The sequence below is a fragment of the Notamacropus eugenii genome, chromosome 1 (assembly GCF_028372415.1).
Source record: "Notamacropus eugenii isolate mMacEug1 chromosome 1, mMacEug1.pri_v2, whole genome shotgun sequence".
In the NCBI taxonomy this organism is placed as follows: Eukaryota; Metazoa; Chordata; class Mammalia; order Diprotodontia; family Macropodidae; genus Notamacropus; species Notamacropus eugenii.
The window spans coordinates 427,395,848-427,517,743 of NC_092872.1; the positions used below are offsets into that span (position 1 = coordinate 427,395,848).

General features: G+C 41.0%; 1 protein-coding gene across 2 annotated transcripts; it reads right to left on the bottom strand.

The window, feature by feature from the left end:
• Positions 1-11,199: 11,199 nt before the first annotated feature.
• Positions 11,200-119,702, bottom strand: ARHGAP40 (Rho GTPase activating protein 40). Of its 2 annotated transcripts, none has more exons than XM_072631501.1 (16): positions 119,521-119,702; positions 51,388-51,584; positions 40,771-40,991; positions 36,055-36,130; positions 34,396-34,559; positions 32,778-32,943; positions 31,289-31,380; positions 31,014-31,091; positions 28,849-29,008; positions 25,674-25,756; positions 23,550-23,756; positions 22,443-22,583; positions 17,645-17,805; positions 15,098-15,153; positions 12,627-12,746; positions 11,200-11,373 (listed from the first exon to the last, which is right to left on the bottom strand). In XM_072631501.1, the coding sequence occupies exons 2-15, from the start codon at positions 51,560-51,562 to the stop codon at positions 12,640-12,642; spliced, it is 1,887 nt and encodes a 628-aa protein (XP_072487602.1). In that variant the 5' UTR covers positions 51,563-51,584; positions 119,521-119,702; the 3' UTR covers positions 11,200-11,373; positions 12,627-12,639. The 2 variants fall into 2 exon arrangements, with proteins under 2 accessions (XP_072487602.1, XP_072487601.1); XM_072631500.1 differs by lacking the exon at positions 119,521-119,702 and adding an exon at positions 88,366-88,785.
• Positions 119,703-121,896: the final 2,194 nt, after the last annotated feature.

Consider the following 121,896-nt stretch of genomic DNA (forward strand, 5'->3'; position numbering starts at 1 on the left):
AGAAGTTATTGATGGTTTTTTAAGTCTTTGTCAACATGTGCTCATGAATCTTTTTGTTTAGCATATTTTTGTGTGTGGAGGAAATAAATATTTGTTCTACAATTGATTTACATTATACAGTGAGGAACTTTCAATTTTGGGGGAGACCCTAGACCCTAGACCCAAATGTAAACTTTAAATGATTTTTCCTGGTGTTCTGATGAGGAGGTAAAGACTCAGAAGGTTCCAGAAAGAGCCTGGTCCCTCTCTTTAGGGGACCAACTTCCTCTACGACTGAATTTGTTCTGTGTGCATGATATCAGAGCTGAGAAGGAACCCTTAATGGGAAAGGGAACAGGCAAGCACCCCAGCTCCCTTTGCCCAGCAGCAGTCTGTTGTTGTGGCATATTATTCTATTTTATCCTCATAAACACTCAGGATGGAACAAGGTGTCAGATCTTATTACCATTTTAGAGGTAGAGAGATTGAAGCATAGGAATATAGAAAATTGTTATACATAGAAAATACAGAAAAAGTTATGTGGAAGCAAAGAAGGAAGGAAGGAAGGAAAGGAGAAAGGGAGGGAGGGAATTATTATTTACTGTGTTCCAGACACTGTGCTAAATTCTGAGAACACATATATAAAAGTGAACTAGCTCTTAACCTCAAAGAGTTTATAGTGTAATGGGGGGAAAAATAGAGAGAGAGGAGTGGTGGCCAAGGAAGGATATCTTGATTTAGGAAGTCCCAGGGATGGTGAGTGGAGCAACAGAGCAATTAATTCACTCATCCTTCATTCCTTACTTTCTCACTTCTCTCCCCCCATCCCATACCTAATCTGTTGCCAAACCCTGTTTATTCCACCTTTGTATCATGCCTTGTGTACAGTCCCTTCTCTCATCACCTGACCAATAGACCACTTAATAGTCTACTGGTTGGTTTCCCTGATAAAAATCTCTCCCAATTCTAGTACATTCTCTACTCAACTGTCAAAATGATCTTCCTATAGCACAGTCTGACCATGTTAACTCCTCTAGCCCCAATTCAATAAATTCTGCTGACTTCCATAGCCTTCAGAATCAAATATAAAATCATCTTCTCAGTTTTTAAAGCCTTTCATAACTTAGCCCCTTCCTTTCCAGTCTATTTGCACCTTACTTCCCTCCCACCACTCTGCAATCCATTCTCACTGGCCTCCTTGCTGCTCCGCCTGCTCAACACTCCAAGTTAATGCATTTTCACAGGCTGTCCTCGAGCCTGAACTTTCTCCTTCCTCACCTCTTGGCTTCCTTAAAGTCTCAGCTAAAATTTCTACCATTTACAAAAGGTCTTTCTAGGTCCTGTATGCTAGTGTCTCCGTTGTGAGATTATGTCCAGTTTATTCTGTATGTACCTTGTTTATACATAATTTTTGGCATGTTGTCTTCCCATCCCTCCCACCTCCTTCGAACTGCACTAAGATCTCCTTGATGGCTGGAACTGTTTTTGCCCTCCTTTGCATTTCAAGTATTTAGCACAGTGCCTGGTACAGAGCAGGTGCTTAGTAAAAGCTGGCTGACTTGACTTGACAAAGTGAGGATGTGGGAATAGGAATGAGGTTCTTGATTCCCAGACAAAAACCTTCCTCATGGAAGCGCAAGACATGATTTGAACTTTTCCATGGTTGCTTTCCCACATGGCTACCTGTAGAGATCGTTTTATCCTCTGGAATTTACCTTTTGCCCTCCAGTCATTATCTTCCCTATAAAGTATTTGAGTTTGAATTCTTGCCACTTACTGTGGCTTCTCTCTGAGCTTTAGTTTCCTGTTTTATAAGATGAAAGGGTTGGATTCTGTAAGATCCCTTCTAGCTCTAAAGCCTGTGAATCTATCACCTCAGGAAATGCTCTCCTGGATCTCAGATTAGCCATTTTAATTTTAGCTTTGACTCTTGAAGCAATGAGACCACATAGATTTAGAGCAGAAAGGGATCTCAGAAGCCATCTAATCCAACCTCTTCACCTTACAGGTGAGAAAACTGATCCTCAGAGAGGTTGAATGATTTGCCCAAAGTCATATAGATCATAAAGTGTCAAAACTGAGACTTGAATCCAGACTCCAAATCTAGTGCTCTTCCCTTTGTGTGATGCTATGTTAAATTAAAAAAAAAAAAGACCAAATGACCCTAAACCCAAGCTCAAATGGGCAGGATAGCCCCTCCAAGAAAATTGACATAAGGACCAAGGGCCAAGAGAGGGGAGGGGGTGGAGAAGATCCAAAGCCTGCCCATTCTGACTGCTGACTGGGAACTTGCCTGGCTCCCTGCAGACAGGCTGATGGTGTGATGATCAATCACCAAGCAGTCCAAAGGGACTGAGAGAGATGAGTGCCATGATAATGCAGAAGATAAATGGAGGGACTGAAATTTGATTAAACTGGTATCTTCCTTCAGATGATCTCTGAGAAAAGCTGGAAAGACAAAACTGCCAGGAAATTCCTCATCTGTGGCAGAGACATTGAGCCAAGGCTGTAGCAAAAGGCTTTTCTCCCCAAAGAAGCCTCCGAGACAGCAACACCATCTCTCTTCTATGTGAAGAGTCAGGACCATGGACAGAAACCCAGTTCCACCAGTGACTGAAAGTTGTTTAACTTCTCAGTCAGTCAATCAATCAATCAATCAACAGGTACTTATTAATTAATTAATTGCTTACTATGTGTTAGGTAATGGAGATAAAAACACCAAGAATGGAAAAATTTCTACTCAGAAAGAGTTTACATTAGAATAGAGGAGGCAAGGACATGTAAAAATATACACAGAAAAAATGTAAAGAGAATGTGTACAAATAAGTACAAGGTAGTTAAATATCAGGAAATTAGGGTAATGGGGAAAGATTTCATATAGAAATTGGTGCTTGAGCTGCATCTTGAACAGGGGTGGGCTGCTAACTATTTAACAACTAGCTGTCCACAAAAATACCCAGTGCACTTTCAAGTTTAATCTCATTATTAATATTTTCTTCATGACTTTCTTAAATAAACAATAAATCAAGACCTGATTTTGTAACATTTGTTGATTTGTGAGGTATATAATAAGCTCATAGTGGAAAGATAACAATCAATTGGGGGGGGTGGGAGTGGTGAGGCTCACAACTCAGCTCCAGCACACCAGTGATTTGAAGGAAGAGAGTGAATTGTATAAGGTGGAAGTAAAGACAAAAGGGCAGCTTCTGGGAAGCTATGTGGTGCAGAGGATAGAGTGCCAGGCCTAGAGTCAGGAAGATGATTTTTCCTGAGTTCAAATCTGGCCTCAGACATTTACTACCAGGGTGACCCTGGGCAAGTCACTTAACTCCATTTGCCTCAGTTCCTCATCTGTAAATGAGCCAAAGGAAATGGCAAACCACTCCAGTATCTTTGCCTAGAAAACCCCAAATAGGGTCACAAAGAGTTGGACATAACTGAAACAACTGAATAACAACAAACAAAGGGCATTCTAGTCATGGGGACAGACAATGTAAAGGCACAAAGATATGGTGTTATGTGAGCTAATATTTGTAAAGCACTTAGCACAGTGTCTGGCACATACTAGGTGTTTAATAAATGCTTGTTCCTTTCCAACCCCCAGCCCTCAGTGTGTGAGAAACATTGAATTTTGGAGTAGAAAAATGTCCTCATACCTCAGTTTCCCTCTCTCTAAAGTGGGGGTGATATTTGTCAGATATTATCCTATTCCCATGTTTCCCAGAGAATATGACTCTCTGCCACAAAGAAGAGCTGGCTGATTCCAGAAGAGATTTCTACCCAGGGAAAGAGTAACAGGTTGGAATCACTCAAAGAATTTTCAGCATTTCAGCCTTTAGTTCAGTTTCCCTCCTCATCACAACTTTCCTCACAGGCATTTAGGAAAAGAAAATTAAACAGATACAAATTCATCTCTCTACATTTCTCTTTCCTCCTATATGGAAAAGGTTTTGGTGAATAGGGATATGCCCCAAATATAGGCAGTCTCTCCAGGCCTGGATAACCCACAACCTGGATGGTTAACATTTGAATAGTCCACATGATAACAGTAGTATTCGGGACTTGGAGTCTGAAAGACCTAGGTTCAGATCTCACCTGTAATACTTATTGGATATATTACCACAGTCAAGTCACTTAACTGAGGCTCTGAGCCTCAGTTTCCACATTTGTGTAATGGAGATAACTATTCCTGTAGTATCTACCTCCCAGGGTTATATAAATGTCAGCTATTAGTATAAATAATCAATTGCTGGTGATGACCAATACTCATGACTTAGCTCTCCTGAGTACACCAAGGACCCAATATCAGATTAAAGGATTTAAAATCATTTCTCTGCAATGAAAACACTTCTCATGTTCTTTGGTGTCTGTGTGCTGAGAGGTCTGGAAACCACTACTGTTGCCACTAATTCAGTCATCCCAAGGCCTGCTCCTGGCTTGCCAGGGTTTGGTCTGCACTGGTGTGGACCTCACTCCTCTCTCACCCTGGTGCAATAGACCTTTCCTGACAACCTTCCAAGTTGTCTTGAGTTGCAAATTTGCTTCACTCCATATTTTTGTGGGTTCTGCTGCTCTAGAATTTGTTTAGAGTCATGTTTTAAAGGTATTCGGAAGAGTTTGGGGGAGAGCTCAGGCAAGTCCCTGCCTTTACTCTGCCATATTGGGCCCATTCTCCACTTCTCATGTTCTTGCTGCTGTTGGCAGATTCTTATAGATACATTGCACAATCTTCCCCACCAGACATATATGTAGGATGTACACATTACATATATATGAAGCCAAGATAGATATATGATGTATCACTTCCTTGATAGTAGGAGTTTTTTATTCCTTGCATTTGTAATCCCAGTGCCCAGCACTGTGCCTGGCAAATAGAAGGCACTTAACAATTGCTGTCAGTTAATTAATCGATACACACAGAGAAACAAACACATGGGTGTTCTTATTAGTATTTTTTTAAAAATATACTTACAAACGTATGCAGATCTTTCCATGGCTGTGCCATTAATATCACAATTTGGAGGAATGGTAATGTTTGGGACCAAACCTAACCACTTCACAGGTATTATCTTGAAGGTGACTAGATTAGCATAAAATGGCAAAGATACCTGAGCCACAACTTAACCAAGAGCAGGGTGAATGAAAGAGGAAAAAGAATGGCTGGGAAATCCAAGGATTATGTAACAGAGAGATGATGCATAGGTTAAAAAAAGGGGGGCCTAGTTTGGACTAATTCAGTGACCAATTTGGCAGGGGACTTATATAGAAGCTAATATAGAGGACTGTTGTCATGGTTCCCATCTAGGACCCACCTCTAGAATCCCTTACCAAATCCCTGAAGAGTGGTGTCAGTAGCTGTCTAGTAGATGACTCTTTTTGTGTCTGAAAAGACCTTAGACTAAAAGGGCCAGGGTCTCCCACTGCATCCTGGGCCATCTCCAGTCATCCTGATGAATATCTGGTTACTGGATCCAGAAGACTCTGGAGGAGAAAATGAGGCTGATGACCTCGCACAGCGCCCCCTCACTCAAATCAAAGTCAACTGCAAGGCATGTTATAATTTCCCTGGTGTCATGGTCCTCTTTGAAAATGAAGGAAAAAACACAACTTTTTTTCCTTCTTTTTAGGAGATACCAGAGAGAGACTTCCTGAGGAATTCCTTTGGGTCAACAAGTACCAGCATTTAGGTAAACACCTAAGAGTGGAGTTGGGAAGGGAGGTCATAGATGAGGGAATGTAGACCAAAGAGCTAGACTGGTAGCATAGTGACTACAAAGCACCAAGATCCAAGGGACTGAGAGAAATGAGAAACTCATTATTGATTTAAGGCTTCAGAACTAAGAAGCGAGGATCAGATTAGGAAGCTAAGATGCAGGGAGTGCCAGAGGGCTCATCATCTGTTTGACCCAATCAGATCCTCCAAAGTTCTTATCTTTTCTGCACTATATTTTTCCCCATCCCTGCCCAAAGTGGATGTGTCAGCATTCACAAAACTTCCTTCTGACTCAGCCACCACTGTTCGGCTGTGAGTTATAAGATTGCTACCTTCACTTAGTCATTGTATGGTACCAAATGTGATGCTAGGATGCACAATCCACTTACAGAGAGTAGTATCTGGGCTCTGCTTAAAAAATTAGATTTTTATTATAGTTCAAATCTAGACACTTATTAGCTGTGTGACCATGGGCAAGTCCCTTGACTCATTTGCCTTAGTTTTCTCATCTGTAAAATGGGAATAAATAATAGTACCTACCTCCCAGGGTTGTTGAGAGAATCAAATAAAATCAAATAAAATATCTATGAAGTGCTTAATGCAATGACTGGCCCATAGTAGGTTCTATATAAATATTAGCTATTCTTATTATCCCTCACTGTTAGGAGACATCCAGGATCTTAGCTCCTGATCACCTTCCCTATCCCTGCCAGAGGATGCTGATGTTGCAGTTTGGTCAGCATTCAGTAGGAGCCTGGCTCAGTCTAGAGTATCCTACTAATGAGAGTGGTCCTGTCAAAGTGACTTATTACCAAGGAGCTCTCCAGACCCTCCAATCATAGGTATCACTATTAAGTTCCACATCATTAACTCTTAGGGCCCAATCCCCAGTGCTCAACTGTAGAGAGCAGGATGCAACCTTGAGACTAAGGGGTATATCTTTCCCCCTTCTCTACCTCTATCTGGCTACCTAATAACCCATCCAACCCAACTCTTATCTTACTTACTTACATGCTGTTCTTAACTCATCACCGCGACTGGCAACCTTGAAACTATAAAGCCTTCAGCCTTAGTAGCTGGCAAGCCCAGGAAGCATACACTAGGATAAATTGAACAGCACCCAAGAAACCCTAGCAGCCTGGGAAGTTGCTTAGGTCCAAGGATGAGTCGAAGAGAACTGATGTATCCATGTGAAACTGGCATGGTGGAAAGCATGTTGGCCTGAAGAGTCAAGAGTCTGATTCTAACAGTTGTTGTTCAGCTGTTTGTCAGTCATGCCCAACTCTTCATGACCCTATTTGGGATTTTCTTGGCGGAGATACTAGAGAGTGCTTCCCCATTTCCTTCTCTAGATCATTTTACAAATTAAGAAACTGAGGCAAACAGGGTTAAGTGATTTGTCCAGGGTCACCCAGCTAGTGTCTGAAGCCAGAACTGAACTCAGGAAGAAGATGAACTCAGGAAGTCTTTCTGACTCCACGGTACCACTAACTAGCTATATATCCATGGGGTATTCATTTAATCTCTTTTAGCCTCTCAGTTTTCTCTTCTGTAAAATGGAGATAATATTCACAGTACTTGCCTCACAGCCTTGCTGTGAGGAAAATTCTTGGTGACCTTTAAATTGCTAGAGAAATGGAAGCTATTATTGAGTCTGCACGGAAGATAGTTTGACAAGACCACAGTCGTATTGGGACATCTAAGGCACAAACCCCATCTGGAAGTTCTCTCTCCATAGTCACTTCTATATCTGTGCACCACTTAACTATTTATGGAGTCTCATTTATTCAGCACATATTTATTAAGCGTCTACTTGTGTATAGAGTGCAGTGGCAAAGAGTGGAGGAAATACTGACATGAATTTTGTAGGATTAATGCTATGGAGGGACTGCGCTAACTCTGAGCCTAATTCCACATCCCCTCAACCCTAGACTAGGGAGTGTGTGTGTGTGTGCGTGCATGCATGCGTGCGTGCTTGTGATGCCCCAAGATGTTGGAGCAAATGTTTGTACACTTGTTCTTACTATATCTTTGAAGTAAATGTCCCATTGGACAAGCTAATACAATTATAAGTGGTTGAGCAGAACTCAGAAACTAGACACTGGACTCCTACAAATGAGAGGAACACAGCCAGTGAAGTTACAGCAGAGGGCAGAGAAGAGACTCTTAGATCCCTTTAGGTCCCCCAAGGACCTTGGAGAGAGTCAAATAAATAGGCTTGGCCCTGAGAGAGGGCACCAGAGCATCTTTTACCTTTATCTGTGTACATATCCATACCACCCAGTGCCTGGTAAAATGTAAACAAACTCTTTAAAGTAGTAACTCATGATTTGGTTTTTAAATTTTTTTATTTCCAGTGCCTAACACAATGCCTTGCACCTTTGTTGTTGTTCAGTCCTGTAAGAATTTATATGACTCCATGGACTTTGTCTTTGTGAAGATACTGGGGTGGTTTACTATTCCCTAGGAGTTTCCATTTTATAGATGAGGAACTGAGGGCAAATAAGGGTTAAGTGACTTGTTCAGGGTCACACAGCTAGTAAGTGCCTGAGGCCAGATTTGAACTCAGATCTTCCTGACTCCAGACCTAGTGCTCTATCCACTGAGCCACCCAGCTGCCCCAGTGTCTTGCACCTTGTAGGTGCTAAATAAATATTTGCTGAACTGAACTGAATCTGACCCAATTCCAAGAAACAGAAACCCAGAGAGGAAGGAAAATAAGCATTTATTAAGTGCCTACTAATGTGCCAGGCACTATGCTAAGTACTTTACAAATATCATCTCATTTGGGGCTGAATATCTGTCCAGGTTCACACACAGTAAGGCAGAGGCAGAATGAGAACTAGGTCTCCTGAGGTCTAGCTCAGTGTCCTTGCCACTACACACAATGACTGATAAACCTTAAACAGCATGGACGGGATAAGACTTTGGTGCTCCTCTTCGGAATTCACTCAGTTCTCTTAGGTGAAATGTGTTACTTAAATGCTTTAGTATAAATCAGTTGAATAGCATCAAAAAACATCTTTCATTCAAGCATATTGTGCTACCTCCTATGACAGAAGTGGGGACCTGCAGCCTCAAGGCTACATGTGGCCCTCTAGGTCCTCAAGTGCAGCCCTTTGACCAAATCCAAACTTCCCAGAACAAATGAAATTTGGATTTAGTCAAAGGGGCACATTTGAGGACCTAGAGACCATGGATTCGCCACTTTTGTCCTAGGACATATGTTACTCACTGAAAATTGGAGTGGGATAGGGGAAACCTTGAAAGACATAAAACTGAAAAGATTTGAATTTTTCTATATCTTTATTATTGAAATTAATTTTAAATATAACTTTTAAAAAATGAAAAGATAATGAATTCAATACTTAAAACCAAGAACTTGTGGTGTTGTAACTCTTCCTTTTCTTCTCTTTCAAGCAAGGAAATAAAAGATGGTGGGAACATCAGTGTGAGGTCATGGAAAGAGCCCCGAAGGTCTGGAATCACAAGACCTGTGAATCTTGGCTCTGCAAACCTGAGCAAGTCACCTCACTTTTCTGGGTTTCTAGTTCTTCATTTGTAAAAACTAAAGACCTTGGATGGAATGATCTTGAAGGTCCCTTTCAGCAGCACCAAATCCTACAGCCCTATGATCACTATCAGTACTGACATTGCCGGTACCACCTTTCCCTTAGATCTAAATTTAGTCCCCAGGATGTTCTCCATCTCTGCTCCATGATTTGAAGTCAAGGGGTGGCTGCAAGGGACCCCAGAGATCACCTAGCACCACCCCTACCCCACCTAAACCCCATTTACAAAGGAAGAAGTAAGAACAGAGAGGTTAAGGGACCTGCCAAAGGTTGCCATGGGTTTTGAATCCCAAACCAGCTACTGCACCATTATCACATGTCAAATTCACAGCAATTTCCCTGAAAAAACTTGGCCTCTTTACTGAGCTACTGAAGTTCCATATTTCCATTTCTCTTGGCCACAATCTATAGTTAAATCCAAAGGACGGTGACAGAACTCATGGAGGCCCAGAAGTACCAAAGAGATTTTCAGCATGGCAAGATCACAACACATGGACGCTTGATTGTCTGGAGCAAGCAGCACTGATACATATCTGGGAGGAGGGACGGGAGTTAATAGGCACCGGAGATGCTCAAGGACCCAAGAGAAAAAGTCAGAAGTTGATCCCATTCTGTTCTGATAAATGGGACCATTCAAGAGGTAACCCTAGGGTTCAAGACTGCATCCTACCCATTCTTGTTGTTTTGGTTTCAGCCTAATCTGCTACTTCTTGCCTCTCACAACAGTGTGGAATGTTGGAACTGTATATACTGAGGTCAGAGAACAATGTGTCCTCTTCACCTCCCTGATCATGGTTAGAGGCCAGGGTATCAGGCAAAGATGCAGCCCCAGCCACATCTGAGGACAATGGAGGGGAGCAGTGGGGTCCTGTCTCCCTAAATTGTGCCTTGGAGGGCTGTTTCTACTGTCCCTGGTATGGGCAAGGTCTCCACCTGTATATGGGAGATAGCTAAAGTCAGGAGTCTAATGTGACCACTTTGACTTTTTTAACCCCATCAGAAAGCTGTGAAAATCACATTCCCCAGGCAATGCAACTGCCTGGCTTTGTTTCATTCACTATATTCCACAAGATGCATTTAACTATCAATACGTATACAGTTCTGAGACAAAGACCAAAGAGATAAGATCCTAGGGAGGGGAACAGCAATATGGCTCAGGGTACTGGACATCTCCAAGGGTCATGAGGTGAGGTCAGAGTATGAAAGATTCTCTAGGCACTCTTCTATCAGCAAATTTTACACATGGAGAAAGGATTTCCAACAGAGAGATCAGACTTCATACCATGCACAGTTTTAAAAGTTAAGACACTGGATGCTTCTTAAGCAAGAAATAATACTGGGTCATTGAATTGGCAAGAAAGGGTCAAAATACATCTCCAAAGACCCCTAATACTCAGCTTGACTTCTGAACAATGACAAATGGTGACTCTGAGGGAAGTGACTCCAAAGTGTCATGAAAAGGGGCAAAATCCCCTTGGAAAGTCAGAGTAGGCAGCTAAGGAAGTAAGTGACTAGGGTAACAGCCCACATTCTGCATCTTGGGGAGAGTCTTCTCTCCTTGAAAGTCCTTGAAGGCAGGATGGATGGACTGAGCTCTCTCACCTAAGAAAAATTCTACTGCATCCCTGAGAAGCAGTATTTCTTCTCTGTGCAGAGCAGAGAACTCAAAGAAAATGTGCGGGAGTTGTTCTCATCACCAGGAGTCACAAAGCTTTCCAAAATGGGAATGCCCTTCTCAGCTGCATACTTTTCTTTCAGAACTGCAGTTTCTAGGACCCTGTTCTCTCTCTCTCTACTATGAGTCACTGCCCAAGAACGGGCAAGGATTTTACTGCTAAGTTGGTTTCTGGGCAACCACTGGCTGGAATGCTGTATGGGAGAATGTCTGCCCACCTAGATGGGTTGTTCATGCATCACTAGTGGCAGGCACTGTGATGCTGATCAGCTGGGTTCTTTGGAACATGAAGTGATCTGTGGCTTCCACATCTCCTCCCACTTGCCGGTTGAATTCTGCACATCTTCCAGCTAAAAGCACTGGATGGGGGAAATGGCACAGAGATGCTCAAAAGGAAAAAATGCTCTTCCTGCTGCTCTTCCTTCATTCTGACCCTAGGGTAAAAATTGAATAAAATACAAAGCAAACTTTAGCAACCTCAGAATCAAAAGGGACCCCAGAAGCCCAGTTGGGATCTAAGAAAGAATTCCTTGCATTGCAGCTTTGACAAGTGACCAGCCAGGATATTCTCAAAAACCTCCAGTAATGGTGAAACATGCCTCCCCTGCCAAGAGAATCCATTCCATCTTTGGACATCTTTGAGTGTTAGGAAGTTTTTCTTTAATTTTTAGCCTTTTCCTGCAGTTTCAACCATGGCAGACCTTCTGATCACAGCTAGAATACTATATTCCATTTTAGGTGCCACATTGTAAGAACGGCACTGAGCATGTACAGCGATGGGGACAAAGATGGTTGGGGGAACTGAATGAAAGCCAGGACATACTAGTATCAATTGAATAATGTAGAATGTCTAACTTAGAGAAAGCACTTAGCAGGAAACACTAGATTCAAGTATTTGAAAAATTATCATGAGGAAGAAGAATTAGGCTTATTCTATTTGGTTCCAGAGAACATAACTTAGAGCCATTGGGAGATGTTCCCAAGTGGTAGCATACTGCTTCTTATAAAGGATGACTTCCTGACAATTTAAGCTAGCCCAAAGTATAAAGAATGCCCCATTAGGTAGTGAGTTCCCAGTGACGTCACTGGAAGTCATTAAGTAAAAAGTTAGATAGCCACTTCTCAGGGATACTGTGGAGCAGAATGTCAAACTCATAGTCCATAAAATCCCCAAGAGGGAACCAGAATAAACTAAAATTGGGAAAATGTTTAACAAAATAAATAAAAATACAATACAGCATAGGTAATGTTAATTTGTAGTTTTCTAAGTCAGAGTTTGATATAACTGCTATAAAGGAGATTTTTGCTCTTACAAATTAAACTTGAATTAGGATGCCAAATGAAGCTACTACCAGCTAGGATACTGTGGTTCTAGTCCTCCCCTGGGACCAGGTAGAACAAATCTAATCTCTCTTCTTGGTGACAGCCTTTGAGATACTTAAAGATAGCTTCTATTTTTTGGTCTAATCTGGGTTCAAAGAAATCAAAGCTTCAGAGGCACTGCAAGTTGGAAAGGACCTTGGACAGGATCTCATCCCACCTTGACAATATTATGTTGAAAGCTTCTCCACCTAAGGCCAAGGAAGACCTTTTGGACAGCTCCCTATCAAGAGAGTAAAGGCAGCTCTCTGTAGGAGATGTGGCTACTTATTTTTCCCCAGAGCAAAGATTAAAAGATATCACCTACCTTGGTAACTCTCCTAAAGTGTCCGGGGTAAGGTGGGACTCTGTTTGATGACCCACTCCCCATGGGGATTGGTGTGGTACAGATCTAAGAGGTAGGTGTCTGGATCCAGGCAATGTTCACCTGTGGGGTAAAGAGAAAATTGAAAAATAGCCATCAGTGCTGGTGGAAATGGAGGAAGCAGAGGAAAAACAACAGGAAGAGGAAGAGGAGGAAGAGGAGGAAGAAAAAGAAGATGTACACATCTGTAGGGTCTTAAAGTTTTCAAAGACAATGCCCTTAGGCTATTCAAGTCTTTATTGTATAGGTGAAGAAGCTGAGAGCCAGATTAGGTAAAATGATTTCTCTAAGGTCATACAGCTAGTATGTATCAGATCTGAGAAGAGGAGAAAAGAGGAGGAAAAGAAGAAAAAAGAAAAGGAGGAGGAAGAAGAGGGGGATAGAGAAGAGAAAAGGGAAGAGGCAGTGGACAGGAAAAATAGCAAGAAGAAGAGAAAGCAGAGAAAGACCACATTTACACAGTTTTAAAGTTTCCAAAGATTTTTCCCCGTGTAATGAAAGTTTTTATTGTATAGGTGAAGAGTGAGGGCCAGAGAAGGGCATACCTTGGTCAAGGTCACACAACTAACAAGCATCAGAGTTGGAAAGAGCAGGAGAAAGGAGTTGAAGGAAGAGAAAGAGGAAGAAAAGGACAAAGAGAAAGAGCACCACATTTCTACAGGGTTTTAAAGCTTCCAAAGATCCTTCCCCATGTAATCTAAGTATTAATTGTACAGGTGAAGTACTGTAGAATGGGGCTAGAGAAGTAGAATGACTTTTCGAAGTTCATCCAGCTACTAAATGTCAGAGTTGAGACTCAATCCAGGTGGTCTGACTCCAGCTCCAATGCTGTTTTCACCAACCCATACCGCCTCTTATAACAGATGTTTCAGACGAACAAAGTTCATTTGCTGAACTCATTTGGGTTGCGAGTGTTCCATGGATTTTATCAGATATTTCTTGAATAGCCTTGTGGCCAAGCAGACTATGCTCTACCATTCTGGAGAGAAATATTTGACTTCCAGCGATTAGAACACAGAACTTATGAGACCAAGTCTATGGACTGCATCTGTATAGGGGCTGAGTAGCTCCCCACAGAAAAATATTCTATATCCCACAGGCACAGCCTGACTGACTTCAAATCCCATTTTCAGACTCACCCCTAATTCAGTCCTCATTCTGAGTCCCTAAATCCCAAGCCATTCAACATTTATTAAAAATCTATTACAGGGGCAGCTAGGTGGCACAGTGGATAGAGGAAGGGCCCTAGAGTCAGAAGGACCTGAATTTCAACGTCAGATACTTACTGGCTGTGTGACCCTGGGCAAGTTATTTAGCCCTGACTTCCTCAAAAAAACAAAACAAAACACAAAACCCTGTCATGTACTGCAAACTGTGTGCAGAGCCACATACTGGGAGAGACACAAAGTTTAAATAAGTTATTAGAATGCTAGGTTCCTGGAGGACAGGGCCTGTCTTTCCCTTTCTTTGTATCCCTACCACTTACCCTGGTACACAGTAAGGGCTTAATTAATGTTTACTGACTAGTCTCAGAGAGTACATAGCATAGGAGATGGATATGACAGACATAGATAACTATAAAACACAATATTAACTGATAAGTGCATAAGAGACAGGTGAAACAAAAGTGCTAAGAAAAGTCTGAGTCCCTTCAGACTACAAAAAGAACATATCTAGGCAGATTTCTCAGAGGAGGGATTCCTATAATGCTCCCTATAATCATCTCGAGGTAGAGGACTGTTCCAGAGGGCAAGGGGGACTATGCCTTTCTTTATAGATGGCAGAGGTTAAACTCTTAGCTCCTTAGACTTTGCATCTGCTGCTTTGCCTGGTTTCAAGTACTTAGAACAAGATACCCCCTCATCAGAGACCCCTGGTGTCCCTGCCTCTCCCCACTCCCATTTTCCTGCCTCATTTTGTGTGTTATCTTCCCCTCTGAGATTGTAAGTTCCTTGAGGGCAGGGACTATCTTTTTTTAAATTATATCCTCAGCTCTTAGTGCAATGCCTGGCATAGAGTAGGCACTTAATAAATGTTTACTGAATTGAAAAATATTCAATATAATTGTTTCTGGAAGAGCTGAGCCTAAACATAGAGCACAGTAATAGTATTAATATTATTTTTTTCTCTGAGAGAACCTAGGTCATCTAATTTCAAATCCAGCAATTTTTTCATTGAGTCACATTTGGTTTTCCCCAAAGTCTTAAGCACGAGGCCTAGATAGTGGGTATTTGACTATTGAACTGAGGAATGAATGAATGAAGAGTGAATGAATGAATGAGTGAATGAATGAATGAAATCCCATAGTCAAGAAGTCTTCCACTTTGATTGCCTTCGTAGCTGTATCCCACTCAAAGACAGAATGAATGACTGATGCCAAAACGATTGTCTGAAAGGCTCAAAGGCAGACTTACTTATGTTCCCACCGACTTCATAGAGGAGTAGGTTTGATGACTCAATAGGACCATTACTGCAGGACACAGAAAAAAGACCCTTGTCAGTGAGGATGGCCCAAAGACAGCGAAAGCACTCATAATGACACAAGCTGTCATTTCAATGGGGCTCTAAGGTGTGCATAGAACTTTTCAAACAACCATCCTATGAGAAAAGTAAGGAAGTGATTACTGCCTTCATTTCACAGAAAATCAAAGGATCCAAAGAGCAGAGAAACTCATCATTTTATAGATGAGTCAGCTGAGGCTCAGTGCCATTAAGTGACTTGCCTCCTGTTATGCACCTAATTAGTGAGGTGGGACTGGAAGTCCAATTTTTTTACTTGAAATTCAGCGCTCTTTGTATTAATTCCACACTATTTCTCCAGCATGAGTGGAGGGTTCTTTAACGATCTCACACCTGGAAGTCCATGCACTACTGATATCTTAATCTTGGACAAGGCCCTTTGGTTTTCTCCCTTGTAAAATGAAGAGATGGGAATGGGTGATCTCTAAGCTCCTTTCCAGATCTAGATATCATGCTCTAGTCAAGGAAAGGCACAAAGACATGTATCAGGACTGAGAGCCAGGTCTTTACAAGAGGGGAAAACAATATAACTAAACAGATTTGACTCATGCACAACACATAGAGACCTTCAGAAAACTAACAGGTCATCAACCACAAGACTAGCCTGGTCAAGGGTGAGGGACAGGAACTCGGGGTCCAACTTTAGGCCACTTCTCTTTCTTCCTTCCCTTCTGGCCAGGGGTGGGCACAGGCATGGTAATGTAGGGAGCACTGGGACCTTAATCTGTTCCATTCATTGGCAGACCTTTTTCCTTGAGATGATACTTGTTACAGGAGAATTTGAGTCATGTATTATCTTAACTGAGTTTGAATCTAAAATCTGATATTGAATATTTTTGTAACCTTGGACATTTTCCCTCTCAGGTTGCATTTTTGGTATCTCTAAAATGAAGAATTTGGACTAAATTAATTATAATGTCCCTTCCAGTTCTAAACTCGATAAAATATGAACTTAATTCTATTGGTGATAAGAAAAACCCTTAATAGTTATCATCTACAGTGAACAACAGTGACTACATTTAATTTGCATCAGAGATCTAGATCTAATCTAGATTCTAATCCTGGTTCTGCATATACTTGTATGACCTTGGGAAAGTTTCTTCCCTTCTTTGAGATTTGACTTCCACATATGTAAAAGGAAAGACTTAGAGACCTCGAAGGTGCTCTTCCACACTGAGATTCTAGAATCCTATTTCTTTTTTGTATGAGGAGGTCTCATTCATCCTGTCAACCAGGTTCACACTGGGAGAGGGCAAAGTCTCACTAGCATCCCAAAGTCACCTGATGGACTGAACTTGAACCCCTGCTTCCTCTGCTCCCAGCAGGCAGCAGTGATGGTATGAGCCCTCAAAGGCACTCCATCCTGGGGCTTCCTCTCTGCTAGGATCATGCCTGCTATGAGCAAGGTAGGTCAGGAAGAAGCACTTTGTAAATGTAGACTATTGAGAACATAGAACCACTATGGAAATGGAACTTATGGCTATTCTGCCCTTGCACAAAAGGCACCCTCCTGTCTTTCCCCTCTAAGGTCAAGTGGATTTAGAGCAAAGAACCTTCACAACCTGAAGGTAAGGTGCCCTTCCAAGTATTACCCCACATACTGCTCAGATTAGCTTTTTCCTCTGAGGGGAGAAGCGTTCTCTCTCATTAGACCATGACAGTTCTCTTTGGTCACCCTAAACAGCTCTGTGCCTCTTGAAGGGGGCTTGAGGGCACGTGGGCTAGTGTTTAATATTAAAGTTGATGCTATGATATCATCAGAAACTCAAGAGTTGAAAGGAAATTTAGCTCAACATTCACATGTTACAGGGAAGGAAACTGAGGCCCATAGAGGGGAAATGACTTGTACAAGGTTACACAGATAGGTAAGTGATTGGGATTTGAATCTCGGGATCTAACATTAGGCCCTCCAGCTCCGAGTCTGGTACTGTTTCTTTTCACTACAGCATTTATTTATTTATTTGTCAAATTTTATTTATTTATGTGTTTTAAGTTTCAATATTTCCTTTCATGAGACTTTGAGTTTTAAATTTTTCCCCTTCCCCAAAACAGCATGTAATCTGATATAGGATATATATATACACACACACACACACACACACACACACACACACACACACACACACACACACACACATACACACATGCACAATCTCACTACAGCATTTAGATCAGGAAAAGATCTTAGAGACCACCTGGTGGAACCCTTTCATTTTACAGAAGAGGAAACTGAAGACTAGAGAAGGCAAGCAACTTATCCAAAGTCACAAAGCTATTGTGGTTAGAATAAAGAGCTTAGGAGGGGCCAAGGATGTGGACCTAATTTTTGAAGGGGCAAGCTAAAAGGCAGAGATGATATTCAGACTAGGGTTCACTGACTCTGAACTCAACAATCTTTTGATCCCTAGTTCAGGCCCCTGGAGTTTCCAGGCAGGAGTTACCACTGGATTACGTTGACAGTCTTCATGACATTCCAGCTGTTGGAGCAGAGGTGTCTCTGGAACTGCTTAAGGACATCAGCAGCTTTGGTGCTGTTGTGTAGATGCACCTCTAAACAGTCCTTCAGAAGCAGAGCGGCCTGGATCTTCACCACTTTGGATGGCTGAGTAGCAAAGAAGGGTTACATGCACACACAAACATGAAGAGACATGTTAAAGGAGAACAGAGTTCCTCTCAATGGCTGCACCCCTGACTTCCTGGACTTTTTCTAACAATGCCCCAGAAACCTCTTCACCTTCCAACATCATTCCACTTCTGGATTTCTCACATTGGAAGTATCTTCCATTCCTGTGACCTCTCTCCCTCTGATCAGCTGATTCTTCCCAGATCCTCCTTTTTAAGGAAAATGCCCAAACCAGTTAGATGGATCAGTGGATAAAACACTGGTCCTGGAGTCAAGAAGACCTGAATTCAAATTTAGCCTCAGACCTTTATTAGCTGTGTTATCCTGGGCAAAACACTTAACCTATGTTTACCTTAATCTACTAGAGAAGGAAATGGCAAATCACACCAGTATCTTTGCCAAAAAAATCCATGGACATATGGTCCATATGGTCAGGAAGAAGTGGACATGACTGAAAAACTGAACAACAACAAGGCCAGACCAGTCATGTCTTCAGTCCTCTGCAGGCTTTGGACTCTCCGGGCTTGATTTACATACCCAACTCACCAGGTACCTTCATCATCCTCCATTCTCCTTTTCAGCTTCCTTGTATGTTATCTTCCCCCATAAAATGGAAGTGCCTTGAGGAAAAGGACTGTTTTTCTTTCTTATTTATTTCTTTTTATATTCTCCTGGAGAAGCCCTAAGCCTGTGAATCATGGGACATCAGAAGAATCACAATTTGGGGCAATCCCAAGGTCAATGGGGCTCCACACTTTGGGTGTGAGCACATTACCAATGACATCTTTGAGGGATGACCATGAGAAATGGCCTCAAAGACAACACCAATGACACGTTGTGATGGGAAAGGGAGGTGGGGACTGTTAATTAGCAAGATAGAGGGATAACAAGGAGGGCAGACCAAGTGCAGCATTGGTATCCACAAAGTCCATTAGGACTTTGGGACTGAACCCCATTAAGTTAACAACGGAGAAAAAGGCAGCAGCCTCCTTGCAAGAGATGGGATTTAAAGGCTGAGTAGGAATTCAGCAAGTACAGAAAGCCACAAACAGGATGTGGAAACATGGGTGAGTTGTATATGCACCTGTGGAGGGAATATCCCTGCTGATGAGGCCATAGATCTATTGAAGTGCTGATTTATAAGTAAATCGGAGTGGGGGAGGGAAGAAGCATAAAGATGAAAAATTACAATAGTTCCTTCTCTCCAAGAATTTATGATCCACTTCAGGGCTTCAATTTGTGTACATATAAGTAAGATATAAGCAGGGGTGTGCTAGTCTGGGAAGCTAGGTGGTGCAATGATGCACAGAGTACCTGGTCTAGTCAGGAAGACTCATCTTCCTGAGTTCAAATCTGACCTCTGACTTGCTGCGTGGCCCTGGGTAAGTCACTTTACCCTATTGGCCTCACTTTCCTCATCTATAAAATGAGTTAGAGAAGGAAATGGCAAACCTCTCCTGTATCTCCCCCAAGATGGGATCACAAAGAGTTGGATATGACTAGGTAATTGCCAAATTTTCAGCGTGAGCATTTACACCTTGGAAATTGGTAAATGCTACAAATCAGAACTTGTCTTGTTGATTGTATAGACTTAAGAAAGTGGTGGAGAAAATATTAATAATGCAGATTAAAACTTAAAGTGTGTCATGTGCAGAGGTGTTCCCTCTCCCCCAAAAAAGAGCTAGTAGTTAAACATTTACCAATACTCTCTGGGATAAAAGATAAAGTGAAAGGAAAGATACAAAGTACACTAAGAAAATTTAAGGAGAAAGAGAACTATTTCTCCACCCTTATATGTGCTCTCTCTCTCAATTAAAACGAAAACTCCAAGAAAGCAGGAACTGTCTCACTTTTCTCTTTGTATCCTCAGGCTCAGTACATAGTCAGAGCTCAGTAAATGCTTTTTCATGTATTCAGTCACTTGTGCAGGAAGTGACGTCTTCCTTGAAGGATTAGAATGGTTTCAAAAGGCAGAGAGGAGGAGAGAGCGAATGTGTTCCAGGAATGGGGGACAGGCTGCAAACATCCAGATCAAGAGTTAGTAGCACAGCCTGAGTGAATAGAGAGAGAAAGGATGAAAGGGAAATACTATGAAACAAGGCTGGAAAGGTAGGTTGAGCAAAGCTGGGGAAGACCTTGAATGAAAGCTAGGCTTGGGAGATCACACATTGTTCTAAAGGCAATAGAGAGAACCACTGTAGGTGAACACACACATTGGATGGACATAGGAAGTTTAAAAAAATAGCATGTGAGCACAACAAATGGCTTTTTTTGTTGTTTTGTCATATCTGGCTCTTTGTGATCCCATCTAGGGTTTTCTTTTTGACATTTTCTTCTCCAGCTCATTTTACAGATGAGAAAACTGAGGCAAACACGGTTAAGTGACTTGCCCAGGATCACCCAGCTAGAAAATGTCTGAGGCCAAATTTGAACTCAGGAAGAGGAGACTTTCTGACTCCAGGTCCAATGCTCTATCCATTTCCCCACCCAGCTACCTGAATGGTCCTTCATGCACACACACACATTCTTGCACACAAAAGGACTTTGGAAGGCTAAGAGAGAAGCATAGACACATTCTCACATAGGAATGATTCACTTCTGTGTGTTGGGCTTTAGCCAAGAAACTGTCCCTGGTGCATTCAAGAACCCAAAGGGAGAGTGAGCTTATTGGTGGTGGACAGTTTTCCCAAAAAGAACCTAACATATTCAACAAATAGGTGACCAACGTCTTGGTGGTTTGAAGGCTGTGGAAGCTTAGAATCCCTTTGTTTTTAGGCAGAAGCTACACCTCCTTCTGCCTCCTGGTCTCCAGCCCAGACTCAAGCCATTTTACAGAGTGGGGAGAGCAGGACACCTAGGAAAAGCTCCCAGAGGAAGCTGGGTTAGGGGCCAAGGAAGCCAGGTTGAAAACAATGGCTCTCATTCAGCCAGCCAGCCTCCGTCTTTTCACAGTACTGAGAGCTGTCGACATAAATAAATACATAAAAACAACCTCGCAGCCAAACTGAATCCCCAGCCTAGTTCATATTTGGGAATAAAGTTGGAGCGCCCCCAGGTGTTCATAGGTGGCATAGGCTTCTGTTTAAAATGACTAATCTGAGGTTGAAGATTGGGGAAAGCAGGCCATCCAATCCAGTGGATTCCCCTACATCCCCTACACAAGACTCCAGAAAAACTGCCAGCTAAGCCAGGAAAAGTCCTACAGTGAACCACTGTGTTCATTCCCTCCTCTTCCTGCCCTTCCTCAGCAGGCTCCCCACAGCAGCATGGTCCTCTCCTAGGAAGATTAGGTTCAGAGACAAGGAGGATAAGGTCACAGGTTTTAAAGCTGGAAGGGATGTCAGAAATGATCTAGTTTAAATCCCTTATTTTACAGATGAATAAACTGAGACTCAGAGAAAGAGAATGACTTACCTAAGGTCACACAGTTAGTAAGTAAAGTCTTAGGGGGAAATGAGAACTGTTTTCAAATATTTGAAGAGCTGTCATATAGGAAATGGAGTATTTTTTTTTCCTTCTTGGTCTCAGGAGTTAGAAGGAGGATCAATGAATGGGAATTGTAAAGAGGCAGGTTTAATCTGTCAGTCAGTCAGTAAAGACAACTGCTATCTTTGGGGATCTTCAACACGGTTTGGATGGTCACCTATTTAGGATCCATAGAAGGGATTTCTGCTTAACTAGGGGTTGAGTTAAAGCTGTTTCTCAGGTCCCTTCTCTAGAGGCAGCTGGTGACTCAGCAGATAGAGACCTGGGCCTAGAGTCAGGAAGAACTGAATTCAAATTCAGCCTCAGATATGTACTAGCTGTGTGACCTGGGGTAAGTGACTTAACCTCTGAATGTTTCAGTTTCCTCAACTAAGAAAATGGGATAATAATAGCACCTACCTCCCAGGGGTTGCTATGAGGATCAAATGAGATAACATTTGTAAAAAAGTGCTTAGCACAGTGCCTGGCACATAGTACATGCTATAATAAGTGTCATTCCCTTCTCTCCCTTCTAATTCTGGGATTCTATGAGTCTGGAAGCAAGAGAAACAAAAGTATCCCAGGAGTGAGAGATGGAAAAGATCTTACAAATGGCAGGAACATCTCCAGGATCAGACCCCATTGTTCATGACACTAGAAATACCTAGAAATACAGTCCTAGGTCAGTACAGGGGCATTAGCAGGTCAGTCTATGGGAGTGAGACCATCGATTTAAAAGATTGGAAGGGAAATGAGAAGCGATCTAGTCCAACCCCTTCTTTTTATAGAGGAGGAAACTGAAGTCCAGAGAAGTGAGTTGATTTGCCCAAGGTTGCCCAGGGGTTAGCAGTAGAGTCAGAATTCAAACTCAAATCCTCTGACTCCTAATCCAGTGCCCAGTGAGCAAGTTCAATTTTGAACCTTGTCCTTTTTTGTATCTGGTGGTGTTGAAGCTCCCAAACTCCATTTCTGATTAGTGGAATCTGTCAAGCATTCCTGACAATGAGACTGTACACCAGGTGCCCAGGAGCAGGTACTGTGTCTTACAGAATGAACTTTGCCTCCACCTACAGCAGTGAATACACTGTATACAGCAGGTACTTCAATGTGTGCTGAATTAAAGTGAGAATAGGTGGCAGCTCCACACTCACCTCTTCGGGAGTCTTGTTCGCTTTGTCCTTGTCCGTGTGAATCTTCCTAAGGAAGTTCTTGATCCGTCTGTCGTAGAACTGATGCCTCCAGCTGCTGTTCTCATTCAATTTCCGGACTTGGGCAACCAAGAAGGAGGAGACCTAACACCAAACAAAGCCAAATGCAGTTCAAGCCGATGGGGATTATCTCTGAAGGGAAGGAAATGAGGCAGACATGGTGAGAGAGGAACAATTTTACTTCTAGCAGAACGACCCTGAGTACTTCCAGGAACATGGTTCCCTGAGTAACTAAATAGGATTGTCCTGGAGCCCATCCTTCCTTTGGGAGAGAGAGGTATCACAAGACCATACATTGAAAGCTGGAAGAGATATGAAAGCCCCTATCCCATTCCCTATGTACTGCTAACTCATTTCCCTCATCTTATATACAAAGAAACTGAGACTTTGAAAGCTTAACTAACTTGCCCAAGGTTATAGATAGTAAGTGATAGAGCCAGGATTTGAACCCAGGACCTCTGGCTCCAAATCCAACACTCTTCTTACTCAACCATGCCAGTTCTTCCATTATGGCATTGAAGCTTTCAGTAAAATGCATCGGGCTTATCTCCCAAGCAGCATCTCTCATGCTCTGAAGGGTGAAGTGTATAAAATGCAGACACGCCTCACTTGAAATGTTCAAGGGATGCTCTCTTATTTAAATGGATCAATTCAAAACAATAAGTGTACACTGAACAGTCCCAGGTGCCTAGGACTATGTTCCTATGGTGATTCTTTTTAAAAAATAAAGGATTATTTCATAAAAGGAATAATCATCCCTGAATAGATCCATTTTCTAAACCCTGATTAACATAAGCCAAGTAACACTAACCCTCTTCAAATGACACTTTTTCATCCAACTTTCTGAGTCATAACAATAATAACTAATATTTATAAAGTACTTTATGATTTTACACTTATATCATCTAATTTGGTAACATATCAAAAAGCAAAATAAAGTGATAGAAAAGGGGCTTTGTTTTCATTTCATAAAACCACTTTCTGAGATTTGTCACCATTTGGAGGAGCACAGAGCCAGTCCCTTCTCCGTGCCCATCACCACAGACTTACTGTCCACAGAAGGTCCTGGTAATGGATCATGGCCCGGACGACATCGGCAGCACCCTCGGCCAGCTGCTTCCCCTTTCCCTCTGGGATTCTGGGAGGCTGCCCTTTATGCATGAAGAGATTTGGAGCCATCACCATGGAAACGTTCCATAAAGTCATTTTGTTCTTCTTCTCTCGGTCAACTACCTTCCTGAGAAATTCCAGCAGGGCCTAGAGAAGGAAAGAAGAATGATATAGAGTAACAGGAATCACTGTGAATTTGGACTCAGAGGACCTGAATTCAAATCCCAGCTCTGCCACTTACTAGCTGGATAACCTGAGACTAGCCACTTCCCTTTTCTGGGCTTCAGTTTATTCTGAAAAATCATGGGGTCCTACTGCTGGGTCTGCCAAGTTCCTTCTAGTCCTAAATCCTATGTCTGAGAGGCCATTGGAAAAAGCCAGCTCCCAGCACTGAACCTTCTACCTCTCCCTATTGAGTATTCCAGTTCTAATCCTCAGAAGAACCCAAAGCAGCAAAGGCTATGAGAATGAAAAGAGTCCTGGTTGGGATTATGGAGATCTGGGTTCTAGGGTCATTCCTGCCACCAACTTCCTGTATGACTTTTGGCAAGATGCTTAGAGTTCTCTGGGTCTGTGTGCCCCTCTGTAAAATGGATGAATTTCTTTCCTCTCACACTTACTCTCTACTCCCTAGAGATGTTTAGAACTGGAAGGGACCTCAGATGCCATCCCAATAAATAACCAAAAGATGTTTATTAGACATCTATTATGGGCCAGGCACTATGCTAAGCCTTAGTTCCTCCCCTCGACCCCCTCATTTTACAGATGAAAAACTAAGGCCCTTAGAGATCATACATAATTATGAGAGAAGTAAGCAGTAGAGGCAAGATTTAAATCTGTGTCATCTAACCCCAGATTTAATGTTTATTTCCATGGTACCACATTAGCACAGGGGTGGGGAAATTGCAGCCTCGAGGCCACATATGGCCTTCTAGGTCCTTGGATGCAGACTTTTGACTGAGTCCAAGTTTTACAGAACAAATCCTTTTATGAAGGGGATTTGTTTTGTGAAGTTTGGATTCAGTCAAAGGGCCACACTTGAGGATCTAGAGGGCCACACGTAGCCTCAAGGCTGAAGGCTCCCCACCCCTGATCTGCATCTCATAAATGAGATGAGCAAGAGAATACCTATAACATCACTTAGCTTCTTCTGATAAAGGAGCAGAGGGTGGCTAAAATGTTGTGATGATAATACTGATTTTCATACTTGCAAAGTTCTGTCTTTGGTGTAAAGTTCCTGTCCCCTTTACTAGGGCAGAGGGTAACCTCTCTAAACCTTTACAGATAGTTTCATGAATTGCTACAGTCAAAAAAAATCATCACCTAATAATTAATCTTGTTTGTACAAAAATTTTTTAATTTAATATAATCAAAATTACCCAGTTTACATCTTGTAATGTTCTCTCTTGTTTGGTCATAAATTCTTCCATTCTCCACAGATTTGACTAAACTATTCCATGTTCTCCTAATTTGCTTAATATATCACGTAAAACATGAACCCCTTCTGACCTTCCCTTGGTTCGCAGTGTAAGGGGTTGGTCTATACCTAGTTTCTGCCATGCTGCTTTCCAGTTTTCCCAGCAGTTTTTGTAGTGACTAATCTTGTGATGATGAATCTTTCTGACCTTAGCTAGGATGGTCCTTGAAGGAGGCTCCCATAGCCTGGCCCAGTAACTGATAGTTTTCCAACTAGAGAAGGCCTGTCAGGGACTGGGCCCCACTGGCTTAGCCTCTGTGGACACAGGATCACTTGGGACAACAGAGTAAAACTCCATTATCACATGGCATATTATGCAACTTGGATACACTATAGATCAAATGGTGTTCCCTGTAATACCTCCATGAATGAAACCTGATATAACTCCTTAGCCAATGGTGCCTTTGTAAGTCCTGGCCAAGGACAAAGCCTGACCTTTAGTGCATGTGTGCTAACAGATCTGAGGCCAGATTCAGGGCTGTCTAGAATGATAGAGGGGAAAGGGAAGAATCATATATGTGGGGATGTTTGGGGTTAGGGGGACTGAGGACATGGTAAGTCCCAGGGGGAAAATAGAGATTCCTTACCTTTAAAGTATTTCTGTTAGCTTCAGGAAGAATTAAGATGAGCAGATTCAGAGCCTGTAAGCGCTGCTTCAAGTCTGGGATATCTGTTTGGAGGAAAAGCAGTAGAGATCTCTGTGGTGCAACTGCTAAGTGCAAAGAAGGCCGATGGTTCAAACCCATGCAAGGACGTGCTTCATGAAAGGTAGGAGACAGGGTACGAGATTTGGAATTAGAAAGATCTGGGTTCAAATCTCACCTAAGACACTTACCATGTGACACTGACCAAGTCATTTAACCTATCTGTGCCTCAGTTTCCTCAACTGTAAAATGAAGGAATTGGATTCTATGTCCTCTAAGGTCCCTTTCAGCTTTGAACTTACGGTCCTGTATAAGTTCCTAAAGGAGAGGGGACACTTTAATTTGTTGTTATAACCTTAGCTACTAGCATAGAGCTTAGCACATAGCAGGCATCTAATAAAAGCTTGTAGAAGCCAGTCAAATCGGATGAACAACCCCACCACTTTATGCAGAGTATCAGAGATCCAATCTTAGCACCACATCAAGAGTACTTGACACCCAACTCTCTTCTGGAGGTCTCTTACCCTATTTTGGGTTTAATTAGGAGGAAGCTGGGTGGATAGAGCCCTGGAGTTGGAATCAGGAAGACTTGAATTAAAATCTGGCTTCAGATACTACGTGACCATGGGCAAAACACCAAACCTCTTTTTGCCTCAGTTTCCCCATCTGTAAAACAGGGATAATAGTAGCACCTACCTCCCAGGGTTATTGTGATGATCAAATGAGATAATGTTTGTAAAGGGCTTAGTACAGGGCCTGGCACACAGTAGGTGCTTAATAAGTTCTTGTTATTATGGTTGCTGTTAATCTCAGAATACCTTTCCCTCTAGAGCTCTCATTACATTTATTAGTAACAATCTCAACTCCAGGAGGAACCAGTGTGTCTAATGAAATGTACTTCCTCCTAACCTTTATCTCTTAGCATGCTTAACTTCCATCAAAGCTCAGCCCAAATTGCTGTCTCTTTCACGGGGCCTTTCTTAATTTCCACAGATACTAGTGACTTCCTCCCAGCCCTCCTCTCCCCAAATACTTCATATTTATTTTACGTATGTTTTACATAATGAATAATATAATTTTAAAATTCTATTTTATTTGATTTTCAGCTCCAAATTCTCTCCCTTCTGTTCCCCTTCTCCCAACATTGAGAAGGCAAGAAAAACAAAACCAATTACAAATATTACAGTCAGTAATGAATAAAATACTAAGAGGCAAAAGGGCATAGTAGCTAGAATGATGCCCCCAAAGCAAGAAAGACATGGGTTCAAGCCTCACCTCTAACACAAATTGTCTGTATCACCTTGTGCTAGTCACTTTACCTCTCAGAGCTCTGGCTATAAGCAACTCCCTAAGTCTATAAGTATTTTTTCTTTAATTTTTACTTTCAGTTCTAAATTTTCTCTCTCCCTCCACTCCTCCCCACAACCATCAAGAAGGCCCAAAAAAGATGATACCTATTCTATATATGAAGTAAGTCTATAAAGTGTGAAAGAAGATGCTGACCTGCACTAGGAGAAGGAGTTTCCTCACCTGGGAGTTCCCAAGACTCATGAAATCATTGATCCAGACCCTACCATATATATTTTGTATATATTTGTATGTATATATATAGATATAGATATTGTATATATTTATATATGTTCATGTCAGAAGGCAAGCTCCTTGAGGGCAGGAAACATTTCATTTTTGTCTTCGTATCCTCAAAGTCTAGTGTAATGGCCAACACATAGTAAGTGTTTTTTTTTTTTTTTTTCCTATTAATTTTTTTAGTAAGTGTTTTTAAAAAGTGTTCACTGACTGGCTGATTGACAGAAGGATGGCTCTTATCAACAAGGCCTGACAAGAAGTTACTTCCCGGGGAAGTAACGGAAATTTCTACTTACAAAAAGAAGGAAGTAGTGAAGGAGCTTGCACTGGCCCCCAAGGGAAACTCCCTGATGTTTTCCATGTCTTTTAGGTAAAAAGAAAACACAGGCACACAGACACACACACACAGACACACATACATACACACACACACCATTCATCCTACCTGAAAGCTACGACAATCTCCAACAAAGACACATACTAGACTGAAAAGAGCAAGCTTTTTATTGCCTCTCCCCAGGAAAGACTCAGCAAGGTCTTGCCATTTGTTTCATCTTCTGCATCTTTAAAGTCTCTACAGAATTGAAAATGAGTATCTCCAAGTCGTTGTAGGATATGTGCACAGCTTGCAACTCAGTAGGACAAAATTAGGAAACAGAGTGGAGTAAAAGATGTCAGCAAACAAACAGATAAACAAAAAAAATGGGCTGCAGGTGTGGCAAGAGTCAGGGACAACTGACGCACCACCCATTGACTCCACTGATGTGCTTGCAAAGGCAAGCCAACGTAAAGAAGGCTCCCAGCACAGTGGCTATGTCTCCTTGGGAAAGCATAGACAAGAGTCACGTAAGTATGAGAAAGAATCAGCAGGGTGTAACCTGGAGCCAGAAGGGACCTCAGGAGTCTAGTCCAATCTCCTCATTTTACAAATGGGGAAACCGAGGCCCATGGAAGTTCAGTGACTCGACCAAAGGCAGGCAGGTGCAAAATGGCAGAGGAAGAATTTGAAATCAGTACCCACATCGATGAGATCAGAGCTCTGCAGGAGAACATATAAAGGACACATGGCTCTTCCTTGGGAGATGAGAAAGTTTTCTTTTTTCAATAGAGATTGGAGAACTGAACTTCCACACTTTTGTGGTGGGAGAATCTTATTTGTTTGTTTTTCAGCTGAACCAGATTAAACTGTAATTGGTAATGTTTAAATAAAAATACAGTATCACAGAGAGCTAATTTGTGATTTTTGAAATCAATATGACTCTACTGGGAGCTATTTCTATTTCAGTTTGGCACAACTAGTCCAACCAATAGTTGACTAGGAAGTTCCTCTCTAACATCCCGGACCAGTGGAGGTCATCCAGCTGGTCTATACTGAAAGACCTCTGGTAATAGGAGAGCCCACCAGAGGCAGCACATTCTGCTTTTGGAGAGGAGAACCTTATTTCTAAAGCAGGATTCCCTGGGCTCCTGCCATTCTCCTGCCCACATTCCCTCTGCACCCCAGGCCCCCAAGGATGAGGCTACTACTCACTCTGTACCACAGTGAAGGCAGGCAGGTACTCAGCTGTGAGCAGCGGAGTAGGCAGTTCTCGGATAAACCTCTTCAGCAAACCTGATGCGTCATTTTGATGGACCTCATCCCAATTAAAGAGGCCTGCGTAGAACTCTCTCTCCAGTTTCTGCTCCAAACTCTGAAACCAAGAAGAACATGGGCTAGACCTCATATTTATTTGGGTGCACATTATATCTTCTACCAAACCCCACCTCTTCCTACCCCCTGAACAGAATATAGATGGTAACATTTCCCACAAGCCTCTAAGCTTCCAGGATGAGCTTGATTAGAGTCCCACACCTCACATCCTGTGACATGTGTGCCCACAGGTTTAATTCCAGGACTAAACATAGAAGAAAAAGAATAAGGTGAACCTCAGTGAGGCTTCTATGGTACAAGCCAGGGGCTCAGGAGTCCCAGCATGTTTCTAAGCCCCAGAACTAGGGAACCAGTCCCTGAGCCATTAAAGGTAGGGAGTCAAATTAAAACAACATTGGTTTGCTCAGTGAGGACGACTCCAATACAAGTTACATTAGCCACATTCTATTTCCACAAACCAGCGCAAGGTGGCATGAACATATTCATGAGAGAAGGAAAAACCACAAGCCTAACTCCATGTTAAACAAGGAAGAAGAACACAGTACAGGAAGTCTCACTGCTGGACAGTTCTCTGACCAGCTACAAAGACCAAGATGAAAAGAGATGAAGAAGGATTACATTTTCTTTACCCAGCCCGATCATGAGAGAAACAATTCCCTCCCCCCTGGCATACGAGCCTTTCAAAGGATAACGCTTCCCAGGTCTCTTCTCCATAATCATTTGTGTGTGACTGGGCATATTGAATTACAACCTTCCTATAATGTGCGTAAATTTACTTTCTCTGTTCCTTTGCTAATTATTTTCATCTTAATGAAATATTGTAACCTAAAATACATGTTCTTTATTTTGATTTGCCAGGAACATATGGTAACTGAATTTAGATGGCCTGGGTAGGGAATCAAGCTCTCTGCAGTACACTTATTATCCAAACTACCCAGGAAATCCAGAAATCCATGGGAATTCCAGGGAAAGAGGTGATAATCCCTAGGGAGCAGGTACCAAATTTCAGAAAAACTAAAAAGAAAGGATTATGGTTTTTTAGAATAGGGGTTGTTTAGATTTGTCTTTGTATCCCCAGTGCCTTACATGGTACACAAAGAAAATATTTAATAAAGTGGGTTGAATTGAAGGGGAATTGCCCCTATTTCTGGGAGCCCAGTGCCATAGGAGCATATGCTTGTTACTGATAACTCAAATTCTCTGCTAGGTAATCAAAGGGTATCACAGTGTGAGGGAGAGTACTAGACAAAGTCAGAAACTGGGGTCGAACTCTCCTTATTACCTTTGGGAACAAACGAAGTCCCTTACCCTCTCTCCAGGTCACCGTTTTTCCCTTTATAAAGGGAAATTTCCTTTTACAAAATGATAGGGGTGGCCTAAATCAGGGTAGCTGAGCAGGCCACAGGAAGAGGGACAATAGGGTCAGAAATTACAGATCCCTGGCCTAGAAGATCCCTAAGGTCCCATCCTACTCTAAATCCTATAACCCTATTAACTATCCAGGGAAACTGAGAAGTAGGATCGCTCTCTCTCCCTTTCCTTCCAATTGCTCCTTCCTCTTGGCTACCCTGACCCCACTGAGAGTCTTGGCATGACAAAAGACCCACCACCAAGAATATCCACCTTCTTCACTTCCCTTCTCCTCTTCCTCCAACCTCCTGGCCATTTATAATCCAAAGGGCAGAAGAATACATCGCTGCTTACACAGTTTGGATGAGACTATAACCCCTTGTGGTGAGACAGAGGTCCTCTGGGCCTCATCATCTGCCCTGCCTCTATGCCCTCCAGAACCCTGAGTACTATAGTATGACTTAATGAAGCTCCACAGGATCTTGCCATATGTCCTACTATTAGGACACTATTAGGTCTTCTTTTCATTTCCCCATGTCTGCCACAGAATTTTCTTGTATCCATTGTTTCCCACATCCATCTGTGAGCTCTTTGAGGAACAGAGACCACCATATGCACAGGTGAATATAGAAGCTGGAAAACCTACCTCCAATTATTAGTAAAAACAGCAAAACAAAACAAAAAATCCTAATTACCTTAATCCTGGTCTGGGAGCCAGATACTCTCAGAATTCCTTCAGTATCTAACCCTCTCTTCTCCAAACAGGACAGCAGCTAGGAGAGAGTGGGAGCTGATGAGTGAAACAGCAGGTGACAGGACCTTTGAAAACCCACCTAAGAAGGTCCCAATGTGGGAGCTGGTTTCTATATATAATCCAGAGTCTGAGAGGTTTGGGAACAGTAGCGTACTCAGACAGATGGCTAGAAGCTGACTTGTAGCTACACACACATGACATCTGAAGTCAACTTACAGCTTGTAGAATCAATGGGACTTGTGTGTGGGGGACAACTTTCTGATCAGTCTCCAGCAAAGTGCTAAGAGGGACTCCAAAAAGCCGGTTCTCTGTAGAAAGAGAAGATACAAAAAAGCATTTCACATCTTTTTAAGTAATATTGAGTTTCCTTAGTTTCTCCAGGAGCACCATGCTTTGAACCATCCATTTGAACAGAATTAAGGGGCAAAGTTTAAAGAGAATGGTTGATCTCCACAAAAGTTCTCCTCCAAGACATGGACATTCAGATCAGTTCTTAGGGTGACTGTAATGGAACATAACAGCCCCTTTGAGCTGAGAGGGTTTTTGAGTACAGGACCAGGGACAGACTGAGTGTCCATCATATAAGGGACATAGAGATATGGAGGAAGAAGGGACCTTTGAGGCCACCGAGTCCAACCGTTTTGTTTTTCTTATAAGGAAACTGAGGCCTAGAGAGGGTGACTTGCCTAACGTCACACAAGTAGTAAGTATCTGAGGTGGGAAATGAACCCATACCTCCCTGATTCTAAGTCCAGTACTCTGTCTACTATAGCAAATTGCACTGGATCTGCTACATTCAGAAATACTAATCCCCAGAGGCTGGCCACTGGGCCATGATTTCTTTGTTGAAAACAAACTATTAAACCATCTAAGACATGGAGAAGTTATGATCTGTATCAGTGGGAGCACTTGCACTGATGGGACCACAAGTGCTTGAAATAACAACTGAGTCTCAGCCTTCTCCATGTCTATCAAGCAAAAAAAATCAGCAGAAGGCATGAAGCTGAGGGTGTGAGAAAAAAAAATTTTTAAAAAAAATATATATATGCTGCAGAACAGATACACATACACATATGCTTGTGGGTAAACATGCATAGCAAAAATTTTGATGCAATCCCAAAAAAGAAGGTAGTAGGGAGACTTGGGGATGGGGAAAATTGGGCTCTGCTTCTAGCCAGGAGGCACTAGAAGCACTTAGATAGTGAAGTGGATAGAATCTAGAGCCTGGCCTTGGCTGGGCCTAGAGTGAGGAAGATCTGAGTTCAAATCTAGCCTCAGACAATTGCTAGATGTGGGACCCTGGCCAAATCACTTGACTGCTCTCTGCCTTAGTTTCCTCATCTGTAAAATGCAGATCATAACAGCACCTACCTCCCAGAGTTGTTGCAAAGATCAAATGAGATAATATTTGCAAAGTGCCTAACACGGTGTTTAGCACATAGTAGGTACTTAATAAATATGTTTCCTTCCTTTGATGAGCACATTCACCCATGAAGCTGGGGCCCTTTGTTCTCAGTAACTATTGACCAATACTCTCACAAAGAAAGTCCCTTCCAAACCTCATCTAGGATTCCCCTGTTTCTACATGCTATCCCACACCTCTGCCTTCTACCCCCAAATAAAAAAAATTCAGGAGAATATGAATTTGTTTTCAATCAGACCTTATTTCAGTAAAGACTCTTAAATGGACTAGAGGATGGTTAACCTGTTGCCTTCCATTTTCCTGCCTTGTGTCTCCTCAAGTCCAGTCCCAAAATGTCACAGAGGGCTGTCAGTTCAATCAGGGCCAGCGTGGGGATCTTCTTCATATCTTGTGGTGATAAGTCTCCTATTCTTGTCACTCCAAGTCTTCCCTTGGGAATTCTAAACTTCTAGAGAAACAGAAGAAAATTCTATTTAGTAGGGACTAAGGTATTTGAAATCACAGATAATTCCAGGAAATTCAATCATTTTCAGGTAACATATAAATGACGCTTGGAAAGATCACTGCTCTAGGAATCATAATGTCCAGATTCTAGTCTGGGTCTGATTATTAACACTCTGTGTAACCTTGGATCAACAACTCTCTCTTCTCTAGGCCTCAATTTTGTCATCTATATAATGAGAGGAGTCTTAGAGATGATCTAGGTCTTACATCATGTCTAAGGTTCCTTTTGACTCTGATAGCCTAGGCATCTATAATAGATGGTTACTAAGAACTTGCCCTTTGAAACGCTCTTTCAGATGACAAACTTAAGTCCCTCTACTTCTCTTATTCCTACTCTTAGTGAACCTGTTCTTTGATCTCATGGGAAACTCCAGTCCTTCTAGGCCTCGCTAGTTTTTCAGTATTAGCCTTCTAGTTTCACCTTCTACCCTACTTAGTTCAGAACCTATAGCCAAGGAGTTCAACAATTCTCTTGCTTAAATCCTTGATTCTTTTACCACTCCTATGTCCACTGCCAAGCCATTACTAACATCACATCTAGGATGAATCCCAAATGGCTGATCTTTGACAGAGAAGTCAAAAACTGAAAGTCACAAAATTGACTGAAGGCCTCAGTGAGGTTGAATGGCAGAAATTTATAGTGGAGCCAAAGTTCCTTTACAGTTTTGGTTTTTTCTATTAATCTCTTGTTGATTTCTTAGGACATTCCTCAGCAAGCATTTGGTCCAACCCATGCATGAAAGGAATCTCCACTATAACATACACATGGTCATCCAGACTCTTCTTTGAAACCTCCAAGAAGGAGAAACCCACAACCTCTCAGGGCAGATATTTAACTTTACAAAGTTCCAAATTATTGCTAAGTTTTCCTGCGTCAGGCATAAATTTGCCTCTTGGTAATTTCTATCCATTGCTCTTTTTCCTCTGGATCCCTTCCACTGAATTTAAAAATTCAATTAATTTATTTTCTATTCCAATTTATCTCCCCCACCTAATCCTCCCCTACTCATTGAAAAGGCAAAAAGCAAAAACAAAAACCATTATTACAAATATGTATAGTCAAGCAAAACAAATCCCCACATTAGTCATATCCTCCCCCTCCCCGAAATATTCTTTAATCTGTACATTTTTCAGTACTTTGGGCTTCTTGTATGACCCTAATCATCATGAACCTTGTTTTACAATGCTATGTATAGATGTTTTATCTCATGTACAAAACTGGAAGTGCTTTGTAAGGCAGGGACCAGGCATTATTCATCTATAAATCCTCCACAGGGTCTTACCCATTGTAGGTGCCCAGGAAATGTTTATGGAATTGAATCCAATAGCACAGTTCCAAATGTCCAAAGAAGTTCATGGGACCAACCATCCAAGTGTGTTCCCACACTTGGCTTACCGGCAGTGAGCCCTTGCCCTTTATCCACTTGATTTCTGGGGGCAGTGTTCCTTTCTGCAGAAGAGCCGCTTGCTCCGAATATGCAGAATCAGTGCTAAATATTTCCTCCTTCCCAGAACTGGGAACTGGACAAGGATATTCCACACATCCTGGATAATCTGCCACTGCCAAGGGACAAAAACAGAGCTCTTCAACAGAAGTCACAGGGCAGATGTCCTGCAGATGTTGGTGACTGGAGTTCTGAGGGGGAAAGGATGCTCAGGGATTTATCTACTACAGATGTACTTCTCCCTCCCTGGATCCCTGTCTATAGACCAAATTCTTAGTTCTCATAGTCAAAGGAATCTTGCCTGCAGAATAACTAACTATAGAAATCCCATCCAAGTTTTTCCTACTTCTACTTTCATATCCATCCAATCCATCCTTCCCTGAATATTCTTCCTGATGCATAGATCTAGTGATGTCATTTATCTGCTACAGAATTTTCAATGGTTCTCTATTGCCTGCAGAGTAAGGGGCATAATTCCTTGACTAATATTTAAGGTTTTTTCATTTTGGTGCTTCTCTACCTTTCCTGTTTTGCCTTACATATACTCCATAAACCAGCCAAACTAGGTATCTCTAAGGTTGTGGAATAGATACTGTGCTCTCACTCTTCCTTGTCTTTACTCAACTTATTCCCAAGTCCTTGTATGACCTTCTATCCTCCTACCTTCACTCCCCATCCCTCTGCATTATGAATTCCTTTCCATTCTTTTCCAATTCAAATTCTACCACTTTAAAGAAATTTTCCCTGATCCCGGGTTGCCAATAGCCTTTCCCCCTTGGATTGTCTACACCACTTGACTTGCACCCTTCCAATGCATTCAACGTGTAATACTGTATATTATAGGCAGCTGTGTTACTAGCATATTCCTAGACTAAGTTCCTGAAAACAAGGGACCCAGACTCATTTAAACTTAGCATCTTTCCCAGAACCTAACCGAGGACTCTGATCACAGAACACAATAAATGTTTGTTGAATTTTATCTAGAAGTCTTATAACCACAATGTGCCTTTTTTCCTTATGATGGAAGTTTCCAGAGTCCACCAGGATTCTCAGTGCCTGTGACTGGCATTTTGCAAGTTCTCTAATACATGGAAAAGAAAACATTTTATCTGGCTCATGTTAATGCCAGGTCTTAGGCACACAACTCTATGCAAATAAAAGCTTCAGCACCATTAGGGCTCCATCACCAGACTCCAAGCATTCAGGCAGCCCAGGTTGCCAAGAAATTTGACCCTCATTGATCTTGCTGAAGGTAATTTCTCCATTGGCTCAAGGGCCTAGAAGTCTACCAGCCACTCTATGTTGGCTTTCAAACCCAATCACAGTTTCACAAAAGACACCAAGGTCATTGAGCTCTTGACAGCTTGAGGGGACGCAAGAAGAAGGAATAAGCAGGATATAGGTAGAAGGAGAAAGGAAAGGAAGAACTAGTTTTTCAAGTTTTAACAAGTGAGGACTTTGGTAGCAAAAAGCTTATTTTGACTGATAAACATCTTCCAGACACTGATACTGGTCCAAAGAGCAATAGCTAGAAAATATTGTTATAAAGAATGTCCTTGAAGAGAAACCTAGATATACTTTTAGATTTAAAAGAAAAAAAGACTTCTCACCTGGTGGGGATTCTGCAGGTATGGATTTGAGCTGGGTCCATTTCCCTTCAGCATCCACTTTTTCTGTTAACACCTTCTGCATAAGAATGTTGCAAATTATATCAATTGATAAGCATTCATTGAGTACCTACCTGTGTCAGGTACTGGGGACACAGTGACAAAAAGGAAAGTCCTTTTCTTTAAGAAGCTTACAGGCTATAGGACAAAACAACGTGTGTAACAGAATATATGCAAGGTGTATTATCTACTACAGATCCAAAGTTAATGCAAGGTAATTTTGAGGGGAGAGATAGTAACAGCCAGATCAGGACAGGCAATGCACAGGAAAGGCATGAGGTAAGCTTTGAAGGAAGCTGGTGATTCTAAAAGGTAGAAGAGGTAAGAGGGAGTAGATTCCAGGCATGGCAGGGGGGAACAATCTATGTAGAGGGAGTGATGAAATATGGACATATTGCAGCTAGCTGCATTTAAGGTTTACAAAGTGCTTTACATGTCATCTTATCTGACCCTCTCCATAACTATGAAGTAAGGGCTATTATTATCCTCATTTAGCAGGGAAGGAAACTGAGGCCGAGAGAAATTCCAGAAGGCCAGTTTGGTTGGATCATAGTATATATGAAAGGAAGTACAGTTATCTTTTCCACATCTCAGAGGTTAGGAGCGCAGCACCCCCATGATCTGGAAAATCTACATAAAATATTTTGGCCCTGCCGTCATGCCAGAGAAGGAGTCTGAATTATTATGGTACTAAAAGATAAAATATGTTGAATACTATACATATATTTTAGGCATTCCTGAGTGTCTAAACTTTTTCTGTCATCTGCTGGTCTTTGCATGTCATCTGCAGCTTCCATAAAATTCTCATTTAATTTCTTATGCTGCCACATGATATATCGAAACCACAATGGGGAAAGTCACAATGTGGAAGGGATAACTGTGATGCATAATAAGCCAGGAGGTAGGCTGAAATCAGTCTGTAAAGGGCCAAACAGAGAGAGGAGTTGATATTTGCTCCTAGAAGGAAGAGGAAGCTAATGGTATTTTTTGAGAGGAGGGAGTAGGGGGATGACATGGTCAGACTGTAGGCATCTGATATCTGATGTACAGCATCCTCATTCCAAAGGCCCTTAAACTATGACTACTGTGATTCATTCCTAAGGATCTAGTTTGTGTTATGTACGACCTCTCTTTTAATGTATGTAAGAATAGGTTTGCTTCTTAGAATTGTGTTTCTGCAAATAGCATGCTTCCTTTGGGGACTGAAAAAAAATTACTTACCAGAGAATATGTATATGCATATAGTCATATGTAGAGATAGATATTCAAATTCAAGACTTTTCCCTCTCTCTGTTAGGATCATTGTGCATTGGTTTATTTCCCCTTCCCATATACAATAAAAGTTAGTATTCTTATATGAAGATTCCCAAAGGGAAAAGCTATAAGCACTTCCATCATAGGATCTCTGATCCTCATTGGAGACAGTCTAAGACTTCCTCACACTGACGAGGCAAGTTAGAAGCAAAACTTGCTGGAGAGAATCATGACCATCTTATACACTGTCTTATAAATCTACAGAATTTTAGTTGCTTCTCACTTTCTTTTGCTTTTATCCCTGAAACCAATTCAGAACTCCTCCTATTCTTCCATTTACAACTTTATAGATATATGTGTAAATGGCCCCATAAAACCTGGATTCAGAGATAAAATCCTCCACACCCCTTTGATGGCCAATCTTGAGTCAACTGAGAAATATCCCAATCCCATATTCTCATCTCCCCTAACCAATATCATAATCAAAGTTTCCAAAGAGTAGATCTGCAAACAGAGATAACAAATAATACCTTGCTCACTGCCTAGCCCACCTCAGAAAGGGAAATTTTCCATTATAGAAAGTGCAAAAGGGAAAGCTGAGAATTCGTCTTCGAGGAAGCTACCATACTTATGTCCCAACCTGGGCACAGATTTGGAGAGACTGCAGCATTCTGCTTCCATCTTCAACCCTCCTGAGACCTTAGTCAGCTGTACAGAATATTTTCTAATAAATATTGCTTGGATAACCTGTATCAGATTGTTTGCCATTTGAGGAGAGGAAAAGGGAGGGAGAATAATTTGGAACACAAAATCTTATAAAAAATGAATGCTGAAAATTATCTTTACATGTAATTGGAAAAAATACTGTTTACAAAAAAAATATTACTTGGACACATAAGTCTTTGCACGATGTTAACCAGATAACCCCTCAAGGAAAGATTTCTGCCCTCAAATATAGGAATTTAAATGGATAGGAGATACTGATCATGTTTTCTTGTCAGACATATTGTGTCACTTGGTTTCACTTAACTATTTGAGTTTCTTGTGTTACAAAGAAGGCTTCCTTGAAGACCCGGGGTGGGGAGGGGGGCAGAATGGAACAGGAGACAAGGGAATTAGGTTAAAAAATGACTGATATTAAAATAAAGTGCATCAATAAAACTTTAAAGGAATAAATGAAATGAAAGTCAGCCTGCTAATTATAACTAGCATTTACATAGTGTTTTAAGGTTTACAAAGTGCTTTTACATATATTTATCATCTTTGAGCCTCACACTGAGGATAAGGATAATCCTCTGAGGCAGCTAAGTGGCACAATGTTTAGAGCACTAGGCTGAGGTCAGGAAGACCTGACTTTGATTCTGGCCTAGACACTAACTGTGTGACTCTGGGAAGTTAGGGAAAGGAGATTTTGGGAAGAAGATAATTTCACTTTGGGACCCATAGATGTCTCTGATACCCCATAGATTTTGAGAGATCAGTGAGACTTTCAACTGGAAATGCCATATAGAGAGCTAGAACTGGGGAATAGGATCTCACAGAAGTATTCTGTGAGATGCTGGGAGAGAGCTCTGGGAGTCATTTTCATAAATGCAGTAACTGAATCCCAGGGAGCAGAGGGTGTTACTCAGAAAGGAGGAGGGTTACTTCTTCCCCTTAAGTAAGAGAAATCAAGAGATTTTTTGCCACATAAAGGAGAGAGCTTAGAAGAACTCCCACCTGATGGCCTCAATCTTCTCAGTGAACTAGGAAGAAAGTGACTACAGAGAGTGAGAGGGACAAAAACAGGGTTGAGGAGAGCAAGGAAAGAAGTGATTGCAATATCACAAGAAAAAATGTTGAAAAGCTTAACTCCTGTATCTTGAAGTAACTGTATTCTCTTTAAAACATGTAGCCACTAGCCAGAAGAGTTTCTTAAGTCAAAAAGTACAGGTACGCTTCACTGAGAAATTGTTCTATTACTGAACTGTTCGTTTTGCTAATCTCCTTTCCCCCCCAGCAGGCAAGGATGTTCCAGGTGCCATCATCTCGAGGGCTTTTCTCTGGCCCAGGGATGCAGTCTTGAAGTCAGAGAAGTTGGCTTCGTAAATCTTGGCTCTGCCATACTCTGGTTGTGTGACCTTAGACAGATCATTTCCTCTCTCTGAGGACCTCAGACCCCATCTACAAATGGGGATAATATTATACTACCAATCTGAGGGTTATTATAAGGAAAGCACTTTATAAAGCTTCAAGCACTTTGAAATGTAAGGTGCTATTCTTATTTTTATTCTTTAAAATGGTAATGGAAGCCAGGACATCTGAATGATATTTTATTGATTAGAGCCAGCAAAGGTGCTAGAGAGAAGCCTGGCAGTGAGCTACTTACCACCAGCATCATACAATGAAAAGAGTGACAGATTTCAGCTAAGAGGATGTAAGTTTCAATCCCAGCTATGCTACTTATCACAGTTCTGTGACCATGGATGGGCAAGTCACTTGAACTCCTTGGACCTCAGTATCCTTCTCTGTAAAATGAGAGGGTTAGACTCGATGAGCTCCAAAGTCTTTTCTAACTCTAAATCTGTGATCCTAAAATCATTGCTAGGTAAACAATGGTGATCAGGAGCGAGGATTTTGCCATAGGATGACACTTCTTGCTCTAAGCAAGAAGGGGTCACAGAGGTCATCTAGTCCAACTCCCTCATTTTACAGATGGGTAAATCTAGGTCCAGAGAATTTAAGTAACTTATCTAAGGTAGTTTTTGTTTTTTGGTCATTTCAGTCATGCCTGATTCTTCATGATGCCATTTTTGGGGAGTTTTCTTGGCAAAGATACTGGGATGGTTTGATATTTCCTTCTCCAGCTCATTTTTACAGAGAAGGAAAGTAAGGTAAACAGGGGTAAGTGACATACTCAGGGTCACACAACTAGTAAGTGGCTGAGGCTGAATTTGAACTCAGGCAGATAAGTCTTACTGATTCTAAGCCCAGTTCTCTATCCACTGTGCCCCCTAGCCACCCATGTCCAAGGTAATTTGGAGACAAATTTTGTGCCAAGATCCTCTATCTCCATATGCAGCCACCCTTTCTATGACAACACATAGTAGTCCTAGATGTATTGTACATAGTAGGTGCTTAATAAATGTTTGTTGAATTAAACTGAATTTGCCTGATAGACTTGATGTTCCTTCTCTTACCAAGGCAAATACATTACCTGTTCAGTTGAAAATCTGACCTTCAACTGTATTTCTTCTGTGTGTATGAGTTTAATAGTCACCAGAGTGTCAAGGGTTAATTTTGCTTATAGAAAATTAATTACTTGGGAGAAAGTTGCTACTGTCAGTAGGAGTTCGAGGAATGGGACAAGAGAGAGAGGGGAATGAAGAGAGCACCAAAGATGAGGAGAGACAAGATTTAACTCACCCCAGAATCAAAGGTGCCAAAGATGTCTCTGACATCTCTCACGGGTGGCTTATTCTTCTTACGGATTGAGCGCGTGTATGTGTCTAGTCTCCGTTGCACAGCAGCTGCCTGGGTCTTTGTAAGCGTGGACAGGAGCACTCTGTTATCACTGTCTGGTGTGGAGGCCCCAATGAGGTCAGCCAAGCCTGTGTCCTGAAGCCATTGGGCTTCTGCCTCACCCTCTGTCAACAAATGGAAAGCACTGGATGAAGTAAACACATTACCACGATTCCAGAGGCAAGAGGGACAGCAGATCTGGTCATATTCACACAGATAATACCAAACAAACAGAAAGATATTTATGGTAATGAGTTCCTTGTCAACCCAGGTATTTATGCTGACACTAAATAGTCACTTGTGAGGGATGTTGGGTAGAGGGCATACTTATGGTTTGAGAGCATGCCAAGTTACATGACCTTTGAAGCCCCATCCAAACCTTCACTTTATAATTCTCAGACACAGATATTCACACTTACAGATACAATCACAAGAGCACAACTGCCATGGGTAAAACTTGGCCTGAAATATACCAATTCTTGCTGGATGTTTTCATCTAACGACTAAACACCATGAACTTTTACTATTAACCAAGAGCCTCCTATGTATCCCAGAGCATTTAGCACAGCAGTTAACATGCCTTAGTCTCTTCTTGTGTAGAACTAGGGGCCTGGATTAGCATTTCAGAAATATTTAACACTCAGTAAATATTTTACTTACGATGCACAGATGGGCAAAACATATTATTAATGGAAGTTATACTTTATACCAAGCATAATGTACCACAGCTGCCAGGGTTCTAAAGGACCTTAAGAGGTCTTTGGCTCCTGACTAAAAACAAATGAAACACTAAACAGTCCAGGATGACTGGAGCCTTCTTTCCCTGCAAGGCCAGCGGCACCACAACCATTCTTAGTCACTCCTTCAAGGATTTTATCCTCATGCTGACCAATATCTTTTCTTTTGTGTCTGATCACCACCTCTCCTCATGGTGTAGCTTAAACCCATTTACATTTTATTCAATAGTGTCTAAAAATTAGAAGTTAGTGCTTCACCAAGCAAACTACCAATAGATTACTCATAAAACTAGATAAAATAATAACAGTTAATAGAGGTGAACCAGAGAATGTAAAATTAATAGAACAAGTCTCCCAGTTCTAAAATTACATTATAAAACTGTAATCATTAAAACTATTTTATACTGTTTAAAAAATAGAAAAGTAATTCAACACAACTGACTATATTAGCAAGTCTGAGAAGCAAACAAACATGGGGACTCAGTGTTTGATAGATCCAAGAACAAACTCTTGAAGGAAGGAGACCTTATTGAAGTTCTGGGAAAACTGGAAAGCAGTTAGGCAGAAAACAGGTTTAAGCCAGCATCTTCTCCATTTGGAGCTTGTTGTGGTACCTGGTATAAGTGATCTAAATCCTAAGTCACATTATAAGAAGAATCATAATCAGAAAAGGAAGAGAGATTATAAAAGAGAAAACAGACAATTCCAATGATATAAAATTTTAAAGCATTTGTACAAACAAAATCAATGCAGTTAAACTAAGAAACATTAATGAGGAAAAAATTATATCAAGGTTTTTGATAAAAGATTGACCTATAACTTACATAGGAAATTGATATAATAAATAAAACTAAAAGTTTTATTTTAAGACAAAAGTTTAATGGTCAAAGAATATGAAGAGTTTTCAAAACACAAAATATGCTCTATCAACAAACATGAAAAAAATGTTCCAAATCACTAAGAGAACTGCAAATCAAAGTAGTCTCTCATCAAATTGGCAAGGATGACAAAAGATGCAAATACTCAGTGATTTGAATAGATTGTTGGAAGGGCTTTGTCAACACAGGCATACTATTACAATTTGGAACTATGTAAGCAAAGTTACTATGTTGTTTATACCCTATGACTCAGTGGAACCACTACTGGATATAAAGAAGGTCTGTGACAGAAAGGAAGATGTATACATACACATACATACACACACACCAGGATATCGATAATAACACTTTTCTGTCGTACCAAAAGCAGATACCCCTTGATTGGATACAGGCTAAACAAATCATTCTAAATAATGTAACGAACTGTTACTTTGTTCTGAGAAGCACCAATTATGAATAATTCAAAGAAACATGAAAAGGCTTATATGAACTAAGGATTCCTACCTGATCTGATAGGTCCTACCAAACTGAAAAGACTTTGAGTATAGGCCTGGTCAAGAAAGAAAGTTATACAAAGAAAGGACCAGGAGACTAATGATCAAAATAATACAATAGAAGGCAATACATAAAAGAGAAAACAGCTCAGAATAAATGCAAAAATCTACACTGTTTCCAGATGACAGAAATTGATTCATACCTTCTTCTTTTTAATAGAGAAGTGGTGGACTATGGTACAAAATTTTTCATACTGTCAGACAAATATGCTGTATTAGACAATTTTGCTTAGCTGTTTGCCATTATTGTCATAAGTGAGGGAAGTACCAGGAGAAAAGGGGGAATTATCAAAATGATTATATTATTTAAAAATAGACATTACTAAAATATTTTAAAAAGGAGATTCACTAGAATCTCAAAACAAATGTGGTAGTAAAATTAAAAGAATAGTCACATTCTCATTTTAAAAAATGACAGACTAGACTAATATCCTCTTCAAAGGTGCCAGTTTAGAACCAATCCAAGAAGCACCATTCAGAGCCTTGGCATCATGGAACTTTGAGAGGGGTAGTCACTTGGCACTTTGGGAAGGGACAGGGAAGTATGAGTACATACTAAGTTTGGGGTTTACAGGATCATAAACTATGGAAGTAGAAAGGACTTTTAGGGATCATCTCATACAACTGCCACATTCCATGGACGAAGAAACTGAGGTTCAGAGAGGGAAGGGATTTGCCAAATGTTACACAGTGAGTATATGAGTTGGGATTTGAATCCAGTTCCTCTGACTCCAAATCCACCACTCTTTTCACTCTATCACGTTGCCTCCCCTACATATATTACAGATAGTTGTTAAAACAAACTGAATTCCCCTGCTCTTGTTTCAGATTACTTACCTCCTCCACCCCAGTATCACTGACATTTTCTGGTGACTCACATGGATGTGGAGGTGAACTGGAGTACTTTAAGATCTTCTTAGTCTAGTTAAGCTCTGATAGGTCCTACCAAACTGGAAAAACTTTGAGTACAGGCCTGGTCAAGAAAGAAGTTCATCACCAGAAAGAAAGTTTATTACTATCCACCACTAAAGTGAGGAATGTCTCAGCTGCAGCAACCCAAAAACTAACGTGGTGGGAGCTGTAATTCTCACTAGTGGGAGAGGGCATACACTGATTAAATCTTGGGTTCTTGAAGTATCCTTAATGGTAAATGGTACCATACAGCATTTTTATCTGAGGCCATATTCCTTTCCAAAAGAAAGTTAGAAAGAAAGGGAAGGAAGGAAAGGAAAAGAAAGAAATGCATGAACAGAAGGAACAGAAGGAGAGACAGAGGGAGAGACAGAAAGTGCTAAGCACTGGGAATATAAATACAATCAAAAAGATAGCCCCAGCTCTCAAGGCTAATTCTAAAGGGGGAAATTTTGAAAAGTGAAGAGAGGGAGGAAACAGGGAAGGAACAGTGGAGGGGGGAAATCTGGAGAGTTAGGAGAGGAGCCCAGAAGAAAATGAAGATGTAGCTGACTTGGACATTTTCCTTGAAATGGACGTTCAGGGAGGGACTAATCAAACAGAGAAAGGGTCTGCAAGGGCAGAATGTACTTCCAGGGTGAGAAGGTTGGGTCACAGTGAGCCTTCCAGATTGGGAGGCCATGTAGAGTGAACTTCTAGGGTGGGGGGGTGGGAGAAAAAGGGAGAGAAGGAAGGAAGGAAAGAAGGAGGGAGGGAAGGAGGGAAGGAAGGAGGAAGGAAAGAGGAAGGAAGCAAGGAAGCAAGGAAGAAAGGAAGAAAGGAAGGAAGGAAGAAAAAGAGAGAAGGAAAGGGGCAGAAAGAGAAGGAAAAGCAAGAACAAAAAGGGGAAAGGAGAGGAGAGGAAAGGAGAAATCACTGTGCTTTCAGCTCTTTGCCTTTTTCTCTCCAGCTCATCACTTATAGGCAGGGGTGGGGGCTAGGTCTGGATAGTAAAGTCTAGCTAAGGGGTCTCCAACTGACCCTAACAAGTTCCAGGACTCTGGAATTCACTGTCCATGTTCTATGGGCAGCTCAGCTTCTTATGCAAAATAATCACAAATTTTCCAAATAAAATTGGATTTGGTCTGGATGTTGTGCACACAATTTAATTAGAGATTCTGCTGGTCTATAACGAAGCTTAACCTAGAAAAATCATCCTTGTTCTCAGAAAATTAGCTTTCCCCAAATGATGTCAGAGACTGCCTGTAATGACCCACTTTTCTTACAAACAGAACCTACTGATAAACTGAAGGGCTGGGTCTGAGCTCAGAGAAAGCCTGGTCCTTTACGGCTGCCATATCCATTTATAAACTGCAAAGCACTATATAATTGTTTATCATCATTATCATTTTCTACACAAAACTTCATCTGTCCAACTGCAAAACTCATTTCAGCCCAAAATATTCAACTTCTCAATAAAAACAGTTTTTATAAGTTAAAAGATCCATTATCACCAAAGGAAGGAAGGAAGGAAGAAAGGAAGGAAGGAAGGAAGGAAGGAAAGATGGAAGAAAGAAAAGAAAGAAAAAAGAGAAAGAAAGAAAGAAAAGAAGGAAGGAAGGAGGGAAGGAAGGAAGAAAGAGCTAAAGGGCAAATTATAAAATATCACATATATTTGGTCCTTTAGAGAGAGCAACTGTTCTGTGACAGAGGCTGCGCCCATCTGAACTCAATTATCTAAAAGGTCATTTATCCCTTCATGGACTCCCTATACTGTGGGTAAAATTTCCTCCTCCCCACACACTTAGGAGCCATTTTAAAACTTGGCAAAACATGGAAGTGCAAATTGAAACTCATGGGGTTTCTCCAGAGACTCCCCAGCATTATAAGGCATACTGGTCACTAGAAAACAAAGAATGAGTAGATACAGGCATGCCCATCAGTGCCCTCCACAACTTACCCGGAGGGCTGTTGGTAACAGCTCTACTACAGAATCACTGACATTTATATAGTAAATGCAAATTGCTTTGTCTTCTGGTCTTCCAGTTTCACCTAGAAACTAAACAATCTAGAGACAGCCTAATGTGGCAAAAAGAAATCTGGATGTGGAATTGGAGACCTTGTGTTTCAAATTTAGCTTTACCACTTACTTCCTGTGTGACCTGAAATAAATTACTTCATTTCTCTAGGCCTCAGTTTACTCATGTGTAAAAATAAAGAGATTGGATTACATGGCCTTTCAAATGAAAAATCTCTAATCCTATGATTCAATGGATTTGAACTGATTGTTACTGTTATTTCTCTAGGTGCCAGACACAGGGAAAACAAAAACAAAATTTTTTCAAAGCCCCTGCCCTCCAGGAGCTTACAATTTAGTAAGGAAAAACAAACTGAGTACACAGATAAGAAAACCCAAATTATAAACAAAGAAAATAAAAACTAATACTGGATAGAAAGAAAATAAAAACTAATAATTGATAAGGGAAAGAAATAGACTGGGGAATCAGGAACAGTCTTACGTAGAAAGTGGCACATGAGCTGAGCTTTGGAAAGAAGCCAGGGACTCAAAGACATGGAAATACATTTTAGGCAGTAGACCCTGAGCAGAGAAATGAAGAAGACCCTGTATAGGCAACAGCAAGTAGGAGAGTTTGGCTGAAACGGAGTGTAGGACAAGGAGTCATATGTAATAAGCCTGGAAGGGAACTGGGTGAGAGGGGATTGGAGCCAGATAGTACAGGGCTTTGTAAAGGGGAAAACCCCTTTAAAATGATTTAATAATTGTTATGTCTGGAATCCTTCCTATGGAGCCGAGCCTGAACTCTTCTAGTAGCCGCATCACTGGACTATTTGTGATAAGCACATTTGCCCTGGCTGTTTGCTAAAGCACACATGTAAACAGAAAACTTGTGGTTGGTCTCTTGGTCCCTATGATAGGGAAGTTGGGCTGGAAGGAGCCAAACCTAACAGGACTGGTCACTGAGCAGGAAAAGCTGCCTAACTCAATAGCCTTAAAAGGATAGACAACTTCACTGATCATTCTTTATTCCTGTTTGTCAAGCACATTAGGACTCTTCAAGCCCTCCCTCAGATTTCCAGCAAGGGCAGAAGGAAGGGTTATCTCTTGATTCTCAACAGTGAACACTTGATGGCCTGGATAAACCTGAGACTGGACCTCAAGTCTCTTCTTTGTTTCTCTCCCTGAGCACAGGTGACCAAACAGCAATCCTGAGATGGGTGGTTCCAGCCTTGATAACAACTTTGTGAGTTCAATAGGTCAGGAGTTATCATACTCACGAGAGTGTGATGGGGGGATATAGCTTACTGTTACATGCTGTAAATGTCAACAGGCACTCATGGGTCCTGTGTGTTTTAAACATTTCTCCTTTAGTAAAAGAAAGAAAAAGTTGTCCTATACCTCATCTTCTTTGTACCTATGTGTAAAAGACTCTGTTAATTCCTTTGGGGGAACCCCCCCCCCAGCCATGAGCCATTCCTAAGCTTTTAAAGATTTTCCCTAGAGCTCCAGGATGGGGAATAATGAGCCAAAAGGTATGAGAAAAGCTTGATTTCTCTCTCTTGGGCATTAGTCTCCTTCAGGACTGAACCTGGGCTGAATGATCTGAGAGCTGTGGTATAAGAGAATTCTCCCACCCCCAAACGATGAATTTTATAGTTTTATATGCCAGACAGAGGAGTATGTATGTTATCCTAATGACCATTGGGAGCCACTGAATCTTCTTGAGTGAAATAATCAGATTAATTCTGTGTCTTTTTAAAATTGATCCTATTTATAATTAATTGATTTTTGCCCTGTAGCTGCCTAAGCCATGATTCTTTGTCTCTGAACTTAATTAAGAAATTTAGCAGGCCTGTAACGAGTTAGGTTTAGAAATTCAGTTCTGTTCACTATTCTTCTATCCTTGTATCAAGGAAATCTCTTACCCTTAAAGGACGCAAGTGGACATCAAGGAGTCTGGTCTAGTATCTTTACACTACCAAGCTATCCTTCATGAATGTCTGGTTTGTTACCCAAAGAAGTCTGGTTTGCTATCTCTGTCCTTGCAGATGCAGCTGGACTCAAACAATGAAGATTTCTTAGTCACAGGAGGAAAAGAGGGGGGTTGTTGCTAGCCCTCATTCTTAATTTCCATCCAATCAATTTTCTTCCATCTATGATGCTAGCTTTCTTATTTTCTATACTCCCCAAATCTATAAAAGAGCTGTCCCCCTCATTTGGGGGCCTTAGCTTCAGTAGAAAAGTTGAAGTCCTATTTATTGGTAAATTTGTGCTTTACTAATAAATTAATTGTGCTTATAAAACCTTGTGCCTCAGTCTACCTTAACTTAACCTGTTATATAAGCAAGGGAATAGATTATGTCCTAATGTTCCTGAAAGTCCCAGATAAAGGAAACTAGAAAGAATGTTGAGCTCCTCCTAAGTTCTAATTCTACAAAGATTGCCGCTAAAGTAGAAACTACCAGAAGTGTAGTCTGTGGGTGTCAGACACAAATTTACATGGGGGGAGGGTAGAGGGAGGAAGGACATAAACAATCACAAGGGCAGGGTAAAAAAAAAGCCAAAAGCACAGTCTCACTCATTATGGAAGTGCCCATCCCCATCTCACCATGCTGATTTCTGCTGGTTACATCTAACAAAACCCAGAAGGGAATGTTTCATCTAGTTTGGATTTGGAGAGGGTGAGATGGTGGCGGGGGGGCGGGTAGGGTAGAAATAAGATAAAAAGGGGAAAGGGACAGAAGAGAATCTACTCTTTTGGTCTGGGTACTATTTGGAATATCCAGAGTTATTTAATATATTTAAAGAACTGGCCTAAGTATTGACAAATAGAGAAATCTTTTAGACATGGACTTGTTATACCACATAAGTAAGAATGCTATCTCTTATCAGGCTGGTTAATCAGAAGAATGCCAGACATTGGATCTTGATTTTAATAAAATACTTGTCAAGTTCACCATAGTATATTGGTAAGGGTGTTGGCTTTGGAGTCAGAATCCTGGTTCTTCTACTTGCTACATGTAGGCTACTCTGGGCCTTGGTTTCCACATCTATAATATGAGGGATTAAAACCGGAGGAATGAAAGGGGGATCTCAAACCAACAGAATGTAAGGGGTCTAAATGACAATACCTCCTTGGGGGATGAGGTGTGTGTATGTATATATACATACATAACACACACACCTGGGATGGGAGATGGAAATCTCATGATGAGTTTATTCTTTGAGGAGTTGATGCATTGGGAGACTACTTTCTCTGAGATGATCTTTATCCTTTAAAGTTCCTTCTAGCTCCAAATCTTAGGATCCTATAAAGTCTTTCATAATATCCTTATAGGCAAGATGGAGAAATAGGAGCTAGATGACTGTATGATTAAGTGGATTCACAGCTGGTTGAAAAATGATTATATATACCATTATTCTCAATTTACAGATGAGGAAACTGAAGCAAACAGAGGTTAAATGATTCCAAATAAACATCTGAAGTAGTGTGAGAACTCGGTCCTTCCTGAATCCTAGACCATCACTCTATCCACTACACCACCAGCTGCCTAGTGATTAACATCCTGTTCCCTAGATTATTCTAATGCTGCACAGAAGTTGTGGAAGGCTCTTCCTTACTAAGGAGTGAAGCCATCCAGAATTCTCAACTGAATTTTAACCAATCAGAAGTATGAACCAGGTGTAAATCAAGCCTAGCCATCTCCACTGAATCATTCAACCAATCAATCAATCAAAACAGCAAAAAGTATATTGGGATTGACAAAAAAAAAAGGCACAGATCTATGAGTTTTGTATAAAATAACAAGTCGCTCTGGATTCCCATTCCAGTGTCTGGCTAACACTCAGGAAGCAATCCTAGCCAAGCATCAGCAAGGAAATCACTTGAGGAAGAGCACCTAGGCCTTTCCCTTCTCCCTTCACCAGAGCATGACCTTGTGAACTTCAGAGGGTTCTAGGAATTGAAATGTTCATCAGTGTCCCAGAAGCATCTGCTGGGACAGCAGTGAATGGTGGCAGAGAAAGCAATGACCTATGACAGCACCATTATCAGGATATGAGGACAAATTAGATTATCTGTGGAAAGATAGCTTCAGGAGTCTGCAAAGAACCCAGAAGACAGCTACAGCTTACCAAAAGGGACCATCATGAGTACTCCAGCAAGCTCCAAGTTACTCTCCTTTGCCACATATGCTCTGGACTATGTACGTACTTGCGAGAAAGTACATTACAGATTTTTTTGGAGGAGGGGGAGAAAGGGAATTTTATACCAATTGTTCTTACTATAGCGCCTTCTAAAAGCTTAATACCTCCTTCTAAAAGCTTAATGTCTAACTAATAGATAACAATTGATAATCACAAGAAGAAGCATGCTGGTAAGGGGGTTCATGCACTAGGAAACTACTCCCTTATCTCTTCTGGGTTCCCTTGAGCTTTGAAGGGGATGCAGTGTGCTCAGAGAGTCTTCATTATTCTGAGGGGTTTGGGGAGTGGTAAGGAGGAAATAAACATTCACTCTAGAAATTCCTAAACTCTTGTGTGTCATAGACTTCCTTGGCAGACTGATAAAGCCTTATAGAATGTTATTAAACGCATAGCAAAAAAACATAGGACACAGAGGAAAACTATGCCAAAATACAGTTATTAAAATAGCTTTTAAAAACAAGCTATTGGACACCAGGTTAAGAACTCCTGATTTACAGAGATTAATAAATAAAATGTAATTAGAGCTGAGATGCCAGCTCCTACCAGAAGCCCTATGTTGGCAAGGACCTTCTCCTTCCCAGGACCTCATAATGTATCAGCTCTTCACCTCACATCTGAACTTATCTCCTATTTTGTGTAAGACAGTAATCTTCCATTTTGTGTTTGAATCTTAACCTATCAGATTATAAGCTCCCAGAGGGCAGGAAATGATCATCTATGCTTTGCACCTCCTCCACTGCTCTACACTGAGTAGATACTGACAAATGTTGGCTGAACTGAATCAGTCTCTGCCTCTGTCTCTGTCTGCCATACAACACAATCAGAATCTCATTGTTGCTGTGGTTGTTGTTCAGTCATTTCAGTGTGTCTGTCTGATACTTTGTGACCCCATTTAGGGTTTTCTTGTCAAAGATATTGGAGTGGTCTACCATTTTCTTCTCTACCTCATTTTACAGATAAAGAACTGAGGGAAATAGAGCAAAGTGACTTGCCTAAGGTCACACAACTAGTAAGTGTCTGAGACCAGATTTGAACTCAGATGTTTCTGACTCCAGGCCCAGAGCTCTATCTACTGTGCAACCTAGCTGCTCCAGTCAAAACCTGCCCTGGGCCAATGCACTCATTCTTTCACATTCAATATTTCAAAATGAAATATCTTCTGTGTGGAACCCACCACCACACCGCCCTCCTTTCAATTTTCCCTCCCCATGCTTAACAGCGGCAGAGTTCCTCACCCTCTGGGATCTGGGCTTCAGTGACACTACCCTCCTCCTGCTTCAGTTCATCGCTCTGCTTCATGCTCTCCACCTCCATCCAGAAGTCATCCATTGAGAGGCTCTCTATGGAGGGGAGCCAGGACTCCTCCAGGGGCTGACACCGAGAAGAGCTCTGTTCTGGAAACTGGCTCATGCTGCATGGGAAAGTGGGATTTCTGCAAAGAAATGCAAAAATCAGTCAAAAAAGATGCAGTTTTATAAGAAAAAAGTGTTTTGAATGCTGAGAAGAAAGATCAATCAAAAAGATACGCTCATACAAACAGGACATTGTTGTTCTTTTAGAAAAATCTTTGTTTACATTTAGCATTTAAAAATTTTTAATATTAAAGATTCTGTTTTATGAGACCACAATAATAACTACTACATATGAATTACTGTGAAATTTGCAAAATGCTTTACGTGTATTTCCTTATTTGTCTCACACCAACCCTATAAGGTAGGTACTTCAGGCATTTTTAAAAAATAATAAATGAAGACAGCGTAGCTCAAGGATGACTTGCCCAGGGTCACACGGATTGTGTCAGAGGCTGGATCTGACTCCAAGTTCACATTTTCTCTTGCCTTTCCAACTCTGATACCTCCAAACTAAACCGAATAGAAAAAAGCAAGATCATCAATGATGTATTCATTCACCAGAAAGCTGCCTTCCATGGCAGCACAAGTGGAGATAAGGACTAGCTAGGTGGCACAATGGATAATGTTGAACTTGAAGTCAGAAAGACTTTAGTTCAAACCTGACCTTTGCTAGCTGTGTGACCCTGGGCAAGTCATTTAATCTCCCTCAGTCTCAAATCCTCATCTTTAAAATGTGGTATAATAATAACCTAAAGACAGCTGAGGGCAGAGTGGATAGAGAGCTGGGCCTGGAGTCAGGAAGACCCCCGTTCAAATCTGACCTCAGACACCGAGTAGCTATGTGATGACGCTGGGAAGTCACTAAACCCTGTTTGCTTCAGTTCCTCGTCTGCAAAATGAGCTGGAGGAAGAAATGACAAATCACTCCAGTGTCTGCCAAGAATGACATGACCCCAAATAGGGCCATGAAGAGTCAGACACAACTAAAATAACTGACAATGACAATAACATTTATGTCAACTATAATGAAGTACTACTTTAAAAGTCCAAGATTTGAGAGAAATCAAGATTTGCCAAGGTGGACAACTGAACGACATCAAGAATTTTAATTTTCAAAAAAGCTGTAATCCAATGCCATCTTCTTCTTTGATGCCTCCCTCGCCTCTACTGCAGCCTCTTATGACTCCCTTGTTACCCCAGGCATCACTCATGTTTAGTGGCTTTGCTGCTCAACTTAAAAGAGCTTGAGAGGGAGGAGGGGAAAGCTGAACACAGTCTGACATGCACCCTGGGTTTTGAGAATGCAGATGTCAAAACCTTCAGAGAAAGGATCGATGGGATCCCATGAATTCTAATTCTATAGGAGAAATCAGCATAAGAAAAACAGGAAGCTCTCAAGAATGAAAATTTTGAAAATCCAAAGAGAAATAATTCCAGCAAGGAGGAAAAAGGAGTAAGATAAATATACAAAGGGTATCTAGGTACAACTGAGTGGTGCAGTGGATGGAGTGCTGGACCTAGAGGCAAGAAGACTCATCTTCCTGAGTTCAAATCTAACTTCAGACACTAATTAGCCATATGACCCTGGACAAGTCACTTAACCTTGTTTGCCTCAGTTTCCTTACATGTAAAATGGGCTAGAGAAGGAATGGCAAATCATTCCAGTATCTATGCCAAGAAAACACTAAATGGGGTCAACAAAGGGTCAGATATGACTAATTAGCTAAAAAATAACAAAAGATGATGCAGAAAACTCACTGACCATTGGAGATCTTAAAAGGAAATGTATAGAAGATGGACTCAAGATCAGGGAATGAAAGATGAATACTTAAGTATAACAGCCATTAAAGAATAGGGTCAGGAGCTCAGTGACTAGAATAGACTCAGAAGCTAAAGACAACCAGAAAGAGCATTTTTAGTTGTGTCGTGGGAAGTGGAGCATCAGAGCACTACTGATGGGACTACTCTGGGACCAGTTAGGATGAATGAGAAAACGAAAAGTTTCTCAATTCCCATTGTTTTTATTTTTCTGTTAAAGTGCATAAACTTTGAATTGGAAAGGTGAGGAAGAAAAAATTAGTGAACAAGGATTTAAAACCCAAGATAAGCAAGGAGATAGTAAGAAAGCATCTAGCTGCCTTTTATGAACTCCAATCCCCAGGGTAGGATAAACTACATGCTAGGGTACTGAAAGAACTAGTGATTCAGACTGAGTTACTGTTTGTCACCTCTGAGAGATTATCATGAATAGGAATAATTGTTCCATGGGATTGGAAAAAGACAAATACTGAGCTGATTTTCAAAAAAGGAAACTAAGTCTACAAGTTATAAACAGGTCAGTGAACTTGACTTCAATTCCTGGCATGATATAACTTAAGATATGCCTTGTGAACATCTAGAAAGAGAAACTGACCAATGAAAGCCAACATGACTTCCAAAAACAGGTTCTGCCAGACCAACCTCATTTCCCTTTTTGACAGGATTACCAGACTGGTAGATCAGGATAATGCCATAGACATAGTTTGCCAAGATTTCAGTCAACTCAACAGTTTCTCAAGCTGTCCTTGTGGACAAGATGGAATGATAGGGGCTAAACAACAGTATACCTAGGTGAATTCAGAACTAGACCCAAAGACCCATTATTAATAATAATAATAAAAAAAGACGATGTCAATTTGGAGAGAAGTCTTTGGTGAACTGCTTCAAGAATTAGTATGTGGCTCACACCTATAAGATTGGCAAACATGACAGAACAAGAAAATGATAAATGCGGGAGAGGATGTGGGAGAGTTGGAACACTAATTCGTTGTTGGTGGAGCTGTGAGCTCATCCAACCATTCTGGAGAGCAATTTGGAACTATGCCCAAAGGGCTATAAATGTGCATATCCTTTGACCCAGCAATACCGCCTCTAGGACTGTATCCCCAAGAAATCATAAAAATGGGAAAGGGTTCCACATGTACAAAAATATTTATAGCAGCTCTCTTTGTGATTGCCAAAAACTGGAAGTCAAGGGGATGCCCATCAATTGGGGAATGGCTGAATAAATTGTGGTATATGAATGTAATGGAGTACTATTGTGCCATAAGAAATGATGAACAAGAAGACTTCAGGGAGGCCTGGAAGGACTTATATGATCTGATGCTGAGTGAAAGGAGCAGAACCAGGAGAACTTTGTGCACAGCAACGACCACAGTGTGCAAGAGTTTTTTCTGGTAGACTTGGAACTTCGTAATAACGCAAGAACTTATTTAAAAAAAAATCCCAATGGTGGTTTTCTAAGGCAAAATGCCTTCCACACTCAGAGAAAGAAATATTTGCAGAATGTAGCAGATCATGTTTGTGTGGGTGTGTGTTTTTGTGTATTATGTTTTAATTTGTTATATGATTTCTTCCATTTATTTTAGTTTGACTACATAGCATGACTATAGTGAAAACATACTCAATAGGAAAGTATATGTTGAACCTATACAGAACTGTATGCTGTCATGGGGAGGGAAGGAGGTAGTGGAGGGTAGGTGTGGGGGGGGGGGGATAAAATCTTAATTTTATGGCAGTGATTGTAAAACATTAAAAATAATAAATAATAAAATTAAATTAAAAAAAGAATTAGTATGTGGCTCTGTTCACTATTTTTTCATCACTAATTTAGATAAAGGCATGATTATCAAAGTTTCTGATAACATGAAGCTGGGAGGGATATGGTGGGTGAAAGAGGCTGGGGTATAAAAAGATCTTGACCCAATGGAACAAAAGACTGTATCTTAATACCAGGTGGTAGAGACATGGTGAAACAGGATTTATATGGGAAAATGTTTGAGTTTGGGTTTTTTAGGAGATTTCCAGGTCAATATCAATCAACAATGTAACAGAAGCCAAAGGTGCTAACATGCTCTCAGGCTACATTGAAAAGCACAGTATCCAGAATGAGGGAGGTGACAGTCCCATAGCGTTAAGCCCCAGTCAGAGAACTGATCACATGAGGATAATTTAGCTAAGTTCTATTCACATCTTATTTCATTTTCCTTTCGATTCTATATTATGTTGATAAGTTCTACTAATTTTTTATCTTTGCATGAAAGTCATTTCCCTCCCCTCTCTAGATTGAACTGTCCTCCCCAGGACAAAAACCATAGCTGACAACATATACACTGTTCTGTCCCAGTAGGTTCTGCCCTTTCTGCCATGAGAGAGGAGATAAACTTCATTTTTTCATCTCTAAAACTTTCACTGGTTTTTCAACTACTCAGATTAACTTTTTTTGTGTGATTTTTTAATTTCCATTGCTGTAATCGTTTTTACGTTGTTTTCTTGGTTCCGCTGTTCTCACATGGCATCAGTTCATATAAATAATACCATGATTCTCTGAAGTCCTCATATTTGTCATTTGACCTCTTTGTTCTCATATTTGTCATTGCTGCCTTTTATAAAAGTCAAGCAGCAACATTTTGGGACAAGGTACTAAAAAGAACGTTGAGTAAATGGAAACCACAATATTTAAGCTATGGTTGAAAGATCAGGTTAGAGGCTAGACCTCTGCTATCACTAGCTCCCAAACAAGGAAGCTCCCTCTACCAATGCAGCTCACTACCTCTTTGCAACTTATAGAGAGGTCTAGAGTAGCACTATCTGAGCTTTATTGATCATACATCTTTCTTAGTAAGGTGTATATTCACCTTTTTATAAATTATGTACATGTGCTAAAGTATAAATAATATATACATCATGATACAAAATAGAAATTAAAAGGGGATAAAGTAAATATTTTAAATAAAATTTGATCCTAGATTACCATCAGTAGGGAGCCACTGGAGTTTATGGAGTAGAGAAGTGATACAGTCAGATCCGAGCTTTAGGAGAATCATTTTAGTGAAGGAAAATCACAGCTGAGCAGAGGATAAATTGCAGTGGGGAGAGGATACTTGACATGGGGAGACCAATTAGGCCTATATGCTTGGAAGAATAATGCCAGCAAGGTTGCACAGACTGAAACAAGATGTGGCACTTGATTGGCCATGTGTGATGAGACAACAAGAAGTTAAAGAAATAGGGTCACATCCCGCATTTTGTAGAGCACTGGCCTAGCCACTAAGTGGTTGAGTGACTTGATCATAATCACATAGTCATAATGTGTTGGAGGTGGAACTTGAACTCAGGCCTTCATGGTTTCGAGGCCAGTTCTTATGTAGAGAGCAACTTCAGTAGCCTCTTCAGTTAAGAAAACAAGGGATTTTTAACTAGGAGAAAAGAAGCCTAGGAGGACAGGGCAGTTTTCCTCAGGTATCTTTGAGGCTCACAACATAAAACAGGGATCATAACTGTTTTGCTACCCCCTAGAATAAGAAGCAATAGGTAGAGATAGACTTAGGCTTGAGGTAGAGAAAACTTTCTAAAATGATTCAAGCTAAGAGGGCAACTAGTGGTGCAGTAGATAAAGTGCTGAGCCTGGAGTCAGGAAAACTTGAGTTCAAATCTGACCCCAGACACTTACGAGCTGTGTGACCCTGGGCAAGTCACTTAACCCTGTTTGCCTCAATTTCTTTATCTATAAAATGAGCTGGAGAACGAAATGGTAAACCTTTCCAGTATCTTGACCAAGAAAATCCAACATGGGGCCACAAAGACTTAGACATGACTGAAAACAGCTAAACAACAAAAATTCAAGTCAAGTGAGCTGCCCCAGAAGTAGGAGGTTCCCTCTCACTAGAGCTCTTTAAGTAAAGGCTGAATGGCCATTTGTTGTGTGTTATAGAGGGAATATTTAAGCAGAGAGAGGCTGGACTAGATAACCTCTAAGGTCCCTTCTAATCCTTATGCACTTGAATTCTGTGACTGGACTCTTAAGTTCCAGGGCCACACTTATAAAGAAGCAAAATGGTGAAGCAGATAGAGAAAGAGACCCAAATTCAGGCAGACTTTGTTCAGGTCTCACCTAGAGACTCTTGGCAAATCACTTAACGTCTTCATGCTCTTGGTAGCTCTTTAAGTTGCAGAAGATACACCCATCTGCATGGGTAGAGGGTGTTTCCTTACCTGATAATCCTCTAGGGGTGGGGAACCTGTGGCCTTGAGGCCACATGTGGCCCTCTAGGTCCTCAAGTGCAGCCCTTTGATAGAATGTGAAGTTTGGATTCCATCAAAGAGCCATACTTGAGGACCCTAGAGGGCCACATGTGGCCTCAAGGCCACAGGTTTCCCACCCCTGTTCTAGACTAATAAAACCATAGGTCCATCCTCTATCCTAGCTCTAGTTAATAAATGGTTTTGAGGACAAATAATGTGACTGCTGTTTGAAGACCAGATTAAGTAAGTATAGAGAATGAGAGAAATTATCATATTAACATATATTATTAGATTAATATATTAGTATTGTATTAATAATTAAGGCATCTACCTGGGCTGGGAGACTGCCTTATTGTCACACCCTTCTAAAACTACCTGACCTTTTCAGGAGTTGGGTCTTGAAGAAACAGGAGGAAAAGGATGAATCACAAGTTAATAGTTATTAATATAACAATTTCTCTTAAGAGGCAAATCAAAAGAAGTTTGGTTACTGACTGATGAATTCTTTGGCCATCATAACCCATGAAACAGATAATACATGATGACCTTCTGTCCTGTGTAGCCCTCTTTCACTTCCACAAAGACAGCAGAGGAATAGGAGAAATGGAACAGTGGGTTCTAGGCATTCCAGAGTTCTTAGACCATCCACATACACGAATTTAAATGCTGGTATTTGCAGCACTTAATCATAACCAGGCTGATATACTACAAGAAGAATTAGGTCACATAAAAGAATTGGAGGTAGGACACCGAAATAAGTGCTTGGCTCCTCTACGGAAGATTTTATAAAATAACATGAATGAAAATATAACAGGATGAGAGAATTTGAAGAGGATTTGATCTACACTGCTGGGTGGAATATCAATGCCATTGAGAGTATGAATCCATCAAATCACGAAGCAGAAATAACCATTTGCAAATTCTCAATGGCTGCCATTTTGTCCCAAGTCCATAGACTACATTCCACGGTCACCACTTTCCAATCATAAAACTGACCCATAATAATATATTTTGTCTGTGACTTACCCAGGTATATGAAATAAGCTGAGTTATTGCAGAGGCAACAGGACTTAGAACCTAAGTTTATATCCCACTTTGATGTTTATTAACCACATGACCTAAAAGAAGTCACTTCACTTCCCTGATACTCAGTCTCCTCCTGAGTGACTTAATCCACTCAGATTGGGAGCCACCACCCTGAAGAAGTATTGACCTGCTTAGTGAGTCAGCCAGTGCCAACACCCATGGCCCCCTACATTTAGTGACCCCCATACCCCAGACTGATTCAAATTCCATCCAACATTCCCTTTGAACCATCCCACTGTCTCTCCTGCCCCTTAGGCAGTGAGCTAACATCCTCCCATCTCATCCCTAAGTATCAATAATGCCATTGCTCCTGGAAAGGGGGTGTCAATCAATAAATGCTTTTCATTCATTCATTGGTTAAATTGGAGATACAAATATTCTACCCCTAAGGAATGTTGTAAGGAAAGTACTTTGCAAATAACAAAATTCTATAGAAATGGAAATTTTTTTAAATTTTTATTTATTTTCAGTGTTCTACAATCACTACCATATAACTTAGATTTTTTCCCCCTCCCTACTTTTCCCTTCCTTCCCTGAGATGACATATAATTTTATATAGGTTCTACACATAGATTCCTACTAAATATATTTTCACCTTAGTCATGTTTCATAGAAGAATTAAAATGAATGGGAGAAGTCTTATAACAAACCAAAACTTAATCCAAACGAAAATGATCTGCTACATTCTGCGATTGAATTTCATAGTTTTTTCTCTGGATGTGGAAGGCATTTTGCCTTAAAAGACCATTGGGAATTTTTTAAGTCCTTGCACTGCAGTGAAGTTCTAAGTCTACCAGAAAAATTCCTCGTACACTGCGGTTGTTGCTGTGTACAAATTTCTCCTGGTTCTGCTCCTTTCATTCAGCATCAGTTAATATAAGTCCTTCCAGGCCTCTCTGAAGTCTTCCTGTTCATCATTTCTTATGGCACAATAGTATTCTATTATATTCATATACCACAATTTATTCAGCCATTCCCCAATTGATGGGCATCCCCTTGATTTCCAGTTTTTGGCCACCACAAAGAGTGCTGCTATAAATATTTTTGTACATGTGGGACCCTTTCCCACTTTTATGATCTCTTGGGGATACAGCCCTAGATGCAGTATTGCTGGATCAAAGGGTATGCACATTTTTGTAACCCTTTGGGCATAGTTCCAAATTGCTCTCCAGAACAGTTGGAGCAGCTCACAGCTCCACCAACAATGAATTAGTGTTCCAACTCTCCCACATCTTCTCCAACATTTATCATCTTCCTATTTTGTCATGTTAGCCATTCTGATAGGTGTGATGTGGTATCTCAGAGTGGTTTGGATTTGCATCTCTCTAATCAATAGTGATTTAGAGCATTTTTTCATATGACTATAAATATCTTTAGTTTCTTCCTCTGAAAACCATCTGTTCATATCCTTTGACCATTTATCAATGGGGAATGAAATGGAAATTTTTACAAGAGCCTTGGTCCCAGGAGATTTACTAATCAAAGTACCATTACTTCCATAACTGAGGTTCCACTGGTTTTATGTGAGATTCCTGACTCCAGTGTAAGGGAAGTGAAAAGTTATACTCAACTATATCTCAAGGTAGAAGACTTGAAGTTTTTATAAGATTGAAATGGTGCAAGTACATGGACACATAATGGGAATACCACCACATACACACCTAGAAGAGCAAGGAAAGAAGGAAACAAGCATTTAATAAGAACCTATGTGTCAGGCACTGCGCTAAGTGCTTTATAAATAGACTTGCCCAAGGTCACACAACTAGTAAGCATCTGAGGCTGGATTTGAACTCTGGTCTTCCTGATTCCCAGCCCAGTGCTCTATTCACTGTGCCACCTAGCTGTCCAACTGCCTTGAGATTATAATGGCTAACAGGTTGTTGTTTGTCCTTTGTTCTCAAAGAGGACCATGACATCAGAGAGAAGATGTCATGACATACAAGTGAAGTGGATTTAAATGAGGGAGGGCTGTGCAAAATCACCAACCTCACTTTCTCCTCCAGAGCCATCTGGGTCTAGTGGTGAGATTAGGATGAATGGAAATGGCCCCAGATGCAGTGGGAGACCATGGCCTTTTTTTTTTTTTTAAATTAACCACTGAAAGGTAACCAATCCAAATCCCCTCTTTAAATCCAATGTGGTCCATATGCTTCGGCATTTCTATACTTGTGTCTCTCTCCTGGCGACCTCCCCCAACCTGTTTTCCTTTGATTTATCATGTCATGCCTAGAGAAGAATCAGCATACATGAAAATCAATGAGCCAAGCCCTGACAGTGTGTTCTGGACAAGTTGACAGTCTATTTTCTAGCCATCAAAAGGCCCAGTTTAACTTCAGGTGCTCTGTGAGCCATGGAGTCACACATCAGTGCTTTGCACACAGTAGGGACCCAATAGATCTTTTGTTGAGCTGAGGTACCTGACTTCTGGAGTGTCCCTTTGAGAACGTGAAGCTCTCTGGCACTGGATTGCGCAAGTGGGCATGTGAGAGGAGGAAGCAAAAAATAGCAAGAGGGAGAGAGAGGGAAGAATCCGCAACAAGACATCCTTCCCCATTCAGAAACCCTCCTTGTGCTCCCAAGGAATAATTCATAAGCAGGCATTGGGTGTTTGTTCCTAGCCCTGTCTCCAGGTTAATAATCAATCTCATACCTTCACTAGGAAACAATTCATTTATAAAAGAAATCTAATAAGATATAAGATTAAGACTACAAAAGACAGATAAAAAGATACAATAAGAATAAGATTTCCAGTTTATTTTCATGCCATAGAATCACAGAACCTTATACTTTCTGTCTATACAGGAAACTAGCTGGACTTCCAGCCCTAGTGTGAAATTGAAAGTCATGAGTGCCTGAAGACTAGGTCTACCCATTACAACATTCAATAAAATCCAACAAGCATTTCTTAATATATGTATTATGTGTCAGGCATTGTATTTGATGCTAAGGAGACAAAGACCAAACAAAAAGTAGTCCCTGCCTCAAGTCCCTGATATCCTACATATGATGCCTAAGGGGAGGCAAACAAGCGGGGATCTCTGCTTCCTCCAGGGAGGAAAAACTCACTACTTCCTAACACAGACCATTTGATTTTTAGGCAACTTTGATTATTAGAAAGTATTGTTTACCCTTTTTTAAACATTAAACTGAAATCTGCCTCTTGGTCCCTCCTATCCAATGTCTACAGTTCTATGTTCTGGAATGAAGCTAAGCAGTCAATTCCTCTTCCACCTGACAGTCCATCAAATACTAGGAGGTTAAAACCATATCCCTCCAAAGGTAAATCTCTTTTTCAGGTAAAAACCCCCAGTTCCTTTAACTGATCCTATTCCCACATGGCTTTGAGTCTCCTCCCCACAAAGATCCCCATTTGCCTTTCCCAATTCCAATGTCGGAGTCAAAAAAATGTTACCAAGACCCTTATTAAGTCTCTTCCCCTCCATTTCCCCATCATGCTGACTATATTCCAGCTATCACCTTCATCTTCTCTTTCCTTCTCCCTCTGCAATACAACTTTGGAATCTATCCCAAGACATCTAGCTCTGAGAATTGACTTTTTCCCTTATCTTATCCCAAAACAGTCTTCCATGTCACTTCTCAGCCATCTCCATGAGTATACCCTTCTTCCCTATGTTTTCTCCCCCCAGCGAGCATATAAATTCCTTGATGGCAGGGTCTCTTTTGTTTGTTTTATTTTTATTCCTAGTGCTTAGCACAATGACTGCGTTTAGTAAGCATTGGATTGATATCTTGCCTCTTCTTTTTTTTTTAATCTAGCTCTGAGAACAAAGAGCAGAATTATTCAATCTAAAGAGTTTCCACCCTTTTCTTGGGGATGAGACAGTCCTCATGCCTCAAGACTAGCTATACAGAATGGGGAATAATAAGCTATATGAGACTCATACCTCTTGGCCTAAAATTGCCAATATCAACACCTCCCCATGTGGTGAATCCAACTTTGGTGGCTAGAACTGATTGTACTAAGTTTACCTCCAAATGGCACATCAAAGTGAACTAGACATGAAGAAAAGTGATGGGAAGCCTCATCTGGAAAATGAAACAGAGAAGGAAATGGCAAACCACTCCAGTATCTCTGCCAAGAAAACCCCAAATGGTGTTAAGAGTCTGACAGGACTGAAATATGACTGAACAACACAAATGCTTATTCCCTTCCCTTTCTCTCCTTATCATATATATTATCCAAAGGACTGAAAGAATTAAGAGCTGGAAGGAATCCTAGAGATCATTTAGTTCAACACCTCTCTCTGTTCCCTCACCCCCACACCCCACCCCCTCACATACATAAACACATTTTCCTTACAACAAATTGTAAGATATTTTTGCTTATTTCAAACCTAAATTCTCCAGTTCTCACCTTCTATCCATTGCTCCTACTTCTTTCTCCTGGGACCAAGCAGAACAAAGTTTTCACATGGAAATACAACCCTTTGAATACTTGAAGACAGATCATATCAGTCTCCCTTCACAATCCACCCTAGCAAGTCTTCTCTCCTCCAGGATGAACAAACCCAGTTCCTTCAATTAATATTCATATACATGGTGGGTGGAGCCAAGATGGCGGAGTAGAAAGATGCACATACACATAGCTCCGAACCCACAACCCATAGAACATCTACAAAGAAGTAACTCACGGCGAATTCTGCACCCAGAGGCCACAGAACATTGGAGCGAGGGAGATTTCTGTTCCGGAGAGACCTGCAAACCTCTCGCAAAAGGTCCTTCAAGCCGCGGACTGGGCGCCGGGACTGGGAGCTGAGTACAGCCCTGCCGTGGCTGCGGCACCGAGAGGAAAAGATCCGAGCGGGCTTCAGGGACGGGATCTCCAGTGGCCGCGCAGGTCCCTCCACCCACAGGTGACGGGGGTCGGTGAGAAGGTCTCTTTGGTGGGTCGAGAGGGGAGTGGGGTGCCCCCATAACTCAGGCCCCCTCGGGAGGCAACAACAGCAGAGGTGGGAGCAGACCAGGGCTCCCCAAGAAGGAAGGAGCCCGGATCCATTGTTGAAGGTCTCTGCATAAACCCCCTGAGGGAACTGAGCCCGTGAGGCGGCCCTGCCCCCACCTGGGCAGCTGAACTTAATCTCACACTGAATAGCAACCCTGCCCCCACCCAAAGCACTGAGGCTGGGAAGCAGCATTTGATTCTCAGACCCCAAGTGCGGGCTGGGAGGATCCGGAGGCAAGGTGGGTGTGAGGAGAATATTCAGAGCTCAAGTCACTGGCTGGGAAAATGCCCAGAAAAGGGAAAAAAAACCAAGACTATTGAGGGTTACTTTCTTGGTGAGCAGGTTTCTCCTCCCCTCCCTTCTGATGAGGAAGAGCGGTGCTCACCATCAGGGGAAGACACGGAAGTCAGTGCTTCTACATCCCAGCCCACTCGATGGGATCAGTTCTGGGAAAAGGCCTTAAAGAGCCCAAACAATTTTCAAAATCATGATAGAGAGGTGGAGGAAAAACTGGGAAGAGTAATAAAAGACTTGCAAGCAAAGTATGAACAACAAATCAGCATCCTGCTAAAGGAGACCCAAAAAAATGCGGAAGAAAATAACACCCTGAAAAATAGGCTAACTCAATTGGCAAAGGAGGTTCAAGAAGCCAAGGAGGAGAAGAATGCTTTCAAAAGCAGAATTAGCCAAATGGAAAAGGAGATTCAAAAGCTCACTGAAGAAAATAATTCTTTCAAAATTAGAATGGAACAGATGGAGGCTAATGACTTTATAAGAAACCAAAAAATCACAAAACAAAACCAAAAGAATGAAAAAATGGAAGATAATGTGAAATATCTCATTGGAAAAACAACTGACCTGGAGAATAAATCCAGGAGAGACAATTTAAAAATTATGGGCCTACCTGAAAGCCAGGATCAAAAAAAGAGCCTAGACATCATCTTTCATGAAATTATCAAGGAAAACTGCCCTGAGATTCTAGAACCAGAGGGCAAAATAAGTATTCAAGGAATCCACAGATCACCGCCTGTAAGAGATCCAAAAAGAGAAACTCCTAGGAACATTGTGGCCAAATTCCAGAGTTCCCAGGTCAAGGAGAAAATATTGCAAGCAGCTAGAAAGAAACAATTCAAGTATTGTGGAAATACAATCAGGATAACACAAGATCTAGCAGCTTCCACATTAAGGGATCGAAGGGCATGGAATAGCATATTCCAGAAGTCAAAGGAACTAGGACTAAAACCAAGAATCACCTACCCAGCAAAACTGAATATAATACTTCAGGGGAAAAATTGGTCTTTCAATGAAATAGAGGACTTTCAAGCATTCTTGGTGAAAAGACCAGAGCTGAAAAGAAAATTTGACTTTCAAACACAAGAATGAAGAGAACCATGAAAAGGTGAACAGCAAAGAGAAGTCATAAGGGACTTACTAAAGTTGAACTGTTTACATTCCTACACGGAAAGACAATATTTGTAACTCTTGAAACTATTCAGCATCTGGGTACAGGGTGGGATAACACACACACACATGCACATGCACACGCGCACACACACATAGAGACAGAGTGCACAGAGTGAACTGAAGAGGAGGGGATCATATTTAAAAAAAAAATGAAATCAAGCAGTGAGAGAGAAATATATTGGGAGGAGAAAGGGAGAAATGGAATGGGGCAAATTATCGCTCATAAAAGAGGCAAGCAAAAGACTTTTTAGTGAAGGGGAAAAGAGGGGAGGTGAGAGAAAAACATGAAGTTTACTCTCATCACATTCCACTAAAGGAAGGAATAAAATGCACAGTCATTTTGGTATGAAAACCCATCTTACAATACAGGAAAGTGGGGGATAAGGGGATAAGTAGGGTGGGGGGGATGATGGAAGGGAGGGCACAGGGAGGAGGGAGCAATTTGAGGTCAACACTCATGGGGAGGGTCAGGATCAAAAGAGAGAACAGAAGTAATGGGGGACAGGATAGGATGGAGGGAAATATAATTAGTTCTTACACAACACTACTATTGTGGAAGTCATTTGCAAAACTACACAGATCTGGCCTATATTGAATTGCTTGCCTTCCAAAGGGAAGGGGTGGGGAGAGAGGGAGGGCAGATTGGCAGACAGGGGCAATTAGAACGCTCAGTGTTTTGGGGTGGGGCGAGGGGACAAAAGGGGAGAAAATGTGGAACCCAAAATTTTGTGAAAATGAATGTTAAAAGTTAAATAAATTAATTAAAAAAAAAGAAAAAAAAGAGAAAAAAAATATTCATATACATGGCATGATTGTGACATCATGGTAATCTTTCACTGGACACTCTCCATTTTATTAATGTCCATCCTAAACTGTACTGCCCAGACCTGAATACAATCCAACAGATGACACCAGTAGAACAATCACCAACCTGGTCTTGGTCACTCTCTTTTTTAAGGTTGCCTAAAATTGCATTAACTTTTTTTTGGTTGTCATATCACACTTATATCAAGCTTACAATACACCAAAACCCATACATCATTTTAGACAAACTATTGTCTGGTCAAATACACACGTACCTTATATTTGTGAAGTCGATTTTTTGAACCCAAGTATAAGACTTTACATTTACCCATTATACCTCATTAATAATTCATTTCTTTTCATTAAATTCCGGTGCTTAGCAAGTGTTTAGCACATAATAGGTACTTAATAAATATTTATTCATTAAGAGTAGCAGCTTGGCATGATTGCTAGAGAATCTGGAATACCTAAATAAATTCAAATCCTGACTCTGGCACGCTGTCCCTGTGACCCTGGGTGAGTCATTTAAATTCTCAGTGCCTCCAACCAAGTCTCTAACACTATGAGTTACTGAGCAGCTACCAATCTACATTGGTAGAGGGAATTTCCTCACTTGGAGTATACCAATGAAGTCACAAGTCTGGACAACACATACACACAAACATACAAATGACTATGGTAACCCATGAAGATCATTTTGGATCTGGACTGCCATCAGACACATAAATTATCTTCCCAGCTTTGTTCCATCCGCAAATATGGTAATTATGTCACCTATGCTTTTATTCCAAGTTTCCTCACTACCACAGTCATCTACTTCTAGACTTACTTCATTCTGTCAAGATCATTCCTAAAATGTGACATCTAGAACTGAATATGATAATGCAGCTGTGGCCTAGACAGGGTAGGACACAACACAATTCTTTCTGGACACCAGGCCTCACTTACTGCAGTCTTAGATAGCAGTAGTGGGTTGGTTTTTGTGACTTTTCGTTCATCTACATTATGTGGATTAATATGTATTAAGCATATAGTGCACTAAAATTGCCCAGCCTTTTTCATAGTTAACTGCTGGATAGCCATGATTTCTTCCTCTTTTATTTATGAAGTTAAATTTTTGCACCCAAGTTAGGACTTCACATGTATTGCTATTAAATTTAAATCTAATTAGTTATAGTTTGGTGGTTCAACTTCTCAAGATTTCTTTGCATTTGTCATCCAACATATTAGAGACCCTTCTTAGTCTTCTTCCATATGAAAATCTGATAAGTATGCAATCTATGACTTCATCCAATTTACTGATTAAAAAAATGTTAAACAACACAAGATCAAAGAGAGATCCCTGAGGTATTTCACTGGAGACCTCCCTCCAAACTGCTATTAACATACTAATAACTACTCTTTAGGATGTTCTTTCAATCAACTCAATCCACCAAAATGTACAACCAGTTAGTATGTGTCTCTCCATCTTTCCCACAAGAGAAGAATGAAGAATTTTCAAATGTTTTTCTGAACTTCAAGCATATTATGTCTATAGCACTTTTGAGCTATCAGTTCTAGTAGTAGTAGCCCCATTTAAAAAGGAAAAGAGGTTAGTCTGACACAAACCCTCCTAGATGAACTCATGATGTTAGCAATCACTGTTTTCTAAACACTCATAAACCATCCCTTTAACAGAATTTTTTCCAGGAAAAGATTAGCCTAGATAGTCTAATACGGGCTTTATCTTTTTTGGGGGGGGGGAGGGGTAACTGGGACAACATTTAGCCTTCCCCAGTTGTTGTGGAAGTCCACCACAGACCACCAAGACTGAAGGAGGAATTGAATAAGGAGTGGAGGAAACAGACAACAAGCATGATAGGGAGGTTGTAGGGACAGGTAGCCACAGCTATCTGATTGCTCCTTCTCTCTCTGCCAAAAGCAATGCAGGTGATTCATCCCTGACAGCCCTTAATAATAATAACTTTTATTAAAGAAGAGGAAGTGGCAGGAAAATTCCTATTCTAGATCTGACTCTGACCAACAAGGAGAAACTAATTGTAGAAATAGAACTCTGGTGAGAACCTTGGAAGCAATGAACCACTCCATCCCAGAATGAATAGGATCCTAGATTTAGAAGTGGAAGAGAACTTAGGGGTCATCTGCTCTGATCCCTTCATTTTATAAGAGAAGAAACTTAGGCCCCAAGAGGTGAAATGATGTGGCCAAGGATGCAAAAACCTTCCACTTACTAGTGGCTAAGATGGGATCTGCACCAGGTTCTCTGATTCAAATCTATCTGTCCTTTCACTGCACCACACTGCCTTGGTTTATGATTCAGAAGTAGAGGCAAAATCAACCTCAGAGAAAAGATAAATGAGAGTCAATGGTCTAGAATTTTATAAGCAAAGTCAGTGTAGAAGTAAGAATGTATTCTAAAGAATTAAGTTCTAAAAACATCAATAGAAACATGACCCCTCCCAAAAAAAGGGAGCCACAGGGAGAGGGGCAGAAAAAAAAAATCAAGGACTGGACAACTGGATAGCTTCTGAGATTATGAGTCTATGACCTTATTGAGGTGTTTTGGGGGCTTGATGCAAACATCGCTGTTTTAAGTGTTTAAGAAGATAGACAATGTACAGGAGAAAACAGTGATGACGAAGAGTCTTGAGTTCATATCATATGAGGATCAGATGAGGGACCAAGGAATGTTTAGCTGAGAAAAGAGAAGACAGTATATGGGAAGGAGGTGGGGGGAGAAAGAACGTGAGAGCTATCTTCAAAGACTGGAAGGGTTCCAATGTGGCAGAGACTTGTTCAAATGAGATAACATACACAAAGTTTTGCAAGCCTTAAAGTGCTATATAAATGTTAGCTATTATTGTTCTATTTGTCTCAAAAGGGCAGGATGAGGAAGAATGGGGTAGAAATTGCTAAGAGGTAAATTTAGACTGAACACGAGGAAAAATTTGCCAATGACAAGAGCTGTCCAAAAGTGGAAAGAGATGGTTCAAGAGGTGGTGAACACCTTAGAAGTCTTCAAGCAGAAAATGGATTGCCATTGGTGTTTCATGTTATAGTGGGCATGGTTTGGACCAGAGGGTTTTTAAGGTTTCACACAAGTAACCCTCAAATTCTATGATCACAATGTCCTTTTAAAATGAAACATCAGGAGGATCTTGCGTCCAACCATAATCTCTGCTCTATTTGGACCATATGTACAAATACTTCATGGATTTGCTTATTCTGTCATGTCATCAATGGGTCTGATGGTGGAGTATTCTTGTGTAGTTCACAGCTCATTCATACTTCTTCATAATGTACATTCTGCAAAGAGGCAGTCCTTTCATACCTCACTTGTTGATTAAGTATCCCACTCACCACAGGCTTTCCAAACCTTTTAATCTTTCTTCAGACCTGCATAACTTGCTCTTCCAACATTCCTTCAGCTGAGAACCTTGTTTCATATTTCACTTTTAAAAAATTGAGGCCATTTGTCAAAAGGTCTCTCTTCTCCCCTCCTCCTTATCTCCAATCACCTAAATGCCTTTGTCACTGTTGGTCTACACCCATCTCGCATGAAGAAGTGACCCTTCTTGCCAAGGGAAAGCCCTCCACATCCACAAGTGTGCCCCTTCTATCCCACTTTCTCCAGCACAATGCTCCTTCTACCAACCCTACTCTCTCACTGATCTGTTTCTATCTACCAACTGCTTCTTTGCTACCTACACATACTCCTGTGTCACTTCTATCCTTAAAAAAAAAATCTGCTCCATCCATCCCCACTAGCTACTGTCCTGTGTCTCTCCTCCTTTCAGTGACTAAACTCCTTGAGAAGGTTTTATATAATGTGTGCCGCCAATTCCTTTCCTCTCACTTTCTTCTTATTTCTCTATAGTCTGGCTCCTGACCTCCTTAACTGAAACCATTTTTTCCCAAAGTTACCAGTGATCTCTTAATTGCCAAAGTTAGTGAACTTTTCTCAGTCTTTACCTTTTTTGACTTCTCTTCAACCTTTGACACTGTTAATCATGGTCTTTTCTTAAATACTCTCTTCTCTCTATGTTTTTGTGACATCAATCTCCTGCTTCTCTTTCCACCTGGCCATGCCTCATGACTACGGGTATCTCAGGACTCTGTCCTGGACCCTCCTCTCTTCTCCCTATTTACTATTTCACTTTATGATTTCAGCAGCTTCCACATATTCAATTATCATTTCCCATTGGTTTCCCATTGGTTCCCAATTGGTTGCCAAGTTCTGTTGATTCTGCCTTCAAGTAGCATCTCTCATAAATGCCTTCTTCTCTCCTCTGATAGTTACCACCTTGGTGCAGGCCCTCATCATCTTACCCCTGGACTATTGCAGTAGCTTGCTGGTTGGTCTCCTTGCCTCAAGCCTCTCCCCAGACTCAGCTGCCAAAGTGATTGTTCTAAAGCTCAAGTCCAACCATATCACCTCCCTGTCAAAAAAAACTCTACTGACTTCCTATTACTTCCACAATCAAATATTAAATCCTCTGTTTGACTTTAAAAGCTCTTTGCAAACTGGTCCCTTCCTACCTTTCCAGTCTTCTTACAGTTTATTCCCCTCTGCATACAGGGCAATCCAGTCATACTGGTTTTCTTGCATTCTTCACACAAGACACTATCTCATAAGACCGACTTTTCACTGGCTGTCCCCTACTCCTGGAATGCTCTCCCTCCTCATCTCTACTTCTCCTGGCTTCTTCCTTTAGTCATAGCTAAAATTCCTCCAACAGCAAGAAGCCTTTCGTGGTCTCCCTCAATGCTGGTGCCATGCTCTGAGCTTACCTTCAATTTACCCTGTACATCTTGTGTATATATATATACATATATATATATATATTAGCACAGTGCCAGGCACACAGTAGGAGCTTAATAAATGCTTGTTAATGTCTGGACTTGTCTTCTTGTCTGCGTCCTCCCTTACATCCTCTATAGGGGATTTATCCAATGAGCTGAGCCAGAGGCCAGAGGCCAGAGGCCATAAAAAAATACTATGCCACAAGAAGTGATAGAAATACAATATAAATTAGCCTGAAAAGACTTATGCAAAGTGATGCTGAGTCAAGAAAACAGGATCAAAACACATATACTGACTATAACAGTAAAGACATAATGTTGATTTTCACATAATGCATAAGGAGACAGAAGAGATATAGTGCAACTAAACTTTATTATCACTTTACAGCTATATTTATTATACATATGTGTATATATGTATGTGTATATGTGTATATACACATGTGTGTATCTGTGTATGTAAATGTATATGTAAGTGCATATGCCTATGCCTATGTCTATCTAAGTGTCTCACTGGGCCTCAAGTCAGAAAGCCCTGAGTTTAAAGCCAACCTCTGACACTTACTAGCTGTGTGATCCTGGGCAAGTCACTGCACCATTTGCCTCAGTTTCCTCACCTGTAAAATGAGCTGGAGAAGGAAATGGCAAACAATTCTAGTATCTTTGCCAAGAAAACACCAAATGGGGTCACAAAGAGTCAGAAACAACTGAAAAGAATGAGTAACAAAGTATGTTATATTTGTGTGTATCTTATATGTGTGTGTGTATTTCTTTTATTGTAAAACAAATACTGTGGATCTGAGAAGCAGTATAGGACAGTGGAAAGGATACCAGCTCCAGAGTTGGAAGCCCTTGGATTCACTCCTGTTATTTACTCCCCCACCCCCTTGCTCACCAAGCCATCTTGCCTCTCTCCAAGCCTTGGTTTTCTCATCTAAAATGATGAGGTTGAACCAGATGACTTCTAAGGTCCTTCCCAGCTCTACACCTATAGTCTTATGGTTTTCTGTTTGATTGTTTTGCTGAACTATGCTTGTCTATATTAAAGGCTTTATTTTTCAGGGGTTTGTTTGTTTGTTGTCTAATTTGCTCAGTAGGGTAGGAAAATGGTGGGAGGAATAGATCAATTAAAGAAAAAAGTTTTAAACAAAAGGGAGTACTGAAGGTGATGTAGGTGATGAGCTTCCTATCACTGGAGCTGTTCCAGCAGAAGTTGACTTGTCACCACCATTGCAGACAGAGGGCATGCTCAGGTGCTGCTTGACCCAGACGATGTCTGAGGTTCCTTCCACCTCCAAGACTGTGTGCAGCAGCTTGTCTAAGGCCTCACGAGCTTTTAGGGGCAGACTCTTTCTCCCAACCCACACTGCTATTCACTTTCACATATATCCACATCAACAGTTGATGGTCTCTCTCATCTGTCATCATCTATTGAAGGAGGCAATTGGTAGGCAGTGATGTAGAGAAGTAAAAAAATAGATGAAAGAAAAAATCAAAAAATAAATGAATGAAAGAAATAAATGAAAGAAAAAATAAATGAAATATTTAAAAATACAGAGAACAGAAGAGAGTTCAAAATAGAGTTCAAAATGACATGCGGGTCCAGTTTTGTTACAGTTTCATATACAATCTTTTCTGTTCTTATTTATATATTGAAATGCTTGAGATTATTGATGTTACATCCATAATAAAATTTTTTCCAAGAAACAGCTGTCAGTTCCAAAAGACTCATGATAGAAAATGCTATCCATATCCAGAGAAAGAACTATAGAGTCTGAATGCAGACGGAAGCAGACTATTTTCTTCTTTGTTGTTCTTTGTATTTTCTTTTCTTCCCTTATGTTCTGATTCTTTTTTCACACCATGACAAATGTGGAAATATGTTTAATATGATCATACATGTGTGTCCTCTATCAGATTGCATGCTGTCTTGCTGTGTGACCCTGGGCAAGTCACTTCACCATTTGCCTCAGTTTCCTCACCTGTAAAATGAGCTGGAGAAGGAAATGGCAAACAACTCTAGTATCTTTGCCAAGAAAACACCAAATGGGGTCACAAAGAGTCAGAAACAACTGAAGAGAATGAGGGGAGGGGAGAGTAGAGAAAGGGGGCAAGAAATTTAGAACTCAAAATCTTATAAAAGTGAATGTTGAAAACTATTAATAAAAAAATTTTTAGAAAAATAGAAATTAAAAGATATGAAACATTTAGTTGAGAAAAATTCATGATATGATGAAATTTATCCTTTTGTAATAAAAAAAGGAATTGTCAGAGCAAGTGGTTTTCACTCAGTCTTTGAGAGACTCTTTCTAGGTGATTCAGTGGCCGTTTTGAGATAAGATGCTTCAAGTAGACACCAATTCTGCATAAATTGTAGGGTTTGCCTTCCCTCCCTTGGCTCTCTCCCAGAAAACAGTCAGTCCCTGAGCCACCTACAGACTGAGCTTGCACCACATACTGGCAAAAAACCGCATAAGCTGCTTTATCAAAATGCTTACCATTTGTTTCAAAATAAACAAACATCTGACCATATGCATGACTAAACCAAAATAAAAAAATAGGCTTGGATATCATTTTAACTGAGAGGTGAACAATGCCTCCTTTGTATGAAGTTTTTAAGGAAAATGAAAGTCCAGTAAGAAAGACAAAAAGGGGAGAAGTAGGGAGAACTAATGATGTTTTAAATACACAGCTGTTCCAAAATCATCTTGAGCTATGAAGAGCTTATGGATCTACTATAGCCATAACAGTTAGTCCCAATGCCCACTGATGCTTAGCACACCAGGATGACACTGGCCTCGAAAGCCTCCAACATCCCCATTCCTTTTGGAGGGACACACTCCATCAGAGATCACCTCCAAGTATGAGTCTTTGGTCCACAGGTCAGTTCCTAGTTTCCATGGGTACAAAGAGTGAATAGTAGCCTAAGGTCACAGATGAGAGAGACCATCAACTGTTGATGTGGATATATGTGAAAGTGAATAGCAGTGTGGGTTAGGAGAAAGAGTCTGCCCCTAACAGCTTGTGTAGCCTTAGATAAGCTGCTGCACACAGTCTTGGAGTTGAAAGGAACCTCAGACATCATCTAGGCCAAAAAGCACCTTAGCACACCCTCTATCTACATTGGCAGTGACAAATCAACTTCTGCTGGAACAGCTCCAGTGACAGGGAACTCATCACCTACCAAAGTGATCCATTCCATTTTGTGGCAGCTCTTAATGTTGACAGATTTGTTCTTATATTGAACTAAAATCCAACTCTGCAATTTCTCCCCATTTCTTCCGGTTTTGCTCTTTGGGGTCAATCAGAACAAGCCTCTTCTCTCTTCTACTCTGGAAAGGAAGGGTCTGGATGGTTGATTTCATTGGTATAGGGAACTTCTTGGGAGGAAACGCCTTTAACCAATACAGATCCTGATTAAACAATTTTCCTTATTTCCTCACAGTATACACAAAGAAGGGACTTGAGTCCAAGTCCTCTCAACATGAAGCCCAGTTCTCTGTCCACTGTTTTAGGTGGTAGAGATAGGCACTCAGTCTACAATTTCACTGTCATAGGGTGCTCCACCATGAGGAAATCCCTTCTAAAGTTTCTGGTCCCCACCTTCTCTACAACATTAAGTGACCTGCCCAGGGTCAAACAGTCAGTAGGCAGAAGAGGCTGGATTTAAACCAAGGTCTTCTAGTGCCTGGCCCATAGCAAGTACTTTAATAAATAATACTTCCTTCCTTTCTTCCTTCTTTCCTCCCCTCCTCCCTGATTCTTTCTTTTCTTCCTTCCTTCCTCCTTTTCTCCTTCTTTCTTTTTTCTTTCCTTTCTTGCTCCCTCTCTTTCTTCCTTCCTTCTTTCTTCCTCTCCTCTCTTTCTCCTTCCCTCCTCCCTTTTTTTCTTTTCTTCCTTCCCTCCTTACTTCCTGGCTTTCTCTTTGACTACTGAACCACACTTCCTCTTCCTTCCATGCAATAGTTCCTTTCAAATACTTGAAGGCAGCAATCAAGCCCTCACTGAGTCTTTTCTTCTCCTTACTAAAATCCCCCATTTTTCCCATCTGTCCTCACACAGCACTTTTCTAGTCCTCTCACCATCATGCGTGCCTTATTCTGGATGCTACAACTTTGTTGAAGTTCTTCTTAGAATGTGGTACACAGAAATAAACAATGCTCCAGACAGCATCTGGCCAGGACCTCTCTGGTTCTATACCTTTGATATGTGGGGGTTGAAGACCTGAGTTCAGATCCAGCCTCAGATACTGACTAGCTATGTGACCCTGAACAAGTACATCATTTACCCTCAATTTCTCCTTCTGTAAAACGGAGATAATAATATTACCAGCCTTCCAAGTTGTTGTGAGGATCAAATGAAATAGCTATAAAGCACTTAACATAGCGCCAAGCATATAGTAAGCACTATATAAATGTTAGCTATTTTTCCTAAGTATTGATTACCTATTAAATTCCTTACTCCACCCCAGAAATTAGGGATAAATAAGACAGAAGCAAAAAAAAAAAAAAAAAGATACTGCCTTACTCCTTGACAGAGGACAATGAAATCTATTTCAATCCAGTTCAATGGGCATTTATCAAGTAACAGATCCATGCAAAGTACTGGGATACAAAGACAAAGAGAGAGGAATCCTGACCTCAAGGAACTTTACCTCACCATTATACATAAAAGTAAGATACAACTATTGGAGCCTTTAAACTTGCAATGCCTCCTCCCATCACCACTATTGCCTACAATAATAAAAGTCTATATTTTTTTATATTTCACATTATATCTTTGTATTATTATATTCTTTTGTATTTATATTTCTTATATGTTATGTTTTATTTATATTATTCAGTCATGTCTAATTCTCCACTATCCCACTTGAGGTCTTCTTGTTAAAGACACTGGAGTGGTTTGCCATTTCCTTCTCCAGCTCATTTTACAGGTAAGGAAACTGAAGCAAACAGGGTTAAGTGACTTGCCCAGGATCACACAGCTAGGAAGTGTCTGAGGCCAGATTTGAACTCATGAAGATGAGTCTTCCTGATTCCAAGCCTGGAGCTCTATCCATTTAGCCACTTAGCTACTCCCATTCTTTTGTATATTATATTAAAGGCTAAAAACCCTACAATCTTTCCCCACTGCTTATTAGATTAGACTGGCATTTAAGATAAATTAATTCATCTCAACAAACATTTATATTAAGAATCAACTATGTATGAAACACCAAACTAGAACAGCCCCTGATCTTAAGGAGCTTACATTTCCGTGAAGGGTTACAGAATACACACAGATAAATAAACTCAAGATTATTTGAGGAAGGAGAGACTACCCATGACTGGAAGGGATGGAGCAAGGGTCAACCTGCAAAAGGCAGCTTCTGAGGTAAGCCGGGAAGGAAGGCAGAGTTGCAGAGAAGCATTCCTGACCTGGGGGTGGCTTGAGCAAATTCACAGGGGCAGGGGCTGGAATGTAGAGTTTCAGGAGCCACAAGTAGTCAAGTCTGACTGGAACAGAGAGCTCTAAAAGGGGAGTAATGTCAAAGAAGGGAAGTAATGGAAAAGAAGGGTAGCTTGGTACCAGATGGAGGAAAACCTTGATGATCAGACTATGTAGTTTGCCGTTTATCTTATAGGCAAGTGGGAGCCATGAAGGATTTTTTTAGAGGGAAGTGAGACAGTCAAGTCTGTGCCTTAGAAAGATTTTTTGAGTAGCTATAGAAGAGAGCAGAGGTAGTGTGATAAAGTGACTAGAGTATAGGCCTCAGAGCAGGGATGGCACGGGTTCAAATCCCATCTCTGACTTATACCCAATATATCACTTAACTTCTCAATGCTCTGGTCAACTCAAAGACTATATTTCTGACCTGCAATGAGAGTGGGATCTCCCTATATCGGTGAATCACAGATTCTAGCCCTATGGAGAGAAGAGATATTAGAGGCAAGAAGCAAGAAGGTTACATACATAGGCAGTGTATGTAACCTTCCTCATTTCCTGCTCCTTCCCAACACAAACACTGCAGTCTGCCTCCTCCAACATGCCAGACATATTCTGACCACCTTAGCTGTGTTCATGCCCTTCCTCTACCTAAGACACCCTCACCCATCTTCACCATCTCCCTAAATCTTACCCATTCTCTAAGGGTCTAGGATCAGAGGTGGGGACCTTGGGGCATGGACTAGTCAAAGGGTCTCATTTGAAGACCTAGAGAGCCGCAAGTGGCTTCCACCACAGGTTCCCCACCCATGAGCATGGCAATGCAATACATAGAGTACTGGGCCTGGAGCACAGAAGACCTGAATACACATTTGGCCTCAGACACTTATTAGCTATGTGACTCTGGGCAAATCGCTTAACCTCTGTCTGCTTCAATTTCCTCAAATGTATGATGTGGATAATAACAGCACCTACCTCCCGGGGTTGTTGTGAGAATTCAGTAAGATAGTAAAGAGCTGAGCATGTTCCCGTCCCTTCAAGGCTCAGATAAAGACCAACTTCTTTCATAAAATCTTCCTTCACACTCAAGCCCACATCGATTTCTCTTTTCTCTGAAACTCCATCTACACCTAGTGTCTTGAAGCACACAACTTAGCTCTTTGGTCTACACCAGTGATGGGGAACCTATGGCCTCAAGGCCATATTTGGCCCTCTAGGTCCTCAAGTGTGGATGGATTCTGTCAAAAGGCCACACTTGAGGACCTAGAGGGCCACATGTGGCCTCAGGGCCACAGGTTCCCCACCTGTGGTCTATGCTGTCACTCTGTAATTATGTCAAATGAATCTTGTTTCCTAGAACCAAAACTAGGTTTGCACCAACCTTAGAAATCTTCAGCACTTGGCAATTCTAAAGCTGCATAAAAATATCATTGGTTAGCACCCAGTTAGCAAGACCAGGCCGCGGTAAACTTCTGCCCTGCCCTGCTCCCCCCACCACTAAGGTTACACTGGCATGTTTATGGTACTTCTCCAGGACTCTTAGTTACAGCTTTGTTGTCCCCATCACTAGATTATGAGGTCCCAGGGTCAGGGACTTTGATTCTTTCTTTGTGTTCTCCTTCCCAGCCACATGCTCAATAAACATTTTTTGACTAGACAAATACAACTGAATGTCCACATTCTTCATAGACCCAAATAAATTAACTCTCTTTCAAATGGGTTTATCTCATGCAGGATGGAAATGCCTAATCCCACTGCTGATCAGCAGGGAGGCTTTTGCTCCTTCTTAGGCAATTTGGAGCCCCTCCCTACACACACACACACACACACACACACACACACACACACACACACACACACACACACACACACTCCCAAAGGCTTGCCATGTTGGTGTGGGCCTTAGCTAGGTCACCTGATTGGCTTAAGCCCTACCACAGCTCAGAACTCAGTAGCTCAAGTGATCCACCAGACTCAGCCTCCCCAACAGCAGGGATTATAGATGCCACCACCATACCTGGCCCAAATAAACCTTCATGAAAGTTTCCTGCTTATTACCTTTGATTTGATGTGGGCAGACAGCTACAACGCTATGGGAAGAGCAGCGGATGTCAAGTCAGAAACCCCAAGTCCCAGTCTCAGCTCTGGCCATTGCTAGTTGCGTGACCTTGGGCAAGTCACTATACTTGTTATTGTTCAGTTGTGTCCCATTCTTTGCGACCCTTTGGACCATTCAATCCATACAGTTTTCTGGGCAAAGATATGGGATTGGTTTGCCCTTTCCTTCTCTAGTGGATTAAGGTAGAGGTTAAGTGATTTGCCCAGGGTCAAACAGTAAGTATCTTAAGCTTGATATGAACTCAGGTCTTCCTGACTCCAGGCCTAGTACTATCCACTGAGTCTCCTAGTTGCCTCCTAAGTCTGAAACTCAGTGTTCTCATATGAAAAAATGGAGATAATAACTCCCTTGCCTTCCTTACAGGGCTGTTACGGACATAAACATACTCAAAGTAAAAAGCTACAGTATTTGTCCACTACTTATCATCATTAGAGCAGAAAATTCAGAGACTTTGGATTTGTTTATCTTTTATTCATACCTAGGAGAGAAGGAAAAACAAAAAGGCCCTACTGAGATCAAGTTTAGAAATACCATTCCCTAAGTTAAAAATCACCTAATAAGTAATATTGACATTTATACAGCATTTTAAGGCTTACAAATTACTTGACATCCATGATCTCAGTTGAGCCTCAGCTATCCTGTGAGGCAGTTACTAGAAGCTCTGTTAACCCACTTTTATATATGAGGAAGCGAAGGCTGAGAAAAAATGAAATAACTAGTAAATGTTAGTGGTGGAATTTGAACCCAGGTTTCCTGACTCAAGCCCAAAACTCTGTTTACTATGTGATACTGCCTACCCAATCCATGAGCATTACTGGGCTTTTTTGAGCTCTCTCTTTGTTGGACACAAAGAGTTGGATATATACTTGCTACCTTTCCAGGGATGGTGCAACAGACAGAGAGCCAGGTTTGAAGTCAAGAAGACTCATCTTCTGGCCTCAGACACTTAGTAGCTATTTGATCTTGGGCAAGTCACTTAACTTTGACTCAGTTTCCTCATCTGAGGAAATGAACTGGAGAAGGAAATGGCAAACTACTCCATTATCTTTACCAAGAAAACCCCAAATGGAGTCACAGAGAATGAGACATGACAGAAAAAGGACACAACATGGCCATGTATAAGCACACACAAAATAAAAGATTGACGCAAAAGTCTTCGTGCAGCTTTAAGTTGAAATAGCTAAGACTTCTGGGACATCTTAATGCAGCTTTGATCTGCTTAAAGCTGCACAAAGACTTTTGGGATACTCAATACATAAAAATAAAAACAAGGTAATTTTGCAGGATGGAGGGAGGAAGGATATCACCAAGATCATTGACCAATTTAGAATTGAAAGAGACCTTAAAAACCATTAAGTTCAACTAACTCTCTTTTTTCCTTCCCTCCCTCCCCCAACACATAGATGAGGAAACTGAGGCAGTAAGAGGATTTTTTAAGTGACTTGTCCAAGGTCATATAGCTAAGTTAGCATTTGACAGTATTAGAAGAGAACAAGGAGATGGTGTAAACGGACTGAGTTCATCTTTAGTGGGAAGAGAAAATAAGTGAGTGAGTGGGTGAGGGGATGCTAGCTGTCTTCAAATATCTCTAGGACTATCCTAGAAGAGGGATTACATTTGCTCTGCTTGGCCCAAGAGTACAGAAATAAGAGGAGGAGGGGGGAAATGTCACAAAGAAAGCAGAGCTAGACTTGGCATAAGGAAAATCTTCCTAAGGATAATGGCTGACATTCTTATAGCATTTTAAGGTCTGCAAAGCACATTAACTTTCTTTCATTTGATTTTTACAATAACTCCCCAAAGTAGGTGGGGCTACAGGTATCCATCATGCAATGGAATCAGCTCCAGCCTCTCCTGACTCCACCTCCAGCAGGTAGTCAAGTCACAATCTTGGTGCCTCAGTTTCTTCATCTGTAAAAATAAAGGGGTTGGACTAGGTCTCTGAGGTCCTTTTTAGGTCTAGATATAGGATCCTCTGATATCTCCTGACTCTATATTCTATAACCCTTGTAGGGAAAATAAGACATAGAAGGAGAAGAGCCCAGAAAATAGCACGCATTTGGGTAGAATATCCCATTCCCTATTCTCCTCCTCCCAGGACATCCTTATGGCTCTGCAAGGGTCCCTTAAAAAGGTCAGAGTTTGCTGCTCACAGAAGGTCACCGAAAGCAAAACATTATAACATCCTTCCCAAATCTTAAAAAAAGTCAAGGATCCTAAAAGGAGATGAGAAATGAAAAAAGGCAGAGGTTGTAGACCAGAGGACTCGCTCAGGTGAGTTGGAGGGAAAGGCATGCCAAAACCCCTGATTGCCCTCACAGGATCACCCAAAGACAGAGAACTAGAAGAGACCTCAGAGCTCATCCCAGCCTACTCCTTCATTTTACAGATGAGGGAAGAGGCCCAGAGTAGCCCAAGGTCACCCAAGCCGTGACAAGAGATGGGATTGGAATTCAAGTCCTCTGACTCCAAACAGAGTCTCCTCTACTCCATTCCTCAATGCTGCTCAATTTCTGAGTCAAATCCCAGGCAACACTGTTTTCTGCAACACTGTAGGTACATTCTCAGTATTATCATAAGGATGAAGACTATGGATCACAGATTTATAGTTGTGAAAGAGAACTTAGAGGTCACTGAATCCAGCCTTCTCATTTTAAAGAAAACTGAAGCAAACAGGGTGAAGAGACTTGCCCAGGGTGACATAGCTAGTAAATATCTGAGGCCAAATCTGAACTCAGGGAAAATGAGTCTTCCTTAACTTCAAACCTGGTGCTCTAACCACTGTGCCACCCAACTCTTGAGAAAGAAGAAAAGCTCCATTTTGTCTTTCTGTCCCTAACACAATGGCCTGGCACATAGCAAGCCCTTGATAAAAGCTCACAGATTGATTCTTAAAATGTGGTGCCTAAATCTAAATACTCCCCGAAAGGTAGCAACTATATGTAGGTCTTTGTGTCTGAGGCAGGATTCCAAACTGGGGCCTTCTGACTCCCAGACCAATACTCTAACCACTGAATCACCCTGTATCCTTAGTCATACCAAAACCAGCAGCCTTGTCATCACCACATAGTTATATGCCATGGTGGCAAGAACGCCAGACTTACAGTCAGAAAACCTGGATTCACATTCCAAGCTCTGCCACTTTTCTATGTGACCTTGAGCAAGTCCCATTTTTTCTGTGGGCCTTCCTCAGTTTCATCATCTGTAATAATGCAGGGGTGGACTCCATGACCTTCATATTTCCTTCTGGAACTCTGAATCTAGGACTTGCTATGTCACTTTGTTTTTATCTCATATGATGGTAATTGCACATATAGCCAGGACAAACCCAGGGGTATATGCTCTGGTTCTATGGGGCTAGACCTTTACCTGGTCCCTTGTTAAAGAACATATAGGATCAGATGCTCCTGATTGATCTCTATGTGGCCCAATACTGAGGAATACATCAAAAAAGATCAGTATTGGGTCAATAAGAGTAACCCACTCAATGGACTTTAATGCAGATCTTTGTTACACATATGTACTGCCTTATCAGAAAAAGACAGGTGGAATACATTAGAATCTCTGTTCTTCTGGTCTGTTACCTCTTCATCCATTTTCCACATCAAAGGTGGGCAGAGGACTCACAACATTCCCAGGTACAGCCCTAACTAAGTTAAAATGTAATTGGGAAATAATTTACAAGATAAATAAAATAGAAATAATAATAATAGGTATTATTTTGCTGTTTTCAATATACACAGGAATCTTTACATAAAGTTTAGTGTTCTATTTGAGTTTGACAACATTGGTCATCAACACTAAGTAATCTCCCTAAATTATCCTGAGCATCTTCCATCTTCTACTCAAAAATCATCAGTCTGCCTACATTCTCCAAAGAGACCAGATTGTCTGCTTCTTTGTATCTCCTACAGCATCCTATACATCACAGGTACTCAACAAAACACTTGGAATTTAATTGAATGAATAAACATAAAACAGTTAACATTCCTGATTCTCTTTCTCCTCCTCCTCACAGGCACAAAATATGCAAATAATAAATGCATCTATTTATATATCTATCTGCCTGCCTATCTATATAGCTATCTATCTACTCATCCTATATAAGTACATTATCATTTCTCAGTTGTTGCATTTGTCCTTCATTCTCGAAAAGGACCATGACATCAAGATGATGACATGACTTGTAGTTGACTTTGTTTTGAGTGAGGGAGGGCTGTGCAAGGTCACCAACCTCACTTTCTTCTCCTGAGCCATCTGGGTCCAGTGGCCTGATATTCATCAGGATGACTGGAGATGGCCCAGGATGCAATGTGGGACCCTGGTCCTTGATAGCTACATAAAAGAAGCGTTGTGGGAAGAGGGGAATAGATGGTGCAGTGGGTAGAGAACCAGCCCTGGAGTCAGGAGGACCCACACTCAAATCTGGCATCAGACGCCCACCAATTGTGTGATGCTGGACAAGTGTCAAAACCCCACCCCATCGCCTCCCCTCTCCCACCACCAAAACAAAAGTGCTGGAAGACCTCAGAAGAAGAAAAGATCACTCTGCAGTGGAGTGGTTAGGAAAGGCTCCAAAGAGATGGGAATAGAACTGAGTCTAGAAATATGGTAGAATTTGCATGCTATAAAAGCAGGGGGTGGGGACAGGGAAAGGTATTTCAGACAAGTAGAAGGAAGACATGAGCATGGAAGTAGGAAGCAGTCAGGTGCACATAGAGCACAGCAAAGACATTGGGCTGGCTGGAGTGCAGAGTGCACTTAGCAAAATAGTGATTTTTCTTCCTTTCTATTTCCAATTTTAGGATTTTCTCCAAGGGTCACCTTCCTTCCAGAAAGATTAAGTTCCCTCACCTGCATTGTCAGGAAGTAACAGGGTCAAGAAGAACAATAGTTCCTAACTTGGTAAACGCGAAACTATGGTTGAGAAGGTCATGAGAAGTTCACGAACCAAAGACACACCCTTTAACTTTGCTCAGGGGACCTATACTGGTTGGAATCCAAACAGGCCTTCTTTGGACTGCCAAGGTCTAAGCTATACCTGATCCTTGAAGCTCCATTTTCTGTACCCAGTACAGTAAATGAATTTCCATCTGTTCCTTGTTTAAAAAAAGGAGCCTTGGCCTTTAATCATTGACAAAAACATGTTTAGCAACACTCGGACAGCAAGGAGTGAGGTGCATAGTCTCATCTGCTTAGCATTTCCAGAGCCTTGGAGAAATGGTGTTTTGGCTGACGTAGGTCAACATTTGGGCTGATCTTTCCAGCCAAATATATATATATATATCAGAATCTTCATGTCAGGGCCTACTCTTAATCAAAGGTTCTTAACTTGCAGTCCATGAATTTAAAAATATGTAAATATGTGTGTGTATATACATAAATATGTATATATATAAACTATATTTCAATATAACTGGTTTTCTTCATAATCCTCTATTCTTCATGCATTTAAAATATTATTCTGAGAAGGGGCGCATCGGCTTATAACACTAAAATGTTAAGAACCCCTGCTCTACACACAAGGCAAATAACATGTTTGTAGCTGAATACCATTATCCCTTCCACATGGCAGTTTCCCATCGCAATTTCAATGTATCACAGGTCAACATAAGAAATTACAAGGGAATTTGGGGGGACTTTTGCAGAAGCTACAGTTTATATGCAAAGTCCACCTGATGATACAGAAAAAATTTTGAAACTCAGAAAATGCACAAGATATATGTATAGTATTGTCTAATATCAACATATTTTATCTTTTAAAACCATAGTAATTCAGACTTCTTCTCTGGTATGAAGGGAGGACCAGAAAATTTTATGTGGATTTTCCAGATTGCAAGGCACCCCTACCCCCACAATGTGGAAGGCATAACTGTATTTTCTCAACTTGATTCTAAAAATCTCTCTCAAGCAAAGACCTTTCCCCAAATTGCTCATCTTCCCTAAGGAAAAGAAGACTGTTGGAAGGCTTTCAGACAGGCCATCAAAACCGACAGCCCAGGCTGCTTGCAACTGCAGCAGGCCAAAGGGTTTTGGGTGGCCCAGAAAAATGTAGAGGAAAACATCCTTGTATGTAGAGCAAATACTTTGGCATGCTGCAAGTGGTCAGGCCAAAGTTTGCGCAGGCCGGCTTTAGGGCATCCATTCTTTGAATTACAGAGCTAATGATCCTTCCCTCTTATTCTATAAAACAATGCAAATGAAAAGAAGTGCTTTATAGCCCAAAAGCATTATGATAATGATTACCAATAGTAATCCTCCAACAAGTCTCTCTCCGATAGGAAGTTGACCCTAGCCCTTAAAGGTCAACCCAGTGGCAGCCAAGCTGTAGTAGGTCCTACCACTACTATGAGTCTATTATCCAAGGAACAATTTAACTGAGCTAGGAAACGCTGGTCCCTAAGGTTGTTCACCAGGTGATGACTTTTTGATCATGAAAACTTCTGACTAACATCCACTATGGCGTGTAGCCAGCTGAAGCTTGATTGGCATAAGAAGTATCCACATCAAAAAAATTACAGAACCTTGAAACTATAATAATAATAGCAACACAGAGAGGCAACTTGGTATATCAGACAGAGAGCTGGTCTAAGAATGAGGAAGACTGGGTTTAAGTCTTAACTTTAATACGTACTGATTGTGTGATTCTGCGAAAGTCATTTAACTTGTGAGTGCCCCAGGGATCCAAGTTGTAGAGAAATTGCCAACCTACTTTGCTAAAAGAAATTTCTTCATCTGGGAATTCCCTATGCCAATGAAATCCATAGGACCTATCTCTAGCATTAGAAGTAGTAGTAGTGGTAGTAGTAGTAGTAGTAGTAGTAGTGGTGGTGGTAGTAGTAGTGGTAGTAACAAATAATTGTTTTTTTATCAATAATAACAACTATTTAATTATTCACAATTAGTTTAACTGTATATCACAGGTAATTATATAGTGTGCATTGTTTATATTATTACTATGATAATAATAAACAAACAACCTTTCAAATCACATTGTATTCAGTTCATGATTTCATTGAAAGACCCAATAGTTCTAGCTACAGGTCAGGGTTAGGATTAGGGTTTACGGTTCACTCCCTCACACACCAAGGCAGAGAACTCACCTATATCAAATAAACAACAAGCCAAGATCGTTGCCTTGGGAAGTTCGCAGTTTGGTGAGGGGTGTCAAAGTTAGAACTCTGAGAAGACTTAAGCATCCAGTACCACGTGACTTAAGAGTTCCATCAGCACTGATTTAGACCCCTGGCCAATAGGCACATTCCTCTAAAGTGGCTGATTGAAATTAGGGCCTAGAAGCAGCTGGACTTGAGCCCAGAGGCAGAGAGAAGTAATCCCATTCATCACAATCATGGATATGTATATCATGTGTGTCAGATTAACTTGGAGGTGAGAGGGAAGGATAAATTTTATTTGATTACAACAGTAATCTCTATTCAGGTTTGATCAGTCTCTGTGCGTTGCTGTCAGATGTCACAATGTTGAAAAATTTAAGGGAACTCTGTCAGGAAGGATCCCAGCCTCTCCCTGCCCTGGTGTGGCCAGCAGAGAGAGGAAGGTAGGGCCTTAAATTTGCTGCTGTCCCAGGTGGTGTCTTCTCTCCCTGAGGCTGTTCCCCTCCCTGCAGGCAACCTCAGAATACCAGGCTTTTTGTGTCCTCCCAGGGTCCTGAGCATCATTATCCTCTTATTCTCCCACCTCTCAGTACTGTCATTTTTAGTACAGTGCCTGGCACAAAGTAGGTGCTTAATAAATGTCCCCTGTAATGGGCTTTATTTTTTCATCTTTGTATCTTAGTGCCTAGCACACGGACCCTGCCTATAACTGCTACTTCAACGTTTGAGTAATTGACTAAAAAATAGCCAGCCTTCAGATAGCCCTTTAAGGTCTGCAAAACACTTCACGTATGATTGTCACCACAACACTGTGAGGTAGATGCTGCTGTTATACCCACCTTCCCAATAAGGAAACTGAGGCTGAAAAGTTAAATGATTTGCCCACGGTCACCTCATTATTAAGTGGCTGAGGCAGAATAACATTTGAAAAACATTTCAGATGTACTTGCAACAAAATGAACCATAAATGACCTCCACAGTGCCCAGTGGGATGACAGGGAACACTGAAGACCAGATAATCTACTGCCTGGGGGGCAAACACATAGCAGAATCTAAGGACAGCTGCCCCCACAGACTCACCCAGCTGCTCCCATAACTCTTACTACTGTTCCACCCACCACTAAGAATCCTCCTCTCAGACATCATTTGGTGCAAAGAACCATTCTAGGATATCAATCACACTGATGTCAGTCCCCAAGAAAGAGGGCAGGGGAGAGAAAGCAGGATGAGGGCACACCTGGTATAGGAGAGCAGCGTGCTCCCTCAGAGTCCTCCACAAGAGCCTACTGGGGAGGGAGGTTGGGTCACCTCAGGTCTGTCGATGATCTTCAGACAGCTCCAGTCTGTACTGTTGCTGTTTTGTGGAATGCTACTCAACAGGTTCTGGGGTTTGGGAGGGAGCTTCTGCACATGCCCTGATGTGCGGAGCGAGTGCCCACACTGTCTTTTTATGAACTGCGGGAGCCAGAAGCCTGGACTTACAGGGGACAACATGATGTCTTGGCTGGAGATGGGAAAGTATGGAAGATCCATCGAACAAACAGAAACCTAACACGATCACCTGGTGCTGCTCTGGGCATCTTAGCATGAACAAAATAACTTCAGCTGTTACTAAAATAGCAACCAATTGCTTAAAACAAAAATAAGGAGTGGGGGGAGTAAAATCAAATCACATATTTGAAGTTGGATTCCATCTAGTTCAACATCCTCATTTTACAGTGAAGGAAACTGAAACCCATGGAGGTCAAGTGACTTGGCCTAGCTCACAGGGTAGCAAATTACAGAAACTATATTCTAATTCAGCTCTTCTGGTTCTAAAGCTCTTTCCACTGTGCTACCTTTCTCCTAAACTCTGAGCAGACCACCTGGGCATTATTGAAATCAAGACTATAGTGATCCCTCTCTGAAATAGGTGACCCCTCCATTTCCTCTCTATTTCCAAAGCTACCCAACTAATAACACATAAATCAATGCACTTGAGTGCAATCTTCAGTCACCACCACCTGCCCAGGTCCTGAACTAGTTCTCTATAGAAAGCTTAATTTCTGAGGACTCTGGAGGTCTTTCATTCAAGCCTACCCTTAGCTGGCCAGGAGTTCCCTCTAGAACACCCATGATAATCACCCATTCTGGGCAAACATTAGTAATGAGGAATTCCTTCATTACAAATCAGCCCATTTCATTTTTAGAGAGCAAGGATTCTTCAACACCTACTTCTCTACAATTTCCCCCAAATGCTGTGTTCTGCCCTCTGGGGCTAAGTCGACTGAAAATACATGAACATAATGATACTATTTCCTCTAAATCAAACATCCTAGTTCCTTCAGCTGGGTCCATTCACACACAGGGATTCTATATTCTATCCTCCCCATTTCAATCTTACACATGTTGTTTATTAGCTGTATGTTCTTGGACAAGTCACATTCCCTTGCTGGGCCTCAGTTTTCCCATTGTAAAATGAGAGAATTGGACTAGGTCAGGTTTTCTTAACTTTTCTTGTGTCATGGATTCCTTTGGAAATCAGGTGAATCTTTTGGACCCCCTTCTCAGAATAATGATTTTTAAGTGTATAAAAATAGAATGTATAGGATGACAAAGGAAACCAATTATACTGAAATATAGTTATCAATTTAAAAAAAAAATTTGTTGACTCTACGTTAAGATCTCCTGGATTATGGTCTCTTCAGCTCTAAATCTTAAATAGAATAGATAAAATTTCAAAGCTGTATTTGAATGTGCAACAAATAACTGTCAGGGAAAAAATACTTTTCACACTGTACATAAAATGCACATCAAAAAATACCAAGAAAACTATTTCTCTATTCCTTTCTTTAGGTGCTCTCATCCATCCTTGAGAAACCACACAAATCTGTTTCTCAGGCTCCTGTGCCCATTGATGAGATGACCTTTCTCCTGAAGTCCTATTGCAGAAATGAGACCTAGACTATTCCTCCCCCTCTCCCCAGGCCCCTACCACTGCTTCATCCAAGAAAGGCAACAGAGAATCAGCCCTTGGTACCTGAACACCAGGCTAGAGCCCGGCCAGTGCCTGTGGTACTGAACTGGCGGCCACACAAGTTGAGGCCTGGGGATCCGGGTATGGGTGAAGCCAGGCCATCGCTGCCCCACCTCTTCCATCTTCTCAGTTCTGAGACGGGACAGGAGTCGCCTTTTTTCCAAATCACTTAAACTTCTTCCCCTGGGAAGTCCCAGAGCAGGGAAGCCGTTGCCCTGATCCTGCTTCATCCGTGTCTGGGAAGAGTTAGGGAAAAGCAAGTAGAAACCACCCACCATGCAGAGTGGGAGAGAGAGAGAACAAGAGATTGAGAGAGAGAACAAGAGATTGAAAGAGAGAACAGGAGATTGAAAGACAGAGAGAGAAACACATACACAGACACACATACACACACACTGACTATCAGTCTGTCTCACCTCCACCTCCACCTCCACCTCCTCCTCCTCTCCTGGGTGTAGCCAACTCAGTGCAGGCCCAACCAGACCACACACACACACACACACACACACGCACACACACACGAAGTAAACCTTTACAGTTAAGCTTAGGATGGAAGGAATCAATAAAGAATGCAAGGGCACAATTAAATATTTCTTATTCAGTCTTTCTCATGCAAGTCTCACTATGTATAAAATTGGCGTTACTAGTAAATTTTCTTAAAGGGTAAAAATACTTTGTTGTTGTAGGTAAAGTCATTCTCACTCACAAGTTTCTGAAGAGCCTATACTTTTCCTGACTTGAGAGCTGTCACAGGACAGCGGAGAGTGTATCATGCTTGGAACCAAGAAGGTCTGGGTTCCAATTCCACCTCAAATACCATCACCCTGAGCAAGTCACTTAACCTCTTTTCAAAGGTTCTGAACTTTCTTGGTCATGGATCCTTCTGGAAATGTGGTGAAACCAATGCCTTCTCAGAAATGAATAAATTAAATGAATAAAAGACATAGGATTATAAAGAAAACCAATTATACAAGGTGTCTCAAAAGACTTACTGAAGTATTAAATTTTTAAAGAGCTTTAAAGCTTTAATAGCATAAAACTGCACTAAGGCTTTTGGGACATCTTATATCCAGAGATACTGAAATATTTTTTAAAATAAATTTATGGATTGTATCTCTATAATTCAAGAAATTCTCAACTCTATGTGAGTGGAAAGAGTTCCCATATTGGGACACCCCCAGGCTAACCAAAATCATAGATCCTTCAAACATTCCTGAAATCTTTGACAATCTTTATTTAATGCAGATTTTTTTTTTAAACTAACTACTATTTTCATCAGAGACAGAGAGAATATTTTAGGAAAAGGGAGATGGAGAAAAAGGAAAAACTCATTTCATCTTCCCTAAAAATTTGTTTTTCTGCTATGATTTGAATAGGTTGCTGTAATACTTTGCATACCTTTTGAGCTCTGTAACTTAACATCTTGATGTGTGATAATATGTTTCATTATGTAATAGCTAAACTGATGACGAGTATTGATGCTAGATCAATCATATATTTATGACATCTTGGGAATGTGTGATTATCATTCTAAAGAAGAAAACTTGTCAGTGCTTCCCAGCTAGTAAAATCTCACAGGAGAGCTTAAAGCTTTCAAGAAATGTTCCCCCACCTCCACCCCCCCCCCCCCAACTTACATTTCATGGTACACATTAGATAGCCCTGACAATAATCAGGAAATGTCCAAGGAAACCTGAGTGATACATTTTTCTCCCCTCAGCTGGCCCAGTCAACGCTAGACAATAGGTATATCTGACCTTGGGAGCCTACTCATTTCCCCCTTTTAGAAGTCTGTTTCTGGCCTGATAGCCTCCAGCTGCTCAGGACCCCCACTACAATTGGATCTGGAGTCAGGTAAGACGTAGGTCTGAATCCAGGCTGAACTATTTGCTAGGTATGGGAGACCAGGCAAGTCTCTTCTCCGCTGTGAGATTCAATTTCTTCAGTTATAAAATCTGTGTAATAATGCATGCCTCACCAGACCAGAAGAAAATGCTATGTACACCCTAAAGCATTATGGAAATGTAAGTTGTTGTCATGTATGTAAGGTGAATTTTAAGGTGAATTTTGGTGTGTGTAAAGTGAATTTTTGTTATCATTTCTTAGAGTTCAGTTTCCTAGGATCCATAGCCATAACAATCTCTGGTTCCCAGGTACTAGATAGGAGTTACCACAGTTATGGTTCAAAACACCTCCACCATGCTTGTGCAGAGTTATATAATGGTAAATAACATAAGCATCCACTGCAGCTGCGCAGTAAGATAAAGGGATGAGGTGATGTAAACTTGTGAGGTTATTGATGGCAATATGCCTTCTTTGTCTGCTGCCCTATAAAGCAGGTGATCAGTGGTCAGTGAATGGGGAACCTTAGGGTTAAATGCATAAACTAGAATGCTGTGCATGCCTTGATCAGTCCCCATCAAGGCTTGGGGGGGAATCTGTATTTGCCTCAACTGGCCCGCATTGAGGCTTGAGGGAATTTAGGGAAAGCACAAGCTGTGCCTATCTTGATTGACCCCATTGAGACGTAGGAGTAGTTGCCCCCACCTTCTTACTGGCCCCTGTGAGAAGGGTGATTAGGGAATGCTAGAGGAGCTTGTGCTCTGATTATCAGCAACCCTTCTGAGAAGACTAGACTAGAATAAAGATTATTAACCCCTTCTTAGTGTCTTTCTTGTCAGATCAAATCAAGAGCCATCCTGTGTGCTGTGTTTCTGTCTTATACATCATCATTATCATTCCCATTATTATTTTTGCAGGAAGGACTTCATCCCAGTCTGCCTCAGAGATCTGTGCCTTCTCACCACTTACCTAAACCCCCAAAAGGATATGAATGTGTCCTACAGCTCATTCCCTCAGGACCTCACTGTCTCCTAGGATTGAATTTGAGAAATTAATGCAGTAATGTCATGTACATAATACGTGTTTTATAAAAGGATGATTGGACAAATGAATCCCATTGTATTACCTGCCCAGATAATTACGTGTATTCTTAAAAAAAGCCTTCTGGAGATATCCTTTAGCAACTCAAAGATGGTTTTAATGACATTCTTGCAATCTAGTGGGGAAAGAAATGTTTGGGAAGAAAGGCTTTCTCTTTCAATCATAACAGATCAGCAGCTGCCCACTGCCCACCCAAGTTCAAGATCCTCCTGCTTCCACACAGATTTGCTGCTCCTTCCACAATAGAATAAAGCGGACACAGCTGTTCTAAAGAAAATACAATCTCATAGCAGCTCAGCTGTGGGGAAGACAAACCCAGCTGGAACAGATGTGAAAGGTCCCATTGCTCAGACCCTGTGAGACAAACACTCTGAAATCCATTAATGCCAGTAAGAGGCTCCCATGCTTCAGAAGTGAATGCCAAAAAAAGCCCCTAGAAATTAGGAGAAAGAACAGTTAATTCAAATCAGCACACATCTATTAAACACCAACCATGTACAAAGCACTGTGTTAAGCACTGGAAACAGACAAAAATGAGGTAATTCTTGCCTTCAAGGAGTATTTTATCTACTGAGGGGAGATTATAGCTCCAAGTCTAACCTCCAGTGAGACTGGTCTCTCCAAGATGCAGCATGGTAGTGGTGGACAGATGTGGAATTAGGATACTTGAAGTGAAATCTGGCTTTTGATACGATCAGAGTAATTTTGGGACAAACAGTTCCTCCTCTCCTCTGAGTCTCAATTTCCTCATTTGTACAATGGAAATTAATAATACTTGCACCAATTACTACAGAGTTGTTATGAGTGAAGTACTTTATAAGCCAAGCCTCTGAGTGTCACAAAAATGTGAGTTATTATAATATACTATTATAATCTCTGCCCATATTGGTGTTGTTTTAAGTACTCCATAGAAAGATGCTGCCTTACAACAGACTTAGGGTTTCTGCCCAGCGAGGGGCTACTTGGGATCAAGTGTAGACGCAAGCTTATAAAATCACAAAGCTAAATTGGAGGTGGGGTTCAACAACCATAGATTGAGAATTGAAAGGATACTTTGAAGTCACAGAGTCCAAGTCCATCATTTTATAAATGAGTAAACTGAGGCTCACATGGTTAAATGCCTTGCTTGGGTCACAAAACTCATTTATGAGGCAGGATTCAAACCTGTGTCTTCCTGATTTTAGAGCTAAGGTTCTATCCACTAGGCAATACTGCCAGCTAAAATGCTCTTCCCCGTACAGGAGCTTCTGAGAGCATATGGTAGAAATAATAGGTTTGGAGGGCAATTAAGCAAAGCTTTGAGATCACTTCATAGATTTCAATCTACTATCTGGGAACTAAATAAATTAGAACCTAGGAGAATAGGGTTCCAAAATGCCCTTTTCTGAGCTTTGTTTTAAGCAGTATCTCTTTCTAATACCTACATAGAATTCTCATCTGCCTCTTCCTTAGCCCTCTGTTGTTTTTCCATTCCAAAAGCCCTTTTCTTCTCCACAGGACGATTGTAGCTTTAATGTAGGACCATATGGAGAGGCAGTATGAGACAGACTTGCAGTCGGGGCACCTGGATCTGAAACCAGCTTCTTACACTGCTTTCTGACAATGTTCTCTCCTGATTCTCCTCCTATTTGTCTTGACTACTCCTTCTTTATCTCTTTTGCTGGTACTTCCCTTAAAAAATGTTAACCATGGTGTCCTCTGAGGCTTTGTCCTGGACACTCTTCTCCTCTCTACCCTATTTCACTTGGTGGTCTCATCTGATTCCATGGTTTCAATTATCATCTTCATGCAGATGACTCTCAGATCTATTTGTTCAGAACTAACCTCTCTGTTGACCTCTAGTCTTACAGCCCAAATGTCTTTTATATATTTCAAACTGAATGTCATGTAGAGATTTCTAAATTCATGTCTAAAACCAAACTTATTACCTTTCCTCAAAAAAACCCTCTCCTTTCTAACTGGCCTGTTACTGTAAAAGGTTCCTCCACCTTCTCTGTCACCTAGGCTTGCAACTCTACTGGTAATTCTCATTCAATCTGTTATCTTTTTAATGATTCTATCTTTTCAACATCTTTTGTATAACCACAGTGCCCCCTTCCACCTTTCCCTCCTCTAATGCTGCCACCACCCTGGTGAAGGTCCTCATCACTTCATTCTTAGACTATTGCAATAGCCTACTCATCTGTCTTCCTGCCTCAAGTCTCTCCCTACTCCAGTCCATCTTCCACCTAGCTATCAAATTTTCATTCCTAAGGTACAAGTCTATCCATATCACCCCTTTATTAATATACTGCAGGATCAAATGTAATATTTTCTGTTTGGCTTTCAAGACCTATGAGATTCATAACCTGACCTTCTAGAGTCTTCTTACAATTTACTCCCTCCTCCACATACTTTGTAATCTAGGGACACTGACCTCCTTGCTGTTGCACCCAATATGCCACCTCCCAGCTTCAGGCATTTTCAGTATCTGTCCCCTGTGACTAGAAGATTCTCCTCATCTATCTCCTAGCTTCCTTTATTTCCTTCGAATCAGAGCTAAAATCCCACCTCCTGCAAGAAACTTTTCCCAGACTTCTTTAATGCTAGAGCCTTAGAAATTAGCCCTAATTTATTCTGTATATAGCTTTGCTTGCACATAGTTATTTTCATGTTGTCTTCATTAGACTGTGACCTTCTTGGGAGCAGGGACTATTTTAATTGCCTTTTGTTATATCTCCAGCTTTTGGACCATAGTAGGTACTTAAATGCTAGTTGACTGACTGATTTACTAGCTGTGTGACCATGGACAAGTCACTTCATCTCAGAGCCTCAATTTCCATCCATAAAATGGAGATAATATTTGCAATTGATATACTTTAATGTTCTAGATAAAAGTGAATTATAATTTCATTTTTCCTTATAATCATGCACTCACACAGACTATAGGTTGTGTTGTCCTCTGATGCGCAGGTCAGTGATATAGACAGAGTTCCTGGAAGTTTTCATAGCTCAGCCAATAGGAGAATGCTGACTAGGCTGTGCCCTGGAATGCCTACAATGCTTAGACTACACCCTTGCCACATTCTGCTTGATTCTCAACCTTCTGTCACTCTTGTCTTATCCCACTCTTAGGCTGACTGTAAGATCCATGAGGGCAGGGAGCACATCTTGTTCATTTCTACAGAACTCTAGTGGCCCAACACAGGGCCTTACATTTAAGTAGATGTTTAGTAAATGCCAGTTGGAAAACTGAATGCTGCTTCTCCTCCAAATAGAATCCCTACACCTTTCAGAGGCACAGGGACACTCTTTCAATCAGAGCTTCTTAACCCTCTCTGTGTTCTAGAGCCCTATGAAGGCTGATGAAGCCTATGGACCCCTCTCAACATCATTTTTTAAATGCATAAAACAAAATACATAGACTTACAAAGGAAATAAATTATTTTGAAAATACAATTACTGAAATATTTTTTTTATTTTGTAATGTTTAACAATCACTGCCATACAATTGCGATTTTATCCCTCCCCACCTACTCCCCACTACCCCCCTCCCTCCCCACAACTGCATACAATTACTGAAATATTTTCTAAAGAAAATTAATAGACCCCAGGTTAACAGTCACCGCTTTAAACAAAGTTAAAAAAAAAGACAAGATACACAATGAGATATTGAATATATGGTGAAATACTTTTTCAGCTTCTTTAAGTATGGATGCTGGATGTGAAAGTCGACCCTGGGTTCAAATCCTTACTAGCTGTATGATCTTGAGCAAGTCACCTAATTATCCTGGGTTAAATTTCCTTATCTGTAAAATGGTGACCAGGGAGGGGAAGCAAATGGCCTACATGACATCTAAGGTATTTTTCAGCTCTAAATCTATACTTATGTGTCCTAAGTCACCGGCATACCTGAGATGAGCCACTCCCCCAGAGAACTGCTTGTAGCTGCCTTTAAGAAATCCACTTGCACTAAGCAACAATTCCAAACACACAAATATGCCATCTAACTCAACCCAAAGGCCACCTAGTATCTGTCCTACAGGTTTAGAAATAGCTAGAGATTTTGCTCAACAGCCTGGCATGGCTCCAAGGCCACGTAATGCAGTCCTGAAACCAAAGCATCTCCTTTTTGTCAACACACATTCCTTGTGTCACCATAAATCACTCAAGTGAAACTAAAATGTGGGTCTGCCTTATGCTTTACCTATCATTGAGTACCCAAGGTGACCCTTATACCCATTCACTCCTAACTTTATCTTCTCCCATTTTCCTCCCCATAATCCCCCAAATTGTACATCTTCTGACCCAATAAGTGTCACTTGGTGAGGGTATCATTAATCCCTGCATAATCCTCAATTACACGCCTGGGGCGGGGCAAAGTCTGATGAAGCAGACCTGGACCAACCTCAGAAAAGCCTGACTCACTATCTGGAACAGTACTGGAGCTGCCAGAATCATGGCAGGAGTGGACCAGAAAAGTGGGGGCCAAGGACCCCATGGTGCCATGAACATTGATGGACTCTAGGGTTGCCTCATGGAAAATCACCGCTACATCTCTGAGCCTTCCTGTGGGGTACTCTTGAGGCTGCCCCACTAAACAGTTCATACTGCAGGCATGCAGATAACAAAAATTGATGATGATGATGATGATGATAGCTTTGCAATTTACAAAGTGATTTCTTTCAGGTAGAAAACTGAAATATAGCCATCACAATTTTACAGATAAAATGAAACTCAGGGTGACTTAAAATCATTGCCTATAGAACTGAATGGAACCTTGGAGATAATCTAGTCAAAGGATGAGGAGCCTGTGTCCTTGAGGCTACATGTAGTACTCCAGGTCCTTGAGTGCAACGTTTTGACTGAGTCCAAGTTTTACAGAACAAATCCTTTTAAGGGGATTTGCTTTTTAAAGTTTGGATTCAAAGGGCCACACTTGGGGTCCTAGAGGGCCACATGTGGCCTTGAGGCCAAGGGTTCCCCACTCCTGATCTAGTCCATCTTCTTGACTTTACATAGCAGGAGACTGAGGTCTGGAGAGGAGACTTGCCCAAGGACACACAGGTACCAGATAGAATATGCGGGATTTAAGCGATGATCTTCAAGGATTCCAAATCTAGCTCTCTTTTCATTATGTGACCCAGTCTCTTGCAGGTCCCAGAGCTAGGAAATGCCAGAGAAAAAAATCTTTCTTCACACATGATTCCAAATTTCCAGCTGAGGTGACCAAGACAGCAAGGGTTTCAGACCCACCAGGTTTGAGGCTAACTGCCAGGTTGATATCCAGATGGAGATGTCCCATAGGCAATGGGGGAACGTGGGACTAAGGCTCAGAACAGTTTGGGAGCAGTGTTGCAGACTAAGAAATCATCTGAATAGAAGTGATCATTGTAGCTGTGGGTGTGGATGAGATCACTAAGAGACAGACTGTGGAGAGAAATGGGCAGAGGACAAGATGAAGGAAATACTTCCATTTAGGGATCATAGATGTGGAACTGGAAAGGACTTCAGAGGCTGACTAATCTAACCCCCCCATTTTAAAGAGTAGGAAACTAAGTCTCAGAGAGAAGTGACTAACCCAAGGCCACATCGCTACTAAAAGTCAGAGGTAGGATTTGAACCCAGTTCCTCTGACTCTAGTCGGCACTCTTCTACTGTATCATGCTTCAGAAAAGGAGGAAGATGAGGAGCAGATATAAAAGAGAGGAATGTACTTATAGTTCAGAGAACTTTTCTCTTTTTGCTTCTAGGTAGAATTGTTTCTACATCAATATATTTGTTCTCTTTTCATTTAAAAAAAAATGCCTTATTGATGGCCAAAAGGAAAAAAAAGTTTATTCTAACTCAGTAATTCTATGAGTTATTTCCCACCTACCTCCTCCAGATTGATTCCTCCCTTGTGACAAAGAAAACAATTCAGCAAAAATATTCAATACAGGAATATCACCTAAAAATGTATATAATATTCTGGTCAGGTAGACCTCTGTTTCTTGGCTATGAAGGAGTTATGTTTCACTATCTCTCTTCTAGGACTTTCAGTGTTTTTTCCATCATGCAGCATTCAATTTTCTTTTAGTTACATGTTCACTTACCTGGTTGTCATATTTTATGTTCTTGCCTCATACAAATCTCACATTTCTCTAAATTTCTCATAACCTTCATTTCTTATTGTGCAATAATGCCCCACTGCATTTATGTAGCAAAATTTGTTCAGCCATTCCCCAATCAATGGGCATCCCTTTTATTTCTAGCACAAAGAGGACTGCCATGGATATTTTGGTATATATTGGGCCTTATTTCTGTCTTCGATAGACTGGATTTTGGAGATCATCTATCCAAATACCAGGCCTGGGATAAACTTCCTGACAATCAGTAAAAGTTAGCCTCTACTCAAATACTCCCAGAGAGAGCGAACTCATTATCACTAGAATCTACTGGAATTACTGGACAGCTCCGGGCAAAGTCATTTAATCTCTCTCAGCCTCAGGTTCCTCATGTGTAAAATGGGAATATCTCCCAGGGTTGTTGTGAAGATCAAATGACACAACACACAGATAACCCTTTGGAAACCTTAAAGTGCTATATAAAGGCTAGCTAGTGTTGTTATTATCATTGCTATCCTACAAGCTGCACCTTCTATTTTTTTCCTCTATGACATTAGGTTTTCATCTGGATCTCCTCTGGGCTTACATCAGGGTTCTAGTTTCATTAAATCTTGAGCACAAGCTCAGGGCAGTCATTCACAGGACTAGCCAATCAATAAAAAACACTTCTACAGCCACAAGAACTGACATGCCTATAGCACTTTGATTGTTCAGGTTTTTTGGTTGTGTTCAACTCTTTGTGACCACATTTGGCATTTTCTTGGCAAAGATACTGGAGTGGTTTGCCATTTCCTTCTCCAGTTCATTTTACAAATGAGGAAACTAAGGCAAATGAGGTTAAGTGACTTTCCTAGGGTCACATAGCTAATTTGAACTCGTCTTTCAGGTCTCCCTGACTTCAGACCCAGCGCTCTCCCCCCCAAACAAAACGTGAGAAATGTAGCCACCTTGTAACTTCCACCCATTGTTCCTTGTTTTTGCCTTTTTCAGTTACAGAGAATAATCTCCTTCCTCTTCCATGTCAGCTTTCCACATCAGATGATCTCTAAAATCTTCATAATTCAGTCAGCTTTGATGTCTGAAAATAATTACCATCTCTCTTCCCTCTTTCCCACCCCACCCTGTCTTTTCTTTTCAGCTTTAAGTATACCCAGTTCCTTCAGCTGAACTTCATATGCCATTTCTTTCCCTCTTTGGACCTTAAAAAAGCATTTTGTCCCTTCCTTATGTACTTAGCATATGCCACTTAGTGTTAGATTTCTATCCTAATAGACCATAAATTCCCAGAGGGCAGGGGCCAGGTCTTATCTCTGTGTCTCACTTTCCCTGTCCCCTCTCCCTCCATCCCCACCCCACTGTCAATCATAATGCATTAGACAAAGCAGAAACATAATCAACATTTGCCTAATTACTCTGGTTTCCAGAACTCTTGCCATCCTGGTCTGCTCTGAGCTTTCACCCCTTGGCCCACAAAGGGAGGAGGTAAACTGGAGTGGACATAATGTTGAACATTCCCCCAACCTCCTGAAAGAGAAGCCAGGGATTCCTCAGGGTGCAGGGGCACAGGTGCATAGTTTTGGACATGTCCAGCACAGGAATTTGTTTTGCTTAACTGTAAATATTTGTTATAATGGTTTTGTTTTTTCTTTACTTCCTTCTTCTCTCCTATAGAGCAATGAGACATAAGAGAGAGAGAAAATATTTTTATTTGGAAAAAAATATTAATCTTACTTTTAAAAATTAGTGACAGATTGGGAATTCAATGTCCTGGATTAATAATAATTATTATTATTATTAATAATAGCTATCATTTTTATAATACTTCAAGGTTTGCAAAGTATTTCACAAATACTTTCTCATTTTATTTTCATTTTGTTATATTTGAGCCTTTGTTTTTGTCATTAATAGACTGAATTTTGGAGATTATCTAATCAAACATCTCACCCTGGGAAGATCATCTAGACTCTGATCAAAAACTTCCAGTGACAAGAAACATCACCAAAGGATCCATTTAAATTATTGAATAATCCAATGAATTATTATCCTGAGCAAGTCACTTAATCTCTCTTAGACTCAGTTTCCTCATCTCTTTCCTCCTCAACTCTGGGAGGTAAGTACTATTATTATCCCTATATAGCAGATGAGGAACTGAAGTTCACAGGGGTTAGTTAAGTCACTTACTGAGTGTCCCACTGGTAACAAGGACCAGACCTGAGATTGAAACCTAAGGACCCTGCTTCCCAAGCTCGACACTCCCCTGAACCACACTACCTTTCTCTCCCTAAGGTACAGACATGCCCACTATCAGAAGACTCATGCCTGGAAGGTATTCCTTCTTCACCTGTCCCTGCAGAAATCTTTGTCTTCCTATACCTTCATCTTGAACCCTCCTCTGATTTCTCCAGCAGAAAGGGTCTTCTCCCTTCTCAAATTTACCCAAAGGCAGCACATGGTCTGATAAAGGCAGCTTCCTGTCCTCTTTGGTTCCTTACCAGGGCATGGCAAGGGAGGTTGCTCATTGAGAGACAGACCATTTCCTTCTCTTCTGGGGTCCAGACTGAAACACAGGATCCACCTGGACCCTCCTCAAATCAGCATCAAAGAACAGCCAGAAACAGGAAGTGGGTCTCCAGCAAATAAACCAAAAACATCCCCTGGTGGACTGACAGAAACACATCCTGGCTGACCTCTTGGAAGCTACTGATTTGCATGGTCTGCTTCAAGCAGAACTCAATCAAGGGGAGGATTGACTGGCACTCCTCCAGCACCCCGAGGTCTTCCTTCCTCTCTCCCTGCCAGAGTCCTTGCTACAACAACCACTGGGAAATATTTTTTGGAATCATTTCCACCCTTTTGAATAGGTATTTTGCCACTAAAATGGGGGAGAGGGCATTCTGTGGGTGGTGGAGGCAGATTCATTTGTGTTCACCGATTCATAAACTATTCATTCTGGAAAGGGTACTAGAGATTACATAGCCTAAGCACCTCATTTTAGATATGAAAAAAACAAAAGCTAGAGGCAGTAATGTGCTATAGTGAATAGGGTACTGGAGTTGGAAAGACCTGAGTTCAAATCTTGCCTCAGATACTTACCAACTGTGTGATGATGGGCAATTGATACAGCACTTTGCAAACCTTAAAGCGTTATATAAATACGACTGAGAGCTCGGTCTTGAACATAGATCTTCAGTAAATCCCAATATAATGTTAACCTACAATCACACCCCTAAGAGCACAGGACTTGGAGTCAGAAAACCTAATTTAAAATTCAGTCTGTGATATTCACTACTAATGTTAGCTTGGACAAGTCATTTCATAGGAACACAGATTTAGGGTAGGAAGGGACCTCTGAGGACCATCTAGTTCAACTGCTTTCATTTTACAGATGCAGAAATTGAGGCCCAAGAAAGTTAAGCCAACTGCCCAAAGTAGCACAGGTAATAAGCATCAGAGCTTAGATTTGAACCCAGGTCTTCTGACTCTAGAGCCGGCGTGCTTTCTACTGGACCCCGTTGCCTCACTTTTCTCTTCTGGAAAGTGGGAATAATAATGACACCTTTATTTCAAGGGGTGGTAGTGAAGATCAAATGAGATAATATATCTAAAGTGCTTGGTATACTTTTTTAGGGTTACAGAAACACAAGCAATTATTACTAGCTTAGGAAGGGCTAGAGAGGTGTGGAATCATCCTTTCCCTTAGCATCATTCCTACCTCTTTATTTGCTCTAAGTCATGAATGAGGCTCCTGAGGCAGCTGACAATTGAAAAAATGAAAAGAAAAATCATTTCCTCCTTAAAACCACAGTATTTGGGAACTGTGGAAAGGACCCTGGAGGGCAGAGGAGAAATTCATCAGGGAAAGAATACAGACACAAATATGAAATGTGTTGCCCAGGCAACGTTATTTATTACTACATAAGCTCTGGCCACTGGTAGAAAATAGGAAACCAAAGAACCCAGCAGGATGTAGGGCCTAACTATTACTCCCTTAAACCTGTTCATTAAATCCCACTGTTCTTGCACAGAAGTACTTGAACACAGCTGAGTCTTTCTCCCTCTTTCCAAGTCTCACCATAGGTGACCTCCCCAATCTCCATTTCCCTGGAACTTCTAAGTAATAACAACAACATGTATTAATCACCCATTGTATGCAGAGCCCTGTGCTAGGTACAAGACTTAGTTATAAATAAAATATGTCTCTACCCTCATGTGGAGCTCACAGACTAGCAATGAGATGAGACACAGACACAGTTTACCAGAATATCCAATTGTTGTTGCTGTTAAATTTTGTAAAAATAAAGTTGTATCCAACTCTTCATAACCTTATTTAGGTTTTTCTTGGCAAAAGCACTGGAGCAGTTTGCCATTTCCTTCTCCAGCTTATTTTACAGATGAGGAAAGTGAGGCATACAGGGTCGTGCCCAGGATCACACAAATAGCAAGTGTCTGAGGCCAGATATGAACTTAGGAAGATGAATCTTCCGGACTCTGGGTCCAATGTTCTATCCACTTCACCACCAGATGCTCGATAATTCCATTAGAGAGGCACAAAACAAAGTACTGTGTGACTATGAAGGGTTCATAACTACCCCTGGGGGCCAGAGGAGGTTGATTGGAGAAGGTGGCATTTGAGTTTGGGCACAGCCCTCCCTCATTTAGATCTAATTCATTTACAAACCATGGCATCATCTTCCTGATGCCATGGTCCTCTTCAAGCACGAAAGACAAGCAACAGCAGAAGATGATTAGAAATGAATCAAAAAGGGAAGGGAGCTCATTCCAGATGTCAGCCAAGTCCAAGAGATATATGACGGAAAGGGAATATTCCAGTTTGACTGCAGAGTAGAGTATGTGGGAAAAAGCCCCTTTCAAATGAGGAAACTGAGAAAGGGAAAGGGCCAAGCTCAGGATCACATAGCTAGCAAATGGAGAAGCCAGGAGCTGAACCTTGATTTTACAGATTCCAAGTTCAGCACTCTTTGCATTATTCCACACTACCCACCAAAATTTGGCTACAACCAGACACCATCTCATTTTCCTTTCAATTGTTTCACATGTGGTAGGCAGCCTTGTCACCTCCAACTAAACTGTGAGCTTTCTGAAGGGAGGACTACATTTTCCATATTTCCTACAGTACTTTGTATGAGCCTGAGTTCATCACAAGCTGTAATCCATACTGTGGTCAGTGGTTAGAGATCTCAGGTGGATTTTGTTTTCTTTGTTCAAACAATTCTGTACCATTTTGGGATCTGTGACTTTGTAGGCATGGGTACTCTCATCTGTTAATGATAGGAACAGCGCACCTTCTGTAACTAGGTAGATGGTCTTCCAGAGTTACCTTGGCCAAAAACATCATCATCCTAGAGCCATTTCCTTGAATGACAGGTGTGCATAACTAGAATTGTATTTGAAGCCTTTCCAGCTTGGAAGGAGCAGTCAGTCTTATCTTTGTAGAAAGTAACCTTCCAGAACCCAGAGTCCCTTCCATGCCAGGATGAGACATCAAAGGAGGACTTTATGGGAGACACTAGAGTAGGACTCTAGCCTATACAGCAATAAGATGCTGTGGCTAAAGTCTGGTCAAGTTAGGTATAGTAATTAAGCAACTTCTAAAGATTAAGCAGAGGAAGAGCTATGACAATGGAAGGAAGTTTCCACTTCAGTATCTATTTTTACAGCAGAATGTTATTATGACACTGTTTCTTAGTCAACTTAAAAAAAAAAAACCAATAGACCTTGAAAAATGTTGGGCTCATAGAAATGCAGAGCTGGAAGGGACCTGAGAGATCATCTACTCCAAGTCTCTCACCTTACAGATGGGGAAACTGAGCTCAAAAGATGTGAAGTGATTTGCCTAAGGTCACGCAGGTGATAAAGGGCAAAGTCAGGCTATAAACTAGGGTCCTCTTACTCCAAATTTTTTCATTACTTCCACTACTGCCTTCCAAGGAGGAGTGTGTGTGTGTGTGTGTGTGTATAACTGTATTACAATGGTGTGCTGGAGCCAGCCCAAACTAGCAGTTGATTGTTAAATTTTCAAGGTGAACAATTACACCTTGGAAATTGGCAAACACTATAAAACAGGACTTGGTTTATTGTTTTGTTGATAGTCTGGACTTAAGTGATGTTTAAATTTAAATTTTAAAGTGTATAGTGGGAATATTTGGGGGAAGCCAGTTGTTTAACATTTACCAACATATACATATTACATATACACATATAGAAGAAAATTTTAGGTATCTACATTTGCAAATGATAAATAGCTCAAGTTATTAACAAAATTAAGCAGTATGGACAACAATGTTTCATATTCATTCATTCAGACATCATTCAGTGCCTACTATATTATCAAGCAACTACAAGAAGCAACATAACGTGGTGTATAGAGAGTTTGCCTCAGTTGAGAAGATCTAGATTCAAGTCTTGACTCTACTGCATACTCGTGGTGTGACTGGGGAATCACCATACCTCTCAGCACCACCAGGCAGCTCTCTAAGACTGTAAACACACAAGTAGAGGGCATTCCCTCACCCCTTATGGAAGCATACTAAGCTCTACCCCTATCTTCTCTCTTTAGTCTACATATTAAGGAAAAATATTAGGACAGTACTTTAGTCTGAACTCCTTGGTATAATTTGACTGAAAAACCTTATTAGTCTTTCTTTAACTATCCATGACCTGCACTAAAATCTTTTTGCATCATTCTTATTGAATGCCTATGATAAGCTAAAAAAGGAATCATTACTGAAATTGATTAAGGTTACTATCAAACTGGGGCAACTGGATGGCCTGGAGTCACGAAAACCTAAGTTCAAGACTGGTCTCAGACACTAAGCCAGCTGTGTGACCCTGAGCCAGTCACTTAACCTGTTGCCTCTGTTCCTCCTCTGTAAAATGAGCTGGAGGAGGACATGGCAGACCACTCTAGTATCTTTGCCAAGAAAACCCCAAATGGGATCACAAAGAATAGGACAGGACTGAACAAAAACAACAATTAACAAACTAAGAGCAGAATGCCTTGTGATTAATCTAATAGAAGTATCTCTTGAGTTTACCTTTGACTAGGTTGAAAGGAGAATCTTTAAAGAAGTGGCTTAAAGAAAGGTTGAATAGTTATAGACAAATGATTCTCTAGGGTACACCAAAAAGTTATTACTATCATTCTGTTTGACAATAATTAAAGATCAAAAGCTGTTACTTAAACTTTCTAATCTTTCTTAATTTGGCCTTTGGAATTTTGTCTTTGATCCTAAATTCTATAAAATTTTAAGTAATTTGAGCCAGAGAGATTTTCAAAAATAAGATGGATCTCCATTTCTTCGGATTGTCTTCTTTAAGGAGAAATGCTTACAATTTAATAAATCTTTCTGGCAGACTCTTGACAAACATATAGAGTACTAGATTTCTCTTCTACAGCAGCATAAATGAAATCACAGTTCAGAACCAAAAAAAAAGAAAAAGTATACTATACCTGAAGAGCTTATATTCTACTGGAGGAGGGGGTTTGGGTAGGGAGAATAATCGACAACTCCAACATATTGACATCTCCTTATATTCTTTATACTGAATTTCCAGGACATCAAAATACCACATTTAAATACAGATAGATTTAAATATAGATTTAGATGTCAATGTCTCAAAGCCAAATAATGATTCCAAATTATCCTATTTCCCTCACTATCTCCTACTCCCAAGGTCAGTTGTTTAAGTAAGGAATTCTATCTTCGGCAGACCTATTAAAATGTAGAGTATTACCTAAGCTGCTTCCTGATATGAAATTCAAAATATACTAATAAAATGCACAGGCATTTTCATTGGCTCCAGCAAATTCCTTTCAATAATGCTTAAGTCTAAGTAGAAGTACAATTTACGAATGTTCTTTCCTTTAAAAAAAAATTGATATCTGGGTGGCATAGTAGATAGTGTTAGACTTAGAGACAGGAAGACCAGACTTCAAATCCTGACTCAGACACTTATTAACAGTGACCCTGAGCAAGTCACTTAACTTCTCTCAGCCTCACTTTCCTCATTTGTAAAAAAAAAAAAAAAGGAATAGTCATGGCACCTATCTCCCAAAAACTATTGTAAGGATCAAATAAGAAACATAAGTAAAGCACATTATAAATCCATATAAATCCTAGCTATTAATATTATATCACCTGTATTTCAAAATATATTTCTTCCCCCTCCTTCCTGAGTCATCCTTTATAACAAATAATAATAAAAAGGAAGGAAGGAAAGAGGAAAGGGGGAAAGCACTTTGATAAACTAATCTACACATCACCAGAGTCTAACTGTATGGACAGTGAGCTGCATCCACAGTTCACCTCTGCTAATTTTCTCTTATTTATCCTCTATATAGCTTGTTTTGTATATATGTTAGTCGTTCTTACTAGACTGTATCCCTAGTGCTTAGCATAGCGCCTGCCCATAGTAAGAACTTAAGAGATGCCTCTTGACTGATTGATACAAAAGAGAAGTACATTTCTTCCTTTCTTTTTCAGGTTCAAGATTGGTCCCTATTATTACAGTATTGTGTAGAACTTTTTGCTTTGTCATTGTTGCCTTTTCCATTTATATTGTGGCTTCCTGGTTCTGCTTTCTTCACTTTGCACTAATTCCTATATCTTTACATGCTTCTCTGTATTCCTCACATGTATCTTTTCTAACATCCCTCTACATTCGTGTACCACAATTTGTTTAGCCACTCCCCAATTGAGAAGTATCTACTTTGTTTCAAGTTTTTTTCACCTACAAAAAATGATACTATAAATATTTTTTGTATATATGGGACCTTTCTCTTTTATGACCTTTTCAGTGTTTGTGCCTAACAGTAGGATGAATGGACCAGAGGGATGGATGCTTTAATCCACTTTCATAGTTTAAAAAACATTTTAATGCTTTTGTCTCATAGCAGATATTGGTTAAAGCATACCATCTAGCAAGAGCTATGAATTAGAAGACCTCAGTTTGGATCCCAGATAATATACAAGAGCAATGGATTAGAAGTTCTTAGTTTGGATCGCAGATTTTTCATATAAAAGTTAGCTCCCCAAAATAACTATACATGATTCCTTTAAAGCACTCCGGGTCTGCTGTAAGTTAATACAAGACTATCTCTAGCCTTTACATAATTAGTAGAAACACAATTACTACCTGTTATGGCCAACCCTTAACCCTCTCTGAGCCTCAGTAAAATGATGGAATGGGACTAAGTGGTCTCTAAGGTCCCTTCTAGCTCTTAATACTATGAAATATACTACATTGGCAGTTATTTCCCACGGTAGAAAGCTAAAGTAAACTCATACTCCACAAAGGTCAGGAAAAAAAATCACTACCTCCCCTCCCTAGCAAATCCTGTCCTTTTTTTCTGAGAGAAGTGTAGTGGGACGTAATCTTAACTTTGAAGGCCAGAGTCCAGTGATTTTGGATGCAATGCCTAGTGGCTATTTGACGTTATGCAAATTGGACTGCTTCTTTCCCAAACTGTAAAATGAGAATAATACTATTTGCATTACCTACCTCATAGGTTTGATTTGAAGAAAAGTGTTATGTAAAAATTATGTAAAAATGTACACTGATCTACAAATGACCTACAAATATACTACAGGTGATGGTAGTAGCAATAGTCATTTCAATGCAAATATTTTCCAGGTACCTCATTTGACCCTGTGGTCCCTCTGACAGGAGGGCAGCAGAGTCTCCTCAGAAAGCCTCCATTTAAGGAAGAACTCAGGGCAGCCATCACTTAATTTCACACACAGTTATAGACCTAGGGACTATTCCATCATGCCCTAGGGCTGGTACCTTTCCTCTCCCCACCCCACTTTTTTGGCTTCCTTAGTTGCCTTCCCTCATTAGATTATAAACTTTTTGAGTTGACTGCCTTTCTTTTTCACATTAGTATTCCCAGAACTTAGCACCATTCCTGGCATATAATAGATAATAAATGTTTACTGACTGGCAGACTACTTCACAAAATCTCCTTGACAACACCTCCACACTGGTCATCTAACCTCCTCAAGTAAAAGGAAGCTGACAGCCTCCAGAAGCAGCCTATTCTACTTTCAGACATCCAATACCAATTACCACTGACAGGCAGGAAAGTCCAAGAGTCTCAGTAATAGCAATATATCCCAGACCACTAGACTATCTCTAGCCCAGCCCCCAAAGCTATCATTAAGAAAAGCAATCCTTATGGAGAAGGGGCCTACCAACCTGGTTACTATCAACACCAACTACTGACCAAGTGCCACAGAAGGATAAGTAAGTCTGAGAATCTCACCCAAGGAAAATAGTGTTCTACAGACCACCAACCCTGCAAACATCATCTTGGGGGAACAAATGGCACTGTGGAAAAGGGACCTACCATTCCCAGCACTGCAACCACCAGCTGACACTGCAGAGGCAGACAAACCAGCCCAGTTTAAGCTGCAAAGTGCCCTGATGCTAAATAAAGTAGGAAGTGGCATGAATATGCCAGGTAGGTGAAACTATCACTACCACCACCTTGCCCATTCCCTCCCCTCAGGCCCTGGTATTAACATTCCATGATCTTTTGTTCAATAGCATCACACACACCCCTGCCCAGCCTTGCTTCCAGCTCAGCCCCCACAGTCATCCATCAGGGAAGCAAATCCTGTAGAAATGGGACTGGCAACTGCTTCTGTAGGAGTTCTTGCCCCTGCCGCAGAAATGGCAACTACTGAAGATCTGGAAAAGAGAGCTTCTGAGACAAAAATCCTCGGCATTTCCAGATGGTTCAACACCAGAAACAAAAATAGTTTTATCAGTGGATAAATGTGGATACAAATGGTACCCTAGGGCTTAAGAAAAATATTAAGGGTTGCTTTTCCAGTATTTTGTGAGGCCCCTCATTCTGCAGTTCATCCTAGAACTTAAAAACATCCTTAAATCTTTTCCCCTTATCTTGAAATACCAAAAAACTTCTCCTCAATTTGTACCAAAAGAATTGCTTTTGTCTCCCTTATCCTGTGTCCCCCTTGTCCTTAATCTTTAACCTGTGTCCTCCCTGTCCTGTCCTTAATCCTTAACCTGTGTCCTCCCTGTCCTGTCCTTAATCCTTAACTTGTGTCCTCCCTCCCCCCATCCTGTACCATAAAATTCCTTGTCTCCCTCACCCTGTGTCATAAAATTTCCCCTATCCTGCTTATCCTGCCCTTAATCTTTAACCACCATAAAACCCTAAAACTATGTCATCATTCTGAACATCTCTCTATAAACCTAAATCCCTCCCCCACCAAATACCTTTACTTTCTACTCAGCCACATTGCTACTGTAAATGTCCATGTGCTTTCATGTTAATAAAGCTCCCAATGGCTAAAAAAGAAGTCTAAATGAATTCTTTGCCACCCAAACCACTCTCCTGAGTCTGATCTTAACAGATGGGTCACCAAGGAAGCATAATTACCATCCACTTTGTTACTGCACCCTAAAGTCCATAGGTTGTTTTTCATCTAACTTGCAGCTAAGCCCTCCTATGGGGGTTCTCTCCCCCTATTATAATGTGAGCCCCTTGACAGCAGGGACAGTTCTGCTTTTCTGTTTGTATCTACCATTAGCTTAGTACTTGACACATAGTAAGTGCTTAACAAAATTTTTTTTCTTTCATTAATAAGTTTTTCCTTATATTGCACTGAAATCTGCCTTTCTGTAATTTACCTGATTATCCTATATCTGTCCCCTAGAGTCAAAGAAAAGTCTAATCTCTTCGCCCCACTACAATGGCTTGCATGAGACAGCAACACAGAAGGCATCATCAAAGACATGAAGGACTGGAAAGAAGGTGAATTGGTCAAATGGCAAGAGAAATGTACCAAGCACTGACCTGGTCTCCATGAAATATTAAAAGGACAAAGGAAGTCTTCCAGTCCAAGTTGGCAAGATCCAAAGAGTACGTGATGATGTGTGGATAGACTGAAATTTATACGTGTAATGGAAAGATCTCAGTAGAAAGATCAGCAGGAGAAGTCATTAGTGAGCAAGTTAGTAATTAAGGAGCTTATGAGGCTTAGGATCAACAATTCATTCCATTTTAAACATTACCTTCATGTTTTATTTTATTTTCCTAAAGTGGGCCAGATTTAGCAAAGATTATAAGCCTACCATCAAGAATGCAGAAAGTCAACCAGATATTAAACGAAATCAAACTCTGCTCTTCACAAGGAGCTATTCTGGGAGGCAAGAAATTAAGTACCCAGGACTCGGTACTCAAGAAGTTAATATTCTCCTGAGCTCTTCTATCCAAAAGCAAGTGTTTTGACACCTTCAGTACAAAAGATAAGCAGCAGAAATAACTACAAACAAACTCATTGTTTTAAAAGGATGTTTCAGGACACAGAATCTACAGTAAGTTAACATTAGAATATCTCCAGCCTTGACCCCTTTCTATCCAATGAGCAAAGCTGAAGAGGAGCCAAAAAATTTCTGAATACAAAACACTTTCTAAAACCAATCAGGAAAGTTGGTCAGAGGCCATCCAGATGTTACACATTGTTTCAGCCTTGTATGGAATGCAGCTCTCAGTGGGCAGTTTTTTTGCAAGTTATCTAAATGAACATAGGCCATCAGAGACAATGTGGTACAGTGGGAAAATATGCTCATCTTAGAGACAGAGAATCTGGGTTGGAAACTTGCTCTTGAGACTTACTACCTATATTACTATGAGCAAATCATTTAACCTCCTCAAGTCTCAGTTTCCTCATCTGTAAAATGGGTGGTTGAACTAACTAGATTCTAAGGTCTCTTCCAGCTCTGTATCTATGATCTTTCATTCTTGCATAGAAGTACACACATGAGGATTTGTAACAACTATCTAATTCAGTTGTTATCCTAAGAGCCCAAACTTTGAAAAAGCAACCCCCATATTGTCCCACAGGGATAACTCCCAGTGAGACATCATGGTGCCTGTTAAGAACACCAGCATCAAATCAGAAGACCCAGGCTCTTCCCTTCACTCAGCTGCTCACTCACTTTGCCCCTCAGACTTTCCCCTGCCCTGACAGCATTCAGACACAGGGTCCCCTCAGGCCAAAGTCTTTCTCTTTTTAGGTTCTATGTAGTCATCCCAAATTCCCTCACCATGGCTCTGCTATTTGTGCAGCTTTGGGCAAATCATTTTCCATCTCTGAGCCTCAGTTTCTTCATCAAAAAAAGAAGGAAGATTAGATTATGATCTGAAGGACCCATGATGAAAACTGCTATCTACCTCCAGAGAAATAGTCAACGGACTCCAAGCGCAGACAAGCATATTTTTCACTTTATTTTTCTTGCTTTTTTGTTTTTGCTTTTATTTTTTCTGCAGCTTGGCAAATATGGAAATATATTTCATATGATTTCACATATTATCATATTACTTTCCTTCTCAATGTGGGGAGGGACTATAGGGAGGAAGAGAATCTGGAACTCAAAATAAAAGGATGAATGTTCAAAAAAAATTTCAAAGAGATTAGATTGTGAGTCCTTAGAACAGGGATCCTGGTGCCTCTTTTTATATCCTCAGTGTTTAGTACAGTGTCTGGCATGTAGTAGATGCTTAATAAAACTTGACTGATTGAGGAGATAGGATTCTGGAAACTCTAAATCTAGGATTTTATGATGTATTGAACGTGCCATATAATACACCTCCTCATAGTGGATAAATGACAGAACATGCTGAAAGCACTGGTCAGGACCATTGTCAAATAAGACTGGGATGTGTCAGAGAGGGCAGTAGCACCAAGAGAAAACAGAATGAAGTGAGAGAGCTTTAGGGTGAAAATATATGTGGTGTCTCTGCTTTCCTTCTTCACAAAGAATCAACTGTGTCTGGGAATGGAACCATCTCATCCTTAGAACTCACTTGACTACATAGCAGAGATTCCCACACGTGTAGGCCGTGCAGCTGTAATTCCTATCATCTGCCAAGTGGGAGACTGGGGAGGGGGAGGATGGAAGGCAGCTGGCTTCCTGAACTGGCAAGTCCATTGAACATTTCCTTTCTCCGCCTTTAAGCCTTGAGGTTTTTGTCCTCCAGTATTGTCCCAGCTTTAACTTGGCTGGAGAAAACAATTTGGAACATCCTTCAGGCAGCCTCCAAAGGATATCCCCTCATGCCACTGACTGCCCACCAGCTACTGCTGAGTCAACAGCTCAGCTCCTACTACCATATGCTGCACTGCCAGGAGACCTTGATGAGATCAACTTCCCCACAAAAAAACAAGAGGCAGGACAGAGAGATGAAAGCCATCATCCCCCCTCCCTGCAAAAGCTACAGAACCCATAGGACTCTCTGAGCGTACAGAGCTTAACAGTTAGCACCAAACCAGACAGCAATCTGCAACTGGGAGTAGGGAGAGGAGGAAAGTCCAGTACTATTTTCTGGAAGAGCTGCAAACCAAGGTTACACATGCACGTGTACCAGCTGCAACATCATGTAATAGAAAGAATGCTGGGTTTGGAGTCCCTTCCAGATCTAGAATGTATGACTCCACTCCATTGTATCCAAACACCTCTTTCTTTATCTCTAAGATAGTAACACGAGTCTGTGTCTTTGCCTACCCCCTCTCCCTCTCCTTCCCCCCCCCCCCCCCCATAACTATGAGGACATGGGAAGGCTGTTTGCAACACTAGAGTCCTAGGCAGATGTAAAGACTATTATCTATTTAGATTGTACCAGCCTAGCTCCTTGCTATCTATATAACCCTGGGCAAATCACCTAACCCTGTTTGCCTCAGTTTCCCCATCAGTAAAATGAGCTGGAGAGGAATGACAAGCCACTCCAGTGTCTTTGTCAAGAAAACCCCAAGAGAGGTCATGAAGAGTCAGACATGACTGGAAAATGACTGAACAAAAGCTCCTCTGCTAAGTGATATGAGAAAGGAGAAAATGTGTAAGATAAGGCTCCTTTTCTCAGAAAGCTGACAGTCTCAGAAGTAGGATGGGGGACCAATATAAATACCTGCACATACAATGAAAGGAGCTGTGAAGATCCCTGTCATAAAACCTGAGTTAAGATGACTCTTGTATCACTTGTTGGCTGTGTGATCTTGGACAAATCACCTCCCCTCTTCAGTTTCTCCATTTGTAAAATGAAATCATCTCTAAAATCCCTTCCAGATCTAAAATCTTATGATCCTATAAGCTGATGTCCTTCAAACAACTAAATAACAAAAACAGGTTTCACCTCTCAGTATCCCAACTCACAAAGTAGGTGTATTTAAAGGGCAATTCCTATCTGAGGAAAGAAATGCAGTAACCACAAGCCCTCTTCAGACTCTCACTAGCTGTGTGTCCTTGGGCAAGTGCAGCACCAACCTGATATTCACAGAGCTTACGTCAATTCCATCAAAAAATACATTCACAACACATTGACAAAGTAAAGCTTCCCGGAGTCTCAGTTCCAAATTCTTTAGTTGAGGAGACTGAAATAAATGATCTCTAAGATCCCTTCTAGAACTATGATACTAAGGTTTGCAAAATGTTTTTTTCACAATAACCTTGTGAGATATAAAGTAAAATATGGAAGACGTAGGCCACATATTAAAAATATTGAGTGTCCCATAAATCTTGGTGCAATTTTAAGTTATGGGGGAAAATGTTTTCATAATTTAGAAATGTACTAAAACTTTGGGGATACCTTTTTTAAATATGAAAACGCAAACTTAAAAAGATCAGTTATGTGGCAATTATTTACAGAGGATGATAGATTTAATCAACAAGCATTTATTAAATGCCTAATATGTGTCAGTCACTGTGCTGGGTGCTGGGGATTAAAATAAAAAGGTAAAAAAATAGTCCCCACTCTCAAGGAGTCCATAATTTAATTCTCATCGAGTTGTTTCAGTTGTTTCTGACTTTTTCTGAACCCATTTGGAGTTTTCTTGGCAGAGACACTGGAGTGGTTTGCCATTTCCTTCTCCAGCTCATTTTACAGGTGAGGAAACTAAGGCAAACAGGGTGAAGTGACTTACCCAAGGTCACATAGCTAATAAGCTCCTAACGACAGATTCGAACTCAGGAAGAGGAGTCTTCCTGACTTCAGGCCCAGCACTCTATCCACTGCACCACCTAGCAGCCCTAACACAATCTAAAGGAGGAGACAATTATATATGTAAAAGATATAGAATAAAACAGAGGGTAAGAACTTAAGAGATATCTAGTCTACCTCACCCATGTACCATGGAGGAAACTGAGACCACAGAGAGATTAAAGTGAATTGCCTAAAGTCATACAATAGCTAACATTTACATAGTGCTTATTATAAACCAAGGACTATACTAAGCACTTCACAATTATTATCCCATTAGATCCTCACAACAGTAGGTGCTTTATTATCTGGATTTTATAGATGAGGACACTTAGGCAAACAGAGGTTAAGTGACTTTCCCTGAGGTTACCCAGCTCGTAAGTATTGAGCTACATCTGAGCTAGATAAGTGACAGACCTTAGATCTGAATCCAGATTCTCTGACTCCAAATTTAGTACTCTTTACCCTGAAGCACAATGTAATTTATCATTTTAAAAGAGCATTGACAATCTACATGGAATGTTGAAAATTGGGTCATTTTGCCCCACAAATTGATTTGCACAGAGCTTTTTAGGAACATACTTTTTGCATAAAACAAGCTATGTCCATAATGTGACTACAAAGTATCCTGTTACTAGAAAGCTGAACACAACTCTCAAAGACTACACATCTTCAGCATATTGATGTTGATATTCTGGCAGTATTGCTCTGTTAACTTCAATTTTACTGGTAAAAAATAGTTTGTATTGTGTGGTTGTGCACTTGTGACTCAGAGATTATCTGAATCTGTCATGTAATCAAGAAAAGGCTTTATTTTTTTCCCTAAGGCTCCCTAAAACTGAAAATGATGAATTTTGAATTCTTTGATTCTGAGTAAGAGTGGACAAGTCTTGGTAACCAAGTTTGTTGTACTATCAATGAATATAAGTCTTAATTTTCTTCTTCCTTTATTTCTTGGCCATGATCCCATATCATGCAAAAAATCTTAGCATCTGCTCCAAACTTTCTCATTAAAACCTCTTCCCTAACTGACAAATCACTATTAAGCTGTATTTTTTTTTTTTTGTCAAGGCAATTGGGATTAAGTGACTTGCCCAGGATCTCACATAGCTAGAAAGTATTAAGTGTCTCAGGCTGAATTTGAACTTAAGTTCTCCTGATTCCAGGCTGGGCACTCTTCAACACCTAGCTGCCCTATAGAGCCTCAAGAGAACACGAGATCAGAATCAGAATTGTAGAAAGATGTACAGGGGAGCTAAATCAGTCTCCTCCACCTCTGTTTCTCTATCCTCTTTTTTTCCTATATCTCCCTTTCTCAACTCTACCATCTCTGCCATCTTTCTTTCTCTCCCCCTTCCCTTGTCTCTCTCCCTCTCTCTCTCCTCCCAAATTTTTGCTATCAGATTCATTGAGTTGGAAGGGACCTCAGAGGTCACCTAGCCTAGTACCCTCATTTTACCAATAACAGATGAGGAAACAAAAGCCCAGAGAGGTTAAGGAAGAATGAGATCACAGAGATTTCACACCTTTATGTCACAGATCTAGGATTTGAATTCAAGGCCTCTGATTCCAAATTCTATACAACCAACCTATATGTACCTGGGCATGAATCCTCTCCAGGCTTTCTTATGATTCTCTTCTCTTATGACTCTCTTCCAGAAAAACAAACCAAGGTCTTTGATCGTATTCATCCCTCTGACCTCCTCTTAGACTCAAAGTTAAAAGCTGAAAACTGGACTATTTATCAGGAATCTCTAAAGTGACCTTCAGGTGGAGCTGATGTAAGGGTGAAACAGGCAGAATCCTAGTCCCAACTTTTTTAATGACTCCTGATCAAAACACTGAAGACCCACTTTTATAGTCTGTATTTCTCCTGAAAATCTAGATCAAGAAAGCTTTTTCTCTTCCATACTATGTCCTCCCCAAATTCTTTTTATTCTTGCCTTATAGTTTGACAGATGTACCAGCCCAATCAAACCTTTCACCTGAACCATTGCACTAATGGACCTCTGTAGGCAGGGGGTCAGTCACACCCTTCTGTTCACTTGTGAAAAAAATGGAGAGGTGTGGCATTCAACCAACTTTTAAATATATATACTTTACATAAATGCATTAATTTCTCACCTCTGGCACTTGAGCTTATATTTAAAACTGAAAGGACCATATCTAGCTCAGGGATATACTAGAGTCAGCTTGCATCAGAGAGCTGAATGTTAAATTTTCAGTGTGAGCATTAGTTCTTTTGTTGATTGTCCAGGAATATAATAGAGAAAATGTGAATAATGCAGATTAAACTTAAAAGTGTATCATGTACACATTCTTCTGTTGGTAAACATTTACCAACACATCTATGTTAACCCACCTAAGGTAACACACATCATAATTGGCAGAGCTGGGATTTGAACTCCAATCCTTTGATTCTATATCCAGTCACTAAACCTTTCTGAGTCTCAGTTTCCTCAACTGTAAAATGGAGGTAACACCTGAAATACCCACCTCAAAAGGTTGTTGCCAGGATCAATTGAAATGTTCATAAAGTACGTTACAAACTCTGAAGAGCTAAATAAACATTAATTTTAATGATGAAAATTTCTAAGGCTAGAAAGTCCTGCTCCCCAGAATCTACTGGGGCTAGTTTTCTAAGACATCTAAACAAGAGTGTTGGCCTTCAGGTCAGGAAGACCTGAATTTACATCTTGCCTCACATACTTACTAGCTGTGTAATGCCAGGCAAGTCACTAAACCTGTCTGCCTCAGTTTCCTCATCTGTAAAATGGAGATGCTAACACCTACCTCCCAGGGTCATTGTGAGGTTCAAATGAGATAATTCATGTAAAGCTCTTCGTAAACCTTAAGGTATTATAAATTATGTTAAAGTATTTTATAAATTATTATCATTAAATTAGGACAGTAAAAGCTTAAGTAGACAATAAAAAATAGGGCTACTATTTTCAAGACCTCCCCATAGCCCACAAATGCTCAGATACATCCTGAGGCTAGTGGACACTAATGAACTAGAAGAGCGATTTCTTAGGATCCCAAGTCAGAGACTGACGGCTCAAACAGGGGAGAGTGGTTTTCAGGAAAACTAAGTCCAAATATGGGCAGGTAGGTGGTGTAGTGGATAGAGAGCATGGCCTACAATCAAGAAGACTCATCTTCCTGAGTTCAAATCTATCCTCAGATATTCATTAGCTGTGTGACCCTGGGCAAGTCACTTAACCCTGTTTATTTCAGTTTCCTCTTCTGCAAAATGAGCAGAAGGAAATGGCAAACCACTCCAATATCTTTGCCAAGAAAACCCCAAAAGGGGTCACAAAGAACTGAATACAACTGAAAAAAAAACAAAAGTCAAATATCGCTGAGTTGCTGCCATAAGTAACACCTGGCTACCTAGGGTGATAGTTCTCATAATGAACTTGACATTCATTTATTTTCAGACAGGTTGGTGTTCAATAACTGTCCCACAGGTGAGAATCCACAGAAGAAACCCTCCATGTGACCAGCTAAGGAAAGAACAAGTCATCAAAGAGAAAAGAACAATTTTGTGAGTAGTTTTTTTAGTTGTTTTTTTTTTAAAGATTATATATTTTAAGAACATAGATGTGGGGCTGAAAGGAACCTTAGGGAACATCTAGTACAATCCCCTCATTTCACAGATGAGAGAACTAAGGCCCAGAAGTAGTAAAGTTACTTGCTCATGGTCACACAGATAGAAAGTCAAAGATGCAAATTTCAAAGTGAAGCTCTCAGACACTTACAGGCTGTGACCCTGAGCAAGTCACTTAACCATTGCTTCCAAAAATAGAAAGGTAAAAGCAGGGTACTCTGACCCCAAACCCAGTATTCTTTTCTCTGTACTACCTCAAAGAAGCAAATGAAAAACTGCTCAGCTTCAGTGGAAGTACTGCAATGAACAGAAGTCCCTAAAACTGATGTAAATTTGTAAGAGGATTACCTGTTTCCCAATGTATAGTAAAATTCAAGTCAAGAAACATTTATTTAAAAAGCCACTCAGTATCCACTGTCACCTAGCTTCAAGTACTCCTTCTATAAAAGCACATGACAGAACAGAGGCAGGAATAACATTAACATTAACAGCAAATAACGCTGGAATAACTGCAGGAATAACATGAAGCTAGAAACCAAAGAAAATATTTAAATAAGGGACAAAAATAATGAAAATAAAAATACAACAAAACACAGTTAATGATAATAAGTGTTTTTCTTAGTTAATATGCGGCCCTCGGAAGCCTTTGGTCTAGCTTAGAGGCTCCCATTTCTTTTTGAGTTTGACACCACTGCCCGCCCAATAGGGCAGTTTATAGAGCTCTCTAGTAGGGGGAAGAAATGGCTTCAGGCTGGCCCCCTTTCTGGTGAAGAGCCTTCCTCTGCAATTAGCTAAGCTGGTCATTTGAAAAGGGACACCATGTCCTCAGTCCAGCCCTTGCTTGAAGCTTTCTCAGCTTGATGGTACCTGCCAAAGCTTTACTCAGCCAGCATAGCATTCCTGAACCTCAGCACCACTGAGACATTTTTAACTGAAGATTATTGTGCCCCTAATAACAAATAAAAAAACAAAAAAATGCAAAGATTTACTCAAAGTGATGCCAAATAGAAAAAGTAGGATCAGGATGATATCTGTGACTGGAAGAACCACAAAAATATGATAAAGAGACATGAGAACAGAAATGAACACAGAGCAAATACTATGTTAGTATTCTTTTATATGTATACAGACATTGATTTTCTTTTATCAAACTAGTTTAGAATTTGGGGTTGTAGGTACAGTACTATTTATTAGTTTTTGCTGTGATAGTTACTGTTTGTAAAAAAAAAAAAATGTTATGGGAGAGAAAGAGGAAGTCCAAGAGTGGGAAATAATAATTTAAGAAAGAGAGGATGGAAAGAAAGAGTAAAAGAAAAAAGAGAAAGCTAAAGAGAATGAAAAATGACATGAGCGACAGTAAGAGTGAAAGAAAGAATAAAAGAGAGAAAGTATGATAAATGAGTGAAAAAGAGACATATCCTTCTCTTCCAAGCACATTCAGTCCCTCATACCCAGAACAGGGAACCCAACTCCAGCACTTGCAAGTGTCCAGTTTACCAAACATAATGTAATGCGACCATTAACGCTAACATTGTAAATTCAAAACCCTTCCTGGAAAGCAATTTATCGGATACAATCTGGTTAAGCAAAAGAGAAAAATATTCAAAGTTAAGTCAAGCGTCTCAGGGTATAATATAATTAGCTCCAGGTCTGATCTGGGCGAGTCGAGGGTGACGGGGAGCGCCAGACAGAGTCCCGGAAGCCCGAAGCTGGGTGCAGCCTCCAGCGAGACACACCCTCTCTGAGACCCACTCGGTGCTGGAAAGCGGGTCCCTAGCCCGTGGCAACCTGCCCACCTTGGCTCTACCAGAGACTTCTCTTTCCATCTCTGCTTGGCTCCCCACAGATGTGCAAACAGTTGTTGGGGTAAAGAGAACCAGAGGTTTGCAACAATCGCTCTTTGAAGGTTAAAATAAGAAGTTAAACATTTGTACCTTTAAATATCCCCCGGCAGGCCCGAGCCAGCCCTCACCTCGCTTGGCCTGAAGAAGGCGAAGTGCCCTGGCAACGGACTCCGCCCATCTCGCCCTTAAGCCCTCTCCCTCAGGACTGTTCATTGGGCTTTTTTCCTTTTAGGTCTTCAAAGCCACCAGCGCCCCAGCTACCCTTCTCACTTAACTAAGCTTCCCTTCCCTGCAGAGTACTCCTCGACCCCCTCCCTTAACAGAGTCTCCCAAGTTGGCCAGATCTCCCTTTCCAATTAAGTGCCCTTTGCCCTCCCTCGTTAGAGACCTCAACGATCTTCTTGTTACTAACACTGCCATCTCCCCTAGAATCCCCAGACCCCTCCACTACTACCTCATGAGAGCCCCCAAAGGTCTCCTTCCTCTCATCGAGACCCCCTCCTCCCAGAACCCCTAGATCCCTCGCCTTCTCCAAAAACCACTGATGCCCCCGAACCAGACCTTCTCCTCCTCACAGAAGCCCCTGTGATGTCTCTCACAACTCTCCCGTCGGTTCAGAGAGCCCACACACCCTTCCGCGCGCCCTACCTGCTCTGCGCTATAGGAGGGAAGAACTAAGCACGACTGGGCAGTGATTGGGGAAGTTCTGGTCCCGGTTCCACTCGCTACCCTCCAAACGGGAGGTGAAGCCAAAGCCCAAAGCCCAGGGGCAAGAGCAGAGCCGCAGGTTCCTAAGAAGCTGGGCTCCGGGGTCTGGAATCCTTCTCCCCGGGGAAGCTGGAGCTAAGGGGCGGGGGCGTGGAGCAGAAGGGCGGGGCTGTGGGCGGGCGGGAGGGGGTGGGGGGAGGCTCTGCTTGGACCCTAGCCCAGGCGGACAGCTCCAAAGATTCGAGGGATCAGCAAATCGAGGAGCTGCACTCTGCTCACTGGCCAACCATGGGGCTCTTTCTCACTTCAATATTCCCCGATTCAACAGATAATTAGCTAAAATCTATTGTGTTTTGGAATTTTGCTTTTAAAAAAAAAAGATACTTAAATGCCCATACCCTTTGACCCAGAGCTGAGCAATATTCCCCAATGAGGTCAAAGATAGAAAGTAAGGTGCTATGTACATCAAAATATTCATAGTAACACTTGTTGTGGTAGAAGAGAATTGGAAACAAAGTGGCCCGAAGATGAAGATTAGCTAAAACAATTATGTGAGTATGCCATCAGAAGCAACAGATATGAAGAGGGAAGACTTGGGAACAGATGCCAAGTGATATAAACAGAACTAGGAAAACTATGTGAATGATGACCACAGCAGCGTAAGGGGAAAGAACAACAAAACGATAGATCCTGAATTCTGTGAAATTACGCCCAAGCTAGGCTCCAAATTGGAAACAGAAAAATACATCAGGCAACTAGGTGGCGTAGTGGATAGCGCACTGGCCTTGGAATCAGAAAGACTTGTGTTCCGGAGTTTTAGATCTGGCCTCAGACCCTTATTGGCTAGGTGACCCTGGGCAAGTCACTTCACCCTGTTTGCCTCAGTTTCCTCATCTGTACAATGACCTGGAGAAGGAAATGCAAACCGCTTCAGTATCTTTGCCAAGAAAACAACTAAAAGGCACTCACCAGGACTAGGACATTCATGTAAAAGAAGGTATCTTCCTTCTTTGCCGACTACGAGTGTGGAAGCTATGCAGACTGTTGATGTGTTAGTTAGTTTTACTGAATTTTTCTTATTATTTTTTATTACAAGTGGTGGCTTTCTGAGACGGGGTGAGAGAAGAATATAGTAGTAGACTCAGAAGATGCAAAAATGTTGGTAAAACTTTTTAAAACCCTAAAAGGAATAGTTTAAATAGAACTTATTATTTACAGATTCAAGTGCTTCAAGGGGTTGGGGTGGAGTGGGAAGAGACAAAGAAGATTTCTTGCTGTCATGAAGTTAGTAGTCTAGTTTTATTCCCAGGCCTTGCCATTAGTTGTATGACCTTGGTCAATTTACTTAACACCTCAGTTTTCTCATCTGTAAAATGGGAGATAAAGTGTGGAAAGCATTTTGTAAACTTAAAAAAAAAGTAAGCGACTATATGAGAGGCAGCTTAGCATTGCAAATAGAAGACCAGCTTAGAGTTAGGGTGACCTGAGTTCAAATCCTGCCTCTAATACAGAAGTTCTCATTTACAAAAGCTCTTTGAACACCAGACAACAGGGAGATTTCTTAGCATAAGGAAGTCAGGGGCCACAAGGGAAGTAAGCATGGTACATTGAGAAGAACTGGCCAGGAAATGAAAGAACCTGAATTCATGCCTCTGAGACTACCAGTATGACTTTGGGTAAGTCACTTAATCTCCCTCAGCCTCAGTTTCCTCAACTGTAAAATGAAGTGGTTGGACTAGATGACCTCCAAAGTTCCTTCCAGATCTATCCACAATCCTATGATCAGATCATTGCACAGGAAATTTATACTGGTAGCTGTATGGAAGATGGCTTGGATTGTAGAGGCAGGAAGACCTATTATTAGGAGGCTATTGTAATAGTTCAGATAGATGGTAATGAGAAGCTGCATTAGGGTGAGAATAAAAAGCAATTAATTTTAGAGATTTAAGGGGGGGAAATGATAGCACTAAACAACTGATTGTAGATTACGAGGGAAAGAGAAGAGTCCAAAATAATCTCAAGGTTTCCAGGCCTCCCTTCACCCTGAATTTCCAAGAAACAAATAAATATAGCAACCAATCAGCAGGAGATCACTCTGCTGCTCAATATTCAGGTGGAAAAAGCCTTTGGTAAAATTTTGATGGATCCACTTTAGAGGCACAGTTTTGATGGAAATGTGTAGTGAGTATGCCTAGGCTCTCCCAAAAGGCTAATTTCTTATCCCTTGTATCCCCTGAAAGTCCTTGTCCTGAGTCTTCGTGGCTCTACCTGTGACCTTTGTTCTGTGGCACTGTTACAAATAACTCACACACCTGA

Excerpts from the sequence above, each read along its gene's own strand:
- ARHGAP40 (XM_072631500.1), bottom strand. The coding sequence starts at position 88,748 with ATGTGTGTCTGTGTATGTGTTTCTCTCTCTGTCTTTCAATCTCCTGTT. Across the intron at positions 34,560-36,054 it reads ACCTGCAGAATCCCCACCAG|TGGCAGATTATCCAGGATGT; the intron begins GTGAGAAGTCTT and ends GTCCCTTGGCAG. Across the intron at positions 31,092-31,288 it reads TCCCATTGATTCTACAAGCT|CTGCTGTCCTGTTTGGAGAA; the intron begins GTAAGTTGACTT and ends ACTCTCTCCTAG.